General features: G+C 42.7%; 2 protein-coding genes and 1 long non-coding RNA gene across 19 annotated transcripts; 1 reads left to right on the forward strand and 2 right to left on the reverse strand.

Moving 5' to 3' along the window:
- Nucleotides 1-2,060: 2,060 nt before the first annotated feature.
- Nucleotides 2,061-26,674, reverse strand: LOC112228224 (UDP-glucuronosyltransferase 2A1). 7 transcript variants are annotated; one of them, XM_042309087.1, is made up of 6 exons: nt 10,219-10,645; nt 6,389-6,509; nt 5,983-6,125; nt 4,119-4,283; nt 3,196-3,909; nt 2,061-3,079 (listed from the first exon to the last, which is right to left on the reverse strand). In XM_042309087.1, the coding sequence occupies exons 1-6, from the start codon at nt 10,294-10,296 to the stop codon at nt 2,492-2,494; spliced, it is 1,809 nt and encodes a 602-aa protein (XP_042165021.1). In that variant the 5' UTR covers nt 10,297-10,645; the 3' UTR covers nt 2,061-2,491. The 7 variants fall into 7 exon arrangements, with proteins under 7 accessions (XP_042165021.1, XP_024249151.2, XP_024249150.2 ...); XM_024393383.2 differs by lacking the exons at nt 5,983-6,125; nt 6,389-6,509; nt 10,219-10,645 and adding exons at nt 25,731-25,873; nt 26,137-26,674; XM_024393382.2 differs by lacking the exon at nt 6,389-6,509 and having other exon boundaries at nt 10,219-10,350.
- Nucleotides 26,675-39,949: 13,275 nt separating this feature from the next.
- Nucleotides 39,950-43,200, forward strand: LOC121841416. 8 transcript variants are annotated; one of them, XR_006080441.1, is made up of 3 exons: nt 41,173-41,549; nt 41,633-41,845; nt 41,966-43,200. It is a non-coding gene; the product is annotated as an uncharacterized LOC121841416 (long non-coding RNA). The 8 variants fall into 8 exon arrangements; XR_006080445.1 differs by having other exon boundaries at nt 42,317-43,200; XR_006080443.1 differs by having other exon boundaries at nt 41,633-41,762; nt 41,794-43,200.
- Nucleotides 43,201-43,752: 552 nt separating this feature from the next.
- Nucleotides 43,753-98,933, reverse strand: LOC112228225 (periostin). 4 transcript variants are annotated; one of them, XM_042309682.1, is made up of 23 exons: nt 98,705-98,933; nt 95,225-95,326; nt 82,819-82,883; nt 82,074-82,231; nt 79,286-79,450; nt 77,802-77,948; nt 76,849-76,990; nt 70,674-70,886; nt 70,284-70,418; nt 69,434-69,582; nt 64,647-64,783; nt 63,975-64,105; nt 63,176-63,306; nt 55,338-55,440; nt 55,190-55,257; nt 55,033-55,078; nt 54,891-54,944; nt 52,605-52,678; nt 52,253-52,565; nt 51,928-51,993; nt 45,092-45,178; nt 44,460-44,498; nt 43,753-43,910 (listed from the first exon to the last, which is right to left on the reverse strand). In XM_042309682.1, the coding sequence occupies exons 1-23, from the start codon at nt 98,821-98,823 to the stop codon at nt 43,792-43,794; spliced, it is 2,763 nt and encodes a 920-aa protein (XP_042165616.1). In that variant the 5' UTR covers nt 98,824-98,933; the 3' UTR covers nt 43,753-43,791. The 4 variants fall into 4 exon arrangements, with proteins under 4 accessions (XP_042165616.1, XP_042165617.1, XP_042165618.1 ...); XM_042309683.1 differs by having other exon boundaries at nt 52,253-52,310; nt 52,350-52,678; XM_042309684.1 differs by having other exon boundaries at nt 52,370-52,678.
- Between the last annotated feature and the right edge of the window lie 45,246 nt (nt 98,934-144,179).

Genomic DNA, 144,179 nt, shown 5'->3' on the forward strand with positions numbered 1-144,179 from the left:
CAGTTTAGGTCACCTAGTAGCACAAGCTCAGAAGATAGATGGGGGGGGGCAATCAATTCACATATGGTATTGAGGGCACAGCTGGGGACAGAGGGAGGTCTATAGCAAGCGGCAACAGTGAGAGACTTGTTTCTGGAAAGGTGCATTTTTAGAAGTAGAAGCTTGAATTGTTTGGGTACAGACTTGGATAGTAATACAGAATTCTGCAGGCTATCTTCGCAGTAGATTGCAACACAGCCCCCTTTGACAGTTCTATCTTGACGGAAAATGTTATAATTAGCGATGGAGATTAAGGTTTTTGGTGGTTTTCCTAAGCCAGGATTCAGACACGGCTAAGACATCTGGGTTGGCAGAGTGTGCTAAAGCAGTGAGTAAAACAAACTTAGGGAGTAGGCTTCTAATGTTAACATGCATGAAACCAAGGCTTTTACGGTTACAGAAGTCAACAAATGAGAGCACCTGGGGAATGGGAGTGATGCTGTGGACTACAAGGCCTGGGTTACACTCTACATCACCAGAGGAACAGAGGAAGAGTAGGATAAGGGTATAGCTAAATACTATACGAACTGGCCATCTAGCACGTTCGGAACAGAGAGTAAAAGGAGCAGGTTTCTGGGCACGATAGCATAGATTCAAGGCATAGTGTACAGACAAAGGTAAGGTAGGATGTGAGTACATTGGAGGTAAACCTAGGCATTTAGTAATGAAGAGAGAGATATAGTCTCTAGAGACTTTAAACCAGGTGATGTCATCGCATATGTAGGTGGTGGAACAACATGGTTGGTTAAGGCATATTGAGCAGGGCTAGAGGCTCTACAGTGAAATAAGACATTAATCACTAACTAGGACAGTAATGGACAAGGCATATTGATATTAGAGAGAGGCATGCTTAGCCAAGTGAACATATGGGTCCAGTGAGTGGTTGGGCTGACTGGGAACATGGTGATTCAGACAGTTAGCAGGCAGATGCTAACTCGCTAACAGTTAGTAGGCCGGGGATAAACAAGCTAGCAGTTAGCAGACCGGGTTAGCAAGCAAGTAGTTAGCAGGGGCTAGCAGTTAGCAGACCGGGGCAGGTGAGCTAGCAGTTAGTAGACCCGGGGCTAGCAATTTAGTCTTTGGGGGACGTCGCGATGGGGGTAAGTTTGTTTTTGCCTCCTCGTGCGGTGACGTCGATAGACCAGTCGTGGAATTAGTAGGGTTCCAAGTAGCTCTAGGTAGCTAGCAGGCCTAGCAGGTTAGCAGAATGGGCCTTCAGCGGGCGTCGCGCCTGAGGGGCCTGTTGGAATCCTCGGGTAGATGTTGTCGGTATTCCAGTCGTAGAGGATCGGCGGGGTTCCGTGCCCCGAACCGGCAATAGAAGGGGTCCGGATATTGTAGCCCAGGAGTGAGCCGGGAGATGGTTCTAGCATGGGCTAGCCCCAGGCTAGTTGGTGCTAGCTCCGGGACAGAAACGTTAGCCGGGAGTAGTTCATCCGGGTTGTGGTTAGCTAGCTGTGATGATCCAGATGAAAAGGTTCAGAGTTTGTGGTAGGAATTCGGGGATATGGAGAGAAAAATAGGTCCGGTATGCTCTGGTTTGAAAGGCGTTGTACAAATTGGCGAGAGCTTTCCGAGCCAAAGGTTAGCTGACGACCGCTAGCAGTGGTTAGCTGACTGATAGCTAGTTAGCTAGCTAGCTTCAGTTGAGGTATTCCAGTTTGTAGGTAAACAGAAATACTTTAGGGAAAAAAAGAAAAGAAAATCCAAAATAAAAATAAACACCACATTGGGTGAGGCGGGTTGCAGGAGAGTATTTTGAAGTTGAGGTTTAGGACAAATATTAAAAAGAACGCAAAGAAAAGGGTATATACACATGGGACGAGACAAGACAAGGACAAAGACGTCTGACTGCTACGCCATTTGGATTCATCTCCATCCATCTCATACACCATCCAAAGTGTAATTAATAACTTCACCAAGCTCAAATTGATATTCAATGTCTTATTTATTTTTAACCATCTACCAATAGGTGCCCTTCTTTGCGAGGCATTGGAAAATCTCTGGAAAATCTCTCTGGTCTTTGTGGTTGAATCTGTGTTTGAAATTCACTGCTCGACTGAGGGACAAAACAGATAATTGTATGTGTGGGGTACAGAGATAAGGTAGTCATAAAAAAATCATGTGAGTGAGTCCATTCAACTTATGTGACTTGGTTAAGCACATTTTTACTCATTAACATATTTAGGCTTGCCATAACAAAGTGGTTGAAAACTTATTGACTAAAGACATGTCAGCTTAAACATTTTTTTAAATCAATTTTAAATTCAGGTTGTAACACATCAACATGTTGAACAAGTCAAGGGATGTGAATACTTTCTGAAGGCACTGTGGGTGTAAGGAGAACTACATTAGGGAATATGGTAGAACTGTCCCGTACGCAATATATCCTGCTATAAGCAGGTCTGCCCTGAGAAGTTTTGGTTTGCCTTATGCGATTCTACAACTGGTGTCAGTGTTGTTTGGTTTTGTTCCTGTTCTTCCGGCAGGTTCTCCAGAGGATCCTGATCAGGAGCCCAGTAAAGAGCAAGACTCCTCCCCCGGCAGCCAGCAGCAGTAGCAGCACGTCCACAGAGTGGTAAGAGTACCAGGGCATCCTGTTGGCCGACGTACGGAGGTGAGACGCCCCCTTGTGTCGCATCACAAACTCTAACCAGAAGAGGGCCTTGTCCATGGGCTTGATGGGCTGATCCATGTGCAGGCGGGACAGCCTCTGCATGTTCTCCCTGTAGGGGGCGTGGGTGAGCACCTGGTTCAGAGCCTGCTGGAAACTGGGTCCGTTGAACATGGCCAGCTCCAGGATCTTGGCAGCGCCTCTCTCCTGCAGACGCAGAAGATTGTCATACTGGTCAAAGAACAGGGGTATCCCCAGCACTGGGGTGCCGTGGTAGATGGCCTCCTGGACCCCGTTGGTTCCTCCGTGGGCCACAAAGGCTCTGGTCTGGGGGTGACCCAGGAGGTCTTTCTGGGGCATCCAGTCCACCAGAAGAGTGTTGTTGCCCAGAGTGGAGGGCCTCTTGCCCCGGTGCCTCCAGATCACCTTAGATAGAAGATGAAGAAGATATTCATTTCTCTTTAAATAACTTCTCGTTTACATCACTTACATTGCAGAGATTTTTACATATAAAAGCTAATAATGAAAAACAATCAGGATACCTTCTGAGGCAGCTTGGCGAACACGCTGGCGATCTGGTCTGTGATATCAACAGGAAGTGCATTGACAAGAGTCCCCAGAGACATGATGATCACCCCATGCTCCCCGGCACTCTGGACAAACTCCTCCAGGTCTGGAGGCAGGGGCTGGGCCGGCTTGCACTGGAACCCCCCCATGTAGACGACGTTGGGCATGGTGGGACGGGGGAAGTCAAACACAAAGTCAGACCTCATCAGCCAGATGTCAGCTTCCTGGATCAAGGAGATGATGTCACAGCCCCCTTCGAAGTACTTGGCGCAAATTGCGTCATAAATCGGCCCAACTACGAACCTCTGCTGATACACGATGATGCTGTAGTGCAGCATGTTTTGGACCCGTTGGACGAAGGTCATCTTGTCAGTGAATCCAGACCCTGTGATCGGGATGTAGGACAGGGGAGAGGGGGCGATGGCAAAATGGCCCTCCCCGCTGGTGATCCAACGGGCGTTGAGCACCACAGGCAGTTTGAGGTAGTGGGCCATCAGCAGCCCTCCAGCGAGGTTAGGGTCGGTGAGCATCATGTCATACTGAGCGTCCTGGAGACTCTTCATCAGCTTCTTGTCGTCGAACATGCGAGCCAGCATCTCGCAGCCCAGGATGTGGGCTTCTTCTATCATACTGAGGAACTCCTTGGTTAGTTGGAAGAACTTCAGCAACGATATCCCCTCTCTCTGAGCCTGAATTAAGACATTAAACAGAGATTGAATGCCTGTTTGACAAAATAAATGGATGTCTGGCTGGATGGTTGATTGGCCGGTTTGCTGGCTGGATAGATGGATCAACCAATCAACCAGTCATAAAGACACATCAAACCTTCATTTGCTTCTGAAGGCACGTTATGAAGACATACCTTCAGGTTCTTCTGTAGGCATGTTTAAAGACATACCTTCAGTTGATTCTGTAGGAAGGTTTCGATGTAGCTGTATAAGTTATCTTTCTCCTTGATGGTGATAGAGGTGTATAGAGGTGACTTCTCTGTGATGTACCAGCTGGTGGAGGGTCTGACCACTGTGATGGTGTGGCCTCTGGCATGGAGCTCCTCGATCAGTACCTACACATTGGTGACGTTAGTAAGCTCACAAAGGGGCATGTTGTGGAGAGCTGTCAACAATGTGCCGTTTTAAAAGGTATTAATCCTTTAATCTAAGAAACATCAAAATCTGTCAGTTTAAGCTGGAGATATCATGAGCTGATCTCAATCCACTGCATCTGCCTATAGGTCAGCCTTCCACATCTGCGGTGGAAGTTGGCCGAGCTACAGCAGTGTTTGTCAGACCATGAGAGAAAGTCGGTCTTCTCACGAAAACGTCTCAACCTAGAAATTAATATGAAAAATATGGAAATCTCTGTTTTGTTCCACAAGTGTCACGGGACTCGTCTGACACATACAAGCGAATGTCATTTCTATCAAAAATCAAAAAGAATGGATTAAATATGTGTCGAAAAAAAACTAAAATAAGATAAGACTTCAAAACCTCTTATTTTTTGCTGTCATTTTGCCAATGTTATTCAATGCTATAGGCTATAGTAGTAAAGTAGTAAGACCAAATTCAATATTTTATCAAATCTTTTTTCAATATATATTTTTTTATCCCTAAAAGGGTCCTATAATTCAACATCAATTAGCTAAATGATCCACAGTATGACCGTCTTAAAACAACTCCATATGTTAGCACAGTATACACAGTAGTCTCATTGAGATGCAGGGTTCTTCAAATCCAGTCCTGGAGGGCCATAACCCACTTCGGTGGTTGTGGTGAGGTGTGGCCTGATTAACTTGGTTGAAATCATTGATTTGAAATAGCAAAACTTGTGCAGAACACCATAACGGTAAATGCCCAATGGCAGAGGTATAGTACTGAAAATCCGTATTTAAGTAAAAGTACTGTTACTTAGGTTGTAATTTACTCAAGTAAAAGTAAAAAAGTATCCGGTCAGAAAACTACTTCAGTACTAGTTACACATTTAGTTTGGATTTTTTTTTACACCTTATGATATACTGTGTGCAAATAAAAACGGAATGATTTGACTCACAAAGTATTTTGACAGAAAACCATTAAACTATTCATAACTTGATATTTGTAGCAAGATGCAGGGTAACATAGTAACCAAAAAAGTGTTAAACAAATCCAAATATATTTCATATGCCAATAGTGTGCAAAGCTGTTATGAAGGCAAAGTGTGGCTACTTTGAAAAATCTAAAATCTATTTTGATTTATTTAACACTTTTTTGGTTACTACATGATTCCATGTGTTATTTCATAGTTTTGATGTCTTCACTATTATTCTACAATGTAGAAAATAGTAAAACAATAAAGAATGACCCTTGAATGAGTAGGTGTGTCCAATCTTTTGACTGTTACTGTATGTGTGTATGTATATATATAATTATTTTCATTTTTTCCAAGCAGGCCGTGGATGACTGACTGTCCAGAAAGTTTCCAATAATAACCTCCCCCGGCCAGCGGGCAGTCCTGTATGTCGAGCCCTGCGACATAATATATAATAATATAAACCTATGTAACTGGAGGGATTTGGTCAAATGTAACTAAGTTAACAGTAAGTTGCAGTTCTTGACACACTGAAACATGTGCGCCTGGCACCTACTACCATACACTGTTCAAGGGCACTTAAATATTTTGTATTACACTTTCACCCTCTGAATGGCACACAGACACAATCCATGTCTCAATTGTGTCAAGGCCTAAAACCCCATCTTTAACAGAACGCTAGACACAACATTGAGCACCTTCATGTTGATCCAGTGGCTTCCATCGACAGGAAAGACCAGGACTTTTCCTCCATGGCAGGACGGTGCAGGAAGGAGAAGGAGAAATGACACCAGACTTAGAAACGAGAGGTGTCCCCAAGGAGAGAGGGAATACATTGTGTCTACACAGAGGAAAAAGAGGACAAAAGTCACTTGTTTTTCCAACTCGTCACCTCTAGACGTAAAATGCTTTATTGACCTGAAAGCCTATCAAGTCTTGCACTCGTGCACCGTGTAGTTAAATAACAGTTCATTAAGCTTCACCATTATGGTATATACTTGTGTCAATAAGTTAGTATTGTCTGCACAGCTTTATTACACTATTACAAAACAACAAACTACTTGAGTGTAGGTGAATAAGAATATGCATTACGAGTTGGCTTACCGGTGTTATAGAGTCCATGCAGCACTAACGACGCTCTGCAGGGGACTGCAAACTGCAACATATAGGCTGGCAATACTTTGAACGTTTCAGGGTTCAAAGTCCACCTGATAGTATAGACGTCCTGCTATAGCCCAGGTAGATGATTTACAAACAGATAGTGGTGCCTCCCAAATTGCACTAGTTTTGCCCAGGGTCCTCAGGGCTCTGGTTGACATAGTAGACTATTGTAGGGAATAGGATGCCATTTGGGATTCAACCACTACATGGGCAATAACACTAGTGAGTTCTGGTAAAACACACCTGTCACATAACTGACCTCTTACCCAATTGAAATGCCTACTTATCATTGATACAATCCATATGTGATTGTGTCCATCTCTAGTCTGACTCCAGGTTGTAGTTATGAAAACTTGTTTGTAGGTTTTTGTCTTTGCCTATAAGTCTTTGCCTATCCAATATACATTGTAAATGGTGTCATATTGCACTTCCTAAGGCTTCCACTATAAAGGAAAAAGATGTATGATAAAAACATCATAAAGATTGATTCTATACATCGTTTGACATGTTTCTGCGATCTGTAATATAACTTTTTTGACTTTTCGTCTGGACTTTCGTCTGGACTTTCGTCTGGACTTGCTAGTTATGTGCCTTCAAGTATTCATTTGAATTATTAAAACGTTGTGTTACAGTCTGAATTTAACATGGATTAAATTGAGATGTTTGTGTCTCTGGTTTTAATACCCCATAATGTCAAAGTGGAATTCTGGTTTTTAGATGTTTTTTTGTTACAAATTCATTTTTTTTTTAAATGAAAAGCTGAGCTTGAGTCAAAAAGTATTCAACCCCTTTGTTATGGCAAGACTAAGTCAACTAAACAAGTTCAGGTCTACCAATGTGCTAAATATTGTTGTTTTTTTCGGGTCGGAAAAACACTCCAAGCTGTCGACCCGACCGCTCGGCGGTGTCTGCGTGGTCCTAAAGCACACGGTCTCCAAGATTTGTATTTACATTCCAATGATAAAACATGAGAAAACGCATACAATTATCTGTAAGGTCACTCAGTCGAGCAGTGAATTTCAAACACAGATTCAACCACAAAGACCAGGGAGATTTTCCAATGCCTCGCAGAGAAGGGCACCTATTGGTAGATGAGTGAAAATCAAAAAGCAGACATTGAATATCCCTTTGAGAGTGAAGTTATTCATTACAAATTGGATGGTGTACCAATACACCCAGTCACGACAAAGATACAAGGTCCTTCCTAACTCAGTTGCCAGAGAGGAAGGAAATCAATCAGGGATTTCACCATGAGGCCAATGATGACTCTAAAACAGTTGCAGAGTTCAATGGCTGTGATAGGAGAAAACTGAGGATGGATCAACAACATTGTAGTTACTACAATTACTAACCTAAATGACAGAGTGAGAAGTGAAACTGCAAAAGAAATGTAACAAAATAAATGAATGTCCTGAATATAAAGTGTGGACCAAATCCAACACAAGCATGGTGATGTCTACATTATATATTGCCCAGGACTAGGATAAAAAGAAAGGGATTGGAGCTAGGCACTTGCAAAATGGTTCAGTCTGCTTTCCACCAGACACTGAGATGAATACAAGACTTGAGGATGGATCTAGCAATGATCAACAACCAATTTGATAGAGCTTGAAGGATTTTAAAAAGAATAATGTGCAAAGCTCTTAGAGACATACTGAGAAAGGATCACAGCTGTAATCGCTGTGAGAGATGATTCTAACGTGTATTGACTCAGGGTGTTGAATACTGACTGTATCTAATCAAGATATATTGGTGTTTTACTTTTCATTACTTTTTTTTTACAAATGTTAGAATTTTTCTTCCACTTTGAAATTACAGAGCATTGTGTCGATCGTTGACAAAAATGACTAAACCAAACCCATTTTAATCTCACTTTGTAACACAACAAAATGTGGAAAAAATAAAGGCGTTTGAATACTTTCTGAATAACTTGTCTTCATAACGTGCCTACAGAAGGACCTGAAGGTATGTCTTCATAACGTGCCTACAGAAGAACCTGAAGGTTTGTCTTCATAATGTGCCAACAGAAGAACCTGAAGGTTTGTCTTCATAATGTGCCAACAGAAGAACCTGAAGGTTTGTCTTCATAATGTGCCAACAGAAGCAGATGAAGGTTTGTCTTCATAATGTGCCAACAGAAGCAGATGAAGGTTTGTCTTCATAATGTGCCAACAGAAGCAGATGAAGGTTTGCCTTCATAATGTGCCAACAGAAGCAGATGAAGGTTTGTCTTCATAATGTGCCAACAGAAGCAGATGAAGGTTTGTCTTCATAATGTGCCAACAGAAGGACATGCCCCAACCAGAATCTATGGATTACAGGCAACATTCGCACTGAATTAAAGGGTAGAGCTGCCACTTTCAAAGAGCTCTAACCCAGAAGCTTATAAGAAATCCTGCTATGTCCTCCGGCGAACCAACAAACATGCAAAGTGTCAATACAGGTCTAAGATCAAATCGTACTGCTCCAGCTCCGACGCCTTGAAAACCATTACAGACTACAAAGGGAAGCTGCGAGCTGCCCAGTGACACAAGCCTACCAGATGAGCTAAATCACTTCTATGCTCGCTTCGAGGCAAGCAACACTGAGGCATGCACGAGAGCATCAGCTGTTCCGGACATCTGTGTGATCACGCTCTCCGCAGCCGATGTGAGTAAGACCTTCAAACAGGTCAACATTCACAAGGCCAGATTAGCAGGAAGTGTACTCCGAGCATGTGCTGACCAACTGGTAAGTGTCTTCAATGACATTTTCAAACTCTCCCTGTCCAAGTCTGTAAAAACCAACATGTTTCAAGCAGACTACCATTGTGCCTGTGCCCAAAAACACTAAGGTAACCTGCCTTAATGCGTAACGACCCGTAGCACTCACGTCTGTAGCCATGAAGTGCTTTGAAAGGCTGGTCATGGCTCACATCAACACCATTATCCTAGAAACCCTAGACCCAGTCTAAATTGTCATACCGCCCTAACATATCTAACAAAAGGAACACCTATGAGCGGCCCAGTGCATCACCGGGGCCAAGCTTCCTGCCATCCAGGACCTCTATTCCAATTGAGATGTTGTGGTAGGACCTTAATTAAACAAGCCGTTCCTGCTCGAAAACCTACAAATGTTGCTGAGTTAAAAGGGATTTCACCCTGGCTCTGCAACAACATGTAGTCATTATCATATTAACAACAATACGTTTTGATCATAATCATCCAATCCACAAGCTAGAACGAGCACATTTTCATTTCCCTGGTAGAATCAGGAAGTTTCGACTTGCTGTGTTTTCATGTTCTCATAGTGAACCACGTCACTCATAGTGAATGCAGACACCGCCCCTTAGGGCGTGCCAACAAACTTAAATGGTGGTATAAGGTGTTGTTTAGTTGGGCTCAGAACTTCTCTCGGTGAGAAAGATTTTTTTTAAACGTAGTTTTTTTCCCACTAACGTTTGTCTTTATGCTTCTGTTGCGTTCTGTGCCTGGCTTTGTTAAAGGAAAGGCTCGACCATAATGAATGTTATATCATTTTTGTCCATCTCTTAAGTGATGTTCTATCGATTCCCTGGATCATTTCATGTTTTCATTTGTGTATCTGAGTTATTGGCGTTCAAGCAGGCACAAATCCGTCCAGTATGACGTAGCACTGTGAAAAAGTATCTCACTACACTGGAAGTTCATAGGAATATAACTTTTATATCATTAACCTATCGTACATGTCAGATTTCAACACTGGCTGATGTCATAACTCGGGAGAATGTCTTCTCTCAAATGAGCCATTCTTACCTTGAGAAATGTGTAATTTAACAGAGAGTCAAGCACATGTATCCTATTTGTCTGCTGTCTGTTTAGTCCAGGGTGCATTTCATGTTGTCGTTGGCAGAGATATTATAGAAAGGAGATCGGAATCCAACGTATGGCCAACTCCAGCAGACTGTCAACCAATCGTGTTCACGTTGTCATGCTGCGTCAAGCGGTTGCTTAACTAATTGTCATGGAATCCCTTGTCAAAGTCAAAGTCAGTGTATATATTTCGAGAGAGGTGCCTATTTTCCTCAAAAGTATCTAATCTCACGATTCCAAAGCTATACGATATTACATTACACATAGCAAGTTAATTATATCTCATCTCGGGAAAAGATATGTAATGTTGTACTTCTTGTCGACGAAATTCGTGCTAGCGTTGTGTTTTTGAGCTGGTACCCAATAGCCTCCCATTCACTCCTTGTCCCAGAATCACCCAGAATGCACCGTGCTGCATGTTGACATAACAATGGGCAACGTTTCCCATCTCCTCATAAAGTATCTCTGCCGTTGTGAATGTCAGAGTTCACTCTGTGATGCCTCACATCGATCTGCAGATTGAACAGGATGAGATTGTAGAATCCTAAATTGATCGTGCAGTTTATTTAGGCGATTTTACAGTTAAAATATATCTACGTTATATTCCGATTTTTGTCTTTGGTATTATTGTGTGTAGCTATGTTTGCTAGCTAGCTAGGCCAGCCTATAGAGAGAGAGCATTGTATTGTGGATTTTGTAGTTGACTTGAGCTTCAACAGAATACACAATAAGCATTTCATAAACATGAATTTGGGTTGTGTTTGTATGGGTTTGTTTTTGCTATCAAATCAATGATAACTTGGCTATATACAAATGGTACCAGTACCGAGTCCACGAGGCAGATATACATAAAACACTATATTTATTTATTTATTTTATATTTTACCTTTATTTAACCAGGTAGGCAAGTTGAGAACAAGTTCTCATTTACAATTGCGACCTGGCCAAGATAAAGCAAAGCAGTTCGACAGATACAACGACACAGAGTTACACATGGAGTAAAACAAACATACAGTCAATAATACAGTATAAACAAGTCTATATACAATGTGAGCAAATGAGGTGAGAAGGGAGGTAAAGGCAAAAAAGGCCATGGTGGCGAAGTAAATACAATATAGCAAGTAAAACACTGGAATGGTAGTTTTGCAATGGAAGAATGTGCAAAGTAGAAATAAAAATAATGGGGTGCAAAGGAGCAAAATAAATAAATAAAAATGAAATACAGTTGGGAAAGAGGTAGTTGTTTGGGCTAAATTATAGGTGGGCTATGTACAGGTGCAGTAATCTGTGAGCTGCTCTGACAGTTGGTGCTTAAAGCTAGTGAGGGAGATAAGTGTTTCCAGTTTCAGAGATTTTTGTAGTTCGTTCCAGTCATTCCAGTCATATATACAGCAGTATGAGGACACCCCTTCATCCACTATATATACAGCAGTATGAGGACACCCCTTCATCCACTATATATACAGCAGTATGACGACACCCCTTCATCCACTATATATACAGGACACCCCTTCATCCACTATATATACAGCAGTATGAGGACACCCCTTCATCCACTATATATACAGCAGTATGAGGACACCCCTTCATCCACGACATACAGTGCCTTGCGAAAGTATTCGGCCCCCTTGAACTTTGCGACCTTTTGCCACATTTCAGGCTTCAAACATAAAGATATAAAACTGTATTTTTTTGTGAAGAATCAACAACAAGTGGGACACAATAATGAAGTGGAACGACATTTATTGGATATTTCAAACTTTTTTAACAAATCAAAAACTGAACAATTGGGCGTGCAAAATTATTATTATATTCGCAAGGACACCCCTTCATCCACTATATATACAGCAGTATGAGGACACCCCTTCATCCACTATATATACAGGACACCCCTTCATCCACTATATATGCAGCAGTATGTGGACACCCCTTCATACACTATATATACAGGACACCCCTTCATACACTATATATACAGGACACCCCTTCATACACTATATATACAGCAGTATGAGGACACCCCTTCATACACTATATATACAGGACACCCCTTCATACACTATATATACAGGACACCCCTTCATACACTATATATACAGCAGTATGAGGACACCCCTTCATACACTATATATACAGCAGTATGTGGACACCTCTTCATCCACTATAATTACAGCAGATGGAGGACACCCCTTCATACACTATTGTAATGCGGTCTGTGTGTAGCTGGTGTAGAGTAGTCAGGCGCAGGACAACAGATATGAGTAAATAAACGTACTTTACTCAAAATATACAAATGCGATACAATAAAGAGAGCCCACATCAATGGACTGTACTACATACAAACAATTACTCACAAACAGACATGGGGGAACAGAGTAATTGGGGAATTGAGACCAGGTGTGTAAGACAAAGACAAAACAAATGGAAAATTAAAAGTAGATCGGCGATGGCTAGAAGGCCGGTGACGTCGACCGCCGAACGCTGCCCGAACAAGGAGAGGGACCAACTTCGGCTGAAGTCGTGACAGTACCCCTGCAAGATTAGTGGAATCTGTGTGGGTAGCTGGACAGGTAGGATGACTGACAGTGAAGGTGAACAGGTGGTCACGTGTCAGGTGACACAGGAATGGATGAGACTGAGGCAGGAATTCCTTTAACCATAAAGTGGTATATTTACTGAGTAGTCTGTGGTAGTCTGTGGTGGATTCATGAACGCACAGAACTTCTGGATCAGATTGAGTTAAGGAAGAGAAAGCAGCGAGATCAGGCGAAGGCAATTTCCTCCTTTTATGGAGTTGAGATCTGTCGGACATTTCCACCTGACCTAATTAAAGCGCCCCTGGCTCTGCTGAGTAAATGGCAATGAATTAAAGAATTATTCCACCAACTCCATGGGCCTTTTCTACAGCCATCCCGGAAATTTGTTAAATTCCACACTCCTCAAAAAAGGCTCATTGCTCCCCGTCCTCTGCCATCTCAGGGAGAGGAATTAGTCGGGCAACTGGCCGGATATATGTCTGGTTCTTCACCTGGATCTCCACTGATCTAACATGACCATCAGTCCCAGGCATGGTCTTAGTTATACGGTCCACCGGCCAGGAGGCTCGAGGCAGCTGAGTGTCCACCATCATTACTACTTGGCCAGTTTCCAGGCTGGCCATTTCTCTCCGCCATTTCCCTCTGTTAACCACATAGAAGGCATTTTCCACTGAATCCAATACTTCTGGGTCACTGTCTGGATGCTCCCGTGCGTGTCTCTGCAGAGCGTATATGGCACAGCAAGGACTGCAGGTGGTGCCAAATGGGAGTACCTGTCATTCATAAATTGTGGGCTCTGCATCTCGTTCCATATCTCGCCATATGAACCGGAGCAGTGTGGTGTCAGAAGGCAGTAAACTAATCTGATGAAACATGGCTTTGATGTCTCCACTGATGGCTGTAGAGTGCTGCCGGAACCGGAGAAGGACACTGAGCAAGGAAGGACCTAAGGTTGGTCCGGGGAGTAGACAGTCATTCAGGCTTTGACCAGCAGCTTGGAATGAACAGTTGAAGACAAGTCTATACTTCCCACCATGTTGCTGGATAACATGGTGAGGGAGATACCAAGATTCACGGAGTGCGTTTCCCTCTTCATGAGCTGTCACTTCTGTGACGTAGCCTGCCTTCACAAGGTTATGAATCTCTCGGTTATGAACTTCTGCAAGCTCAGGATTCTTCACCAGGCGTCGCTCCGTTCCACGCAGTAGTGGGAGTCCTGTATCTTCCGGTTGGAGAAGGTGTCCATCTTCCAGAGCATCTCAACATTCCGAAGAATGTGCACAGGGGAATGGATCTGGATTGCTTCTGGTGAAGAGGACTTGCTGTGACTGTACAGCTTGGGTGGAGAGAAGTAGATGTGATGGACCTTGCACAGCCCAACCCAAGGGTGTATGGACAGCAATGGGCCCTCCTTCTGGTCCAGCTCGTATAGGCTCAGTCGGGGTGACGAGATGTGGGTGGTCTGACTCAATCAGGATAAGTGGCGCTACTCTGGCCAGGTTAGGAAGAGGCAATCCTCATAGATGAGGATATTGTTTCTGTAGAACACTTACCGGGCAGGAGTGCTCTGCGAGATTCAAGCCATCTGCCGTGAAGACATTGGTGACGTTATAGGCCACGTCCCTGTTTCCTGAGGTGAAATGCTAAAGGTCACAGAAGAGCCTTTCATTTGGATAACATCTTGTTGCACCGTTCTGAGATTAAGGGTCTCGGGGGTCCCCTCCAGGTTAAGCTGACGGGTGGCCGCCGTGAGAATGATTGTTCTTTCTGACCCATCATCTAGAGTGGCGAATGTATCAATGCTTCTCCCTTCACTTTGCAGTGTGACCTTGACCACCTTCAACATGACCCTTGGAGACCGGTTCTGCTGGTCGAGGTACAGCTCCTTTGCAGCTCCTACCATGAGCATACTCTGCTCCTTCTGTGCTTGGGGAATTAGATCATGCAACACGGTGAGATGGATTTCTTTACAGTGGTTGCAGGGTTTCCTCAATGTGCAGGTCTCCGCCTTATGGCTACGGGCACACTTGTAGCATCGCTCGCCTGAAGTGATCCAGGCCTTCAATTGAGTTTGAGTGAGCTTTTTTACTCTGGGGCATAATCCAAGGAAGTGCCCCTTGCTATTGCAATATGGGCAGTAAGGCTGGAATTTGATGTTCTTGCTCTTGAGAGGGGTCTTCTTCCCGGGTTCCTTCCTTCTAAATAGCTTCACTATTTAAGTACATGGTAGTGGGATTTGGCCTTTTCTGTCCCTCCTGGCGTTCAAACTCCTTCCTTCCCCCAGTGGCTATGGCTGAGATTGTGGCCTGGTGAGCGATGCTCTTCGCCTTTGCCTTCACCTCCAACCATGCGGCCAGGTCTCTGAGAGCATAGGTGCTTCTCGAGCCCTCTTTCAGGATGCCCTTATTCAAACAATGTTCAATGAAACTGTCTCTGAGGTACACTGGAAGTTTGCTAAGAAGCCTGTCCACGTGGGAGCCACATTTCAACTCGTTCCCGTCTTCTCCTTCAACAGATTGGAGCATCGAGGTCAGGGATTGGACAGCCAGGGAGAATTCTTGGAAGACAGCCTTGTCTACCGTTTTAATTGGAGACGTGTTCAGGATGTTGTTTAGTTCATTCTGGACTAGCTGACGTGGCTCACCATATCTCGCCTTCAGGGCCTGGAGAGCAGCAGTGTATGGTGTTGCGGAGTGCATAAAGGATTGGGCCAGCCTGTATGCACTGGGAAACCGCAAATGATCCATTAGTACTTGGTATTTGTAGCATTCTGACATATGACTGTGAATACCCAGTAGGCTCTCCAATGCCATTTCCAAAAGGACAAATTCACTCTCCTTTCCGTTTTCAAAGTATGGCAGTTTGGGTCTGGGAATTCCATAGGCTGAGGCTACTAGAAGTTTCATAATGTTGGCTCCCTCTTCTTGCGTGAAGGATAAACCCGGGACTTCTGATGAGCCCACTGTGGCCTCATTGTGCCGGTCCCCTACTGTCCCAGACCCTCCATTTGTGGCAGCCGGAATTGGGGGAGAGCCCTCCGACCTGATGTTTGAGGACTGGCCTGGCCCTGGACGAAAGGAACGATTTGCCGTGGTTGGTAATTGGCGGAAAGGCGAAGGAGTGATGCTTTGTCCAGATGGAGGAATGCTAACTTGTGTCACTGGCATAGAGGGCGATGGCGGAGCGGCCTGTCTCCCGTGCTCCGTGTTGGCTGTTGACCCCGGAGCCTCTGTGGGACTGTGTGCCATGCTGTACCAGAGGGGTAGATTGGGAAAGAAAGGCAGACAGGTCAGGTCCATGTGGAGGGGTGGTCAGGTCAACTCCCTGTTCATTCCTCTCCAGGAACGATGAGACCATCCGTGCCTCCTCCAATTCCCCTCTGGCTTGACGGTGCCGTCGCTGCTGTGTCAGGTCCTTGGCAATGAATTCCTGTTCCTGTAGAGCTCTACGGGCCGGCACATCCAATTGGTGACATCGTTCGTCAGCCTGTCGGTCCTCCTCAATCTGACGCTCATTTTCCTCCAGTGCTAATAGTTTCATACTCTCTTGTAGGTCTGTGAATCACTGAGGGCTAGTGAATGGTGGCTGCCATGGCCACTTCTAAAGGGGTATCCACTGGTCGAACTCCCACTCCGTCTAGAGTACTTCGACGATTTCCCTTTAGATAACTCACTTAGACCAGGAAACTCCTTGACATCTCTGCCGAAGCAGTGACCGAACTGAAATTTGTGATGTTTTTAGTAAGCATTTTATTTCTGCTGGTTTTCTTTTTGAAATAAAAAAATGTCCAACATGATCCTGACCGGTCTATTGTTTCAGTCCCTCGGCCTGATGTGGAAAACAGTAAGCCTGTTTTTAATTTTCAAAACGTCACAGAAGATGAGGTCTTATCTGCACTAGATTCTAAGAAATCATTAGGCGCTGACAATCTGAATCCATATTTACTCAAGTGTGCGGCACCTATTATTGCTGGTGTAGTGATGCATATATTTAATCAAACATTTGTCATAGGAAAGATTCCTAAAGCTTGGGAAACATCTTTTGTTTTACCACTCCTCAAGGGAGGTGATGGTAGTGAATTGGATAATTATCGGCCCATCTCTAAGTTCTCCCGTTTGGCTAAACTTCTAGAGTCATTGGTGACTACAATCTTTTTTAACTGGTAACAATACTCTTTCTAGTAATCAATCTGGCTTCAGACCTAAACACAGTACTATTACGGCCACTGTACGTGTTGTAAATGATATTACTAATGCCCTAGATAATAGAAAGTACTGTGCCGCCTTGTTCATAGATTGATCTAAAGCTTTTGACACTGTAGACCATGCGATACTTTTGGGTAAACTGTCGCCAATAGGACTGGGACTGGATGCCTGTCGTTGGTTTCATGACTATCTAAAGGATAGAAGTCCGGCTGTTAGAGTAGACGGCATCCAGTCGAAGCCATTGGAGTTGGTTAAAGGGGTCCCACAAGGTTCTATACTCGGTCCATTACTGTTCACTCTCTACATAAACAATATCGGTGATGAGATAAGAAAGTGTAAAATTCATTTATATGCTGATGACACTGTCATGTACTCTATCGCTACAATGGCTGACCAAGCATTATCACAATTAGAGACAGATTTTTTAAAGATATTACAAGGGTCTTTTATACAGCTGAAACTTGTTTTAAATGCAAAGAAAACACATTTTATGATTTGCAATAGGTTCAAAAAGTTGGTTGAAAATACACTTGCACTTAGATGTTTCTCGATTTAATCAGGTCTCTGCATATAAATACACAGGGATATGGTTGGATGATAAACTGTCTTTTAAAATGCATATTGACAAACTTTTATAAAAGGCTAAAAATCAAGTGTGTGTGTGATGATCTTATTAATGAGTTATCGGTTCCAATGAACAGATCAATTAGGCAATTAAACACTCAGATGGAGAAGGAGACAGACACCATGGGAGACCCATGTTTTAGATAGACAGGTATAATCTCTAGGATCACCATCACCTACTGATAAGGGTCTCTGCATATAAATACATAGGGATGATAAACTGTCTATTAAAATGCATGTTGACGAACTTTATAAACGGCTAAACATCAAGCTAGAATTCCTCTTCAGAAACAGGACATGCTTGTCCTCTACAAATAGAAGGCAAATTGTGCAAGCTACTTTTATGTCTGTTACAGATTATGGGGATATTATTTACATGAAGGTTGCGGCATCCACACTTAAATCGCTGGATGCTACTTATCATTGCACACTTAGGTTTATTACGGGTGCTGGCTACAGAACTCACCACTGTGTTTTATAACAACATTTGGACCATGTTTTGGAATATTTGTATTCTGTCCAGGCTTCCTTCTTTTCACTCTGTCATTTAGGTTTGTATGGTGGAGTAACTATAATGCTATTGATCCATCCTCAGCTGTCTCCTATCACAGACATTAAACTCTGTGACTGTTTTAAAGTCACCATTGGCCTCTTGGTGAAATCCCTGTTAGGAGGTTTAGGAAGGACGCCTGTATCTTTGTAGTGACTGGGTGTATTGATCCACAATCCAAGCTGTAATTAATAACTTCACTATGCTCAAAGGGATATTCAATGTCTGCTTTTTTATTTGAACCCATCTACCAATAGGTGCCCTTCTTTGCGAGGCATTGGAAAACCTCCCTGGTCTTTGTGGTTGAATCTGTGTTTGAAATTCACTGCTCGTTACATATGTGTGGGGTTCAGAGATAAGGTAGTCATAAAAAATTATGTGAGTGAGTCCATTCAACTTATGTGACTTGGTGAAGCACATTCTTACTCATGAACATATTTAGGCTTGCCATAACAAAGTGGTTGAAAACTTATTGACTCAAGACATTTCAGCTTATTTATTTTTTTCATTTTTTTTAATCAATTTTAAATTCAGGTTGTAACACATCAACATGTTGAACAAGTCAAGGGATGTGAATACTTTCTGAAGGCACTGTGGGTGTAAGGAGAACTACATTAAGGAAAATGGTAGAACTGTCCCGTACGCAATATATCTAGCTATAACCAGGTCTGCCCTGCACGGTTGTTGTAGGTTTTAATAAGTTGTTTGATGTTGTTCCTGATACGAGTACAGATTTATAATTCATGTAGATTAAAGAACATCTAATGGGCTGTATCTAATTAGTGGATACTAACACTGCTCTCAGGGCAGTGTCTGCTCATTTTTACTAACAGAAGTGACTTTTAAGAGAACTTACCCAGTGGTTTAGGAGAACTACATTAAGTTTAGGAAAAAGGTTAGGGTTACCTAAAATGGTAGAATTAAAACTATTTAGCTATATCCAGGTCTGCCCTGAGAACAGTCTTGGTTTCCAGTAATGCGATTCTACAACTGGTGTCAGTGTTGTTTGGTTTTGTTCCTGTTCTTCCGGCAGGTTCTCCAGAGGATCCTGATCAGGAGCCCAGTAAAGAGCAAGACTCCTCCCCCGGCAGCCAGCAGCAGTAGCAGCACGTCCACAGAGTGGTAAGAGTACCAGGGCATCCTGTTGGCCGACGTATGGAGGTGAGACGCCCCCTTGTGTCGCATCACAAACTCCAACCAGAAGAGGGCCTTGTCCATGGGCTTGATGGGCTGGTCCCTGTGCAGGCGGGACAGCCTCTGCATGTTCTCCCTGTAGGGGGCGTGGGTGAGCACCTGGTTCAGAGCCTGCTGGAAACTGGGTCCGTTGAACATGGCCAGCTCCAGGATCTTGGCAGCGCCTCTCTCTTGCAGACGCAGAAGATTGTCATACTGGTCAAAGAACAGGGGTATCCCCAGCACTGGGGTGCCGTGGTAGATGGCCTCCTGGACCCCATTGGTTCCTCCGTGGGCCACAAAGGCTCTGGTCTGGGGGTGGCCCAGGAGGTCTTTCTGTGGCATCCAGTCCACCAGAAGAGTGTTGTTTCCCAGAGTGGAGGGCCTCTTGCCCCGGTGCCTCCAGATCACCTTAGATAGAAGATGAAGAAGATATTAATTTCTCTTTAAATAACTTCTTATTTACATCACTTGCATTGCAGAGAGCTTTACATATAAATGCTAATAATCCAAAACAATCAGGATACCTTCTGAGGCAGCTTGGCGAACACGCTGGCGATCTGGTCTGTGATATCAACAGGAAGTGCATTGACAAGAGTCCCCAGAGACATGACAATCACCCCATGCTCCCCGGCACTCTGGACAAACTCCTCCAGGTCTGGAGGCAGGGGCTGGGCCGGCTTGCACTGGAACCCCCCCATGTAGACGACGTTGGGCATGGTGGGACGGGGGAAGTCAAACACAAAGTCAGACCTCATCAGCCAGATGTCAGCTTCCTGGATCAAGGAGATGATGTCACAGCCCCCTTCGAAGTACTTGAGGCAAATTGCGTCATAACTCGGCCCAACCATGAACCTCTGCTGATACACGATGATGCTGTAGTGCAGCATGTTTTGGACCCGTTGGACGAAGGTCATCTTGTCAGTGAATCCAGACCCTGGGACCGGGATGTAGGACAGGGGAGAGGGGGCGATGGCAAAATGGCCCTCCCCGCTGGTGATCCAACGGGCGTTGAGCACCACAGGCAGTTTGAGGTAGTGGGCCATCAGCAGCCCTCCAGCCATAGCAGGGTCGGTGAGCATCATGTCATACTGAGCGTCCTGGAGACTCTTCATCAGCTTCTTGTCGTCGAACATGCGAGCCAGTGTGTCGCAAGCCAGGATGTGCGCTTCTTCTATCATACTGAGGAACTCCATGGTTAGTTGGAAGAACTTCAGTGTTGATACCACCTCTTGCTGAGCCTGAAGTAAGATATTAAACAGAGATTGAATGTTTCTTAGACAAAATAAATGGATATCTTGCTGGATGGTTGATTGGCTGGTTTGCTGGCTCGATCAATTGATCAACCAATCAACCAATCAAGAAGACACATCAAACCTTCATGTGCTTCTGAAGGCACGTTATGAAGACATACCTTCAGGTTCTTCTATAGGCACGTTATGAAGACATACCTTCAGGGTCTTCTGTAGGCACATTGCAAAGACATACCTTCAGGTTCTTCTGTACTGTAGCTACATTATGAAGACATATACCTTAAAGTGCTTCTGTAGGAAGGCCTCGAAGAAGCTGTATAAGGATTCTTTCTCCTTGATGGTGATGGAGGTGTATAGAGGTGACTCCTCAGTGATGTACCAGCTGGTGGAGGGTCTGACCACCGTGATGGTGTGGCCTCTGGCATGAAGCTCCTCGATCAGTACCTACACATTGGTGACGTTAGTAAGCTCACAAGGGAATGGTATTGTCAGAGGCATGTTGTGGAGAGCTGTCAAAAATGTGCCTTATAAAAGGTATTAATCCTCAATCTAAGAAACCTAAGAAGTAAATGTGCATCAAAATCTTTCAGTTTAAGCTGGAGATATCATGTCCTGATCTCAATCCACTGCATCTGCCTAGGTCAGCCTTCCACATCTGCTGTGGAAGTTGGCCGAGCTACAGCAGCGTTTGTCAGGCTTTGAGACATCCCGAAATCGGTCTTCTCACGAAAACGTCTGTAGGGTCCCAACGGTTTGACCTACAAAACTAATATGACCAGTCTATGAAAAATGACTCTCACAAACATGATGGTGTTCTCTGTTTTGTTCTACGACCCCCAGCAGTGTCACTGGACTCGTCCGCGGCAAACCCATGCAAGCAAATGGAGGTATGAAGGTCATTTTGTGCCATCAAAAATAAGGGATTAAATATTCAAAAAATGAGAATAATAATAATAATAATAATACAGACACTTCAAAACCATTTTCTTTTTTCATTCAATCGTTCTATAGGCAACTCCAATTAGCTAAATGATCCACAGTATGACCGTCTTAAAACAACTCCATATGTTAGCACAGTATCCACAGTATGACCGTCTTAAAACAACTCCATATGTTAGCACAGTATACATAGTATGACCGTCTTAAAACAACTCCATATGTTAGCACAGTATACACAGTATGACCGTCTTAAAACAACTCCATATGTTAGCACAGTATCCACAGTATGACCGTCTTAAAACAACTCCATATGTTAGCACAGTATACACAGTATGACCGTCTTAAAACAACTCCATATGTTAGCACAGTATACACAGTATGACCGTCTTAAAACAACTCCATATGTTAGCACAGTATACACAGTAGTCTCATTGAGATGCAGGGTTCTTCAATTCCAGTCCTGGACGGCCATAACCCACTTCGGTGGTTGTGGTGAGGTGTGGCCTGATTAACATGGTTGAAATCATTCATTTGAAATAGCAAAACTTGTGCAGAACACCATAACGGTAAATGCCCAATGGCAGAGGTATAGTACTGAAAATCCGTATTTAAGTAAAAGTACTGTTACTTAGGTTGTAATTTACTCAAGTAAAAGTAAAAAAGTATCCGGTCAGAAAACTACTTCAGTACTAGTTACACATTTGGCGTGGTCATTTTTAACACCTTACTGTAAACTGTGTGAAAACAAAAACAGATTTTTCTTCTTCTTGCGGACCTAACTATTTACAACGTTTAGCGTTGTGTTTGGCGGTCAAATGTCCAAAGTCTGCAAAGCTGTCATCAAGGCAAAGGGTGGCTACTTTGAAGAATCTAAAATCTAAAATATATTTTGATTTGTTTCACACTTTTTTGGTTACTACATTATTCCATATGTGTTATTTAATAGTGTTGATGTCTTCACTATTATTCTACAATGTAAAAAATAGTCACAAAAAAACCCTTAAATGAGTCCAAATCGACTTCAACTGTACTGTATATATATAATATTATTTATAATATTTATATAATAATATATAAACTCAGCAAAAAAAGAAACTTCCCTTTTCCAGTACCTTGTCTTTCTAAGATAATTCGTAAAAGTCCAAATATCTTGACAGATGTTCAAGGGTTTAAACATTGTTTCCTATGCTTGTTCAATGAACCATGAACAAATAATGAACATGCACCTGTGGAACGGTCATTAAGACATTAATAGCTTACAGACTGTAGGCAGACTGTAGGCAATTAAGGTCACAGTTATGAAAACTTAGGACACTAAAGAGGCCTTTCTACTGACTCTGAAAAACAACAAAAGAAATATGCCCATGGTCTGCATGAACGTGCCTTAAGCATGCTGCAAGAAGGCATTAGGACTGCAGATGTGGCCAGGGCAATACATTGCAATGTCCGTACTGTGAGAAGCCTAAGACAGCGCTACAGGGAGACAGGATGGACAGCTGATCAACCTCGCAGTGGCAGACCACGTGTAACAACACCTGCACAGGATTGGTACATCCAAACATCACACCTGCGGGACAGGTACAGGATGGTAAACAACAACTGCCTGAGTTATACCAAAATCGCACAAATCCCTCAGACTGTCCGTAATAGGCTGAGCGAGGCTGGACTGAGGCCTGTTGTAAGGCATGTCCTCAGCAGACATCACCGGCAACAACGTCACCAATGGGCAAAAACCCACTGTAGATGGACCAGACAGGTCTGGCAAAGAACATTATTCACTGACGAGGAGCTGTTTTGTCTCACCAGGGGTGATGGTCGGATTTGCATTTATCGTTGAAGGACTAAGCGTTACACCGAGGCCTGTACTCTGGAGCGGAAACGATTTGGAGGTGGAGGGTCCGTCAAGGTCTGGGGCGGTGTGTCACAGTATCATCAGACTGAGCTTGTTGTCATTGCAGGCAATCTCAACTCTGTGCTTTACAGGGAAGACTTCCTCCTCCCTCATGTGGTACTCTTCATGTAGGCTCATTCTGACATGATCCTCCAGCATGACAATGCCACCAGCCATACTGCTCGTCCTGTGCGTGATTTCCTGAAAGACAGGAATGTCAGTGTTCTGCCATGGCCAGCGAAGAGCCCGGATCTCAATCCCATTGAGCACGTCTGGGACCTGTTGGATCGGAGGGTGAGGGACATTCCCCCCAGAAATGTGCTGAGAACTTGCAGGTGCCTTGATGGAAGAGCGGGGTAACATCTCACAGCAAGAACCAGCAAATCTGGTGCAGTCCAGGAGGAGGAGATGCACTGCAGAACTTCTTCGGGCTAGGGGGCGGTATTTTCACCTCCGGATGAAAAGCGTGCCCAAAGTAAACTGACAGTTACTTAGGCCCAGAAGCTAGGATATGTATATACCTAGTAGATTTGGATAGAAAACACTCTGAAGTTTCTAAAACTGTTAGAATAATGTCTGTGTGTATAACAGAACTGATTTGGCAGGTGAAACCCCGAGCACAATCCATCCAGGGAATTTGTTTTATAGGTCATTGTGTTTTCCAATGGCTTTCTAAGGCTAACCTGACTAATATGGGCCCCGATTGCAGTTCCTATGGCTACCACTAGATGTCAACAGTCTTTAGACATGGTTTAATGTTTTTCTTTTGAGAAATGAAGAAGTAGTGCTGTTCTTTCTACGTGTCACTCTGAAGGGTTCTAGTCTTTTGTTGCGCGTGAACAGGAGAGCACTCCGTGTTGTTTTTCTTCGGTATTGGAAACAGATTATCCCATCTTAAATCTTGCATCGATTATTTACGTTTTAGGATACCTGAGGTTGGATTAGGAACGTTGTTTGAAATGTTTGGACCAAGGTTACAGGTAACTTATTAGATACTTTGTGGTCATGTTTGGGGAGTTGGAACCAGTGCATTTCTGAATCAAACGTGCCAAATAAACTGACATTTTGGGGATATAAAGAAGGAATTTATCGAACAAAATGACCATTCATTGTGTCACTGAGACATTTATTATATGGCTATTTCTGACTTCCGTGTCGCACCTGGTTGAAAGTGGTTTTCATGTTTTTGAATGCGGGTTGCTGTCCTCAGATAATCGTATGGTGTGCTTTCGCCGTAAAGCCTTTTTGAAATCTGACACATCTGGATTAACAAGAAGTTAAGCTTTATTTTGATGTATTACACTTATATTTTCGTGAATGTTAAATATTTATATTTCTGAAGTTTGAATTTGTCACTCTGCAATTTCACTGGATGTTGTCAAATCTATCCCGCTAACGGGATTGGAGAGTTAAGGGATCCCTAGGAGGTTTTAATGCAGCTGGTGGCCACACTAGATATAGACTGTTACTTTGAATTTGACCCTCTCCCTTTGTTCAGGGACACATTATTCCATTTCTGTTAGTTACATGTCTGTGGAACTTGTTCAGTTTATGTCTCAGTTGTTGAATCTTGTTATGTTCATACAAATATCTACACATGTTAAGTTTGAAATAAACACAGTGAGAGGATGTTTTATTTATTTTTTGCAGAGTTTATACATAAATATATGTATTTTTTCCAAGCAGGCCGTGGATGACTGACTGCCCAGAAAGTTTCCAATAATAACCTCCCCCGGCCAGCGGGCAGTCCTGTATGTCGAGCCCTGTGACGTAATATATAATAATATAAACCTATGTAACTGGAGGGATTTGGTCAAATGTAACTAAGTTAACAGTAAGTTGCAGTTCTTGACACACTGAAACATGTGCGCCTGGCACCTACTACCATACACTGTTCAAGGGCACTTAAATATTTTGTTTTACACTTTCACCCTCTGAATGACACACAGACACAATCCATGTCTCACTTGTGTCAAGGCTTATAAATCCTTCTTTAACTTGTCTCCTACCTTTCATCTACACTGATTGAAGTGGATTTAACAGGTGATGTCAATAAGGGATCATATATTTAATCTGGATTCACCTGGTCGGTCTATGTCATGGAAAGGGCAGGTGTTACTAATGTTTTCTACACCCAGTGTATAATATGTCAAGACACAACTATGGAACAAATTTCTATTTGCTTTTCAAAATTCCCTGATTTTTCAGAAATCCTTGTTGGATTCCCGACATCAGCATGAAATCTTTGTAAAGTAACAAAACGCTAGACACAACATTGAGCACCTTCATGTTGACCCAGTGGCTTCCATCGACAGGAAAGACCAGGACTTTTCCTCCATGGCAGGACGGTGCAGGAAGGAGAAGGAGAAATGACACCAGACTTAGAAACGAGAGGTGTCCCCAAGGAGAGAGGGAATACATTGTGTCTACACAGAGGAAAAAGAGGACAAAAGTCACTTGTTTTTCCAACTCGTCACCTCTAGACGTAAAATGCTTTATTGACCTGAAAGCCTATCAAGTCTTGCACTCGTGCACCGTGTAGTTAAATAACAGTTCATTAAGCTTCACCATTATGGTATATACTTGTGTCAATAAGTTAGTATTGTCTGCACAGCTTTATTACACTATTACAAAACAACAAACTACTTGAGTGTAGGTGAATAAGAATATGCATTACGAGTTGGCTTACCGGTGCTATAGAGTCCATGCAGCACTAACAAAGAAAATGGTTACATATCGGCTGGCAATACTTTGAACTTCTGAAGGTTCATACTCCTGATAGTACAGAAGTCCTGCCATAGCCCAGGTAGATGATTTACAAACAGATAGTGGTGCCTCCCAAATTGCACTAGTTTTGCCCAGGGTCCTCAGGGCTCTGGTTGACATAGTAGACTATTGTAGGGAATAGGATGCCATTTGGGATTCAACCACTACATGGGCAATAACACTAGTGAGTTCTGGTAAAACACACCTGTCACATAACTGACCTCTTACCCAATTGAAATGCCTACTTATCATTGATACAATCCATATGTGATTGTGTCCATCTCTAGTCTGACTCCAGGTTGTAGTTATGAAAACTTGTTTGTAGGTTTTTGTCTTTGCCTATAAGTCTTTGGCTATCCAATATACATTGTAAATGGTGTCATATTGCACTTCCTAAGGCTTCCACTATAAAGGAAAAAGATGTATGATAAAAACATCATAAAGATTGATTCTATACATCGTTTGACATGTTTCTGCGATCTGTAATATAACTTTTTTGACTTTTCGTCTGGACTTTCGTCTGGACTTGCTCGCGCCTTGTGAGTTTCGATGGGTGAACTAAACGCGCTAAAAAAAAGGAGGCATTTGGACATAAAGATGAACTTTATCGAACAAAACAAACATTTATTGTGGAACTTGGATTCCTGTGAGTGCATTCTGATGAAGATCATCAAAGGTAAGTGAATATTTCTAACGCTATTTCTGACTTTTACTGACTCCACAACATGGCTTGTTTTCGTGGCTTAGCGCTGTACTCAGATAATTGCATGGTGTGCTTTTTCCGTAAAGCTTTTTTGAAATCTGACACAGTGGTTGCATTAAGGAGAAGTATATCTTTAATTCTATGCATAACACTATCTTTTATCAGAGTTTATGATGAGTATTTCTGTAAATTGATGTGGCTCTCAGCAAATTCACCGGATGTTTTTGAGGCACAACATTACTAAACATAATGCACCGATGTGCATTTTTGGATATAAATATGAACTTTATCGAACAAAACATACATGTATTGTGTAACATGAAGTCCTATGAGTGCCATCTGATGAAGATCATCAAAGGTTAGTGATTAATTTTATCTCTATTTCTGCTTTTTGTGACTCCTCTCTTTGGATGGAAAAATGGCTGTGTTTTCCTGTGACTAGGCTCTGACCTAACATAATCATATGGTGTGCTTTTGCTGTAAAGCCTTTTTAAAATCGGACACGATGGGTAGATTAACAAGAAGTTAAGCTTTAATTTGGTGTATTGCACTTGTGAATGTATGAAAGTTTTAAAAAAGTTTTAAAAAATTGCGCTTTGCCATTTCTAGTGGAACCCCTAGCCTTAATTAAGCAAGTCACATAATGAGTTGCATGGATTTATTCTGTGTACAATAATAATGGTGAAAACATTATTTTTTATGGCTTCTGTACCCAGGGGCGCAACTTTGGTTTTAGAAGTGGGTGGGACATAATTATAATATTGTAAAAAAAAAAATTCAGGTCGGAAAAACAGTCCAAGCAGCCTACCCGACCACTTGGAGGTGTTCGCGTGGTCCTAAAGCAAACCATCGCCTTCATTTGTATTACTTTCCAATGATAAAACATGATAAAACACATATCTGTAAGGCCCCTCAGTAGAGCAGTTAACTTCAAGCACAGATTTAACCTCAAAGACCATGGAGGTTATCCAATAGCCTCGCAAAGACCAACTCAGTTGCTGGAGAGGAAGGACATTTTTTGTATTTATATACATTTTTTTAAATTTCACCTTTATTTAACTAAACTAATTTATTTAACTTTTAAGTTCTCATTTTCAACTGTGCCACGATAAAGCAAAGCAGTGTGACACAAACAACAACACAGAGTTACACATGGAATAAACAAGCATACAGTCAATAACACATTGGAGAGAAAAAAGAAAGTCTATGTACAGTGTGTGCAAGTGGAGTAAGGAGATAAGGCATAGAATAGGCCATAGTAGCGAAGTAATTACAATTTAGGAAATTAACACTGGAGTGATAGATGAGCAGATGATGATGTGCAAGTAGAATTACTGGTGTGCAAAAGGGCAGAAAAGTAAATAAAAACAATATGGGGATGAGGTAGGTAGATTGCTTCCCACAATTGCTATTTACAGGTGGGCAATGTACAGCTGCAGTGATCGGTAAGCTCGGTAAGCTGCTCAGATAGCTGATGCTCAGATAGCTGATGTTTAAAGTTAGTGAGGGAAGTATAAGTCTCCAGCTTCAGTGATTTTTGCAATTCGTTCCAGTCATTGGCTGCAGAGTACTGGATTGAAAGGCGGCCAAAGGAGGTGTTGGCTTTGGGGATGACCAGTAAATATACCCGCTGGAGCGCCTTGCTACGAGTGGGTGTTGCTATGGTGACCAGTGAGTTGAGATAAGGCAGAGCTTTACCTTGCATAGACTTATAGATGACCTGGAGCCAGTGGGTCTGGCGACGAATATCTAGTGAGGGCCAGCCAACTAGAGCATTCAGTTCGCAGTAGTGGGTGGTATACGGGGCTTTGGTGACAAAATGGATGGCACTGTGATAGGCTGCATTCAGTTTGCTTAGTAGAGTATTGGAAGCTATTTTGTAAATGACATCGCCGAAGTCAAGGATCGGTAGGATAGTCAGTTTTACAAGGGTATGTTTGGCGGCGTGAGTGAAGGAGGCTTTGTTGCGGAATAGGAAGCCGGTTCTAAACTTAATTTTGGATTGGAGATGTTTAATATGAGTCTGGAAGGAAGAGTTTACAGTCTAGCCAGACACCTAGGTATTTGTAGTTGTCCACATATCCTAAGTCAGAACCGTCCAGAGTAGTGATGCTGGACGGGCAGGCGGGTGCTGGCAGCGAACGGTTGAAAAGCATGCATTTTGTTTTACTAGCGTCTCAGAGCAGTTGGAGGCCACGGAAGGAGAGTTGTATGGCATTGACGCTCGTTTAGAGGTTAGTTAACACAGTGTCCAAAGAAGGGCCAGAAGTATACAGAATGGTGTTGTCTGCGTAGAGGTGGATCAGGGAATCACCAGCAGCAAGAGCAACATTATTGATGTATACAGAGAAAAGAGTCGGCCCGTGAATTGAACCCCATGGCACCCCCATAGAGACTGCCAGAGGTTCGGACAGCAGACCCTCCGATTTGACACACTGAACTCTGTCTGAGAAGAAGTTGGTGAACCAGACGAGGCAGTCATTTGAGAAACCAAGGCTGTTGGTAAGAATACGATGATTGACAGAGTCAAGTTTGATGAAGATGGCTGCACAGTACTGTCTTTTATCAATGGCTAGTACCATGTTTAGTACCATGAGCGTGACTGTGGTGCACCCATGACCAGCTCAGAAACCGGATTGAAAAGCACTCAGGGATTTCACCATGAGGCCAATGGTGACTTTAAAACAGTTACAGAGTTACAGAGTTTAATGGCTGTGATAGGAGAAAACTGAGGATGGATCAACAACGTCGTTACTCCACAATACTAACCTAAACGACAGAGGGAACAGGGAAACTGCAAAAATATGACAATAGAAATGAATGTCCTGAATCCAAAGTGTTATGTTTGGAGCAAATCCAACACAACACATCACTGAGTACCACTCTCCATATTTTCAAGTATGGTGGTGGTTACATTATATTATGGGTATGCTTGTCAACATCAAGGACTAGGGAGTTTTTCAGGATAAAAAAGAAAGCAATAATCAACAACCAATTTGAAAGAGTTTGAAGGATTTTCAAATAACGTGCCTACAGAAGAACCTGAAGGTATGTCTTCATAATGTGCCAACAGAAGGACCTGAAGGTATGTCTTCATAATGTGCCTACAGAAGGACCTGAAGGTTTGTCTTCATAATGTGCCAACAGAAGGACCTGAAGGTTTGTCTTCATAATGTGCCAACAGAAGCAGATGAAGGTTTGTCTTCATAATGTGCCAACAGAAGCAGATGAAGGTTTGTCTTCATAATGTGCCAACAGAAGAACCTGAAGGTTTGTCTTCATAACGTGCCTACAGAAGAACCTGAAGGTATGTCTTCATAATGTGCCAACAGAAGAACCTGAAGGTTTGTCTTCATAACGTGCCTACAGAAGAACCTGAAGGTATGTCTTCATAATGTGCCAACAGAAGAACCTGAAGGTATGTCTTCATAATGTGCCAACAGAAGAACCTGAAGGTATGTCTTCATAATGTGCCAACAGAAGGTTTGTCTTCATAATGTGCCAACAGAAGGTAGGTTTGTCTTTCATAATGAAGGTGTCCATAAACAGAAGCCAAACAGACCTGAAGGTTTGTCTTCATAATGTGCCAACAGAAGAACCTGAAGGTTTGTCTTCTTGCCAACATAATGAAGGTTTGTCTTCATAATGTGCCCAACAGAAGGTTTGTCTTCATAATGTGCCTGAAGGTTTGTCTTCATAATGTGCCAACAGAAGACCTGAAGGTTTGTCTTCATAATGTGCCAACCTGAAGGTTTGTCTTCATAACGTGCCAACAGAAGGACCTGAAGGTTTGTCTTCATAACGTGCCTACAGAAGAACCTGAAGGTTTGTCTTCATAATGTGCCAACAGAAACCTGAACCTGACAGGAACCTGAATGTCTTCATAATGTGCCAACAGCCAACAGAAGGAACCTGAAGGTTTGTCTTCATAATGTGCCAACAGAAGAACCTGAAGGTATGTCTTCATAATGTGCCAACAGAAGAACCTGAAGGTTTGTCTTCATAATGTGCCAACAGAAGCACCTGAAGGTTTGTCTTCATAATGTGCCAACAGAAGGACCTGAAGGTTTGTCTTCATAATGTGCCAACAGAAGGACCTGAAGGTTTGTCTTCATAATGTGCCAACAGAAGAACCTGAAGGTATGTCTTCATAATGTGCCTACAGAAGAACCTGAAGGTAAGTCTTCATAACCTGCCTACAGAAGGCTTCAGTGTCTTTAGATATTTCTGTCAGATGTTACTATGGAATACTGATGTATAATTACAAGCATTTCATAAGTGTCAACGGCTTTTATTGACAATTACATGAAGTTGATGCAAAGAGTCAATGTTTGCAGTGTTGACCCTTCTTTTTCAAGACCTCTGCAATCTGCCCTGGCATGCTGTCAATTAACTTCTGGGCCACATCCTGACTGATGGCAGCCCATTCTTGCATAATCAATGCTGGAGTTTGTCAGAATGTGTGGGTTTTTGTTTGTCCACCCGCCTCTTGAGGATTGACCACAAGTTCTCAATGGGATTAAGGTCTGGGGAGTTTCCTGGCCATGGACCCAAAATACCGATGTTTTGTTCCCCGAACCACTTAGTTATCATTTTTGCCTTATGGCAAGGTGCTCCAACATGCTGGAAAAGGCATTGTTCGTCACCAAACTGTTCCTAGATGGTTGGGAGAAGTTGCTCTCGGAGGATGTGTTGGTACCATTCTTTATTCATGGCTGTGTTCTTAGGCAAAATTGTGAGTGAGCCTACTCCCTTGGCTGAGAAACAACCCCACACATGAATGGTCTCAGGATGCTTTACTGTTGGCATGACACAGGACTGATGGTAGCGCTCACCTTGTCTTCTCCGGGCAAGCTTTTTTCCAGATGCCCCAAACAATCGGAAAGGAGATTCATCAGAGAAAATGACTTTACCCCAGTCCTCAGCAGTCCAATCCCTGTACCTTTTGCAGAATATCAGTCTGTCCCTGATGTTTTTCCTGGAGAGAAGTGGCTTCTTTGCTGCCCTTCTTGACACCAGGCCATGCTCCAAAAGTCTTTGCCTCACTGTGCATGCAGATGCACTCACACCTGCCTCCTGCCATTCCTGAGCAAGCTCTGTACTGGTGGTGCCCCGATCCCGCAGCTGAATCAACTTTAGGAGACGGTCCTGCCGCTTTCTGGACTTTCTTGGGCTCCTTGAAGCCTTCTTCACAACAGTTGAACCGCTCTCCTTGAAGTTCTTGATGATCTAATAAATGGTTTATTTAGGTACAATCTTACTGGCAGCTAAATCCTTGCCTGCGAAGCCCTTTTTGTGCAAAAGCAATGATGACGGCACGTGTTTCCTTGCAGGTAACCATGGTTGACAAAGGAAGAACAATGATTCCAAGCACCACTCTCCTTTTGAAGCTTCCAGTCTGTTATTCGAACTCAATCAGCATGACAGAGTGATCTCCAGCCTTGTCCTCGTCAACACTCACACCTGTGTTAACGAGAGAATCAATGACATGATGTCAGCTGGTCCTTTTGTGGCAGGGCTGAAATGCAGTGGAAATGTTTTTTGGGGGATTCAGTTCATTTCCATGGCAATGAGGGACTTTGCAATGAATTGCAATTCATCTGATCACTCTTCATAACATTCTGGAGTTTATGCAATTTGCCATCATACAAACTGAGGCAGCAGACTTTGAAAATAAAAAAATTGTGTCATTCTCAATACTTTTGGCCACGATGTATACAAAAGTATGTGGACACCCCTTCAAATGAGTGGATATGTCTATTTCAGCCACACCCGTTGCTGACAGGTGTATACAATCGAGCACGCAGCCATGCAAGCTCCTCAGACAAACAGACCTAAACCCAATTGACATATTGTGGCAGGACCTTAAACGAGCCGTTCCTACTTGAAAACCCACAAATGTTGCTGAGTTAAAAGGGATTTCACCCTGGCTCTGCCACAACATGTGGAAGTTTCGACTTGCTGTGTTTTCGTGTTCTCATAGTGAACCACGTCACTCATAGTGAATGTCGACACCACGCCTCAGGCTCTGCCAACAAACTTAGATGGCGTTATAAGGTGTTGTTTAGTTGGGCTCAGAACTTCGCTCGTTGAGAAAGAGATTTTTTATTAAGCGTTGTTTTTCCACTAACGTTTGTCTTCATGTGTGGTGTTTTGTGCCTGGCTTTGTTAAAGGAAAGGCTCACCCATAATGAATGTTACATTGTTTTGTCCATCTCTGAGTAATGTTCTTTCGATCCCCTGGATCATTTCATGTTTTCATGTGTATTTGAGTTATTGGCCTGGAGGTGTGTTGGGTCATTGACCCGTTGAGAAACAAATGATAGCCAAACCAGATGGGAAGTATATATATTTATTTAACTAGTCAGTTAAGAACACATTCTTATTTACGGTGACGGCCTACACCCGGACAATTGCAGCTGGATGCGATATTGGCCTGTAATCTAATCAGCCTGGATTCGAACCAGGTACTGCAGTAACACTTCTTGCACTGTGATGCAGTGTCTTAGACCACTGAGCCACTCAGAAGCCCTATGTATACAATGGAACAAAATGTGGAAAAAAGTCAAGGGGTCTGAATACTTTCCACTATAAAAATATACAGTATATATATATATATATATATATATATATATATATATATATATATATATATATATATATATATATATATATATATATATATATATATATATATATATATATATCCACGATATATATATCGAATCCAGGCTGGTTAAAAATAAAAGATTAAGATGGATATTATATAAATATATAGATGGATATATATATATATATATATATATATATATATATATATATATATATATAATATAATGTCCATATATATAATGTCCATCTAAATCTTTTATTTTTATTGGCCAGTCTGAGATATGGCTTTTTCTTTGCAACCCTGCCTAGTAGGGTGGTTGAATTAGTAGGGATAAATAGTGTCTAGTAGGGTGGTTGAATTAGTAGGGATGAATAGTGCTGGTGTCTCGTTGTGTGGTTGAATTAGTAGTGATGAATAGTGTCTAGTAGGGTGGTTGAATTAGTAGGGATGAATAGTGTCTAGTAGGGTGGTTGAATTAGTGGGGATGAATAGTGCTGGTGTCTCGTTGTGTGGTTGAATTAGGAGTGATGAATAGGGCTGGTGTCTAGTAGGGTGGTTGAATTAGTAGGGATGAATAGTGTCTCGTAGGGTGGTTGAATTAGTAGGGATAAATAGTGTCTAGTAGGGTGGTTGAATTAGTAGGGATGAATAGTGTCTCGTAGGGTGGTTGAATTAGTAGGGATGAATAGTGTCTCGTTGTGTGGTTGAATTAGTAGGGATGAATAGTGTCTCGTAGGGTGGTTGAATTAGTAGGGATGAATAGTGTCTCGTAGGGTAGTTGAATTAGTAGGGATGAATAGTGTCTAGTAGGGTGGTTGAATTAGTAGGGATGAATAGTGCTGTGTCACGTTGCCCTTTGGGCTGTATATTGTGCCCCCCCTCTCACTCTCTCTCTCTCCCACCACAAGTTTTATGCCTTTATGACAGTTCATAAAATCCTGGCAGAGACTCCCCCTCTCTCTCACTAGACTCTCTCCCCCTCTCTCACTAGACTCTCTCCCCCTCTCTCACTAGACTCTCTCCCCCTCTCTCACTAGACTCTCTCCCCCTCTCTCACTAGACTCTCTCCCCCTGGTCATGCAGAAAGAGAAGGGAAATAAACCTATGGAACAAAGTGCTTTGTTTTGTTCAATTCCTATTCCCCAAAATGAGAGGATTAAACAATATTTCTAATTTTGAGAATGTGGGAATGGTCCGCGGGTATTTAAAGAGCAGTCCTGTCGAAGGTGTTTTATTTTGTGACATCAGGAAGAACGGCGGCACAGAATAACGGTAGCTTTGGAAGTGTACATTTCTCAGTTATTAGTTTCTTCCTGAATGTTGTGTAAAATATATGATTGATTATGAAACTATTTGTGGGAAGATGTAATGTTATGTTGGCCTTCTAAACCAGATACTTGTTTAGTGTCACGAACCGACTCAAAGCCCGTAACAAAAGGGAGACAACGTGGAGATAAGGAGTAACAAAATATATATTTATTAAATAAGTAACTAAGTAGATTATACAATGGTGTGTGTAATCAGTAGTGTAAGTGAGTGTTTTGCATGCATGAATGTGATAATGCAGGGTGTTGAAAGGTGCCAAAGCAAACAACCTAAAGGCCACCAAGAAACACAACAAAATCTAGAAATGTGTCTGCATGGAGAGAGTCTCCTCCATGAATGGGGAAGTGGTGTATTTATCCTGGGAGACACCGGGCCCAGGTGTGTCTGCATGGAGAGAGTCTCCTCCATGAATGGGGAAGTGGTGTATTTATCCTGGGAGATACCGGGCCCAGGTGAGTCTGCATGGAGAGAGTCTCCTCCATGAATGGGGAAGTGGTGTATTTATCCTGGGAGACACCGGGCCCAGGTGTGTCTGCATGGAGAGAGTCTCCTCCATGAATGGGGAAGTGGTGTATTTATCCTGGGACACACCTGACCCAGGTGTTCCCCATGTAGCTGACGACCCTCCCAACTCCGCCCACCGGCATCCTAATAACCCTCCCAACTCCGCCCACCGGCATCCTAATAAGGAAAACAAGAGGAAAGAGAGAATACGGCAGACAGAGTGGGAGGGGCGTCACATTAGTTATATTAGTTATAATGTTTTAACTAGTTAGTGGCTGTCACGCCCTGACCTTAGAGAGCTTTTTGCGTCTCTATTTTGGTTTGGTCAGGTTGTGATTTGGGATGGGCATTCTATGTTATTTTTTCTATGTTTTTGTATTTCTTTGTTTTTGGCCGGGTAGGGTTCTCAATCAGGGACAGCTGTCTATCGTTGTCTCTGATTGGGAACCATACCTAGGTAGCTTTTTCCCACATGGTTTTTGTGGGTAGTTATTTTCTGTTTAGTGTTTTCTGCACCTGACAGGACCGTTTCGGTTATTCATTTAGTTATTTTTGTTTAGTGTTCAGTTTAAATAAAAAGTCATGAACACTTACAACGCTGCGCTTTGGTGTGATTCCTCTTCTTCAGACGACGACTAGTAGGGTGGTTGAATTAGTAGGGATGAATAGTGTCTCGTAGGGTGGTTGAATTAGTAGGGATGAATAGTGTCTAGTAGGGTGATTGAATTAGTAGTGATTAATAGTGTCTCGTAGGGTGGTTGAATTAGTAGGGATGAATAGTGTCTCGTAGGGTGGTTGAATTAGTAGGGATGAATAGTGTCTCGTAGGGTGGGTGAATTAGTAGGGATGAATAGTGTCTAGTAGGGTGGTTGAATTAGTAGGGATGAATAGTGTCTCGTAGGGTGGTTGAATTAGTAGTGATGAATAGGGCTGGTGTCTCTTAGGGTGGTTGAATTAGTAGGGATGAATAGTGTCTAGTAGGGTGGTTGAATTAGTAGGGATGAATAGTGTCTCGTAGGGTGGTTGAATTAGTAGGGATGAATAGTGTCTCGTAGGGTGGTTGAATTAGTAGGGATGAATAGTGTCTCGTAGGGTGGTTGAATTAGTAGGGATGAATAGTGTCTCGTAGGGTGGTTGAATTAGTAGGGATGAATAGTGTCTAGTAGGGTGGTTGAATTAGTAGGGATGAATAGGGCTGGTGTCTCGTAGGGTGTTTGAATTAGGAGTGATGAATAGGGCTGGTGTCTCATAGGAAAGAAAATACAGGTTTTCTCCAACGGCCCTTAAATTGACTGGTATTTAATACCATCCTTTGTAATGATAACTGTTGCTGTTCAACGACTATTGATGAAACAGATGAATACATGTTTACTATCCTTTGAAGACTCGTAAGTGTCTCCATGTGTATATTGTCATACACATCTGGTACGCCCACTCAATCAGGAAAAAACTAGACGGTTCTCTCTCCTACCGCACGGCAAGCGGTACCGGAACGCCAAGTCCAGGTCCAAAAGGCTCCTCAACAGCTTCTACCCCCCAAGCCAGAAGACTGCTGAACAATTAATCAAATGGCCACTGGGAATATTTACATTGACCCCCTCTCTTTGTTTTAACACTGCTGCTACTCACTGTTTATTACCTATGCATAGCCACTTTACCCCGACCTACATGTACAAAATACCTCAACTATCCTGTACCCCTGCACATTGACTCAGTACGGTATATTGCCTCATTATTGTTATTTTATTGTATAACTTTTAAATTATTTTTTACCTTAGTTTATTTAGTAAATATTTTCTTAACTCTACTTTCTTTTAAAACTGCATTTTTAGTTAAGGGCTTGTAAGACAGTATTTAACGATAAGGTTGTTTTTGGCGCATGTGATAAATAACATGTCATTTCATTTGAAAAGATAAAGGTATTCTGTCCCGAAGTTTGTTACTGTGAACGAAAAATTACATTCGGACTTCTCCACTTAGGAACTGTGTGTGACTGAACCTTCCCAAATAGTGCTCCTGCTGTACGGTTTCCACTAGATAACACAGCAACAAAGTTGTATATTATATTGTATTGTAACAATCTATGAAAACAAGTTAGCGTTAGGCAACAGGTTAGCGGTGTGATTAAGGTTAGGTTTGAGGTTAGGGTTAAGGTTAGGTTTATAATGAGATTTTATTATTATTTAGAGACGTTTTAGCCATTATTATGACTTTGTGGCTGTGTTAACTAGTGACCACACTGCTATACAGCATGGGACGATGTGTGACAGTTGGGACACAACAGACAGACAGACAGACAGACAGACAGACAGACAGACAGACAGACAGACAGACAGACAGACAGGCGGAGAGACAGACAGACAGGCGGAGAGACAGACAGACAGGCGGAGAGACAGACAGACAGACGGACAGACAGACAGACAGACAGACAGACAGACAGACAGACAGACAGACAGACAGGCAGACAGACAGACAGACAGACAGACAGACAGACAGACAGACAGACAGACAGACACACACAGACAGACAGACAGACAGGCGGAGAGACAGGCAGACAGACAGGCAGACAGACAGACAGACACACACAGACAGACAGACAGGCGGAGAGACAGACAGGCAGACAGGCAGGCAGACAGACAGGCAGACAGACAGACAGACACACACACACAGACAGACAGACAGACAGACAGACAGGCGGAGAGACAGACAGACAGGCAGACAGACCCAACCGTGTGTGAGGGGTAGCTAGCTACATCAGTCCTCTCTCCTTTCATCAGCCTTCTTAGTCTGTACAGGCTCCAGCGAGGGTGACGTCATCCTCTCCACTGACACACAAATCACAGTATTAATCACTTTTTCACGTCCATAGATATGTGGATCCACCGACTGGCCAAGATCTAACTGACATCTGAGACAACACTTTCTGCTGTAAATACCTGGAGCTGTGGAATCTCAGCACGTGTCTCTGTTACAATGAAGCGTTGGACACACAGGACTCAACAAGCACAACTTCAGAATTGGCAAATCTGGTGAAGTGGAAGTATTAAAATCAGGGGTGGTTGAATTAGTAGGGATGAATAGTGTCTCGTAGGGTGGTTGAATTAGTAGGGATGAATAGTGTCTCGTAGGGTGGTTGAATTAGTAGGGATGAATAGGGCTGGTGTCTCTTAGGGTGGTTGAATTAGTAGGGATGAATAGTGTCTCGTATAAATGACAAATACATTTGGTTTTGTTCTCCAACGGCCCTTAAATTGACTGGTATTTAATACCATCCTTTGTAATGATAACTGTTGCTGTTCAACGACTATTGATGAAACAGATGAATACATGTTTTCTATCCTTTGAAGACTCGTAAGTGTCTCCATGTGTATATTGTCATACACATCTGGTACGCCCACTCAATCAGGAAACAAATATAACAATCCAATACAAACACATGGTCGAGGATGCAACATACAGGTTTGAATCAGACCTGTGGTTATAGGGTCAACAAATGAAATGCTGAGCAAACGGACCTGAACGTTTTTCGCACAAATGTTCAAACTCTGATTGATTGACACGGAAGTCAGAGTTAATGTCCTGAATGTCTGCCGATCTCAAATTCGGGATTTGATGATTTTATGAATTGTCAAAATGGTCAATCTGGAATTGGTACATGCATTTTGAAACCTTTTAAAATTGTGATTTAATGATCTGTTAACAATGTGATTCTGTTTGTAATTTTAAGGTTTTTAAATTTAACTAGGTAAGTCAGTTAAGAGCAAATTCTTATTTACAATGACGGCCTACACCGGCCAAACCCGGACGACGCTGGGCCAATTGTGCACCGCCCTACGGGACTCCCAGTCACAGCCGGTTGTAATACAGCCTGTAATCTAACCAGGGTCTGTAGTGACGCCTCTAGCGCTGAGATGCAGTACCTTAGACCGCTGTGATACAGCCTGTAATCTAACCAGGGTCTGTAGTGACGCCTCTAGCGCTGAGGTGCAGTGCCCTAGACCGCTGCGCCACTCGGGAGCCCAAATCCTAGTGATGTCACTTGACAGATCATATATTCTGATCATGGAGTTCTGATCATCAAATCAAATCACTTTTTATTGGTCACATACACATGGTTAGCAGATGTTAATGGTCACATGGTTAGCAGATGTTATTGGTCACATACACATGGTTAGCAGATGTTATTGGTCACATACACATGGTTAGCAGATGTTATTGGTCACATACATGTCAGTCCTGGGGCATGGTTAGCAGATGTTATTGGTCACATACACATGGTTAGCAGATGTTATTGGTCACATACACATGGTTAGCAGATGTTATTGGTCACATACACATGGTTAGCAGATGTTATTGGTCACATACACATGGTTAGCAGATGTTATTGGTCACATACACATGGTTAGCAGATGTTATTGGTCACATACACATGGTTAGCAGATGTTATTGGTCACATACACATGGTTAGCAGATGTTACTGGTCACATACACATGGTTAGCAGATGTTATTGGTCACATACACATGGTTAGCAGATGTTATTGGTCACATACACATGGTTAGCAGATGTTATTGGTCACATACACATGGTTAGCAGATGTTATTGGTCACATACACATGGTTAGCAGATGTTATTGCAAGTGTAGCGAAACGCTTGTGCTTCTAGTTAATGCTCATGGAGTTCTGGTCATATAATCTAATCATGTATTCTGATCATGTATTCTGATTTGTATTCTGATCATGTATTCTAATCATGTATTCTGATTATGTATTCTGATCATGTATTCTGATTATGTATTCTGATCCTGTATACTATATGTGTAATTCACTTTGTGTAATGGTCTTTGTGTAATGGTCTTTGTGTAATGGTCTTTGTGTAATGGTCTTTGTGTAATTGTGTAATGGTCTTTGTGTAATGGTCTTTGTCTAATTGTGTAATGGTCTTTGTGTAATGGTCTTTGTGTAATGGTCTTTGTGTAATGGTCTTTGTGTAATGGTCTTTGTCTAATTGTGTAATGGTCTTTGTGTAATGGTCTTTGTGTAATGGTCTTTGTGTAATGGTCTTTGTGTAATGGTCTTTGTGTAATGGTCTTTGTGTAATGGTCTTTGTCTAATGGTCTTTGTCTAATGGTCTTTGTCTAATGGTCTTTGTGTAATGGTCTTTGTCTAATGGTCTTTGTGTAATGGTCTTTGTGTAATGGTCTTTGTGTAATGGTCTTTGTCTAATGGTCTTTGTCTAATGGTCTTTGTCTAATGGTCTTTGTGTAATGGTCTTTGTGTAATGGTCTTTGTGTAATGGTCTTTGTGTAATGGTCTTTGTCTAATGGTCTTTGTGTAATGGTCTTTGTCTAATGGTCTTTGTCTAATGGGCTTTGTGTAATGGTCTTTGTCTAATAGTCTTTGTGTAATGGTCTTTGTCTAATGGTCTTTGTGTAATGGTCTTTGTCTAATGGTCTTTGTGTAATGGTCTTTGTGTAATTGTGTAATGGTCTTTGTGTAATTGTGTAATGGTCTTTGTCTAATGGTCTTTGTGTAATGGTCTTTGTGTAATGGTCTTTGTGTAATTGTGTAATGGTCTTTGTGTAATTGTGTAATGGTCTTTGTCTAATGGTCTTTGTCTAATGGTCTTTGTGTAATGGCTGCTGGGCTTGTAGTGCAGGGTTCCTCTGTAAAAGACACCTCAGTAACAATAGGAATCACTGCTAAAATAAAGATTGAATACAATACAAATATGACCAGACATGATAAAAAAAACATTTATTGAACATTTATTTGCAATACATGTTGGTTAGGTCTTATGTTGGGTAGGTCTTATGTTGGGTAGGTAGGTCTTATGTTGGGTAGGTAGGTCTTATGTTGGGTAGGTAGGTCTTATGTTGGGTAGGTCTTATGTTGGGTAGGTCTTATGTTGGGTAGGTCTTATGTTGGGTAGGTAGGTCTTATGTTGGGTAGGTAGGTCTTATGTTGGGTAGGTAGGTCTTATGTTGGGTAGGTCTTATGTTGGGTAGGTCTTATGTTGGGTAGGTCTTATGTTGGGTAGGTCTTATGTTGGGTAGGTAGGTCTTATGTTGGGTAGGTAGGTCTTATGTTGGGTAGGTAGGTCTTATGTTGGGTAGGTCTTATGTTGGGTAGGTAGGTCTTATGTTGGGTAGGTAGGTCTTATGTTGGGTAGGTAGGTCTTATGTTGGGTAGGTAGATTGAATACAATACAAATATGACCAGACATGATAAAAAAAAAACATTTATTGAACATTTATTTCCAATATGTTGGGTAGGTCTTATGTTGGGTAGGTCTTATGTTGGGTAGGTCTTATGTTGGGTAGGTCTTATGTTGGGTAGGTCTATGTTGGGTAGGTCTTATGTTGGGTAGGTAGGTCTTATGTTGGGTAGGTCTATGTTGGGTAGGTCTTATGTTGGGTAGGTCTATGTTGGGTAGGTCTTATGTTGGGTAGGTAGGTCTTATGTTGGGTAGGTCTTATGTTGGGTAGGTATTTTGTTGGGTAGGTAGGTCTTATGTTGGGTAGGTCTTATGTTGGGTAGGTATTTTGTTGGGTAGGTCTTTTGTTGGGTAGGTCTTTTGTTGGGTAGGTAGGTATTATGTTGTGTAGGTCTTATGTTGGGTAGGTCTTATGTTGGGTGGGTCTTTTGTTGGGTGGGTCTTTTGTTGGGTGGGTCTTTTGTTGGGTGGGTCTTTTGTTGGGTGGGTCTTTTGTTGGGTGGGTCTTTTGTTGGGTGGGTCTTTTGTTGGGTGGGTCTTTTGTTGGGTGGGTCTTTTGTTGGGTGGGTCTTTTGTTGGGTGGGTCTTTTGTTGGGTGGGTCTTTTGTTGGGTGGGTCTTATGTTGGGTGGGTCTTATGTTGGGTGGGTCTTATGTTGGGTGGGTCTTATGTTGGGTAGGTCTTATGTTGTGTAGGTCTTATGTTGTGTAGGTCTATGTTGGGTAGGTCTTATGTTGGGTAGGTAGGTCTTATGTTGGGTAGGTCTTATGTTGGGTAGGTAGGTCTTATGTTGGGTAGGTCTTATGTTGGGTAGGTCTTATGTTGGGTAGGTCTTATGTTGGGTAGGTCTTATGTTGTGTAGGTCTTATGTTGTGTAGGTCTATGTTGGGTAGGTCTTATGTTGGGTAGGTCTTATGTTGGGTAGGTAGGTCTTATGTTGGGTAGGTCTTATGTTGGGTAGGTCTATGTTGGGTAGGTAGGTCTTATGTTGGGTAGGTCTTATGTTGGGTAGGTCTTATGTTGGGTAGGTCTTATGTTGGGTAGGTCTTATTGTACAACTGAACATCAACAGTCTCAATAACAAACCCCAACAAATGAATCAGAAAACAGTCATCGAAACAGGAAAAACTAAAAACTAAGTAAAACTAAAGAAACCTGGTTGGTTGTCAAGTTTCGATAACTACAGCATCTTTAAAGGATAAAAAGTATTGCTTAATTTCTATTGGCCGAGATGCACAATACAGAATGCCAGCACCATAAAAAAACGTGCAAAATGTCTTCACCCTATTAAACCATGTGATTAACAAAAAACAAACGTTTATTCTTTTCCACCATACAATTATTATTTCCAATGTTCTACCTCATCCACACCAAAGCAAAAGTTGATAAAAGTTGATAAAAGTTCCTTTCTTGGCAGACAGTACAGACATTACGTGTAGGATAACTCTTAGGATCTCTTTGCATTGTTAAAACATCATGTCCGACACCATTGGCCCAGTTGATTCACTCTAGGTTGATTTCATTGTTCACCGCTGCCCAGTGAGCAAAATTGGTTGAAACTATGTATTTTCAACTTCTTTTCAACCCCAAAAAGATGTACAGCATTTCCAACGTCTTTTCAACCCCCAAAAAATGTGTATTTCCAACACCTTTTCAACCTCTTTTGCTCCCCAGGGCGATTACTTGATTGTTATAAATGTTCCTTCCTTTTGTTTCCCATCAAGGGAACTTAGAAAGTGTTTTTGTGTTGCTCTATACCTTGGCGAGCTCCTTGCAGTGTCTCTATGGTGATCTGGAAAGATATCCCTGCAGGGCTAGTCTGCTCTAGACTGCTCATTACCGGTTTTTACTGTCTGGACTGGTCTTTACTGGTCTGGACTGGTCTTTACTGGTCTGGACTGGTCTGGTCTTTACTGGTCTGGACCCCACATAGCCTGGTTCCTCTCCAGGTTTCTTCCAAGGTTCCCAGCCTTTCTAGGGAGTTTTTCCTAGCCACCGTGCTTCTACACCTGCATTGCTTGCTGTTTGGGGTTTTAGGCTGGGTTTCTGTACAGCACTTTGAGATATCAGCTGATGTACGAAGGGCTCTATAAATACATTTGATTTGATTTGGACTGGTCTTTACTGGTCTGGACTGGTCTTTACTCGTTTGGTTTTACTGGTTTGGACTGGTCTTTACTGGTCTGGGCGGGTCAGGACTGGACTGATATGGACTGGTCATGGCTGGACTGATATGGACTGGGCAGGCCTGGACTGGTATGGACTGGTCTTGGCTGGATGTGACTTTTGGTTGTTGTGGCGTCTAACCAGCCTTACCTTCCTCCTCCTTACACCAACTGTAGAGAAAGAGATGGACAGAAGAAAAGTCACGGAACAGGAAGAAGAGATGGAAAGGAAAAATAAGAGTATAACAGAAAAAGAAATGGAAAGAGAGAGACAGAGACAGAGATAGAGAGGTAGAGAGGTAGAGACCACCAGTATGAATCACAGGTTAGGGTTTTCCAACGATAACAGATATTTGATCAGTAGACTTAGTGACTGTCTGCATATTGTTGAGTTGGTGACTTAGTGACTGTCTGCATATTGTTGACTTGGTGACTGTCTGCATATTGTTGACTTGGTGACTGTCTGCATATTGTTGACTTGGTGACTGTCTGCATATTGTTGACTTGGTGACTGTCTGCATATTGTTGACTTGGTGACTGTCTGCATATTGTTGACTTGGTGACTGTCTGCATAGTGTCTTACAGTGCTGACAACAATCATTTGTTGTTTTGATCATCAGTGTTAACTAGGGCTGTTGACGAACCTGTTGCTGAATGAGTTGTAATTTCACTGATGTGTGGTGTGTGTATGTGTGTGTCTTGTCATGTCTCTGTAGTTACCAGGAGCTCTTTTGGCAGGGGCCCCTATACCACCTCCACCTGTAGAGAGAGAGAGATAACAAACCATCACTCAAATGGAACTTTTATAAAATATTGTTTTAATTTTTTAAAATCTTTATTTAGCTAGGCAAGTCAGTTAAGAACAAATTCTTATTTTCAATGACGGAACAGTGGGTTAACTGCCTGTTCAGGGGCAGAACGACAGATTTGTACCTTGTCAGCTCGGGGATTTCAACTTGCAACCTTCCGGTTACCAGTCCAATGCTCTAACCACTAGGCTACCTGCCTCTAACCACTAGGCTACCCTGCCGCCCCATGCAGCCTAACACACAATCTATACCTTATGCAAGTACCCAATGCAAGAACGCAAGACCTTTCTATGTTACAAAATATGCATATTTCTGAAGCAAAAGCCATTAGTAACGCTATGCAGGGAGGATATCCTTCCTCACTGTTATTGCGTGCATGCTTGTGTGTTGTTTAAATTAGGGGAAGGTGCTTAACAGAGACAACTTGCCCTGAGGTCTGAAAACTGTTGTTTAAATTAGGCGAAGATACTTAATTGAGACAACTTGTCTTCAGGTCAGAATATCTTGATTAGGACTTCAACTTGAAAGATTGTAAGTTCTAACCTTGGATTAGTTTGGTGATCCTCTCTGACTCTTGGTCGATCATTTCCGGGTTGCCGTGGATGGTGGTGATCTTAGAGAATTCCGGGCCTGTGGGAGGAAACTGGAGCTGTTAGACACAAAATGGCGGATGCATGGATCCACAGATATGGTTTCACACTGTAGAACACAACTCCCTAGTTCTGGTCCTATATCCTCGACCCTGGTCCTGTACCATCGACCCTGGTCCTGTACCATCGACCCTGGTCCTGTACCATCGACCCTGGTCCTGTACCCTCGACCCTGTACCTGCGACCCTCGACCCTGTACCCTCGACCCTGGTCCTGTACCCGCGACCCTGGTCCTGTACCCGCGACCCTGGTCCTGTACCCGCGACCCTGGTCCTGTACCCGCGACCCTGGTCCTGTACCCTCGACCCTGTACCATCGACCCTGGTCCTGTACCCGCGACCCTGGTCCTGTACCCGCGACCCTGGTCCTGTACCCTCGAGCCTGTACCATCGACCCTGGTCCTGTACCCGCGACCCTGGTCCTGTACCCTCGACCCTGTACCCGCGACCCTCGACCCTGTACCCGCGACCCTCGACCCTGTACCCGCGAACCTCGACCCTGGTCCTGTACCCTCGACCCTGGTGACTACTACAGAATATGGACTACAACAGAACATGGGACCAAAACAGAATATGGACTACAACAGAATATGGACTACAACAGAATATGGACTACAACAGAATATGGACTACAACAGAACATGGGACCAAAACAGAATATGGACTACAACAGAATATGGACTACAACAGAATATGGACTACAACAGAATATGGACTACAACAGAATATGGACTACAACAGAATATGGACTACAACAGAATATGGACTACAACAGAATATGGACTACAACAGAATATGGACTACAACAGAATATGGACTACTACAGAATATGGACTACTACAGAATATGGACTACTACAGAATATGGACTACTACAGAATATGGACTACTACAGAATATGGACTACAACAGAACATGGGACCAAAACAGAATATGGACTACAACAGAATATGGACTACAACAGAATATGGACTACAACAGAATATGGACTACAACAGAATATGGACTACAACAGAATATGGACTACTACAGAATATGGACTACAACAGAATATGGACTACTACAGAATATGGACTACAACAGAACATGGGACCAAAACAGAATATGGACTACAACAGAATATGGACTACAACAGAATATGGACTACAACAGAATATGGACTACAACAGAATATGGACTACTACAGAATATGGACTACAACAGAATATGGACTACTACAGAATATGGACTACAACAGAATATGGACTACAACAGAATATGGACTACAACAGAATATGGACTACAACAGAATATGGACTACAACAGAATATGGACTACAACAGAATATGGACTACAACAGAATATGGACTACTACAGAATATGGACTACAACAGAATATGGGACTACTACAGACTATATGGGACTACAACAGAATATGGACTACAACAGAATATGGACTACTACAGAATATGGACTACTACAGAATATGGACTACTACAGAACATGGGACCAAAACAGAATATGGACTACAACAGAATATGGACTACAACAGAATATGGACTACAACAGAATATGGACTACAACAGAATATGGACTACAACAGAATATGGACTACAACAGAATATGGACACTACAGAATATGGACTACAACAGAACATGGGACCAAAACAGAATATGGACTACAACAGAATATGGACTACAACAGAATATGGACTACAACAGAATATGGACTACAACAGAATATGGACTACAACAGAATATGGGACTACTACAGAATATGGACTACAACAGAATATGGGACCAAAACAGAACATGGGACCAAAACAGAATATGGACTACAACAGAATATGGACTACAACAGAATATGGACTACAACAGAACATGGGACCAAAACAGAACATGGGACCAAAACAGAATATGGACTACAACAGAATATGGACTACAACAGAATATGGACTACAACAGAATATGGACTACAACAGAATATGGACTACTACAGAATATGGACTACTACAGAATATGGACTACAACAGAATATGGACTACTACAGAATATGGACTACAACAGAACATGGGACCAAAACAGAATATGGACTACAACAGAATATGGACTACAACAGAATATGGACTACAACAGAATATGGACTACTACAGAATATGGACTACAACAGAATATGGACTACTACAGAATATGGGACTACAACAGAATATGGACTACAACAGAATATGGACTACTACAGAATATGGACTACAACAGAATATGGACTACAACAGAATATGGACTACAACAGAATATGGACTACTACAGAATATGGACTACAACAGAATATGGGACTACTACAGAATATGGGACTACAACAGAATATGGGACTACAACAGAATATGGACTACTACAGAATATGGACTACTACAGAATATGGACTACTACAGAACATGGGACCAAAACAGAATATGGACTACAACAGAATATGGACTACAACAGAATATGGACTACAACAGAATATGGACTACAACAGAATATGGACTACAACAGAATATGGACTACTACAGAATATGGACTACAACAGAACATGGGACCAAAACAGAATATGGACTACAACAGAATATGGACTACAACAGAATATGGACTACAACAGAATATGGACTACAACAGAATATGGACTACAACAGAATATGGACTACAACAGAATATGGGACTACTACAGAATATGGACTACAACAGAATATGGGACCAAAACAGAACATGGGACCAAAACAGAATATGGACTACAACAGAATATGGACTACAACAGAATATGGACTACAACAGAATATGGACTACAACAGAATATGGACTACAACAGAATATGGGACTACTACAGAATATGGACTACAACAGAATATGGACTACTACAGAACATGGACTACAACAGAATATGGGACCAAAACAGAACATGGGACTACAACAGAATATGTTGGAAAAAAGAGCTTTGATAAATTGTTTGTTTCGTGTCTTTTGGGCCAATAGCATGTCTGTGTAGACATGGATGGAATCCCATTTAGCATAGGACTTTGGTCAAAAAGGGGTAGACCGTGTTTGAGATATAAGTAAGCAAAAATCTCACTTTTAAAAGCTGATATTCAGGCTAGGTGTCCCGCTAGCGGGACACAGAGTGCAGTATAAATAAATAATCGTAATATTAAACATTCATGAACATACAAGTGCCTTATATCATTTAAAAGCTTAGCTTCTTGTTAATCTAACAGCGTTGTCAGATTTCAAAAAGGCTTCACGGCGAAACCATTCAATTGTCTGAGGACCTCGCCACACAACAGATTGTCTGAGGACCTCGCCACACAACAGATTGTCTGAGGACCTCGCCACACAACAGATTGTCTGAGGACCTCGCCACACAACAGATTGTCTGAGGACCTCGCCACACAACAGATTGTCTGAGGACCTCGCCACACAACAGATTGTCTGAGGACCTCGCCACACAACAGATTGTCTGAGGACCTCGCCACACAACAGATTGTCTGAGGACCTCGCCACACAACAGATTGTCTGAGGACCTCGCCACACAACAGATTGTCTGAGGACCTCGCCACACAACAGATTGTCTGAGGACCTCGCCACACAACAGATTGTCTGAGGACCTCGCCACACAACAGATTGTCTGAGGACCTCGCCACACAACAGATTTTTCAACCAGCACAGGCTTCACGAAATCACAAATCATTCCTTTCCCTCCAAAAACCCTCTGCGAGGTTCTTGATCTCCTCCTCCTGGAGAACATGAACCTCACTCTCCAGAAACTTCTCAATCTTGGACATGTCTAAACATGGCAAAGTCTTCACAGATCCTGTAGTTGCAACTAGAGACCAGAGGTTATAAAACCTCCAGACGTTCCATGTATTTCAAATATTCCAGAACTAATACACCTGATTCAACTTGTCAACTAATTATCAAGCTCTTGATCAAAGATGGTGGATATATAGAAAACTGTCCATTTCGGTCTGCTTATAAAACCCACTAGTTGATGTCTGCTCCCCTGCGGAGGTCTGTTTAAGAGATATCAGTTTGCACGGACTGTATCTCAATACACTGCACCTGCCAATTCTTAAAGTAGTTACAAGAAAACAAGAAACACATTGTTGATGGATTGAAAGTAGTCCAACATTGGTATTTGGGAACAGAAGAAGCTTCACCAACAGATCTCAGGTTTTCAACGTAACGTTGCACATACTCGTCGTGATGGATCACACCAACGTGTCACATACAACATGACTAGGCTACGTGCATGTATGTAAAGCTCCATCAATACGTTACAAAGCTAATATTAGGAGTAGATGCCTTTTTTCCATTGGCAAACATGCAAAGGCTTTGCATTAAATATTATTCAACTATATATATATATATATATATATATATATATATATATATATATATATATATATCCCTGAGGAAATGAGGGACATGATGAGAATGTATCATTATATTGTTAACATAAATTGACGTTTGGGGAATGTTAACATAACGTTGACGTCTATAGAATGTCAACATACATTGACGTCTGTAGTGTAAGGGTTTTCCTCCTCTTCGTCTGAAGAGGTGTAGCAAGGATCGGACCAAGATGCGGCGTGATAAGTGTCCATGGTTGTTTATTTAAAAACATAAACTGAACACTCAATGAATACAAAACAATAACCGTGAACAAAACCGAACCAGTACCGTGTGGCGAACAAACACAGACACGGAAACAATCACCCACCAAACAACAGTGAAACCCAGGCTACCTAAGTGTGATTCTCAATCCGAGACAACTAACGACACCTGCATCTGATTGAGAACCATACTAGGCCGAACACAGAAAACCAACCTAGAAACACAAAACATAGAATGCCCACCCAACTCACGTCCTGACCAACTAAAACAAACAAATAACACAAGAACTAGGGTCAGAACATGACATGTAGAATGTTAACATTCTATAGATGTCAATGTGCGTTAACATAAGGTTGACGTCTATAGAATGTTAACATAAGGTTGACGTCTATAGAATGTTAACATAAGGTTGACGTCTATAGAATGTTAACATAAGGTTGACGTCTATAGAATGTTAACATAAGGTTGATGCCTATAGAATGTTAACATAAGGTTGATGCCTATAGAATGTTAACATAAGGTTGACGTCTATAGAATGTTAACATAAGGTTGACGTCTGTAGAATGTTAACATAAGGTTGACGTCTGTAGAATGTTAACATAAGGTTGACGTCTATAGAATGTTAACATAAGGTTGACGTCTATAGAATGTTAACATAAGGTTGACGTCTATAGAATGTTAACATAAGGTTGACGTCTATAGAATGTTAACATAAGGTTGACGTCTATAGAATGTTAACATAAGGTTGACGTCTATAGAATGTTAACATAAGGTTGACGTCTATAGAATGTTAACATAAGGTTGACGTCTATAGAATGTTAACATAAGGTTGACGTCTATAGAATGTTAACATAAGGTTGACGTCTGTAGAATGTTAACATAAGGTTGACGTCTATAGAATGTTAACATAAGGTTGACGTCTATAGAATGTTAACATAAGGTTGACGTCTATAGAATGTTAACATAAGGTTGACGTCTATAGAATGTTAACATAAGGTTGACGTCTATAGAATGTTAACATAAGGTTGACGTCTATAGAATGTTAACATAAGGTTGATGCCTATAGAATGTTAACATAAGGTTGATGCCTATAGAATGTTAACATAAGGTTGACGTCTATAGAATGTTAACATAAGGTTGACGTCTGTAGAATGTTAACATAAGGTTGACGTCTGTAGAATGTTAACGTCTGTAGAATGTTAACATAAGGTTGACGTCTATAGAATGTTAACATAAGGTTGACGTCTGTAGAATGTTAACATAAGGTTGACGTCTGTAGAATGTTAACGTCTGTAGAATGTTAACATAAGGTTGACGTCTATAGAATGTTAACATAAGGTTGACGTCTATAGAATGTTAACATAAGGTTGACGTCTGTAGAATGTTAACATAAGGTTGACGTCTATAGAATGTTAACATAAGGTTGACGTCTATAGAATGTTAACATAAGGTTGACGTCTATAGAATGTTAACATAAGGTTGACGTCTATAGAATGTTAACATAAGGTTGACGTCTATAGAATGTTAACATAAGGTTGACGTCTATAGAATGTTAACATAAGGTTGACGTCTATAGAATGTTAACATAAGGTTGACGTCTATAGAATGTTAACGCACTTCTACATTCTATAGATGTCAATGAATTTAACGTCTAATGAATGTTAAATTCATTAACGTCTATAGAATGTTAAATTCATTGACCTGTACAGAATGTTAACGTATATTGACGTCTATAGATTGTTAATGTACATTGACGTCTATACCTTATATTGTTTAAAGATGTCCATACATTGATACAGATGCCGTATCTTAATTTGAGCCAGTTTGCTACAGCAGGAAAATAAAGGTGCAGGAACAGGAAATGTAAATCGTTATGTGGATAATAATTCACAGACATTTTTTTTAACGGTAAATCAAGTCTGAAATATTAAAGTGGAAATTACAAACGTTAGAAGTGTTTTTAAACCGCCAATACACCACCTTCGCACCGCAGGATGATCAAATTAAGAAACCGCATCTGTATACATTTGATATAAATAAATATAACACTATGGATTATTTCTTGAAGTACTACATCTGAAGGATTAAAGTAGCAAATCTTTACTGACCTTCCTCAAGCATCTCGTTGATGTCTCCTTCAGTCTTCAGCCTTCCATCGGAGGAACCACGGGGAGCTGTGTGAGAGGATAGAGAGGAGTTATTTATGTCTCCCACTGTAATCTAACTCAACCCGGCAGCAGGTCAATGTAATATTTACATTAAACTATCCTCAATGTGACGTCAGAGAGCTGTGAGTCCCAAACTTTCGTTTGCTTCTCAAGCAAATCTTTCAAATACTATCCTAACCCACAAATTGACCAACCCAAGCCTCAGCCACGGCCTTGCTGTGAGCCAATATTCCAGATCCAACATTTTGGAAACGTGGGAACTTACTCTCAATAACTCTGGTGACCTTTGTGATGGAAGGCACTCCCTCTATGACCCTGGTAACCTTGGTAATGCTTGGTTGTCCCTCGATGACCCTGGTAACCTTGTTGAAGGCAGGCTCACCCTTGACAACTCTTGTAACCTTGGTGATAGCGGGTTTGCCCTCGACAACTCTTGTAACCTTGGTGATTGTGGGTTCGCCGTCGACAAATCTGGTAACCTTGGTGATAGCGGGTTCGCCCTCGATGACCCTGGTAACCTTGGTGATAGCGGGTTCGCCCTCGACAACTCTGGTAACCTTGGTGATAGCGGGTTTGCCCTCGATGACCCTGGTAACCTTGGTGACGGATGGTACTCCCTCGATGCGTCTCGTAACCTTGGTGAGGGTCGGCTCTCCTTCGATCACTCTGGTCACCTTGGTGATTTCAGGCACTGGAGAGGAAGAAAGATGGATTAAATCCTCAGCATCTGAAGGGTCTATAACCCCAGCAAAGATACATTGGAAATGTGAGAAATGTATTGATTAAAAACCAACCATTTATCAATACAAAAGGTTGATAAAGAACGGTATGAGTGAGAACCCACTGCTACCCATGTGAACCAATTAGAAGCCTTCTATCTTATCCCTTCCAAAACCCTGTGAACCCCTCATTGTTACTAAAACTAGCCTTCAATCAGCTATGGACTACCGCATTTCTGGAGTGAAGAGGCACTAATTTATATCCCTGACAATATTCAGTGCTGCAGCATAAGTCAGTTTCTATTAGAGCCTTGAACAGCTGAAGGCTGACAGATCTGAGATCAGATCAACCCACAGAGATAGCTGGAATTAGAACACAATAAAGAGAAGGACAACCCACAGAGATAGCTGGAATTAGAAGACAATAAAGGGAAGGACAACCCACAGAGATAGCTAGAATCAGAACACAATAAAGAGAAGGACAACCCACAGAGATAGCTAGAATCAGAACACAATAAAGAGAAGGACAACCCACAGAGATAGCTAGAATCAGAACACAATAAAGAGAAGGACAACCCACAGAGATAGCTGGAATTAGAACACAATAAAGAGAAGGACAACCCACAGAGATAGCTGGAATAAGAACACAATAAAGAGAAGGACAACCCACAGAGATAGCTGGAATTAGAACACAATAAAGAGAAGGACAACCCACAGAGATAGCTGGAATAAGAACACAATAAAGAGATGGACAACCCACAGAGATATCCGAACACAATAAAGAGATGGACAACCCACAGAGATATCCGAACACAATAAAGAGATGGACAACCCACAGTGATATCCGAACACAATAAAGAGATGGACAACCCACAGAGATATCCGAACACAATAAAGAGATGGACAACCCACAGAGATATCCAAACACAATAAAGAGATGGACAACCCACAGAGATATCCGAACACAATAAAGAGATGGACAACCCACAGTGATATCCGAACACAATAAAGAGATGGACAACCCACAGAGATATCCGAACACAATAAAGAGATGGACAACCCACAGAGATATCCGAACACAATAAAGAGATGGACAACCCACAGAGATATCCGAACACAATAAAGAGATGGACAACCCACAGAGATATCCGAACACAATAAAGAGATGGACAACCCACAGAGATATCCGAACACAATAAAGAGATGGACAACCCACAGAGATATCCGAACACAATAAAGAGATGGACAACCCACAGAGATATCCGAACACAATAAAGAGATGGACAACCCACAGAGATATCCGAACACAATAAAGAGATGGACAACCCACAGAGATAGCTGGAATCAGAACACACCTTTCAGATACATAGACCTCTACAAACCTCAGCTGTCTGAACAGCTCTCAACCAGATAGAAAACCACAGCTAGAGTTCTCTGAGTTACATTTGAAATAAGTACTTGGAACCATCTGGAGTTAATTAAGATTATACTGTGGGTTCTGATGGGATACGACAGTTGAACTAAGCTCATGAAGCATTTCTAAGTTAAATTCTTCAAGAATCAATGGGCATACTGTGTACCATTATTTGACTATTCCAAAAATGTTTGCAGCAATTGCAGATTGCCCCTTTAACGGGAGGCAGGTGATCCCTCTTACTTCCTAAATAGCCTACACCAAACTAGTTATCCACACATTGCTGTTTCCTAATACAGCGAGCCAGGCTCACGTTGGATTGGGCTCAGACCCAAAAGGACAGATACTGGCCCGGACTCTCCTTCTCTACTTACGATACAGTGACAGCTCAATTACCTCATCAACAAGAGACCAATTACCTCATCAACAAGAGACCACTTAGAGGCTACATTATCAACAGGAGGTCAACATTACACATGGAAGATAGAAAGGGACAGAGGTCAACATTCTACATGGGACGGACAGAGGTCAACATTCTACATGGGAGGGACAGAGGTCAACATTTCACATGGGACGGACAGAGGTCAACATTCCACATGGAAGATAAACTACTGGATCAGCCGCTGTCTATCAGAGCAACCACTTGTCCGACACTTGAGCCATTATGAGATCCGAACCCCTTGACAAAGTTGCCAGGTCGCTACAGTAACATACAAGGCTGCCGTAGGACTGACGAGATTCTATTATATGAAACATGAACATCTGTTTACCCGAATCCACGTGTGATTCCGCTTGGACGTGAGTTGTCGTGGTGATTGTCCTCTCTGCAAAACAAACGAACAAAAGTGGTATTACGTTGATGTTTAGAACAATCAACGACGGCGATGATGAAGACGGTAATGATGAACTTACTGATGAAGGTGAGGGGGATTTTGGTGTAGGAGAATCCAGAGACATACTAAAACACAACAACAACAAATGAGAGGTTGGGGGTAAGGTAAGACAGAAGTTAAATATATATGACTGAAGATATGGCCAGACAATAAAACACACACACACACACAGCTACCTTGATCTGGATGTACTTGATGAGTTTCTTCAGCAGCACCAGTAGGGACTCGCGACCCACAGGCAGGTCTGGAGATCACAGATACATGGTTACACACACACACACACACCACACACACACACACACACACACACACACACAAACTCACCCCCAGGGTAAAGGATGTTCTTTACCACGTGAATCACTCCGTTGGTGGCCATCAGATCAATGTCTGGCACGTCCAGCGAGTTCACCTGGATGGACTTGTTCACCTGTCATAAAAAACACAGTCATAACGGTGTTATAACTAACGCTATAACTATAGGATCACCAATAATAGACATGATGGAGTTGTTCACCTGTCATAACAAGGGTCCTAAGTGTTATAAACAGTTATAACCATTTTTATTAATAACATTATTAATGCACAACTCCAAATACTATTGGTTACCTGTCATAACAAGGATCCTAAGAGTTATAAACAGTTATAACCATTGTTATTAATGTAACCAATAGTAATAGGATGGGGTACAGTATACATGGATGGACTTGTGCACCTGGGAGTGCTAATAACATGATTACTTAATAATAATTATAATATTCAAATGAACTCCAAAACCCTAAAACATGATCTACGCACTAACAGCGTTTTCCAGCTAACACAGAACTGTAGCTCTGTTGGCTCTTTGTACTCCAACATTGTCATTGATCAATTAGTCGTTGATCAAGTAGTCATTGATCAAGTAGTCATTGATCAAGTAGTCATTGATCAAGTAGTCATTGATCAAGTTGTCATTGATCAAGTTTCACTTGGGAGATGAAACAGCAACAAGGATATGATGATAACAGCAGTGGACACAGTCAAAATTATTCCTTTACTAATGACATCAGGACATAATGATTCCCTTACTAATGACATCAGGACATAATGATTCCCTTACTAATGACATCAGGACATAATGATTCCTTTACGAATAACATCAGGACATAATGATTCCTTTACGAATAACATCAGGACATAATGATTCCTTTACGAATAACATCAGGACATAATGATTCCTTTACGAATAACATCAGGACATAATGATTCCTTTACGAATAACATCAGGACATAATGATTCCTTTACGAATAACATCAGGACATAATGATGTTTGTGTGTGTTTGTGTGTGCGTGTGTAAAGAAACATCTGAATTAACTGTCTCCTAAGAGTCGACATTAAAAAGGTGAAAAGTGAAGACATGAAACTCTCACAGATGGCAGTTCCAGATGGCGTTTCCAGATGGCATGTTCCTCCCATTGTTGGAGGTTTTGGAACTGTAACTTCCTGTGCCTCCAGGGAAACTAACTTCCTGTAATATAACTGTCAACGTGTCTCTAGGGACGGACATGTCCAGTCAGAGACAGAACAGTTTCTCTCCTATCCTGGGTCCCCCTCTCTCTAACCCTCGACTTTGAGTGTCTCTCTCTCTAACCCACGACTTTGAGTGTCTCCCTCTCTAACCCTCGACTTTGAGTGTCTCCCTCTCTAACCCACGACTTTGAGTGTCTCTCTCTCTAACCCTCGACTTTGAGTGTCTCTCTCTCTAACCCACGACTTTGAGTGTCTCTCTCTCTAACCCTCGACTTTGAGTGTCTCTCTCTCTAATCCTCGACTTTGAGTGTCTCTCTCTAATCCTCGACTTTGAGTGTCTCTCTCTCTAACCCCTAATTTGAGCCACTTTCTCTAACTCTGTGAGCACGCACTCCCCATGAAGACACACACGCAAGCACACACACACACACACACACACACACACACACACACACACACACACACACACACATTTTCACCTCAGTGTATGTAAGGTCACTTCTTACTCCCTGTCTGTCTTCACGTCCCCATTTAGACAATAGCCAATAATCTCCTCCCATTACAGCTATTTCCTTAAAAAAACATATGCTGTTCTGCCTCTGAACAAGGCAGTTAACCCACTGTTTCCCGGTAGGCCGTCATTGAAAATAAGGATTTGTTCTTAACTGACTTGCCTAGTTAAATAAACAAATATTTAAAAAAATCTGCTCCTTCAGAGGCTGTATCTGTGGAGTTCAGCCAAAACGAATCTGGCGCTCTCTCTCCCTCTCTCCCTCCCTCCCTCCCTCCCTGCATGCCTTGTTTCTGAACTTCCTTCAAGCATTAAGGAAGGCTTTTCTGAGACTGTCCAGACTTGATAGAGACAGGAAAAGGGCTATCTGCGTTGTGGATAAAAATGAAGGGAGGAGAGAGGGGGGTGGGGTGGAGTGAAAAACTGTGTAATGTAATCTATGATACTGAAAAACCTGCTAGCCTAAGTCATGTATTATATGTATGTCTACACACAATACTCCACAATGACAAAGAAAAACAGCTTTTTAGGATTCAAAAAACAAACAGAAATACCTTATTTACATAAGTATGTTTCTACAACTAGATCAGAGTTCACCTGTGGTAAATTCAATTGATTGGACATGATTTGGAAAGGCACACACCTGTCTATATAAGATCCCACAGTTGACAGGTGCATGTCAGAGCAAAAACCAAGCCATGACGTCGAAGGAATTGTCCGAAGAGGTCTCGAGACAGGATTGTGTCGAGTCACAGATCTGGGGAAGGGTACCAAAAAATGTCTGTAGCATTGAAGGTCTCCAAGAACACAGTGGCCTCCGTCATTCTTAAATGGAAGAAGTTTGGAACCACCAAGAACTGAGCAATCGGGGGAGAACGGCCAAGTTCAGGGAGATGACCAAGGGAGGTGACCAAGAACCTAATGGTCACTCTGACAAAGCTCCAGAATTCCTCTGTGGAGATGGGAAAACTTTCCAGATGGACAACCATCTCTGCAGCACTCCACATATCAGGCCTTTACGGTAGAGTGGCTAGACGGAAGCCACTCCTCAGTAAAAGGCACATGACACCGCTTAGAGTTTGCAAAAAGGCTCCTAAAGGACTCAGACCATGAGAAACAAGATTCTCTGGTCTGATGAAACCAAGATTTAACTCTTTGGTCTGAAAGCCAAGCGTCACATCTGGAGGAAACCTGGCACCATCCCTACAGTGAAACATGGTGGTGGCAGCATCGTGCTGTGGGGATGTTTTCCAGTGGCAGGGACTGGGAGACTAGTCAGGATCGAGGGAAAGATGAACGGAGCAAAGTACATTGATATCCTTGCTGAAATCCTGCTCCAGAGCACTCAGGACCTCAGACTGGGGTGAAGGTTCACCTTCCATCAGGACAACGACCCTAAGCACACAGCCAAGACAACGCAGGAGTGGCTTCGGGACAAGTCTCTGAATGTTCTTGAGTGGCCCAGCGACAGCCCGGACTTGAACCCGATCGAACATCTCTGGATAGACCTGAAACTAGCTGTGCAGCGATGCTCCCCATCCAACCTGACAGAGCTTGAGAGGATCTGCAGAGAAGAATGGGAGAAACTCTGCAAATACAGGTTTGCCAAGCTGGTTAGCGTCAAACCCAAGAAGACTGGAGGCTGTAACAGCTGCCAAAAGTGCTTCAACAAAGTAGAGTAAAGGATTTGATTATTTATGTAAATGTTATATTTAATTTCTTTGTTTTTTTAAAATACATTTTCAAACAATTCTATAAACCTGTTTTCACTTTGTCATTATGGGGTATTGTGATGTCATTATGGGGTATTGTGATGTCATTATGGGGTATTGTGTGTAGATGGATGAAGGAAACAAACAGTTGAAACCATTTTAGAATGAGGAGCATTTTTTTAGAATAAGGCTGTAATGTAACAAAATGCGTAAAAAGTCAAGGGGTTTGCATACTATCTGAATGTAAGAGCTCATGTAAGTCTTGTTACTGTAACCCTTGGCTTGTGGTAATGAAGGGTGTTTCCTAATGGATAACCATGTAATTGCAGACAGTAATGAGAGGAAATGCTGCCTACTAAATTTCCGTCTGCTCTGCCTCTGGGACTACCTCAGAGCAGTGTTGTTTTCGAGACCACCTAAATAAAGTCAGAGTCAAGACCAAGACCGGGGGGGGGGTGAGACTGAGTCAAGACAGAGACAAGGGGACCAAGACCGGGGGGTGTGAGACTGAGTCAAGACGGAGACAAGGGGACCAAGACCGGGGGTGTGAGACTGAGTCAAGACAGAGACAAGGGGACCAAGACCGGGGGGGTGTGAGACTGAGTCAAGACGGAGACAAGGTGACCAAGACCGGGGGTGTGAGACTGAGTCAAGACAGAGACAAGGGGACCAAGACCGGGGGTGTGAGACTGAGTCAAGACGGAGACAAAGGGTCCAAGACCGGGGGGTGAGTCGAGACAGAGACAAAGGGTCCAAGACCGGGGGTGAGACTGATTCAAGACGGAGACAAAGGGTCCAAGACGGAGACAAAGGGTCCAAGACCGGGGGGGTGAGACTGAGTCGAGATGGAGACAAGGGGTCCAAGACCGACACCAGAAGAATGCGAGTCCAATTCAAGACTATAATTGTAATTTTGTCAAATCATCACTATCATAAGAGTTCAAAAGGTGTTCCTGTGTTCATATTTCAGAACGACATACAGATTCTTTAAACATTCAGAATAGTAAAAAAATGCTGATGGAAAATAGAGCCACTCTACAAATGATTACTAACCCAAACACAGTGGGGACCAATGGGCCGTCTACACCTTCAGAGAGCCACTCTACACATGATTACTAACCCAAACACAGTGGGGACCAATGGGCCGTCTACACCTTCAGAGAGCCACTCTACACATGATTACTAACCCAAACACAGTGGGGACCAATGGGCCATCTACACCTTCAGAGAGCCACTCTACACATGATTACTAACCCAAACACAGTGGGGACCAATGGGCCGTCTACACCTTCAGAGAAGGGCTAAGGATTTATAAAATAATGATTATAATAATATAATTATAATGATCATTATATTATTATTTTCAATGATGTTCTGATTTAATCTCTTTAGTTTTTGTTGGAAAGGAAAGTGTTAACAATGAAGAGAAAAAATATCCAATCAGGATTTTTCTTCGCTGGTCTCTGGGGAGATAAATCTAGCTAAGTCAACCATTGGCTCGGCCATCAGATGCTAAATAAAGGCATCTACCATTCAACTAGATTAGGGAAACATTTTGGAGTGACAGTGGAATCAACGAATCACATTTTGACTTAATGGGTGGGACGGACATGTCACAGTGCAATAGCGAGCTGTAGTTTGCCATAGTCTAGTGTAATATTTGTGTTGTGGAGAAATGACCAGGCAGGAGACGGGAGTACAGTTAGTTTTCGTTTAGTCAAAACCCCTCGTGCTCCACAGTTCCCGGCACCCCAGTGCGCATGTGCATTTCCTATTAGGTGTAGTAACGTAACACTGCCGTAATGCATTACTGCTTAGTAACAGCACGGTAACTAATGTAAACAGATGTAGATCCCAGATACTACATCTAGCAAGCAGTGTTGCCAACTTAGCGACTTTGTTGCTATATTTAGCAAGTATTCAAGACCACCTCTAGCGACACATTTTCCAAAAAATGACTAGCGACAAATCTAGCGACTATTTCTGGTGTTATTGGAGACTTTTGGAGACTGACGTATCGTTCTTACTCTTCTCAACGAGCAGCGGGTGCTGCCGTGGGCCCCATCTTCGTCCCAAAGCACTCACAGGCGGCCCAGTCCCTCCCAGCTGCAGTCAGAGCAGGAGATGTTCAACCCTCTGTGTCCAGAATGCAAATGAATCGCGCATGCGGGAAGCCACCGCTGACTGACCCCGCCCTGACCTACATTCAGGGCAGGGTGAAAATGTAAAAAATATATATATATATTTTTTCTTCTTTTTTTTATGTAAGAGTGCCAGAGTGTCTCTTGCCGGTCCCGAGCCCAGATAAAGGAGGAGAATTGTGACATTAAAAACAAACAAGAATCGACAGAGGAAAGTTCATTTGTAGTTCTTAACATATTTAGGGTGTTTTTTTGTCTCTGCCACAACGTTATTCCTCTCTCCTACAGCGTCCATCACAATTACATGCACACGGACAATTATGCAAATTAGGCGATGGCGTCATTTAGCGACTTATAGCGAATTTTAGGACAGCCAATAGCTTCTTTCCTTACTGAGGAGTTGGCGACACTGCAATCAACGCAGTTGTTCAAGTTCTTGCTAGCGCTAACCAAATGACACCTCTAGCTGCGTGTTGCCACCAAAAAAAACGATATGAGTGGAAACAGTCAGTCACTCAACCACTCCTCCAATGGCATGACATCCTCCTAGCAGCTAGCTAGTTAACGTTAGGGTCCTCCTCCAATGGCATCACATCCTCCTAGCAGCTAGCTAGTTAAAGTTAGGGTCCTCCTCCAATGGCATGACATCCTCCTAGCAGTTAGCTAGTTAACATTAGGGTCCTCTACATGCTGTGTGTGGCCGCTGTCTCTCCATCAGCTCTATGTGGAGGTGTAGTGGTGATTTAACAACATGCTGTGTGTGGCCGCTGTCTCTCCATCGGCTCTATGCAGGGGTGTAGTGGTGGCTGTCTCTCCATCGGCTCTATGCAGGGGTGTAGTGGTGGCTGTCTCTCCATCAGCTCTATGTGGAGGTGTAGTGGTGATTTAACAACATGCTGTGTGTGGCCGCTGTCTCTCCATCGGCTCTATGCAGGGGTGTAGTGGTGGCTGTCTCTCCATCGGCTCTATGCAGGGGTGTAGTGGTGGCTGTCTCTCCATCGGCTCTATGTGGAGGTGTACTGGTGGCTGGAGAAGTGGGTCTACTCTAAATCTGACAAAAAGTTCCCAAACGGCGACGGAAAGACCCTGTGTGAAAAAAATCGATGTTTTCTTATGCTTATGAGATTTTCTATTTTTAATCTCAAACATTTTTAAATAGAATTTGAAATTTGATGGTCTAAGTCCACATCGAGGCTTAAACCTGATTGGGTGAGCCTGTCAGAATCACGAACCTGTCAAAAAATCACGAACCTGTCAAATCACGAACCTGTCAAAAATCACAAACCTGTCAGAATCACAAACCTGTCAGAATCACAAACCTGTCAGAATCACAAACCTGTCAGAATCACAAACCTGTCAAAAATCACAACCCTGTCAGAATCACAACCCTGTCAGAATCACAAGCCTGACAGAATCACAACCCTGACAGAATCACAACCCTGACAGAATCACAACCCTGTCAGAATCACAACCCTGACAGAATCACAACCCTGTCAGAATCACAACCCTGTCAGAATCACAACCCTGTCACCAGTGGTGTGTATTTATGGATGGCAAGGGAATCCAGGCTTTCCACCCCCAAAAATATTTAAAGAATATTATAATAATGTGTCTTCTCTCTGTTTCAGAATTGTCCTTCAATTCACACAGGCTGAATGTCTCCCACAGGAGAAAGCATCCGTGTGAGCAAAACAGCGCCTCCTCTGTCTCTCTACCTGTAGGCCATCTATCTGATGCTGTCTGGTCCAAACAAGTATGACCTCCCTTGACAACAAAAAAAATAGTATCACAATTTGCAGATCAACATTGAGCTCAACTGTGAATGGTCCTGCAGCACCAAAAAAAAGTTTCAAGGTGAAACCAGTTTGGATTTGACATCACTGATATCAAATCCCTTTGAGAGCAAATGTCATTGACAGAAACAACTTGAATTGTTGCATCTCGTTGTGTTGTCCTCCGGTGGCTAACTAGCTAGCTAAAATTGTCCCTTTCCTAAATTACCCATGGATGAAGATAGCGATTTGGACTTATGGTTGTACTTAAGTCTCTGTACTGGCCAATGATTATATAGTCAATTCTGATCCAACCGTTAATTCATACATTGTGCCCCTGACCTGAGAGGATGGAAGTTCAATATGTAGCTAGATGTAGGCTAATCTTAACTGGCTAATGTTGCTTTCTCCGTCCATGAATGGAAGTTAGGCTTAGCGAGCAAGCATTTTAAGCCATGTAGCCTAGAACAACAAACAATTAAAGCGTGCACTGTATGAGAATGGTTTAGTGTACATACAGACAGCACTTGCAGGTTGTGTCCCTGGATGGTCTTGAGCAGGTTGGTGACCCCTCCCTCCAGTCCCCCGTTGATGAAGACTCCGTTACTGAAGTGATACAGGAGGATGGTCCTCAGAGCGTTCACGTCGCCTAATGATGATGTCACACAGGAAAAACAGGAGTTACACAAATATGTATCTCAACAGTGGCTCCCTCTATCACTTCTCCTTTTATGAACTGAACTCAAAGAACTGGACAGGTAGAAAGCAGTAAACTCAAAGAACTGGACAGGTGGAAAAGCAGTAAACTCAAAGAACTGGACAGGTGGAAAAGCAGTCAACTCAAAGAACTGGACAGGTGGAAAAGCAGTAAACTCAAAGAACTGGACAGGTGGAAAAGCAGTAAACTCAAAGAACTGGACAGGTGGAAAAGCAGTCAACTCAAAGAACTGGACAGGTGGAAAAGCAGTAAACTCAAAGAACTGGACAGGTGGAAAAGCAGTAAACTCAAAGAACTGGACAGGTGGACAAGCAGTAAACTCAAAGAACTGGACAGGTTGAAAAGCAGTAAACTCAAAGAACTGGACAGGTAGAAAAGCAGTAAACTCAAAGAACTGGACAGGTGAAAAAAGCAGTAAACTCAAAGAACTGGACAGGTGGTAAAGCAGTAAACTCAAAGAACTGGACAGGTTGGAGCACTGAATTCTCCAACAGGCATCCTCTACATTGCTGGTTCCTGTCCTATGTTGTAAAGTGAATGAAGAATGAAAGAAGATTGCTAACAAGATTGAAGGATGGAAAGAGAGACAGACTACTAACTGGCCAGCAGGGTGATGTCCCGTTCTGTGAGCCCGTCGAAGGCTTCATCTGTGGGTGCGAAAACGGTGTAGGATCCCTCCTGTTTCAACAGCTCTGTCAGACCGGCACTCTTCATCAGAGACAGGAAGATACTACAGACAGATACATAGAGATAGAGAAACCAATCACTCAACCAATCACTCAATAAATCAATAATCCTATCAATCAATTAGTTAATGACTCAATCAAATCCTTGAGAGCACAGAGAGAAACAGTGAGTCTTTAGTTCAATAAGTCTTTGTCAATAAGTCTAAGTCTTTGAAAATCTGAACATGGAATGGAACATGCAGAGATAACCATGAAGGAATTTTTACTTATTTTTTTTGTATTTAAAAACCAACGGTTTAGCCTCAAATTTGAGGTATTATAGACAAACGTCTATTTTTGACCTATTTTCATTCCTAATTCATTCTACATTTAAAAAAAAAAGTTTTTACATTTGGTTTGCACAAAATAGGTATTTATTTGACATTTGAAGGACCTGAAACGTCTAATATTGACATGTAAATAATGTGATCTCCCCGGATATACACCTAACAACGTATCACACAAATCTTTCATTGATACCAATAGTCCTGAGTCTCAAGATGTGACCATACTGTCAAATTAAGACATTGGTTTGGATGTCCTTACTTGAAGCGTCCATCTGCCATGAGAACCTTGTAGATGGTGGTCTGAGCTGGTTTGATGAGAGACCTCATCAGGTGAATGGCACCATTGCTGCCCTCTTTACTGCCTCGCACCATGCAGGAATTCTCAATACACACAGCCTAGAGACGGAGATAGAGACACGTACATCAATCAATCCATTTTTTAATTAAATTTTATTTTACCTTTATTTTAACTAGGTAAGTCAGTTTAGAACAAATACTTATTTTCAATGACGGCCTAGGAACAGCGGCTTAACTGCCTTGTTCAGGGGCAGAACGACAGATTTTACCTTGTCAGCTCAGGGATTCGATCTTGCATCCTTTCGGTTACTAGTCCAATGCAATCAATTCTAAACATCCACCCGTCCATCCACCCACCCATCCACCCGTCCACCCATCCATCCGTCCACCCATCCATCTATCCGTCCACCCATCTGTCCATCCACCCATCCGTCCATCCAACCACCCACCCATCTATCCACCCATCCGTCCATCCACCCACCCATCCGTCCAACCACCTGTCGGTCCATCCACCCATCCATCCACCCATCCATCTGCCCACCTGTCCACCCATCCATCCGTCCACCCATCCACTCACCTATCCATCCATCCACCCATCCATCCGTCCACCCGTCCACCCATCCACCCACCCATCCACCCATCCATCCATCCACCCATCCATCCATCCACCCATCCATCCACCCATCCATCCATCCATCCATCCATCCACTCACCCATTCATCCATCCACCCATCCATCCATCCATCCATCCATCCACTCACCCATCCATCCATCCATCCACTCACCCATCCATCCACCCGCCCATCCATCCATTCATCCTCCCGTCCATCCATCCACCCATCCACCCATCTATCCATCCATCCATCCATCCACCCATCCATCCATCCATCCACCCATCCACCCACCCATCCATCCATCCATCCATCCATCCATCCATCCATCCACTCACCCATCCATCCATCCACCCATCCATCCATCCATCCACCCATCCATCCATCCATCCATCCATCCATCCATCCATCCATCCATCCACTCCACCCATCCATCCATCCATCCACCCATCCATCCACTCACCCATCCATCCACCCACCCATCCATCCACCCATCCATCCCATCCACCCACCCACCCACCCACCCACCCACCCACCCACCCACCCACCCACCCACCCACCCACCCACCCACCCATCCATCCACCCATCCATCCATCCACCCATTCATCCACTCACCCATCCATCCATCCACCCATCCAATGCATTCCAATCTAGAGAGTAAGAGAGAGAGAGAGATGTATTTTCCATTTCATACTTCAACTACTTGCACATTGTTACAACACATAGTCAATAATATAACATTTGAAATGTCTATATTCTTTTGTGAGTTTTCATGTGTTCCACTTCAAACTGTCATAAACAAATCAGATGAGTATCAGACACCTCAAACTGCTAGCTGCTGTCTAATCAATGCAACATTGACATTATCCCACACCTGGTTAGCCAATATTGGCTATAAAAGCAAAAACCTGACAATATCTGCCAATAAATTTCTGGCAATATTGCCCGTGTCTGTCATGTGTGAAAGAGCTGTTCATTTAGCTCCCTAAATTGCATTATTTTACTATTGCGATCCTCTAATACAGGACTAGTAAAGGTCTACCTGTCCTCTACTATAGGACTAGTAAAGGTCTAGTGATCCTCTACTACAGGACTAGAAAAGACCCAGTGGTCCACTAATACAGGACTAGTTAAGGTCTTGTGGTCCTCTACTACAGGACTAGTAAAGGTCTACCTGTCCTCTACTATAGGACTAGTAAAGGTCTAGTGGTCCTCTACTACAGGACTAGTAAAGACCCAGTGGTCCACTAATACAGGACTAGTTAAGGTCTAGTGGTCCTCTACTACAGGACTAGTAAAGGTCTACCTGTCCTCTACTATAGGACTAGTAAAGGTCTAGTGGTCCTCTACTACAGGACTAGTAAAGGTCTACCTGTCCTCTACTACAGGACTAGTAAAAGGCCTAGTGGTCCTCTAATACAGGACTAGTAAAGGTCTAGTGGTCCTCTACTACAGGACGAGTAAAAGGCCTACGGGTCCTCTAGTACAGGACTAGTAAAGGTCTAGTGGTCCTCTACTACAGGACTAGTAAAGGTCTAGTGGTCCTCTACTATAGGACTAGTAAAGGCCCAGTGGTCCTCTAATACAGGACTAGTAAAGGTCTAGTGGTCCTCTACAGCAGTGTAATGGCTTGGGGGTAGAAGCTGTTCAGCAGTGTAATGGCTTGGGGGTAGAAGCTGTTCAGCAGTCTTATGGCTTGGGGGTAGAAGCTGTTCAGCAGTCTTATGGCTTGGGGGTAGAAGCTGTTCAGCAGTCTGATGGCTTGGGGGTAGAAGCTGTTCAGCAGTGTAATGGCTTACAGGGGGGTAGAAGCTGTTCAGCAGTGTAATGGCTTGGGGGTAGAAGCTGTTCAGCAGTGTAATGGCGTTGGGGTAGAAGCTGTTCAGCAGTCTGATGGCTTGGGGGTAGAAGCTGTTCAGCAGTCTGATGGCTTGGGGGTAGAAGTCTGTTCAGCAGTCTGATGGCTTGGGGGTAGAAGCTGTTCAGCAGTGTAATGGCTTGGGGGTAGAAGCTGTTCAGCAGTGTAATGGCTTGGGGTAGAAGCTGTTCAGCAGTCTGATGGTTTGGGGGTAGAAGCTGTTCAGCAGTCTGATGGCTTGGGGGTAGAAGCTGTTCAGCAGTATAATGGCTTGGGGGTAGAAGCTGTCCAGCAGTCTGATGGTTTGGGGGTAGAGGCTGTTCAGCAGTCTGATGGTTTGGGGGTAGAAGCTGTCCAGGAGTCTTTTAGTCACAGACACTCCAATACCACTTGCCATGCAGTAGCAAAGAGAGTCTATGACTTGGGTGGCTGGATCTTTGACAATTGTTGGGGCTTTCTTCTGACACCACCTGCTATAGAGGTCCTGGATGGCAGGGAGTTCTGCCCCCAGTGATGTACTTGGTCGGACACACTACCCTCAGTAGCGCCTTGCGGTCAGAGGCCAAGCAGTTGCCATACCAGGCGGTGATGCAGCCAGTGCTCTCGATGGTGCAGCTGTATAACATTTTGAAGATCTGATGGCACATGCCAAATCTTTTCAGCCTCCTGAGGGGGAAGAGGCATTGTTGTGCCCTCTTCATGTCTGTGTTGGTGTGTTTGGACCATGATAGATACTTAGTGATGTGGACACCAAGGAACTTGAATCGTTCGACCCGCTCCACTACAGCTCTGTCGGTAGTCGTTTAGACAGGTTCCCTTGGCATTCTTAGGCACAGGGATATGGTGGTTTGCTTGAAACATGTAGGTATTACAGACTGGGACAGAGAGAGGTTGAAAATGTCAGTGAAGACACTTGCCAGCTGGTCAGTGCATTCTGGTATTCCGACTGGCCCCGCGTCCTTGTGAATGTTTTCATGCTCTATGTAACCTGTTTAAAGGTCTCACTCACATCAGCTATGCAGAGCATGATCATACAGTCGACCGGAACAGCTAGTGCATTTAGCTCGTCTGGTAGGCTCGCATCACTGGGCAGTTGCTGCTGGGTTTCCTTTTGTAATCCATAATAGTCTGCAAGCCCTACCACATCCGACTAGCATCAGAGTCGGTGTAGTACGATTAGATCTCAGTACTGTTTTAACGCTTTGCCTGTTTGATGGTTCGTCGGAGGTCGTAGATGGATTTCTTATGCTCCTCCGGATTAGTGTCCTGCTCCTTGAAAGCGGCAGCTCTAGCCTTTAGCTCAGTGCGGATGTTGCCTGTAATCCATGGCTTCTGGTTGGGATATGTACGTACCGGTCACTGTGGTGATGACGTCGTCGATGCACTTAGTAATGAAGCCGTTGACTGATGTGGTAAACTGCTCAATATTATCGGATGAATCCTGGAACATTTACCAGTCTGTGCGAAACAGTCCTGAAGTTTAGCATCCGTTTCGTTGGACCACTTCTGTGTTGAGTGAGTCAATGGTACTTCCTGTTTGAAATGTTGCTTGTAAGCAGGAATCAGGAGGGTAGAGTTATGGTCCGATTTGCCAAATGGAGAGCGAAGGAGAGCTTTGTATGCGTCTCTGTGAGTGGAGTAAAGGTGCTTGTAGAGGTTTTATCCCTCTAGTTGTAACATGCTGGTAGAAATGAGGTCAAACGGTTTTCCTGCATTAAAATCTCCGGCCGCCTCTGGATAAGCATTTGCTTGCGGCCTTTATACAGCTCATTGAGTGTTGTCTTAGTGCCAGTATCAGTTTGTGGTGGTAAATAGACAGCTATGAAAAATCTTGATGAAAACTCTCTTGGTAAATAGTGAGGTCAACAGCTTATCATGAGGTATTCTAACTCATTCGAGCAGAACCTCGAGACTTCCTTAATATTAGAGATTACGCACCAGCTGTTGATAATAAAGAGACACACACCTCCCACTGATCTTACCGGACTGTGCCACACACACACACACCTCCACCTGATCTTCCCAGACTGTGCTACACACATACACACAACCCTACCCCTTCCACACACACACACACACACACACACACACACACACACACACACACACACACACACACACACACACACACCTGATCTTACCGGACTGTGCCACACACATACACACAACCCTACCCCTTCCACACACACACACACACACACACACACACACACACACACACACACACACACACACACACCCACACACACACACACACACACACACTTTCTCCCACTCACAGTGCGGTAGATGAAGACGCGTATTCGTTTTCCAGCGACGGTCTCCAGCAGCTGTCCGTTGTAGAGTTCACTCAGTTTGTGTTTTTGCTTCAGAATGTGGTTCTCCAAGATCACCTTCAACAGGCTCTGGTCTAAAGACATCACCTCATCTGCAACACAATGGGGACATATACAGGAGAGTTAAACCAGATACTAACATACAGATGCCGTATCTTCATTTGATCCAGTTTCACACAGCAGTAAGTCATCCTACAGCAACAGGAAATGTGAATTGTTATAACTAATGGCATTTTTTTTGTAAGGGGTTGATACATTTTTCTTTAGGGCAAATCAAATCTGACATTTTAAAGAGGAAATTACAAACTTTAGAAGCCTTTTTTAAAACCTTAAATACACTACAGGTTTGCATTTACTGCTGTGCTGGGAAATTCCTGCAACAACAGGATGATCAAATTAAGATACAGCATGTGTAGGTGTAAACAATCACTAGCCCCCTTTCTACTGTGGGCTAAACCTGATGCTTGTTGGTTCCAGAGTTCCTAGAGTCCATTTCCATTGTGTTCTCCTAGGCCATAATAACAGGGTTTATCCAATATCTCTAGTCTAGGCCAAGTGCTTAAGTTCCATGCAGAAGTTCCTGGGCTGAGATTATTGGGCTTCAAGCACTAATCGAAAAGGTATTGTTATGTGCTAATGTAGGTTGAGGAGAGCCAATAGAGCGTACCCACCAGAGAAAGTTGGGTTGAGGGAGCCAATAGAAGCACTCGCCAGAGAAAGCTGGGTTGAGGGAGCCAATAGAAGCACTCACCAGAGAAACCTGGGTTGAGGGGAGCCAATAGTGTGTACTCACCAGAGAAAGCTGTGTTGAGGGGAGCCAATAGCGTGTACTCTGTCTCTGGCTTCATGGCAGCTGATAGGCCGAGCTCTGACACCATGTCTCTGAAGGTGCTCTGGGATTCACCAACCATCTCCATCACCTCCTTGGCTTTGAGCGAAAAAAAACACATGAACATCAGATAACAACGACAACACACATCACAATATCTACATACAAGGCACCACCACGAGCCCTACAGTGTGCCAAGCATTTTAGTCCAGACTGAAATGAACCATAAACCCCTTTTCCTAAATCAATCAAAGTCAATCAAATGTCTTTATAAAGCCCTTTTTACATCAACTTTTTACAAGTGCTAAACTTCTGCGTTTTGCGAAAGGTTATCGTCGTGGGAACAAGACTTACCTGAGTCAGGTATGAGGACCCGGTCGATGAGGTGGATGACTCCGTTGGTGGTGACAATGTCTTTTTTCAGGACCATCTTGATCCCGTTGACAGTCAGGCTGTCTCCGTCGCAGCCGATCTCAACGGTGCTTCCCTCTGCTGTCTCGTGCACAGAGCCTGCCATGATGGCCTCAGAGCACTGCACACTGTTTAACAGGTGGTAGTTCACCAGGGCTATGGGGGAGAGAGAGAGAGGTAAGGAAAGAGAGAGAGAGAGAGTTACCAAGAAGAGAGGGTGAGAGAGATGACGAAAAGTGGGAAAAGAGGGAGAGAGAGAGAGAGAGTGTGTGTGGCCAGTCTGGCTGAGTTCCCTGCTGAAATAACCAGCATAAACTGGTCCATACTGGTCTATGCTGGTCAGTGCTGGTTGAATAATGGTCAAGCTGGATTTTGAAATCCTGATGTGGCCCTTTACCGAAAATGATTGCCCACCCCTGGTCTAGCTGTACCAGCAAGAGGATCATCAAGGACACCAACCACCCGAGCCACTGCCTGTTCACCCCACTATCATCCAGTACAGGTGCATCAAAGCTGGGACAGAGAGACTGAAAAACAGCTTCTATCTCAAGGCTGTTAAACCTCTTGAATCTAGGGGGCACTATTTTTATTTTGGGGGAAATAACGTTCCCAAAGTAAACAGGCTATTTTGTCAGGACAAGATGCTAGAATATGCATATCATTGGCAGCTTAGGATAGAAAACACTCTAAAGTTTCCAAAACTGTAAAAATATTGTCTGGGGGTAGACCAGCATGGTCTAGCTGGTTATGGGGGTTGACCAGCATGGTCTAGCTGGTTATGGGGGTAGACCAGCATGGTCTAGCTGGTTATGAGGGTTGACCAGCATGGTCTAGCTGGTTATGGGGGTAGACCAGCATGGTCTATCTGGTTATGGGGGTTGACCAGCATGGTCTAGCTGGTTATGGGGGTTGACGATAACCAGATAGGATAACCCAGCGCTGGTTAAATAGTGGGCAGAACACACGCTGGGTTATGTTGACCCGGCCAGCTCGGTTGTTGGGATTACCAAAACATGGGTTAATTTAACCATCATTTGGGTATTTTTTACTCTCAGATTTGGTCGAACTAGCAGCTGGGTCTTTTTCAAATATAATCCTTAGATTATTTTCAGTAGGCAGGATTTACCCCTCTATCATCCAGAAGGTGAGGTCAGCACAGGTGCATCAAAGCAGGGACCGAGAGACTGAAAAACAGCTTCTAACTCAAGGCCATCAGACTATTAAACAGCCACCACTAACATTGAGTGGCTGCTGCCAACACACTGACTCAACTCCAGCCACTTTAATAATGGGAATATGTAATAAATATATCACTAGCCACTTTAAACTATACCACTTTATGTTTATATACCCTACATTACTCATCTCATATGTATATACTGTACTCTATACCATCTACTGCATCTTGCCTATGCCGTTCGTCCATCTCTCATCCATATATTTATATGTACATATTCTCATTCACCCCTTTAGATTTGTGTGTAGTAGGTAGTTGTTGTGAAATTGTTAGGTTAGATTACTTGTTGGCTGCATGGTCGGAACTAGAAACACAAGCATTTCGCTACGCTCGCATTGACATCTACTCACCATGTGTAATGTGACAAATACAATTTGATTTGATTTGATTTATTAGGGGCGTGTTTTACAGGTAGATCTTCTCGGCCACCCGTGAGAGTAAATGTTTAATCCTGTTCATCATGTTAAATTTACATACTGAAACTTTAATTTGCTTACATTTTTTAAATTGTTTGATCAGATTAACAGGAATATAATTGACTCTCACGGGTGGCTAAAAATAACTATCTGAAAACCACGACCCTACTAAACTACGCCCCCAGTCTTCTGATCTGACCCGCTGGTATATATCTCAATAACCCAACCCTGCTCTTTGTAAACACCAGAAAAGGCCTCGTTGGAGGTGTGGATGTGTGGAGGTCATGGTTGACAGTGGTTGTTCTTGGAAAAAGCTTTACTTTGAAATCGAGCTCATCTCTTCCATTTTGAGAGTTACTTGGCAATTGAAAGTGTTTTGGAAACCTCAGAATCTGATCTTTCTGATACTATATAGAAATCAAAATGTCTTGCCTTCTGATACTATATAGAAATGTCTTGCCTTCTGATACTATATAGAAATGCCTTGCCTTCTGATACTATATAGAAATCAAAATGTCTTGTCTTACCTGCTTTTGACTCTGTAGGATGATTTGATAAAGTCCTTGTTTGGGGGGGAAAGAATGATACACACACACACACATATATTGTTCAAATTATATAACTAATTATATAACAAATTCTGCTTTGTGATATTGATCATTTGAACAATATACATATATATAAATATACTATAATACTGCTACTACCACTACTACTAATTTGAACAATATACATATATATATATATAAATATACTATAATACTACTACTACTACCACTACTACTGCTAATTTGAACAATATACATATATATATATAAATATACTATAATACTGCTACTACTACTACTACTACTACTACTAATTTGAACAATATACATATATATAAATATACTATAATACTACTACTACCACTACTACTACTACTACCACTACTACTACTAATTTGAACAACATACATATATATAAATATACTACTGCTACTACTACTGCTACTACTACTACTACCACTACTACTACTAATTTGAACAATATACATATATATAAATATACTACTGCTACTACTACTGCTACTACTACTACTACCACTACTACTACTAATTTGAACAATATACATATATATAAATATACTATAATACTACTACTGCTACCACTACCACTACTACTAATTTGAACAATATACATATATATATAAACTATAATACTACTACTACTACTACTACTACTACTACTACCACTACCACTACCACTACTACTAATTTGAACAATATACATATATATATAAACTATAATACTACTACTACTACTACTACTACTACCACTACCACTACCACTACCACTACTACTAATTTGAACAATATACATGAGTGTTAAACAGACATATTTAGGTAAAAGTCAAGGACGGAGGGCGATATGACTAAAATGGCAGAGATATTTCAATTTGACTCAGTCTGTCTTTCTAGTGTTAAAGAAAACAACCCATCTAAGTGGTCCAATGCCTGAAACCCAGCAGTTGGGTAAACCAAACAACCCATCTAAGTGGTCCAATGCCTGAAACCCAGCAGTTGGGTAAACCAAACAACCCATCTAAGTGGTCCAATGCCTGAAACCCAGCAGTTGGGTAAACCAAACAACCCATCTAAGTGGTCCAATGCCTGAAACCCAGCAGTTGGGTAAACCAAACAACCCATCTAAGTGGCCCAATGCCTGAAACCCAGCAGTTTGGTAAACAAAACAACCCATCTAAGTGGTCCAATGCCTGAAACCCAGCAGTTGGGTAAACCAAACAACCCAGCATTTTTTTAGAGTGCACCTCTGATAATCAGATTAGCATGGGACCGTGGCCTAATGACTCATGCCCTATAAGGGCCCTGGAGTTGTTTGGTGTGTGTGTGTGTGTGTGTGTCCTTCCTTGTGGTGTTATCACACAAGCCCAAACCAGACAGCCTCAACCCTATGTTGGCCTGTCTACCTTGAGGGCTGATTCCATTCTAATCAAGCCTATGGTGTCCTGTCTACCTAGAGGGCTGATTCCATTCTAATCAACCCTATGGTGTCCTGTCTACCTAGAGGGCTGATTCCATTCTAATCAACCCTATCTTGTCCTGTCTACCTAGAGGGCTGATTCCATTCTGATCAACCCTATGGTGTCCTGTCTACCTCGAGGGCTGATTCCATTCTGATCAACCCTATGTTGTCCTGTCTACCTAGAGGGCTGATTCCATTCTGATCAACCCTATGGTGTCCTGTCTACCTCGAGGGCTGATTCCATTCTAATCAACCCTATGGTGTCCTGTCTACCTCGAGGGCTGATTCCATTCCGATCAACCCTATGGTGTCCTGTCTACCTCGAGGGCTGATTCCATTCTAATCAACCCTATGGTGTCCTGTCTACCTCGAGGGCTGATTCCATTCTAATCAACCCTATGGTGTCCTGTCTACCTCGAGGGCTGATTCCATTCTAATCAACCCTATGGTGTCCTGTCTACCTCGAGGGCTGATTCCATTCTAATCAACCCTATGGTGTCCTGTTTACCTCGAGGGCTGATTCCATTCTAATCAACCCTATGGTGTCCTGTCTACCTCGAGGGCTGATTCCATTCTAATCAACCCTATGGTGTCCTGTTTACCTCGAGGGCTGATTCCATTCTAATCAACCCTATGGTGTCCTGTCTACCTCGAGGGCTGATTCCATTCTAATCAACCCTATGGTGTCCTGTCTACCTCGAGGACTGATTCCATTCTAATCAACCCTATGGTGTCCTGTCTACCTCGAGGGCTGATTCCATTCTAATCAACCCTATGGTGTCCTGTCTACCTCGAGGGCTGATTCCATTCTAATCAACCCTATGGTGTCCTGTCTACCTCGAGGGCTGATTCCATTCTAATCAACCCTATGGTGTCCTGTCTACCTCGAGGGCTGATTCCATTCTAATCAACCCTATGGTGTCCTGTCTACCTCGAGGGCTGATTCCATTCTAATCAACCCTATGGTGTCCTGTCTACCTCGAGGGCTGATTCCATTCTAATGAACCCTATGGTGTCCTGTCTACCTCGAGGGCTGATTCCATTCTAATCAACCCTATGGTGTCCTGTCTACCTCGAGGGCTGATTCCATTCTAATCAACCCTATGTTGTCCTGTCTACCTAGAGGGCTGATTCCATTCTGATCAACCCTATGTTGTCCTGTCTACCTAGAGGGCTGATTCCATTCTAATCAACCCTATGTTGTCCTGTCTACCGAGGGCTGATTCCATTCTAATCAACCCTATGGTGTCCTGTCTACCTCGAGGGCTGATTCCATTCTAATCAACCCTATGGTGTCCTGTCTACCTCGAGGGCTGATTCCATTCTAATCAACCCTATGGTGTCCTGTCTACCTCGAGGGCTGATTCCAATCCAGAAAAGCAGTGACTACCCATATCCCTTCCCCCCCACTGATAATCACATTACTTGTACACCATGGCCCTTACAGGAAGAATACATGTGATTTCACATTAAATTTCACATGACATGATGTGAAAACGTGTTTTAAGGAACTCTTCACATGTGTATTTTCATGGTATCACATTAACTTCACATAAGAAAACTTGTGTTCACAAGGGAGGCCCTGGCGTCCGGTTGTTTGTTTGGCTGCTGCGATCTGGTGCGGATAAGGTCAGTCCCCTCACGGAAGCAAGGAAAGAACAGTGTGTGTGTGTGTGTGTGTGTGTGTGTGTGTGTGTGTGTTCGTGTGTGTGTGTGTTACGGTCCATCAATCTGCCTCAAAGCCGCTGCACCGTTACTGCTGGCTGGATACTCTGATTCATACGGATTGGAGACAAGCATTTCCTGCTTTACGTGTGTGTTATCGGGAGACCATGTGTGTTCCTGTGTATGTCTGTGGGTATGAGGTGTGTCTGTGGGGATGAGGTGTGTCTGTGGGGATGAGGTGTGTCTGTGGGGATGAGGTGTGTCTGTGGGGATGAGGTGTGTCTGTGGGGATGAGGTGTGTCTGTGGGGATGAGGTGTGTCTGTGGGGATGAGGTGTGTCTGTGGGGATGAGGTGTCTGTGGGGATGAGGTGTGTCTGTGGGGATGAGGTGTGTCTGTGGGGATGAGGTGTGTCTGTGGGGATGAGGTGTGCCTGTGGGGATGAGGTGTGTCTGTGGGGATGAGGTGTGTCTGTGGGGATGAGGTGTGTCTGTGGGGATGAGGTGTGTCTGCTTAAGAAAGGGGCTGATTGAACACTGACTACACCTCATGGATAAAAATGAAAACATCTGACGGTTTTCCATTTCTGCCCGTCTCTCTGAGGTCTGCCTGACCGGTGGTTTAGGACAGTGTTTCTCAAACAGTTTTAAAACACAAGACTGAAAACCAAGAGACAACACGGTTTTGAAGGATCCTGCGGGATAGATTATTAGCAATTTGTAACCATAACCATAGGCGATTGGCTATTGGTAATCTGGCCATAAGTGATTTCTTACCTGCGATAACAGCATTGTCTCCCATAATGCGTTCCAGGAAGCCGGCCTCAAGGTTCTTGAAGGCATCATCGGTGGGAGCGAACAGGGTGAAGTGACCTGGCTGGCCCAGTTTTTCCATCACACCTGAGGCCAAGGCTACAGCCTAAAGAGAGAATAGCAGGGTTAGTTCTGTAGATGAGTACATAGTACTACCTTATACTACTACTATAGTACTACTACTACTACTACTACAACTACTACTATAATACTACTACCACTACCACTACCACTACTACCGCTGCTACTACTACCTCTACTACTACTGCTACCAATACTACTACTACTACTACTGCTACTACTATTACCACTACTATAATACTACTACTATAATACTACTACTGCTACTACTACCACTAAGACTACTGCTACTACTACCACTACTACCGCTACTACTAATACTACTACTGATACTACTACTACTACTACTGCTACTACTACTACTGCTACTACTACTACTGCTACTACTGCTACCGCTACTACTAATACTGCTACTGATACTACTACTACTGCTACTACTGCTACTACTATTACTACTACTACTACTACTACTGCTACTGCTTCTACTGCTACTACTACTACTACTACTACTACTACCACTAATACTACTACTACTACTACTACTACTACTACTATAATAATACTACTGTACTTCTACTGCTACTACTAATACTACTACTACCACTACTACTACTACTACCACTACTACTACTACTGCTACTACTACTACTACTACTACTATACTACTACTACTGTACTACTACTGCTACTACTAATACTACTACTACCACTAATGCTACTACTGCCACTACTACTACTACTACTACTACTACTGCTACCACTAATACTACTACTACTATGTTTGTCAGATTTAATGTTACAGGGATATTCTGGTCAGTTTACACTCAGGTACGTACACTGAAGGAGGAGAGGTCGTCATCAACTCCCAGGGCGTCCTGTATGGTGTTGACCACGTTAGTGATGACACGGTCGATGACATGAACCACTCCATTGGTAGCCACCTGGTTACCATGGATAATCCTGGCGCAGTTTACCGTGACGATCTACAAAGGGAGAGTGATTGGTTAATTTATTGATTGGTTAAGTGAATAGAATCACTTTATTGTCCAATTAAAAATGCGCTCCGGGATCTTATGCGAAATTTGAAAGATTATGTTGCAAATTGGATTCATAAGATATCATACGAATTGTAAATATTTATATATACAGTGCTTTCAGAAGGTGTTCACACCCATTGACCTTTTCCACATTATGTTTTCTGACAGCCTGAATTTAAAATGGATTCCATTTATATTTTGTGTCCCTAGACTACACACAAAATGTCAAAATGGAATTATGTTTTTAGACATTTTTTACAAATTAATTTAAAATGAAAAGCTAAAATGTTTTGAGTCAAGTATTCAACTCTTTTGTTGTAGCCTAAATAAATCTCGTGTTTCACGGACTCACTCTGTTTACAATAACACTGTTTAACATGCATTCTTTAATGACGACCTCATCTCTGTACACCACACATACAACTATCTGTAAGGTCCCTCATTCAAACACAGATTCAACCTCAAAGACCAGGGAGGTTTTTCAATAACTAGCAAAGACGGGCTCCTATTGGTAGATGGGTGAATAATATTAAAGCAGACACTGAATATCCATTTGAGCTTGGTGAAGTTATTCATTACACTATGGACGGTGTATCAATACACCCAGTCACTACAAAGATACAGGCATCCTTCCTGACTACATTTCCGGAGATTAAGGAAACCGCTCAGGGATTTCACCATGACGTCAATGGTGACGGTAAACAGTTACAGAGTTTAATGACTTTGATAGCAGAAAATGGCTTGGAATATATATATATATATATATATATATATATATGGAGTTTCTACCATATTGATTACACTATTCAATCATGTCTGAACTGATATATTTATTTTACTAGGTAAGTTGACTTCTCATTTACTGATGGGTCTATGAGAGAAGTCTGGATAGGGGCTAGCTATGGCTTGGGGCTAGGGGACTAGTTGTTTAAGGGTAGGGTCTAGCGGTTGGATCTAGGAGTAGGTGCTAGCTAGGTTTTTTGGGGGGTCCAGGGGTAGGGTCTAAGGGTTAAGTCCAGGGTCTAGCGGTTGGATCTAGGAGTAGGTGCTAGCTAGGTTTTTTGGGGGTCCAGAGGTAGGGGCTAAAGGTTAAGTCCAGGGTCTAGCAGTTGGATCTAGGAGTAGGTGCTAGCTAGGTTTTTTGGGGGGTCCAGAGGTAGGGACTAAGGGTTAAGTCTAGGGGCTAGCGGTTGGATCTAGGAGTAGGTGCTAGCTAGGTTTTTTGGGGGGTCCAGAGGTAGGGGCTAAGGGTTAAGTCTTGGGGCTAGCGGTTGAATACATACCCCATTTGAGTAGTGATTGATGTAGAGTCCTTGGTTGTTGTACATGGAGGTGATAGACATGTCATTCTTCAGGTCTTTCGTTAGCATGCGATGGTTGACCATGTGATAGTGCAGGGCGTTGTACAGCTCGATGTTCACATTGCTCACCAAGGCACCAAGCACCTCCTGGGGATAGGAGGAACAACAGAGTGTGGGAGAGAGGAAGCAGAGATCTCCCTGTCTGAACAGAACTGGCTGACTGACTGACTGACTGGCTGGCTGACTGACTGATTGGCTGACTGACTGACTGACTGACTGGCTGACTGGCTGACTGACTGACTGGCTGACTGACTGATTGACTGACTGACTGGCTGACTGACTGATTGACTAAGGAAGGAAGCAGAGATCTCCCTGTCTGAACAGAACTGGCTGACTGACTGACTGACTGGCTGGCTGACTGACTGGTTGACTGACTGGCTGACTGACTGGCTGACTGGCTGACTGACTGATTGGCTGACTGACTGGCTGACTGACTGGCTGACTGGCTGACTGACTGATTGGCTGACTGACTGACTGGCTGACTGACTGGCTGACTGGCTGACTGACTGATTGACTAAGGAAGGAAGCAGAGATCTCCCTGTCTGAACAGAACTGGCTGACTGACTGGCTGACTGACTGGCTGACTGACTGGCTGACTGGCTGACTGACTGGCTGACTGGCTGACTGACTGGCTGACTGACTGTCTGAACAGACCTGGCTGACTGACTGGCTGACTGACTGATTGACTGACTGAATGATTGACTAACTTAAGCTTTTGAGTTTTTACAAGTATGAGTTTGTACTCACTACAGTAAAAACACAGTATTGTCATAGACTTAGTAACTTCGTTGTAGTCACCATCTGATTACCTAGAACTACATATTTATTAACTTATTTCCAGATATCTTTTAAAGTACACACAATGCACTATTTCTCAATTTCATATGGAGAATCTACTCTGCGTTAGCTAGTTTGAGCCGACTAACGTTAGCCGCTAGCCACGCAGACTGAATATTGGTGAGCTATAATCCAGCAATCAAGAGAAGGTGATCAGATTCACCCTGCGTTCAGCCCGCATGATCTCCGTGAAGAAGGCGACAGGAGTTTTTCAACCTTGGCTAAGTACTTAGTACTGGTGCGCTACAGTAACTGACTGTGCTGTTTTGTCATTTCCATCTGCCCTGTAGTCTTCCTCTGATCGCTGTCGTGTTGTTGACTCTTCCCCTCATCTCCTGTGCTCCAATGCTGCCACTTGATTATTGACCCTGGAATCTATGAATGTGGTTTGAAATATCCGATTCTACGCGTTTTCTGCCTGTTCAGACTGTTTCGAATCGGATATGGGATAAAAATAGGATTTGAGCACCTTCAACCTGCCATTGTGAACAAGGTTGACTGATCATTAACTGACTGACTGATGAACTAACTGACTAATTAACTGACTGACTGACTGACTGACTAACTGGCTGACTGGTTAACTAACTGACTGACTGACTGACTGACTTACTGGCTGACTGATTGACAGGCTGGCTGACTGACTGACTGACTGACTAATTGACTAACTGACTGACTGACTAACTGCCTGACTGATTAACTAACTAACTGACTGACTAACTGACTGACTAATTAACTGACTGACTGACTGACTGACTAACTGGCTGACTAATTAACTGACTGACTGACTGACTAACTGGCTGACTGATTGACAGGCTGGCTGACTGGTTGACTGACTGACTAACTGACTGACTGATAAACTAACTGATTGACTGACTAACTGACTGACTGACTGGCTGGCTGACTGATTAACTGACTGACTCATTGACTGACTAATTAACTGACTGATTAACTGACTGACTAATTAACTGACTGACTAACTAACTGATTAACTGACTGACTAACTAACTGACTAATTGACTGATTAATTAACTGACTAATTAACTGACTAACCGACTGACTAACTAATTGACTGACTGACTAACTAATTGACTGATTAATTAACTGATTAATTAATTGACTAATTAACTGACTAACTAACTGACTGACTGATTAACTAACTAACTGACTGACTAACTGACTGACTAATTAACTGACTGACTGACTAACTGACTGACTAACTGACTGACTGACTAACTGACTGACTCATTAACAGACTGACTGACTGACAAACTAACTCACTAACGGACTGACTAACTAATTGACAAACTGATTAACTGACTGACTAACTGACTGATTAACTGACGGACGGATTAATTAACTGACTAACTGACTGACTAATTAACTCATTGACTAACTGACTAACTGACTGACTAATTAACTGACTGAATAACTAACTGACTAACTGACTGACTGATTAACTGACTAACTAACTGACTTATTAACTAACTGACTAATTAACTGACTGATTGACTAACTGACTAACTGACTAATTAACTGACTAGCTGACTAATTAACTGACTCATTAACTGACTGACTAACTGACTGACTGGCTGGGTGACTGACTGACTAACTGACTGATTTGCTGACTGACTGACTGATTAATTAACTGATTAACTGACTGACTAACTGACTGACTGACTGACTGGCTGGGTGACTGACAAACTGACTGACTGACTGACTGGCTGGGTGACTGACTGACTGGGTGACTGACTGACTGACTGGCTGGGTGACTGACTGACTCACTGATTTACTGACTATTTAACTAAGTAACTGATTGACTAACTAATTAACTAAATGACTGACTCACTGATTGACTGACTATTTAACTACTTACAGGGTCCAGCAGGTCCCAGGCTTCGTCGCTAGGGGAAAACATAGTGAACGATCCCTTCCCTTCAATCTCTTCCCTCAGCTTAGAGAGGGCTGAGTACTTCTGGGTTGTCCTAGCCTTCACCAGGCCCAATGTGCCATACACATGGTCTATAGGAGCCACTGGAGGAGCGAGAGAGAGAGTTGAAAGTCACACACAATGTATAAACCAACTGGAGCAGGCCAACCCTGCTGGGTGTCCAAGCTTCTGTTCGAGCTCAGCACTATCACACCTGATTCAATGTATCAAACCAAATGAGATGATAATCAAGTTGTCTATTGCTGAGCTGGAAAAGAAGTCTGCTCACCCAAGGTGAGAGGGAGGAGATATAGGGTGAGAGGGAGGAGCTAAAGGGTGATAGGGTGGCGCTGTAGGGTGAGAGGGAGGATTTATATGCTGAGAGGGTGGTGCTATAGGTTGAGATGGAGGAGCTATATGGTGAGAGGGAGGAGCTATATGGTGAGAGGGAGGAGCTAAAGGGTGAGAAGGCGGCTCTCTAGGGTGAGGAGCTATAGGCTGAGAGGGAGGAGCTATAGGGTGAGAGGGAGGGGCTATAGGGTGAGAGAACAGGGTGAGATTACAGGGTGAGAAAGAGGAGCTATAGGCTTAGAGGAAGGAGCTATAGGGTGAGAGGGAGGAGCGGGTGTATGGTTTTTTTGGTATGGTTTTTCATAGACTGGTGATGTGAACTACACTAGTATGCACAAACCTGCAGGGCATCCTTTCATGCCTTCCAGCTTCATGTAGCCTGGACAGCACTCATAGACAACCATCCTGGAGAAAAGACGAGACACAACTATAAGAGATAGAACCACCCTAGTAGGACAAGACACAACTATAAGAGATTGAACCACCCTGGTAGGACAAGACAACTATAAGAGATAGAACCTCCCTGGAAGGACAAGACACCTATAAGAGATAGAACCACCCTGGTAGGACAAGACAACTATAAGAGATAGAACCACCCTGTTAGGACGAGACACAACTATAAGAGATAGAACCTCTATCCAGTGTGTGTTCTTTTGCCCAACTTAATATTTTCTTTTCTTTTTATTGGCCAGTCTAAGATATGGCTTTTTCTTTGCAACTCTGCCTAGAAGGCCAGCATCCCGGAGTCGCCTCTTCACTGTTGACGTTGAGACTGGTGTTTAGCGGATACTATTTAACAAAGCTTCCAGTTGAGGACTTACGAGTCCTCTGTTTCTCAAACTAGACACTCTAATGTACTTGTCCTCTTGCTCAGTTGTGCACCGGGGCCTCCCACTCCTCTTTCTATTCTGTTAGAGCCAGTTTGCGCTGTTCTGTGAAGGGAGTAGTACACAGCGTTGTACGAGATCTTCAGTGTCTTGGCAATTTCTTGCATGGAATAGCCTTCATTTCTCAGAACAAGAATAGACGGATGTGTTTCAGAGGAAAGTCCTTTGTTTCTGACCATTTTGAGCCTGTAATCAAACCCACAAACACTGATGCTCCAGATACTCAAATAGACTAAAAAAGCCCAGTTGTAGTATTGCTTATTTAATCAGAACAACCATTTTCAGCTATTCTAACATAATTGCAAAAGGGTTTTCTAATGATCAATTAGCCTTTTAAAATGATCAACTTGGATTAGCTAACACAACGTGCCATTGGAACACAGGAGTGATGGTTGCTGATAATGGGCCTCTGTACACCTATGTAGATATTCCATAAAGAAATCTGCCATTTCCAGCTACAATAGTCATTTGCTACTGTTATTTATCACTGTCTTTTTACTGTTGTTTTTATTTCTTTACTTAACTATTGTTCACCTAATACCTTTTTTGTGCTATTGGTTAGAACCTGTAAGTAAGCATTTCCCTGTAAGGTTGTATTCGGCACACGTGACAAATAAACTTTGATTTGATTTGATTTACAACATTAACAATGTCTTCACTGTATTGCTGATCAATTTGATAAAAATTGAGAAATGCTGTAGGAACACTCAACTGGTGTCGCTCATTCAACCGACAAACTTTCAACCGGTTTTCCCCAGAGTTCAGAGGCTGAGCCTTCTCTGGTCTCTCCTCCACCCGCCAAAGCTTCCCACCATTAGCGCTGACAAATTGAAAACCCTAGTCATTGCCAACTCCATTACCCGCGATATTAGTCTTAAACGAATCATCCAGCGATCATATACTGTTTACCGGGGGGCAGGGCTACCGACGTTAAGGCTAAGCTGAAGTTGGTGCTGGCTAAAGCTAAAACTGGTGAGTGTAGAGAGTATAGAGATATTGTTATCCACGTCAGCACCAACAATGTTAGGATGAAACAGTCAGAGGTTACCAAGCGCAACATAGCCCCAGCGTATAAATCAGCTAGAAAAATATGTAGGCATCGACTCAAGTAATTGTCTCTGGCCCTGTCCCAGTTAGAGGGAGCGAATGGCTCTACAGCAGAGTCTCACAACTCAATCTCTGGTTGAAAACTGTTTTCTGCCCCTCCCAAAAGATAGAATTTGTAGATAATTGGCCCTCTTTCTGGGACTCCCCGACAAACAGGACCAAGCCTGGCTTGCTGAGGAGTGACTGACTCCATCCTAGCTGGAGGGGTGCCAGCATGCCAGCTTAGTGGAGTCTGCCACTAGCCAAGTCAGTGTAGTCAGCTCAGCTATCACCATTGAGACCGTGTCTGTGCCTCGACCTGGGTTGGGCAAAACTAAACATGGCGGTGTTCATTTTAGCAATCTCACTAGGATAAAGACCTCCTCCATTCCTGTCATTATTGAAAGAGATCGTGATATCTCACATCTCAAAATAGGGCTACTTAATGTTAGATCCCTCACTTCCAAGGCAGTTATAGTCAATGAACTAATCACTGATCATAATCTTGGTGGGATTGGCCTGACTGAAACATGGTTTAAGCCTGATGAATTTCCTGTGTTAAATGAGGCCTCACCTTCTGGTTACACTAGTGACCACATCCCCCCCCCCCCCTCATCCCACAAAGGCAGAGGTGTTGCTAACCTTTACTACAGCAAATGTAAAAAATCTAATCATAAAATGGCTGCGCTTTTGTCTTTTGAGCTTCTAGTCATGAAATGTATGCAGTCTACTCAATCACGGTTTATTGCTGCTGTTTACAGGCCTCCTGGGCCGTATACAGTGTTCCTCACCGAGTTCCCTGAATTCTTATCGGAATTGGTAGACATGGCTTGTGGTGACATTAATATTCACATGGAAAAGTCCACAGACCCACTCCAAAAGGCTTTCAGAGCCACCATCGACTCAGTGTGTTTTGTCCAACATGTCTCCAGACCTACTCGTTGACACAGTCAATTCGTCGGATGTTTTCGAAGCACAACATTACTGAACATAATGAGCCAATGTAAACTGAGATTTTTGGATATAAATATGCACATTATAGAACAAAACATACATGTATTGAGTAACATGATGTCCTATGAGTGCCATCTGATGAAGATCATCAATGGTTAGTGATTAGTGATCTCTATTTCTGCTTTTTGTGACACTTCTCTTTGGCTGGAAAATGGCTGTATGTTTTTTTGTGACTAGGCTCTGACATAACATAATCGTATGGTGTGCTTTCACTGGAAAGCCTTTTTGAAATCTGACACAATGGCTAGATTAACAAGATTAACATTGTGAAGATTAACATTGTGAATGTATGGAAGCTAAATTAAAAATTAAAAAAGGAATTTCGCGCTCTGCCATTTCAGCGGAGGTTGCAGAGGATAACAGGTTTTAAGTCTTTATTAAAGACTCATCTCTTCAGTAGGTCCTATGATTGAGTGTAGTCGAACCGCCCGTCTCTGTCTAGCCAGCTCCCGTCTCTCCACTGGGATTCTCTGCCTCTGACCCTATTATGGGGGCTGAGTCACTGGCTTTCTTGTGCTCTTCCATGCCGTCCCTAGGAGGGGTTGAGTCACAGACGTGTTCTTCCTGTCCTGTTTTCCTGTCCTGTTTTGTGTCCCTTTGGGCTCGTGCGGTGGAGGACATTTTTGTGGTCTATACTCAGCCTTGTTTCAGGTTACAAAGTTGGTGGTCTGTTGATATCCTTCCAGTGGTGTGTTGTGCTTGGTAAAGTGGGTGGGGTTATATCCTGTCTGATTGGCCCTGTCCAGGGATATCTTCGGACGGGGCCACAGTGTCCCCTGTCCCACCACTGTCTCAGCCTCCAGTCTCTATGTGCCGCGGGGCTAGTGTCATTCTGTTGTAATTTTCCTGTCCTATCTGGTGTCCTGTGGGAATTTAAGTATGCTCCTTCTAATACCATCTCTCCCTCTCTCCCTCCTGGAGGAACTGAGCCCTAGGATCATGCCTCAGGACTACCTGACCTGGCCCTGCTGCTGCTCCATTTTCAACTGTTCTGCCTGCGGCTATGGAACTCTGACTTGTTCACAAGACGTGCTGCCGGTCCCAGACCTGCTGTTTTCAACTCTCTCTCTCTCTTTACCACACCTGCAGTCTCGACCTCTGAATGCTCGGCTCCGAAAGCCAACTGACATTTACTCATGAGGTACTGACTTGTTGCACCCTCTACAACCACTGTGATTATTATTTGACCCAGCTGCTCATCTATGAACTTTTGAACATCTTGGCCATGTTCTGTTATAATCTCCACCCGGCACAGCCTGAAGAGGACTGGCCACCCCTCATAGCCTGGTTCCTCTCTAGGTTTCTTCCTAGGTTCTGGCCTTTCTAGGGAGTTTTTCCTAGCCACCGTGATTCTACACCTGCATTGCTTGCTGTTTGGGGATTTAGGCTGGGTTTCTGTACAGCACTTTGAGATATCAGCTGATGTACGAAGGGCTTTATAAATACATTTGATTGATTGATTGTTTTATGGTGTAATCTTGCTAATAGATATAAAATGGCCCACCAATGAATAGAGAATCACTAACGATGACTTCAATGACTGCTCACTGTGTGAGTAATAGTAATAGCTGCTAAAATGGATTAATAATGACTCATATTGTTTTCCCAGATGGTTCAGACCATCTGCTGCACCAGGTTATTGGTAGCCATAGAATATCACACCAAACAACTACATAGTACTGTTGAATCACAGGTTACATGTATACTCGATCATGTGATAGGCTACGCACACTTGGAAAAATGCGTTACCTTGGTTACACTAAAGGGGTGGCAGGGTAGCCTAGTGGTTAGAGCGTTGGACTAGTAACCGGAAGGTTGCAAGTTCAAACTCCCGAGCTGACAAGGTACAAATCTGTCGTTCTGCCCCTGAACAGGCAGTTAACCCACTGTTCCTAGGCCGTCATTGAAAATAAGAATTTGTTCTTAACTGACTGGCCTAGTAAAATAAATAGTAAAAAATGACAATGCTACAGGGGACATTGACACAGCCTCCCGACATCGTAACGCACATTATTTAGTTTGCAAAGGCACCTCATCAACTACTATGTGTAGGTCTGTTAAATGCTGACAGACCCCATCAAATGTATCTAGCACTGGTGGCTTCAATGAAGTAACAGGGGATAGACCTGAGGCTTCAAGACATGAATAAACCCTTTATTGTGTTACAGATCATAACAACCTGGAGGCCAGGGAAGCTGTGGTTTGTCTAATATGGTGTAACTCTGTGCGGTAACTGAGTTGGTGTAACTCTGTGTTGGTGTAACTCTGTGTTGGTGTAACTCTGTGCGGTAACTGAGTTGGTGTAACTCTGAGTTGGTGTAACTTCCTATTACTTCAACATCTCTCTCTCTCTCTCTGTCTTTCTCTCTCTCTCTCTCTCGGTTCCGAAACAAGACTCAGTCATGCATTTCCAGTGAAATTAACAGGAAAGGAGACAGGATCGCACAGACATGAGAGAGGGTGGAGGGAGAGGAAAGGAGACAGGATAGCACAGACATGAGAGAGGGTGGAGGGAGAGGAAAGGAGACAGGATAGCACAGACATGAGAGAGGGTGGAGGGAGAGGAAAGGAGACAGGATAGCACAGACAGGGTGGAGGGAGAGGAAAGGAGACAGGATAGCACAGACATGGAGGGAGAGGAAAGGAGACAGGATAGCACAGACATGAGAGAGGGTGGAGGGAGAGGAAAGGAGACAGGATAGCACAGACATGAGAGAGGGTGGAGGGAGAGGAAAGGAGACAGGATAGCACAGACATGAGAGAGGGTGGAGGGAGAGGAAAGGAGACAGGATAGCACAGACATGAGAGAGGGAGAGGAAAGGAGACATGAGAGGGAAAAAGGGGTAGAAGGGAGAGAGAGATGGATGGATAGATAGAGATACAGACATAAACAGACATATATACATAATGAGAGAGAGAGAGAGAAAGCCACCTAAGAGCAGCTCCAGACCTCCAGGACCAGAGGGTCTGACTCAAACTTCCCCTGAACAGGCAGCTGATAGTTTTTTATTTATGTTTGTTTTATTTCACCTTTATTTAACCAGGTATTTATATATATATATAACCCTTTATTTAACCAGGTATTTATATGTATAACCCTTTATTTAACCAGGTATTTATATATATAACCCTTTATTTAACCAGGAATTTATATTTATAACCCTAACCCTTTATTTCACCTTTATTTAACCAGGTATTTATATATATAACCCTTTATTTAACCAGGTATTTATATATATAACTCTAACCCTTTATTTAACCAGGTATTTATATATATAACCCTTTATTTAACCAGGTATTTATATATATAACCCTTTATTTAACCAGGTATTTATATATATAACCCTTTATTTAACCAGGTATTTATATATATAACCCTAACCCTTTATTTAACCAGGTATTTATATATATATAACCCTAACCCTTTATTTAACCAGGTATTTATATATATAACCCTAACCCTTTATTTAACCAGGTATTTATATATATAACCCTTTATTTAACCAGGTATTTATATATATAACCCTAACCCTTTATTTAACCAGGTATTTATATATATAACCCTTTATTTAACCAGGTATTTATTTATGTAACCCTAACCCTTTATTTAACCAGGTATTTATATATATAACCCTTTATTTAACCAGGTATTTATATATATAACCCTTTATTTAACCAGGTATTTATATATATAACCCTTTATTTAACCAGGTATTTATATATATAACCCTAACCCTTTATTTAACCAGGTATTTATATATATATAACCCTAACCCTTTATTTAACCAGGTATTTATATATATAACCCTAACCCTTTATTTAACCAGGTATTTATATATATAACCCTTTATTTAACCAGGTATTTATATATATAAACCTAACCCTTTATTTAACCAGGTATTTATATATATAACCCTTTATTTAACCAGGTATTTATATATGTAACCCTAACCCTTTATTTAACCAGGTATTTATATATATATATAACCCTTTATTTAACCAGGTATTTATATGTATAACCCTTTATTTAACCAGGTATTTATATATATAACCCTTTATTTAACCAGGAATTTATATTTATAACCCTAACCCTTTATTTCACCTTTATTTAACCAGGTATTTATATATATAACCCTTTATTTAACCAGGTATTTATATATATAACCCTTTATTTAACCAGGTATTTATATATATAACCCTTTATTTAACCAGGTATTTATATATATAACCCTTTATTTAACCAGGTATTTATATATATAACCCTTTATTTAACCAGGTATTTATATATATAACCCTTTATTTAACCAGGTATTTATATATATAACCCTTTATTTAACCAGGTATTTATATATATAACCCTTTATTTAACCAGGTATTTATATATATAACCCTTTATTTAACCAGGTATTTATATATATAACCCTAACCCTTTATTTAACCAGGTATTTATATATATAACCCTAACCCTTTATTTAACCAGGTATTTATATATATAACCCTAACCCTTTATTTAACCAGGTATTTATATATATAACCCTAACCCTTTATTTAACCAGGTATTTATATATATAACCCTTTATTTAACCAGGTATTTATATATATAACCCTTTATTTAACCAGGTATTTATTTATGTAACCCTAACCCTTTATTTAACCAGGTATTTATATATATAACCCTTTATTTAACCAGGTATTTATATATATAACCCTTTATTTAACCAGGTATTTATATATATAACCCTAACCCTTTATTTAACCAGGTATTTATATATATAACCCTAACCCTTTATTTAACCAGGTATTTATATATATATAACCCTAACCCTGTATTTAACCAGGTATTTATATATATAACCCTTTATTTAACCAGGTATTTATATATATAACCCTAACCCTTTATTTAACCAGGTATTTATATATATATAACCCTAACCCTTTATTTAACCAGGTATTTATATATATAACCCTAACCCTTTATTTAACCAGGTATTTATATATATAACCCTTTATTTAACCAGGTATTTATATATATAAACCTAACCCTTTATTTAACCAGGTATTTATATATATAACCCTTTATTTAACCAGGTATTTATATATGTAACCCTAACCCTTTATTTAACCAGGTATTTATATATCTAACCCTTTATTTAACCAGGTATTTATATATATAACCCTTTATTTAACCAGGTATTTATATACATAACCCTTTATTTAACCAGGAATTTATATTTATAACCCTAACCCTTTATTTAACCAGGTATTTATATATATAACCCTAACCCTTTATTTAACCAGGTATTTATATATATAACCCTAACCCTTTATTTAACCAGGTATTTATATATATAACCCTTTATTTAACCAGGTATTTATATATATAACCCTAACCCTTTATTTAACCAGGTATTTATATATATAACCCTAACCCTTTATTTAACCAGGTATTTATATATATAACCCTAACCCTTTATTTAACCAGGTATTTATATATATAACCCTAACCCTTTATTTAACCAGGTATTTATATATATAACCCTAACCCTTTATTTAACCAGGTATTTATATATATATAACCCTAACCCTTTATTTAACCAGGTATTTATATATATAACCCTTTATTTAACCAGGTATTTATATATATAACCCTTTATTTAACCAGATATTTATATATATAACCCTTTATTTAACCAGGTATTCATATATAACCCTAACCCTTTATTTAACCAGGTATTTATATATATACCCCTTTATTTAACCAGGTATTTATATATATAACCCTTTATTTAACCAGGTATTTATATATATAACCCTTTATTTAACCAGGTATTTATATATATAACCCTAACCCTTTATTTAACCAGGTATTTATATATATAACCCTTTATTTAACCAGGTATTTATATATATAACCCTTTATTTAACCAGGTATTTATATATATAACCCTTTATTTAACCAGGTATTTATATATATAACCCTAACCCTTTATTTAACCAGGTATTTATATATATATAACCCTAACCCTTTATTTAACCAGGTATTTATATATATAACCCTAACCCTTTATTTAACCAGGTATTTATATATATAACCCTTTATTTAACCAGGTATTTATATATATAACCCTAACCCTTTATTTAACCAGGTATTTATATATATAACCCTTTATTTAACCAGGTATTTATTTATGTAACCCTAACCCTTTATTTAACCAGGTATTTATATATATAACCCTTTATTTAACCAGGTATTTATATATATAACCCTTTATTTAACCAGGTATTTATATACATAACCCTTTATTTAACCAGGAATTTATATTTATAACACTAACCCTTTATTTAACCAGGTATTTATATATATAACCCTAACCCTTTATTTAACCAGGTATTTATATATATAACCCTAACCCTTTATTTAACCAGTATTTATTTATATATATAACCCTAACCCTTTATTTAACCAGGTATTTATATATATAACCCTAACCCTTTATTTAACCAGGTATTTATATATATAACCCTTTATTTAACCAGGTATTTATATATATAACCCTAACCCTTTATTTAACCAGGTATTTATATATATAACCCTAACCCTTTATTTAACCAGGTATTTATATATATAACCCTAACCCTTTATTTAACCAGGTATTTATATATATATAACCCTAACCCTTTATTTAACCAGGTATTTATATATATAACCCTTTATTTAACCAGGTATTTATATATATAACCCTTTATTTAACCAGGTATTTATATATATAACCCTTTATTTAACCAGATATTTATATATATAACCCTTTATTTAACCAGGTATTTATATATATAACCCTAACCCTTTATTTAACCAGGTATTTATATATATAACCCTAACCCTTTATTTAACCAGGTATTTATATATATAACCCTTTATTTAACCAGGTATTTATATATAACCCTAACCCTTTATTTAACCAGGTATTTATATATATAACCCTAACCCTTTATTTAACCAGGTATTTATATATATAACCCTAACCCTTTATTTAACCAGGTATTTATATATATATAACCCTAACCCTTTATTTAACCAGGTATTTATATATATAACCCTTTATTTAACCAGGTATTTATATATATAACCCTTTATTTAACCAGGTATTTATATATATAACCCTTTATTTAACCAGGTATTTATATATATAACCCTTTATTTAACCAGATATTTATATATATAACCCTTTATTTAACCAGGTATTTATATATATAACCCTAACCCTTTATTTAACCAGGTATTTATATATATAACCCTTTATTTAACCAGGTATTTATATATATAACCCTTTATTTAACCAGGTATTTATATATATAACCCTTTATTTAACCAGGTATTTATATATATAACTCTAACCCTTTATTTAACCAGGTATTTATATATAACCCTTTATTTAACCAGGTATTTATATATATAACCCTTTATTTAACCAGGTATTTATATATATAACCCTTTATTTAACCAGGTATTTATATATATAACCCTAACCCTTTATTTAACCAGGTATTTATATATATATAACCCTAACCCTTTATTTAACCAGGTATTTATATATATAACCCTAACCCTTTATTTAACCAGGTATTTATATATATAACCCTTTATTTAACCAGGTATTTATATATATAACCCTAACCCTTTATTTAACCAGGTATTTATATATATAACCCTTTATTTAACCAGGTATTTATTTATGTAACCCTAACCCTTTATTTAACCAGGTATTTATATATATAACCCTTTATTTAACCAGGTATTTATATATATAACCCTTTATTTAACCAGGTATTTATATATATAACCCTTTATTTAACCAGGTATTTATATATATAATATAACCCTAACCCTTTATTTAACCAGGTATTTATATATATATAACACTAACCCTTTATTTAACCAGGTATTTATATATATAACCCTAACCCTTTATTTAACCAGGTATTTATATATATAACCCTTTATTTAACCAGGTATTTATATATATAAACCTAACCCTTTATTTAACCAGGTATTTATATATATAACCCTTTATTTAACCAGGTATTTATATATGTAACCCTAACCCTTTATTTAACCAGGTATTTATATATATAACCCTTTATTTAACCAGGTATTTATATATATAACCCTTTATTTAACCAGGTATTTATATATATAACCCTTTATTTAACCAGGTATTTATATTTATAACCCTAACCCTTTATTTAACCAGGTATTTATATATATAACCCTAACCCTTTATTTAACCAGGTATTTATATATATAACCCTAACCCTTTATTTAACCAGGTATTTATATATATAACCCTAACCCTTTATTTAACCAGGTATTTATATGTATATAACCCTAACCCTTTATTTAACCAGGTATTTATATATATAACCCTCTATTTAACCAGGTATTTATATATATAACCCTTTATTTAACCAGGTATTTATATATATAACCCTAACCCTTTATTTAACCAGGTATTTATATATATATATAACCCTAACCCTTTATTTAACCAGGTATTTATATATATAACCCTAACCCTCTATTTAACCAGGTAGGCCAGTTTAGAACAAGTTCTCATTTACACCTGTGACCTGGTCAAGATAAAGCAAAGCAGTGAGACACAGACAACACAGAGTTACACATAAACAAACATACAGTCAATAACACAATAGAAACATCTGTATACAGTGTGTGCAAATGTAGTAAGATTAGGGAGGTAAGGCAATAACTAGGTCGCAGTGGAGAAATAATTACAATTTAGCAATTAAACTAAATTTCCTTTAATTAGGAAGAGATTTGTTCCTTTTTATTTAACTAGGCATGTCAGTTAAGAACAAATTCTTATTTTCAATGACGGCCTTGGAACAGTGGGTTAACTGCCTGTTCAGGGGTAGAACGACAGATTTGTACCTTGTCAGCTCGGGGATTTGAACTTGCAACCTTGTAGGTTACTAGTCCAATGCTCTAAACACTAGGCTACCCTGCGCCCCTTTAATTAGGAAGAGATAGGTTCCTTTAATTAGGAAGAGATAGGTTCCTTTAATTAGGAAGAGATAGGTTCCTTTAATTAGGAAGAGATAGGTTCCTTTAATTAGGAAGAGATAGGTTCCTTTAATTAGGAAGAGATAGGTCCCTTTAATTAGGAAGAGATGGTTGCTTCACCTACAGTCCAATACCTCTTTCACACCACAGGCAGTTGAGATGTAGCAGGGTGTTGCGTTCGCTCTTCCTAGAGGCGTGTGTAACATGTACCCACAGCTGCTAGCCCTCCAAAGCTAGGAGGGTTGTTGGTTGGTTGGTTTGTCATAATAGGGTGGCAGGGTAGCCTAGTGGTTAGAGCGTTGGAATAGTAACCAGAAGGTTGCAAGTTCAAATACCCAAGGTACAAATCTGTTGTGCTGCCCCTGAACAAGGTAATTAACCCGCTGTCATTAAAAATGTGTTCTTCACTGATTTTCATAGTTAAATAAAGATAAAATCATCTATAAACTCTTTGCTAAAAGGTGCAATCAAGAACCTAAATGTGTTCTTCGGTTGTCCTCATAGAATAAACTATTGAAGAACCTTTTTTGGTTCCAAATCGAATCCTGTCCTCAGAGGGTTCTACATGGAACCCAAAAAGGAACTAGAAAGGATTCTGGGGTTCTCTCTCTCTCTCTCTGTGTGTGTGTGTGTGTGTTTGTGTGTGTGTGTGTGTGTGTGTGTGTGTGTGTATAACTTACGTCTTCTTCCCACAGATAGAGCCTTTATACCAGGTCCTACATGTGCTGAAGTACTTCCTCTTCTTGGTCCCCATCACCTGCTGCATGGCACACACATTGGGTCTGGGGTAGAGGGAGAGGTGGGAAGAGAGAGGGCAGGGGAGGGGGAGCGGAGAGGGAGGAGGGGGGGGTCCGGAAGGAGGCAAAGGAGAGAAATGGTGAAGGGAGTAGGGAGTAGGGGAAGAGGTTTGAGGAGGGAGGAGGGGAAGAGGTGGGTGGAGGGGAAGAGGTGGGGGGGAGGGAGGAGGGGAAGAGGTGGGAGCAGGGGAAGAGGTGGGAGGAGGGAGCAGAGGAAGAGGTGGGAGGAGGGGAAGAGGTGGGAAGAAGGGAAGAGGTGGGAGGAGGGAGTAGGTGAAGAGGTGGGAGGTGGGAGTAGGGGAAGAGGTGGGAGGAGGGGAAGAGGTGGGAGGAGGGTGTAGAAGAAGAGGTGGGAGGAGGGAGTAGGTGAAGATGTGGGATGAGGGAGGAGGGGAAGAGGTGGGATGAGGGAGCAGGGGAAGAGGTGGGAGGAGGGGAAGAGGTGGGAGGAGGAAGGAGGGGAAGACGTGGGAGGAGGGAGGAGGGGAAGAGGTGGGAGGAGGGAGGAGGGGAAGAGGTGGGAGGAGGGAGGAGGGGAAGAGGTGGGAGGGAGGGGAAGAGGTGGGAGGAGGGAGTAGGGGAAGAGGAGGGAGTAGGGGAAGAGGTGGGAGGAGGGAGTAGGGGAAGAGGTGGGAGGAGGGGAAGAGGTGGGAGGAGGGAGCAGGGGAAGAGGTGGGAGGAGGGGAAGAAGTGGGAGGAGGGAGTTGGGGAAGAGGTGGGAGGAGGGGAAGAGGTGGAAGGAGGGGAAGAGGTGGGAGGAGGGGCAGAGGTGTGAGGAGGGAGCAGGGGAAGAGGTGGGAGTAGGGGAGGAGGTGGGAGAAGGGAGTATGGGAAGAGGTGGGAGGAGGGAGCAGGGGAAGAGGTGTGAGGAGGGGAAGAGGTGGGAGGAGGAAAAGAGGTGGGAGGAGGTGGGAGGTGGGAGCAGGGAGCAGGGAGGAGGGGAAGAGGTGGGAGCAGGGGAAGAGGTTTGAGGAGGGAAGAGGGGAAGATGTGGGAGTAGGGAGTAGGGAGGAGGGGAAGAGGTGGGAGGAGGGGAAGAGGAGGGAGGAGGGAGGAGGAGAAGAGGTGTGAGTAGGGAGTAGGGGAAGAGGTGGGAGGAGGGAGTAGGGGAAGAGGTGGGAGGAGGGAGTAGGGTGAGTATATTAATTAGCATTCATTGCAAACATTTTCCTCCCCATATACACGTCATTCAACAACTATGAATGACAATGGGGAACCGTATTTAATTTCCCTGCCTAAATCAATGTTTCATTCGATGCCTCTGACCTCTTTTTTTGAAACAGTTTGGGGTTCATGGAATTATACTCTGTTTAATATGCACCACAATATAAAATAATGATTTCAAATTATGCACATAACTTTGTTAAATCATCTGTAGACACATATCCCTGCCAAGAGCTTCAACATGACTACTAACCATCTGTTTCTTAGTAGAATGTATGGAGTATAGAAACGTATATTCTTAGTATATATAAAGTATACTCTTAGTAGATATAAAGTATGCTCTTAGTATAAATAAAGTATACTCTTAGTATATATAAAGTATGCTCTTAGTATTTATAAAGTAAACTCTTAGTATAAATAAAGTATATTCTTAGTATATATAAAGTATACTCTTAGTATATATAAAGTATACTCTTAGTATTTATAAAGTATAGTCTTCGTATATATAAAGCGTATGCTTTGTATATATAAAGTGTACTCTTAGTATATATAAAGTATACTCTTAGTATATGTAAAGTATACTCTTAGTATATATAAAGTATACTCTTAGTATTTATAAAGTATACTCTTAGTATATATAAAGTATACTCTTAGTAAATATAAAGTATATTCTCAGTAAAAGGTATTGGAGTGAAACCTCTGCTTCAGATTGTTTTAAACAGTTCAAATCCTTTGAAGTTCAGCGTTTCAGAATGATTGACAGGCGATGTTCCCTCTTTAGTGGGCACTGTGTTCACGATAAACGCTGTGTAAATCGGCTCAATCGGAAATCACCTTTTTCGTTAAAGATTGCGCACTCTGTGACGCTTCAGCAATGAAGAGCGGGGTGGCAGGGTAGCCTAGTGGTTAGAGCATTGGACTAGTAACCAGAAGGTTGCGAGTTCAAACCCCCGAGCTGACAAGGTACAAATCTGTCAATCTGCTCCTGAACAGGCAGTTAACCCACTGTTCCTAGGCCGTCATTGAAAATAAGAATTTGTTCTTAACTGACTTGCCTAGTTAAAGAAAGGTTAAAAAAAGTATTTTAAAAAGTGCAGCCCTTCATCTCTAGATTGTTTTCTAGAATTACAGAGGCTGTATGAATTAATGTAGCTAGGTGCTACAGTATATAAATGATAAAACCTTTTCCGTTCTGTTAGGTTAAGTAACACAATATAATGTCACTGAACATCCCGTTCAGTTATGGGACAGACTATGACGTGTACCACAACAGGTCATCTGGTGTATTACTCTGTTATTCTAGATCACCTTAATCCTTTCTTTCTTTCTCTCTGTCTGTGTCCCTCTATGTCCTCAGAGCACTGTCTCACTCTTAATCTTTCCTTCTCTCTCCGTCTCTCCCTTTCCCCTCTCTCCATCTCTCCCTTTCCCCTCTCTCCATCTCTCCCTTTCCCCTCTCTCCGTCTCTCCCTTTCCCCTCTCTCCATCTCTCCCTTTCCCCTGTCTCTCCATCTCTCCCTTTCCCCTCTCTCCGTCTCTCCCTTTCCCCTCTCTCCATCTCTCCCTTTCCCCTCTCTCCATCTCTCCCTTTCCCCTCTCTCCGTCTCTCCCTTTCCCCTCTCTCCATCTCTCCCTTTCCCCTCTCTCCATCTCTCCCTTTCCCCTCTCTCTGTCTCTACCTTTCCCCTCTCTCCATCTCTCCCTTTCCCCTCTCTCCATCTCTCCCTTTCCCCTATCTCTCTCTCTCTCCATCTCTCAATGTCCCCTCTCTTTCTCTTCATCTCTCCCTGTCCCCTATTGCTCTCTTTCTCTCCATCTCTCCCTGTACCCTATCGCTCTCTCTCTCTCTCCATCTCTCCCTGTCCCCTATTGCTCTCTCTCTCTCTCTCTCTCTCCATCTCTCCCCGTCCCCTATCGCTCTCTCTCTCCATCTCTCCCTGTCCCCTATCGCTCTCTCTCTCCATCTCTCCATCTCTCCCTGTCCCCTATCGCTCTCTCTCTCTCCATCTCTCCATCTCTCCCTGTCCCCTATCGCTCTCTCTCTCTCTCCATCTCTCCCTGTCCCCTATTGCTCTTTCTCTCTGTCCCACTGCCCCCATCTCTTTCTATCCCCATACCCCCCTGTTCCGTTTAACCCCATGTCCTCCATCTCTTTCCATCTCTCTGTGTCTCCCACCCTGTCCCCATCATGGTCCTTACCCCTGGAGTCTGGCCCGGATACGACTGTGTGTCACAATTTTGTCGTAGGCTGAAGAATCCACTCTATCCACAGAGCTGAGCGTACAGAGCGCTAACACAGCCACAAACACTAGCTTCATCCTCGGGTCGTCTCTGTCTGTTTCTCTCCAGAGTAGGTCACACACACTGTAGTCACACACACTGTGGTCACACACTCACTCCTCTCCAAAATGCACAGGAGAAATGGGAGTGCTCACAGGAGTGGGAGGTTTTATACCAGTACTCTCTTTACACCACCCCCCTCCTTATTTAACTCTCTCAATCTCAACTCTCTCTCCCTCTCTTTCTCTCGCTCTCTCTGTCTCTTTCTCTCGCTCTCTCTCTCAATCTCAACTCTCTCTCCCTCTCTTTCTCTCGCTCTCTCTCCCTCTCTTTCTCTCGCTCTCTCTCGCTCTCTCTCTCTCTCTCTCTCTCTCTCTCTCTCTCTCTCTCTGTCTCTCTCAATCTCAACTCTCTCTCTCTGTCTCTCTCTGTTTCTCTGTCTCTCTCTCTCTCTCTGTCTCTCTCTCTCTCTCTCTCTCAATCTCAACTCTCTCTCTCTTTCTCTCGCTCTCTCTCTCTCAATCTCAACTCTCTCTCTCTTTCTCTCTCTCTCTCTCTCTCTCTGTCTCTCTCTGTCCCTCTCAATCTCAACTCTCTCTCTCTCTCTCTCTCTGTCTCTGTCTCTCTCTGTCTCTCTGTCTCTCTCTCTCTCTCTCTCTCTCTCTCTGTCTCTGTATCTGTCTCTCTCTCTGTTAAAATTCAAGGGCTTTATTGGCATGGGAAACATGTGTTAACATTGCCAAAGCAAGTGAGGTAGATAATATACAAAAGTGAAATAAACAATAAAAATTAACAGTAAACATTACACATACAGAAGTTTCAAAACAATAAAGACATTACAAATGTCATATTATATATATATTTATATATAGTGTTGTAACAATGTACAAATGGTTAAAGTACACAAGGGAAAATAAATAAGCATAAATATGGGTTGTATTTTCAATGGTGTTTGTTCTTCACTGGTTGCCATTTTCTTGTGGCACCAGGTCACAAATCTTGCTGCTGTGATGGCACACTGTGGAATTTCACCCAGTAGATATGGGAGTCTCTCTCTCTCTCTCTCTCTGTCTCTCTCTCTCTCTCTCTCTATTCAGTAGATATGGGAGTCTCTCTCTCTCCCTCTCTCTCCCTTTCTTTACCTCTCTCCCTCCCTCTACCTCTCCCTCTACTCACCCTTCCCACCCCCTACTTTTGACCAGAGCTCAATGAGTCCGGATGCCATTTGGGACTCCCGCCTACTGTACATATCTGAGAGACGTACGTAATGACTACGACGGTAAGACCGATTATTCTTTCTGTTCATAACTGTCTCAGCCTGTCATCCCAGTGTCTCCAAGCCTTTCACTAACAGTATAGTTACTGTAACAGAAGTGAAGCTGTCTGTTTCAGATGGATCCTTTATTTTTTTCATCGTTATTTTGGCAGTGAGTCCCATTGAGACCAAGATGTATTTTTTAAAGGAGTCTTGCATGACAAGACCAGCAGCAAAAATACAAAATAAAAGTTAGAGACAAAATACAATGTATTTTTCTTTCTGTATCTGACCATATAGACCAGAAGGGAAGCTGAAGTCGTCTTCAAGACAGTCTGACAGTCTCCTACCTACCATCTATACCTGCCTTTCCTTCGATCCATCTCCCCTCTTTTCTCTCCCTCTCTGCTCCTGAAGTCAGGGGTTTTCAAACCTCACCTCAGGGACCTCTAACCATTCCAACCTCTCCTTAGGGACCGCCAACCTCACCTCAGGGACCTCTAACCATTTCAAACCTCACCTCAGGGACCTCCAGCCATTCCAACATCTCCTCTGGGACATCCGGCCATTCCAAAACTCTCCTCAGGACCCCCAACATCTCCTCTGGGACATCCGGCCATTCCAAAACTCTCCTCAGGACCCCCAACATCTCCTCTGGGACATCCGGCCATTCCAAAACTCTCCTCAGGACCCCCAACATCTCCTCTGGGACATCCGGCCATTCCAAAACTCTCCTCAGGACCCCCAACATCTCCTCTGGGACATCCGGCCATTCCAAAACTCTCCTCAGGACCCCCAACATCTCCTCTGGGACATCCGGCCATTCCAAAACTCTCCTCAGGACCCCCAACATCTCCTCTGGGACATCCAGCCATTCCAAAACTCTCCTCAGGACCCCCAACATCTCCTCTGGGACATCCGGCCATTCCAAAACTCTCCTCAGGACCCCCAACATCTCCTCTGGGACATCCGGCCATTCCAAAACTCTCCTCAGGACCCCCAACATCTCCTCTGGGACATCCGGCCATTCCAAAACTCTCCTCAGGACCCCCAACATCTCCTCTGGGACATCCGACCATTCCAAAACTCTCCTCAGGACCCCCAACATCTCCTCTGGGACATCCGGCCATTCCAAAACTCTCCTCAGGACCCCCAACATCTCCTCTGGGACATCCGGCCATTCCAAAACTCTCCTCAGGACCCCCAACATCTCCTCTGGGACATCCGGCCATTCCAAAACTCTCCTCAGGACCCCCAACATCTCCTCTGGGACATCCGGCCATTCCAAAACTCTCCTCAGGACCCCCAACATCTCCTCTGGGACCTCCGGCCATTCCAAAACTCTCCTCTGGGACCTCCAGCCATTCCAAACCTCTCCTCTGGGTTCTCCAGCCATTCCAACCTCCCCTCAGGGACCCCCAATCTCTCCTCAGGGACCCCCAACATCTCCTCTGGGACCTCCAGCCATTCCAAACCTCTCCTCTGGGACCCCCAACCTCTCCTCAGGGACCTCCAGCCATTCCAACCTCTCCTTAGGGACCGCCAACCTCTCCTCAGGGACCCCCAACATCTCCTCAGGGACCTCCAGCCATTCCAACCTCTCCTCAGGGACCTCCAGCCATTCCAACCTCTCCTCAGGGACCTCCAGCCATTCCAACCTCTCCTCAGGGACCCCCAGCCATTCCAACATCTCCTCAGGGACCTCCAGCCATTCCAACCTCTCCTCAGGGACCTCCAGCCATTCCAACCTCTCCTCAGGGACCTCCAGCCATTCCAACATCTCCTCAGGGACCTCCAGCCATTCCAACCTCTCCTCAGGGACCTCCAGCCATTCCAACATCTCCTCAGGGACCTCCAGCCATTCCAACCTCTCCTCAGGGACCTCCAGCCATTCCAACATCTCCTCAGGGACCTCCAGCCATTCCAACCTCTCCTCAGGGACCCCCAACATCTCCTCAGGGACCTCCAGCCATTCCAACCTCTCCTCAGGGACCCCCAACATCTCCTCAGGGACCTCCAGCCATTCCAACCTCTCCTTAGGGACCGCCAACCTCTCCTCAGGGACCCCCAACATCTCCTCAGGGACCTCCAGCCATTCCAACCTCTCCTCAGGGACCTCCAGCCATTCCAACCTCTCCTCAGGGACCTCCAGCCATTCCAACCTCTCCTCAGGGACCCCCAGCCATTCCAACATCTCCTCAGGGACCTCCAGCCATTCCAACCTCTCCTCAGGGACCTCCAGCCATTCCAACCTCTCCTCAGGGACCTCCAGCCATTCCAACATCTCCTCAGGGACCTCCAGCCATTCCAACCTCTCCTCAGGGACCTCCAGCCATTCCAACATCTCCTCAGGGACCTCCAGCCATTCCAACCTCTCCTCAGGGACCTCCAGCCATTCCAACATCTCCTCAGGGACCTCCAGCCATTCCAACCTCTCCTCAGGGACCCCCAACATCTCCTCAGGGACCTCCAGCCATTCCAACCTCTCCTCAGGGACCCCCAACATCTCCTCAGGGACCTCCAGCCATTCCAACCTCTCCTCAGGGACCCCCAACATCACCTCAGGGACCTCCAGCCATTCCAACATCTCCTCAGGGACCTCCAGCCATTCCAACATCTCCTCAGGGACCTCCAGCCATTCCAACCTCTCCTCAGGGACCTCCAGCCATTCCAACCTCTCCTCAGGGACCGCCAACCATTCCATGTATTTGATCTATTCTAGAGCTAATACATCTGATTCATCTGGTGCTGCTAGTTCAGGACTACAACAACTACTACTACAGCTAGTTCAGGACTACAACAACTACTACTACAGCTAGTTCAGGACTACAACAACTACAACTACAGCTAGTTCAGGACTACAACAACTACAACTACAGCTAGTTCAGGACTACAACAACAACTAGTACTACAGCTAGTTCAGGACTACAACAACTACAACTACAGCTAGTTCAGGACTACAACAACTACAACTACAGCTAGTTCAGGACTACAACAACTACAACTACAGCTAGTTCAGGACTACAACAACAACTAGTACTACAGCTAGTTCAGGACTACAACAACAACAACAACAGCTAGTTCAGGACTACAACAACTACTACTACAGCTAGTTCAGGACTACTACAACAACTACTACTACAGCTAGTTCAGGACTACTACAACAACTACTACTACAGCTAGTTCAGGACTACTACAACAACTACTACTACAGCTAGTTCAGGACTACTACAACAACAACTACTACAGCTAGTTCAGCACTACAACAACTACTACTACAGCTAGTTCAGGACTACTACAACAACTACTACTACAGCTAGTTCAGGACAACAACAACAACTACTACTACAGCTAGTTCAGGAATACAACAACTACTACAGCTAGTTCAGGACTACAACAACTACTACAGCTAGTTCAGGACTACAACAACAACTACAGCTAGTTCAGGACTACAACAACAACTACTGCTACAGCTAGTTCAGGACTACAACAACTACTACTACAGCTAGTTCAGGACTACAACAACAACTACTACAGCTAGTTCAGGAATACAACAACTACTACAGCTAGTTCAGGACTACAATAACAACAACAGCTAGTTCAGGAATACAACAACAACTACTACAGCTAGTTCAGGAATACAACAACTACTACAGCTAGTTCAGGACTACAATAACAACAACAGCTAGTTCAGGAATACAACAACTACTACAGCTAGTTCAGGACTACAACAACTACTACAGCTAGTTCAGGACTACAACAACAACTACAGCTAGTTCAGGACTACAACAACAACTACTGCTACAGCTAGTTCAGGACTACAACAACTACTACTACAGATAGTTCAGGACTACAACAACAACTACTACAGCTAGTTCAGGACTACAACAACTACTACTACAGCTAGTTCAGCACTACAACAACAACTACTACTACAGCTAGTTCAGGACTACAACAACTACTACAGCTAGTTCAGGACTACAACAACAACTACTACAGCTAGTTCAGGACTACAACAACAACAACAACAGCTAGTTCAGGACTACAACAACAACTACTACTACAGCTAGTTCAGGACTACAACAACTACTACAGCTAGTTCAGGACTACAACAACTACTACTACAGCTAGTTCAGGACTACAACAACAACTACTACTACAGCTAGTTCAGGAATACAACAACAACCGGTACAGCTAGTTCAGGACTACAACAACTACTACTACAGCTAGTTCAGGACAACAACAACAACAACTACTACAGCTAGTTCAGGACTACAACAACTACTACTACAGCTAGTTCAGCACTACAACAACTACTACTACAGCTAGTTCAGCACTACAACAACTACTACTAATACAGCTAGTTCAGGACTACAACAACAACAACAACAGCTAGTTCAGGACTACAACAACAACAACAACAGCTAGTTCAGGACTACTACAACAACAACAACAACAGCTAGTTCAGGACTACAACAACTACTACTACAGCTAGTTCAGGACTACAACAACAACTACTACTACAGCTAGTTCAGGACTACAACTACTACTACAGCTAGTTCAGGACTACAACAACAACTACTACTACAGCTAGTTCAGGACAACAACAACAACTACTACAGCTAGTTCAGGACTACAACAACTACTACTACAGCTAGTTCAGCACTACAACAACTACTACTACAGCTAGTTCAGCACTACAACAACTACTACTACTACAGCTAGTTCAGGACTACAACAACAACAACAACAACAGCTAGTTCAGGACTACAACAACAACTACTACTACAGCTAGTTCAGGAATACAACAACAACCGGTACAGCTAGTTCAGGACTACAACAACTACTACTACAGCTAGTTCAGGACAACAACAACAACTACTACAGCTAGTTCAGGACTACAACTACTACTACTACAGCTAGTTCAGCACTACTACAACAACTACTACTACAGCTAGTTCAGCACTACTACAACAACTACTACTACAGCTAGTTCAGCACTACTACAACAACTACTACTACAGCTAGTTCAGGACTACAACAACTACTACAGCTAGTTCAGGACTACAACAACTACTACAGCTAGATCAGGACTACAACAACTACTACTACAGCTAGTTCAGGACTACAACAACAACTACAACAGCTAGTTCAGGACTACAACAACTACTAAAGCTAGTTCAGGACTACAACAACTACTACAGCTAGTTCAGGAATACAACAACAACTACTACAGCTAGTTCAGGAATACAACAACTACTACAGCTAGTTCAGGAATACAACAACTACTACAGCTAGTTCAGGACTACAACAACTACTACAGCTAGTTCAGGACTACAACAACAACAACAACAACAGCTAGTTCAGGACTACAACAACAAATGGTGAAATGTCTGGTGGTCCCTGAGGAGAGGTGTGAGAACCACCGCTATCCTTGACAGTCATGGAACAACACAGCCTGTTGTGGCAGGCCCCAGTAGCCTACAGGTAGATGAGTCAGTGGACCCCATACAGAAAGGCGTCTTTTTACAGTCAGGCTGCGTCCACACCTGGGTACCTGCTCTGAGGGTAGTCAAATAATTTGGCCGCAGCCAAACATGTGCAGACGCAGGCGTGCACACACACGGCCTGCTTAAACACGGCCTGCACACACACAGGCGTGCGCACACACGGCCTGCTTAAACACGGCCTGCACACACACAGGCGTGCGCACACGGCCTGCTTAAACACGGCCTGCACACACACGGCCTGCACACACACGGCCTGCGGCAACTCAAACGCTTTGTCTAACTTAACAGTCAGTTAGTCACACCCTCACAGTATTTTTATATTTCGCCCCAACTCCAACCTCCAACCCCTCAGACAAGCCTTCTAGCTTTCTTCTCCTGTATCCCCAATTCTCTCCCTCTCCCCCTCCCCTCCCCTCCTCTCCTCCACTCTCCCCCTTTCCTCCTCTCCTCTCCTCCCTCTCCCCCCTCCCCTCCCCTCCTCTCCCCTCCTCTCCTCTCCTCTCCTCTCCTCTCCTCTCCTCTCCTCTCCTCTCCTCTCCTCTCCTCTCCTCTCCTCTCCTCTCCTCTCCTCTCCTCTCCTCTCCTCTCCTATCCTCTCCCCTCCCCTCTACTCCTCTCCTCCACTCTCCCCCTTTCCTCCCCTCTTCCTCTTTCTCTCTCCTCCACTGCTCCTCCTCTCTTTCCTCCTCTTCCCCTCTGCTCCTCTCCTCCTCCTCTCTCTCCTCTCCCTCTCCTCTCCTCTCCTCTCCTCTCCTCTCCTCTCCTCTCCTCTCCTCTCCTCTCCTCTCCTCTCCTCTCCTCTCCTCTCCTCTCCTCTCCTCTCCTCTCCTCTCCTCTCCTCTCTACTCCTCTCCTCCACTCTCCCCCTTTCCTCCCCTCTTCCTCTTTCTCTCTCCTCCACTGCTCCTCCTCTCTCTCCTCTTCTTTCCTCTCTCTCTTCCTCTAATCTCTCTAAACTCTCTCTTCATGTTCTCCTGCATCTCTCCTTCTTCTCTCCTTGTCTTCCCTCTCTAAACTCTCACTTCCCTTTCTCCTGCATCTCTCCTTCTTCTCTCCTTGTCTTCCCTCTCTAAACTCTCACTTCATGTTCTCCTGCATCTCTCCTTCTTCTCTCCTTGTCTTCCCTCTCTAAACTCTCTCTTCCCTTTCTCCTCCATCTTTCTTCTGTATATTTCTTGTTCTCCTTCTCCTTCCTTTCTCCATCAGGCCACATCCAGATGGAAACACTCCAGCCAGAGGATCTGTCTCTCTCTCTTTCTCTCTTTCTCTCTGTCTGCCTCTGTCTTTGTTTCTCTCTTTCTCTCTGTCTGCCTCTGTCTTTGTTTCTCTCTTTCTCTCTGTCTGCCTCTGTCTTTGTTTCTCTCTTTCTCTCTGTCTGCCTCTGTCTTTCTTTCTCTCTTTCTCTCTGTCTGCCTCTGTCTTTCTTTCTCTCTTTCTCTCTGTCTGCCTCTGTCTTTCTTTCTCTCTTTCTCTCTGTCTGCCTCTTTCTTTCTTTCTCTCTTTCTCTCTGTCTGCCTCTTTCTCTCTTTCTCTCTGTCTGCCTCTGTCTTTGTTTCTCTCTTTCTCTCTGTCTGCCTCTTTCTTTCTTTCTCTCTTTCTCTCTGTCTGCCTCTTTCTCTCTTTCTCTCTTTCTCTCTGTCTGCCTCTTTCTCTCTTTCTCTCTTTCTCTCTGTCTGCCTCTTTCTTTCTTTCTCTCTTTCTCTCTGTCTGCCTCTTTCTCTCTTTCTCTCTTTCTCTCTGTCTGCCTCTTTCTTTCTTTCTCTCTTTCTCTCTATCTGCCCCTCTCTTTCTTTCTGTCTGCCTCTTTCTTTCTTTCTCTCTTTCTCTCTGTCTGCCCCTTTCTTTCTCTCTTTCTCTCTGTCTGCCTCTTTCTCTCTTTCTCTCTTTCTCTCTGTCTGCCTCTGTCTTTCTTTCTCTCTTTCTCTCTGTCTGCCCCTTTCTTTCTCTCTTTCTCTCTGTCTGCCCCTTTCTTTCTCTCTTTCTCTCTGTCTGCCTCTGTCTTTCTTTCTTTTTTCTCAAACAATTTCTATAGGGAAGGGGAGGAAGAAAGCAAAGGATAGAAAGTGAAAAGTAACCAGGATCTCCCTCTAGTGGTGAAGTCATGCCAGTACATGGAGTTAGGGTCTTCCATTATGCTGAATACAGTGAGGAGTTCTCCCTCTAGTGGTAGAGCCATGTCAGTACACAGAGTTAGGGTCTTCCATTATGCTGAATACAGCTGGGAGTTCTCCCTCTAGTGGTAAAGTCATGCCAGTACATGAAGCTAGGGTCTTCCATTATGCCGAATACTGTGAGGACTCCAGTAGTTGGTGGTCCTGCCTTTTAATATTAGGGGAGACCAGGGTTCTTTGTCTCAGGGGTTCTTTGTCTCAGGGGTTCTTTGTCTCAGGGGTTCTTGTCTCAGGGGTTCTTTGTCTCAGCGGTTGGTTGTCTCAGGGGTTGGTTGTCTCAGGGGTAATTATTCTCTAAATGGCATTGTGTAATATGTTTAAGGTTAAAATGTGTGATTTCTTTTTAAGAATTTATTGACCTGGTCAATTCATGTCAGCATGACAAAATGAGATGAGGGGGATGAGCGGGATTTTCTCCTGCATCATCTCTGACCTTTTTCTGTCAAGGTCAAAGGTCAAAGGTAATCGAGGAGAGGAGATGAGGAGCGTGAAAGTGGACGAAAATGCGCTTGTATGAAATTAACCAGTCCTTCTCCACTCGCGTCATCAGGCAAATTACGTTTTCAGGGGTGGATCCCAAAATAATTGTTAGTTGTGCAAGAAATGTTCTAGATAAAACGATAAATAGCATTTAGTTTTTAAACGTGTGCATTCTTTTCTCAAAAACAAAATCTGATTCTGGGTGTGGTAGATTTCAAAACTCTTTTGCGGTAGGATACACAAGATCCTTGATGAAAGTCAGCTACTGAGGAGGGGAGGACACTCTTTCACTCACAAACAAACTGCTGGACCACTTGACCAGTTACCAATTCCTGGGTCATGGGAGACGGAGGAGGATGGACAGAGGAGGGAGGAGGGAGGATGCAAGACGGAGGATGGAGGACAGAGGACGGAGGACGGAGGACAGACTTGACAAAAGCCCTATGTGTTTCTCATCTGAAAGAAAACACTAAACTAATATTTTCTTTGTAAACATTTGAATTATGAAAGTATCCATGAACAATTGTGTAAAACAGAGGAAAGGGAGGGCTATATTTCAAACCTATTTCAGAGTTCCTAGGTCAAGCTATGTGTTAACTAGCATCTTAATTAGTAGTGTTAGAGCCGATTTGGACATATTTGTATAAAAGACTGAACATATGGAGCTCCATGTATATTTGTGTAAATATATTAAATATGAATGTAAATTATGAAATATTAGGTACCTTTATGATTTATATTTACCTGATTGAGATATATTCATTTGTTGTTAGTGTAACTCAGTTTTTGCCCCCCCCTCTTGCCTGTTCATTGTATTGTGGTAAGTGAGTTAGGATAAAGGCAGGAAGTTGGGCCTTCGGGGGAGGGAGTCCTTGCTAGATGCGGGAGCGGTATAGTTTTTTGACCATACAGACATACAGACAGGTCATAATATGTATCTTCCATATCAAGTAATCTATGCTTTAAGTTGATTGGAGAATCATTTATTTGTTAGATATAAGAAAGAATAAACATTTTTGTTGCACCATATCCCTGGATGTCATTGAATGTTTTGGCCATTAGGAAACCTTGAGTGTGGACTGTATGCCTACCAATCAACCCCGCTTCAGGCTGGGGCAGTGGCTATGGTAAAGAGGAAAGGAAGCCACTACACACCCTCCCTCCATTAGGAAACCCTGAGTGTGGACTGTATGGTACCAATCAACCCCGCTTCAGGCTGGGGCAGTGGCTATGGTAAAGAGGAAAGGAAGCCACTACACACCCTCCCTCCATTAGGAAACCCTGAGTGTGGACTGTATGGTACCAATCAACCCCGCTTCAGGCTGGGGCAGTGGCTATGGTAAAGAGGAAAGGAAGCCACTACACACCCTCCCTCCATTTGGAAACCCTGAGTGTGGACTGTATGGTACCAATCAACCCCGCTTCAGGCTGGGGCAGTGGCTATGGTAAAGAGGAAAGGAAGCCACTACACACCCTCCCTCCATTAGGAAACCCTGAGTGTGGACTGTATGGTACCAATCAACCCCGCTTCAGGCTGGGGCAGTGGCTATGGTAAAGAGGAAAGGAAGCCACTACACACCCTCCCTCCATTTGGAAACCCTGAGTGTGGACTGTATGGTACCAATCAACCCCGCTTCAGGCTGGGGCAGTGGCTATGGTAAAGAGGAAAGGAAGCCACTACACACCCTCCCTCCGTTTGGAAACCCTGAGTGTGGACTGTATGGTACCAATCAACCCCGCTTCAGGCTGGGGCAGTGGCTATGGTAAAGAGGAAAGGAAGCCACTACACACCCTCCCTCCGTTTGGAAACCCTGAGTGTGGACTGTATGGTACCAATCAACCCCGCTTCAGGCTGTGTCAAGGATTTCCTCCTCTTCTTCCGAAGAGGAGAGGCAAAAAGGATCAGAAGACCAATATGCGGCGTAGTAAGTGTCCATGGTTCTTTTAATATGTAAATGTACACATGAACAACTGATTACAAAAAACAAGAAACGTGTGAAACCCTAAACAATCCTATCTGGTGCAAAGACAGAGACAGGAACAATCACCCACAAACACACAGTGAAACCCAGGCTACCTAAGTATGATTCTCAATCAGAGACAACTAATGACACCTGCCTCTGATTGAGAACCATACTAGGCCGAAACATAGAAATACCCAAATTATAGAAAAACAAACATAGACTGCCCACCCAACTCACGCCCTGACCATACTAAATAAATACAAAACAAAGGAAATAAAGGTCAGAACGTGACACAGTGGATGTGGTCAAGAGGAAAGGAAGCCACTACAAGTATAGGAGGGTGGATGGGGATGGTTGTCACATGGAATGTGGAATTGGTTGTCACTATCAACTCCATTAGAATAAAACCAGTGGAAGGTAAACTCAGGTAAACTCAGGTAAACTCAGGTAAACTCAGGTAAACTCAGGTAAACTCAGGTAAACTCAGGTAAATGCAGTTTACATTGAAAGTTCCTTTTTTCACTGTGACCAGCGATCAGAGACTACCCACCTATTGTTTATAGCAGACTACCCACCTATTGTTTATATCAGACTACCAACCTATTGTTTATATCAGACTACCCACCTATTGTTTATATCAGACTACCCACCTATTGTTTATATCAGACTACCCACCTATTGTTTATATCAGACTACCCACCTATTGTTTATATCAGACTACCCACCTATTGTTTATATCAGACTACCCACCTATTGTTTATATCAGACTACCCACCTATTGTTTATATCAGACTACCCACCTATTGTTTATAGCAGACTACCCACCTATTGTTTATATCAGACTACCCACCTATTGTTTATATCTGACTACCCACCTATTGTTTATAGCAGACTACCCACCTATTGTTTATATCTGACTACCCACCTATTGTTTATATCAGACTACCCACCTATTGTTTATATCAGACTACCCACCTATTGTTTATATCAGACTACCCACCTATTGTTTATATCAGACTACCCACCTACTGTTTATATCAGACTACCCACCTATTGTTTATATCAGACTACCAACCTATTGTTTATATCTGACTACCAACCTATTGTTTATAGCAGGCTACCCACCTATTGTTTATATCAGACTACCCACCTATTGTTTATAGCAGACTACCCACCTATTGTTTATATCTGACTACCAACCTATTGTTTATATCAGACTACCCACCTATTGTTTATAGCAGACTACCCACCTATTGTTTATAGCAGACTACCCACCTATTGTTTATATCAGACTACCCACCTATTGTTTATATCTGACTACCAACCTATTGTTTATATCAGACTACCCACCTATTGTTTATAGCAGACTACCAACCTATTGTTTATATCAGACTACCCACCTATTGTTTATATCAGACTACCCACCTATTGTTAGCAGACTACCCACCTATTGTTTATATCAGACTACCCACCTATTGTTTATAGCAGACTACCCACCTATTGTTAGCAGACTACCCACCTATTGTTTATATCAGACTACCCACCTATTGTTTATAGCAGACTACCCACCTATTGTTTATAGCAGACTACCCACCTATTGTTTATATCAGACTACCCACCTATTGTTTATATCAGACTCCCCACCTATTGTTTATATCAGACTACCCACCTATTGTTTATATCAGACTACCCACCTATTGTTTATAGCAGACTACCCACCTATTGTTTATAGCAGACTACCAACCTATTGTTTATCGGAGACTACCCACCTATTGTTTATAGCAGACTACCCACCTATGGTTTATATCAGACTACCAACCTATTGTTTATATCAGACTACCCACCTATTGTTTATAGCAGACTACCCACCTATTGTTTATAGCAGACTACCCACCTATTGTTTATAGCAGACTACCCACCTATTGTTTATATCAGACTACCCACCTATTGTTTATATCAGACTACCCACCTATTGTTTATATCAGACTACCCACCTATTGTTTATATCAGACTACCCACCTATTGTTTATATCTGACTACCCACCTATTGTTTATTTCAGACTACCCACCTATTGTTTTATATCAGACTACCCACCTATTGTTTATAGCAGACTACCCACCTATTGTTTATTTCAGACTACCCACCTATTGTTTATATCAGACTACCAACCTATTGTTTATATCAGACTACCCACCTATTGTTTATAGCAGACTACCCACCTATTGTTTATTTCAGACTACCCACCTATTGTTTATATCAGACTACCCACCTATTGTTTATAGCAGACTACCCACCTATTGTTTATATCTGACTACCCACCTATTGTTTATTTCAGACTACCCACCTATTGTTTATAGCAGACTACCCACCTATTGTTTATAGCAGACTACCCACCTATTGTTTATATCTGACTACCCACCTATTGTTTATTTCAGACTACCCACCTATTGTTTATATCAGACTACCCACCTATTGTTTATATCAGACTACCCACCTATTGTTTATAGCAGACTACCCACCTATTGTTTATATCTGACTACCCACCTATTGTTTATTTCAGACTACCCACCTATTGTTTATATCAGACTACCCACCTATTGTTTATATCTGACTACCCACCTATTGTTTATATCAGACTACCCACCTATTGTTTATAGCAGACTACCCACCTATTGTTTATATCTGAATACCCACCTATTGTTTATTTCAGACTACCCACCTATTGTTTATAGCAGACTACCCACCTATTGTTTATATCAGACTACCCACCTATTGTTTATTCAGACTACCCACCTATTGTTTATAGCTGACTACCCACCTATTGTTTATATCAGACTACCCACCTATTGTTTATAGCAGACTACCCACCTATTGTTTATAGCAGACTACCCACCTATTGTTTATATCAGACTACCAACCTATTGTTTATATCAGACTACCCACCTATTGTTTATAGCAGACTACCCACCTATTGTTTATATCAGACTACCCACCTATTGTTTATATCAGACTACCCACCTATTGTTTTAGCAGACTACCCACCTATTGTTTATATCAGACTACCCACCTATTGTTTATACTACCCACCAGACTACCCACCTACTGTTAGCAGACTACCCACCTATTGTTTATATCAGACTACCCACCTATTGTTTATAGCAGACTACCCACCTATTGTTTATATCTGACTACCCACCTATTGTTTATAGCAGACTACCCACCTATTGTTTATATCTGACTACCCACCTATTGTTTATATCAGACTACCCACCTATTGTTTATATCAGACTACCCACCTATTGTTTATATCAGACTACCCACCTATAGTTTATATCAGACTACCCACCTACTGTTTATATCAGACTACCCACCTATTGTTTATATCAGACTACCAACCTATTGTTTATATCTGACTACCAACCTATTGTTTATAGCAGGCTACCCACCTATTGTTTATATCAGACTACCCACCTATTGTTTATAGCAGACTACCCACCTATTGTTTATATCTGACTACCAACCTATTGTTTATATCAGACTACCAACCTATTGTTTATAGCAGACTACCCACCTATTGTTTATAGCAGACTACCCACCTATTGTTTATATCAGACTACCCACCTATTGTTAGCAGACTACCCACCTATTGTTTATATCAGACTACCCACCTATTGTTTATAGCAGACTACCCACCTACTGTTAGCAGACTACCCACCTATTGTTTATATCAGACTACCCACCTATTGTTTATAGCAGACTACCCACCTATTGTTTATAGCAGACTACCCACCTATTGTTTATATCAGACTACCCACCTATTGTTTATATCAGACTACCCACCTATTGTTTATAGCAGACTACCCACCTATTGTTAGCAGACTACCCACCTATTTTTTTTTATATCAGACTACCCACCTATTGTTTATATCAGACTACCCACCTATTGTTTATAGCAGACTACCCACCTATTGTTTATAGCAGACTACCCACCTATTGTTTATATCAGACTACCCACCTATTGTTTATATCAGACTACCCACCTATTGTTTATATCAGACTACCCACCTATTGTTTATATCAGACTACCCACCTATTGTTTATATCAGACTACCCACCTATTGTTTATAGCAGACTACCCACCTATTGTTTATAGCAGACTACCAACCTATTGTTTATAGCAGACTACCCACCTATTGTTTATAGCAGACTACCCACCTATTGTTTATATCAGACTACCAACCTATTGTTTATATGAGACTACCCACCTATTGTTTATAGCAGACTACCCACCTATTGTTTATAGCAGACTACCCACCTATTGTTTATAGCAGACTACCCACCTATTGTTTATATCAGACTACCCACCTATTGTTTATAGCAGACTACCCACCAATTGTTTATATCAGACTACCCACCTATTGTTTATATCTGACTACCAACCTATTGTTTATAGCAGACTACCCACCTATTGTTTATATCAGACTACCCACCTATTGTTTATAGCAGACTACCAACCTATTGTTTATAGCAGACTACCCACCTATTGTTTATATCAGACTACCCACCTATTGTTTATATCTGACTACCAACCTATTGTTTATATCAGACTACCCACCTATTGTTTATAGCAGACTACCAACCTATTGTTTATTGCAGGCTACCCACCTATTGTTTATATCAGACTACCCACCTATTGTTTATAGCAGACTACCCACCTATTGTTTATATCTGACTACCAACCTATTGTTTATATCAGACTACCCACCTATTGTTTATAGCAGACTACCCACGTATTGTTTATATCTGACTACCCACCTATTGTTTATTTCAGACTACCCACCTATTGTTTATATCAGACTACCCACCTATTGTTTATAGCAGACTACCCACCTATTGTTTATATCAGACTACCCACCTATTGTTTATAGCAGACTACCCACCTATTGTTTATATCTGACTACCCACCTATTGTTTATAGCAGACTACCCACCTATTGTTAGCAGACTACCCACCTATTTTTATATCAGACTACCCACCTATTGTTTATATCAGACTACCCACCTATTGTTTATAGCAGACTACCCACCTATTGTTTATAGCAGACTACCCACCTATTGTTTATATCAGACTACCCACCTATTGTTTATATCAGACTACCCACCTATTGTTTATATCAGACTCCCCACCTATTGTTTATATCAGACTACCCACCTATTGTTTATATCAGACTACCCACCTATTGTTTATAGCAGACTACCCACCTATTGTTTATAGCAGACTACCAACCTATTGTTTATAGCAGACTACCCACCTATTGTTTATAGCAGACTACCCACCTATTGTTTATATCAGACTACCCACCTATTGTTTATATCAGACTACCCACCTATTGTTTATAGCAGACTACCCACCTATTGTTTATATCAGACTACCCACCTATTGTTTATAGCAGACTACCCACCTATTGTTTATATCAGACTACCCACCTATTGTTTATAGCAGACTAACCACCTATTGTTTATATCAGACTACCCACCTATTGTTTATATCTGACTACCAACCTATTGTTTATATCAGACTACCCACCTATTGTTTATATCAGACTACCCACCTATTGTTTATAGCAGACTACCCACCTATTGTTTATAGCAGACTACCCACCTATTGTTTATAGCAGACTACCCACCTATTGTTTATATCAGACTACCAACCTATTGTTTATATCAGACTACCCGCCTATTGTTTATAGCAGACTACCCACCTATTGTTTATTTCAGACTACCCACCTATTGTTTATATCAGACTACCCACCTATTGTTTATAGCAGACTACCCACCTATTGTTTATATCTGACTACCCACCTATTGTTTATTTCATACTACCCACCTATTGTTTATATCAGACTACCCACCTATTGTTTATATCTGACTACCCACCTATTGTTTATTTCAGACTACCCACCTATTGTTTTATATCAGACTACCCACCTATTGTTTATAGCAGACTACCCACCTATTGTTTATATCAGACTACCCACCTATTGTTTATAGCAGACTACCCACCTATTGTTTATATCAGACTACCCACCTATTGTTTATATCTGACTACCCACCTATTGTTTATATCAGACTACCCACCTATTGTTTATAGCAGACTACCCACCTATTGTTTATATCTGAATACCCACCTATTGTTTATTTCAGACTACCCACCTATTGTTTATATCAGACTACCCACCTATTGTTTATATCAGACTACCCACCTATTGTTTATAGCAGACTACCCACCTATTGTTTATATCAGACTACCCACCTATTGTTTATAGCAGACTACCCACCTATTGTTTATAGCAGACTACCCACCTATTGTTTATAGCAGACTACCCACCTATTGTTTATTTCAGACTACCCACCTATTGTTTATATCAGACTACCCACCTATTGTTTATAGCAGACTACCCACCTATTGTTTATATCTGACTACCCACCTATTGTTTATTTCAGACTACCCACCTATTGTTTATAGCAGACTACCCACCTATTGTTTATATCAGACTACCCACCTATTGTTTATATCAGACTACCCACCTATTGTTTATATCAGACTACCCACCTATTGTTTATAGCAGACTACCCACCTATTGTTTATATCAGACTACCCACCTATTGTTTATAGCAGACTACCCACCTATTGTTTATTTCAGACTACCCACCTATTGTTTATATCAGACTACCCACCTATTGTTTATATCTGACTACCAACCTATTGTTTATAGCAGACTACCCACCTATTGTTTATATCTGAATACCCACCTATTGTTTATTTCAGACTACCAACCTATTGTTTATAGCAGACTACCCACCTATTGTTTATTTCAGACTACCCACCTATTGTTTATAGCAGACTACCCACCTATTGTTTATAGCAGACTACCCACCTATTGTTTATATCAGACTACCCACCTATTGTTTATATCAGACTACCCACCTATTGTTTATAGCAGACTACCCACCTATTGTTTATATCAGACTACCCACCTATTGTTTATATCAGACTACCCACCTATTGTTTATAGCAGACTACCCACCTATTGTTTATAGCAGACTACCAACCTATTGTTTATAGCAGACTACCCACCTATTGTTTATAGCAGACTACCCACCTATTGTTTATATCAGACTACCAACCTATTGTTTATATCAGACTACCCACCTATTGTTTATAGCAGACTACCCACCTATTGTTAGCAGACTACCCACCTATTGTTTATATCAGACTACCCACCTATTGTTTATAGCAGACTACCCACCTTGTTAGCAGACTACCCACCTATTGTTTATATCAGACTACCCACCTATTGTTTATAGCAGACTACCCACCTATTGTTTATAGCAGACTACCCACCTATTGTTTATATCAGACTACCCACCTATTGTTTATTCAGACTACCCACCTATTGTTTATAGCAGACTACCCACCTATTGTTAGCAGACTACCCACCTATTTTTTATATCAGACTACCCACCTATTGTTTATATCAGACTACCCACCTATTGTTTATAGCAGACTACCCACCTATTGTTTATAGCAGACTACCCACCTATTGTTTATATCAGACTACCCACCTATTGTTTATATCAGACTACCCACCTATTGTTTATATCAGACTACCCACCTATTGTTTATATCAGACTACCCACCTATTGTTTATATCAGACTACCCACCTATTGTTTATAGCAGACTACCCACCTATTGTTTATAGCAGACTACCAACCTATTGTTTATAGCAGACTACCCACCTATTGTTTATAGCAGACTACCCACCTATTGTTTATATCAGACTACCAACCTATTGTTTATATCAGACTACCCACCTATTGTTTATAGCAGACTACCCACCTATTGTTTATAGCAGACTACCCACCTATTGTTTATAGCAGACTACCCACCTATTGTTTATAGCAGACTACCCACCTATTGTTTATATCAGACTACCCACCTATTGTTTTATCTGACTCTGACTACCAACCTATTGTTTATAGCAGACTACCCACCTATTGTTTATATCAGACTACCCACCTATTGTTTATAGCAGACTACCAACCTATTGTTTATAGCAGACTACCCACCTATTGTTTATAGCAGACTACCCACCTATTGTTTATATCAGACTACCAACCTATTGTTTATATCAGACTACCCACCTATTGTTTATAGCAGACTACCCACCTATTGTTTATTTCAGACTACCCACCTATTGTTTATATCAGACTACCCACCTATTGTTTATAGCAGACTACCCACCTATTGTTTATATCTGACTACCCACCTATTGTTTATTTCAGACTACCCACCTATTGTTTATAGCAGACTACCCACCTATTGTTTATAGCAGACTTTATTGTTTATATCAGACTACCCACCTATTGTTTATATCAGACTACCCACCTATTGTTTATAGCAGACTACCCACCTATTGTTTATATCAGACTACCCACCTATTGTTTATAGCAGACTACCCACCTATTGTTTATATCAGACTACCCACCTATTGTTTATATCTGACTACCAACCTATTGTTTATATCAGACTACCCACCTATTGTTTATAGCAGACTACCAACCTATTGTTTATATCAGACTACCCACCTATTGTTTATATCAGACTACCCACCTATTGTTAGCAGACTACCCACCTATGGTTTATATCAGACTACCCACCTATTGTTTATAGCAGACTACCCACCTACTGTTAGCAGACTACCCACCTATTGTTTATATCAGACTACCCACCTATTGTTTATAGCAGACTACCCACCTATTGTTTATAGCAGACTACCCACCTATTGTTTATATCAGACTACCCACCTATTGTTTATATCAGACTACCCACCTATTGTTTATAGCAGACTACCCACCTATTGTTAGCAGACTACCCACCTATTGTTTATATCAGACTACCCACCTATTGTTTATATCAGACTACCCACCTATTGTTTATAGCAGACTACCCACCTATTGTTTATAGCAGACTACCCACCTATTGTTTATATCAGACTACCCACCTATTGTTTATATCAGACTACCCACCTATTGTTTATATCAGACTACCCACCTATTGTTTATATCAGACTACCCACCTATTGTTTATATCAGACTACCCACCTATTGTTTATAGCAGACTACCCACCTATTGTTTATAGCAGACTACCAACCTATTGTTTATAGCAGACTACCCACCTATTGTTTATAGCAGACTACCCACCTATTGTTTATATCAGACTACCAACCTATTGTTTATATCAGACTACCCACCTATTGTTTATAGCAGACTACCCACCTATTGTTTATAGCAGACTACCCACCTATTGTTTATAGCAGACTACCCACCTATTGTTTATATCAGACTACCCACCTATTGTTTATAGCAGACTACCCACCTATTGTTTATATCAGACTACCCACCTATTGTTTATATCTGACTACCAACCTATTGTTTATAGCAGACTACCCACCTATTGTTTATATCAGACTACCCACCTATTGTTTATTTCAGACTACCAACCTATTGTTTATAGCAGACTACCCACCTATTGTTTATAGCAGACTACCCACCTATTGTTTATATCAGACTATATCAGACTAACCTATTGTTTATATCAGACTACCCACCTATTGTTTATAGCAGACTACCCACCTATTGTTTATATCAGACTACCCACCTATTGTTTATATCAGACTACCCACCTATTGTTTATATCAGACTACCCACCTATTGTTTATATGTGACTACCCACCTATTGTTTATATCAGACTACCCACCTATTGTTTATAGCAGACTACCCACCTATTGTTTATATCAGACTACCCACCTATTGTTTATATCAGACTACCCACCTATTGTTTATACAGACTACCCACCTATTGTTTATAGCAGACTACCCACCTATTGTTTATACTACCCACCTATTGTTTATCAGACTACCCACCTATTGTTTAGCAGACTACCCACCTATTTTTATATCAGACTACCCACCTATTGTTTTATAGCAGACTACCCACCTATTGTTTATATCAGACTACCCACCTATTGTTTATATCAGACTACCCACCTATTGTTTATAGCAGACTACCCACCTAGCAGATTACCCACCTATTGTTTATATCAGACTACCAACCTATTGTTTATATGAGACTACCCACCTATTGTTTATAGCAGACTACCCACCTATTGTTTATAGCAGACTACCCACCTATTGTTTATAGCAGACTACCCACCTATTGTTTATATCAGACTACCCACCTATTGTTTATAGCAGACTACCCACCTATTGTTTATATCAGACTACCCACCTATTGTTTATATCTGACTACCAACCTATTGTTTATAGCAGACTACCCACCTATTGTTTATATCAGACTACCCACCTATTGTTTATAGCAGACTACCCACCTATTGTTTATAGCAGACTACCCACCTATTGTTTATAGCAGACTACCCACCTATTGTTTATATCAGACTACCCACCTATTGTTTATATCAGACTACCCACCTATTGTTTATAGCAGACTACCCACCTATTGTTTATTTCAGACTACCCACCTATTGTTTATATCAGACTACCCACCTATTGTTTATAGCAGACTACCCACCTATTGTTTATATCTGACTACCCACCTATTGTTTATTTCAGACTACCCACCTATTGTTTATAGCAGACTACCCACCTATTGTTTATAGCAGACTACCCACCAATTTTTTATATCAGACTACCCACCTATTGTTTATAGCAGACTACCCACCTATTGTTTATATCAGACTACCCACCTATTGTTTATAGCAGACTACCCACCTATTGTTTATATCAGACTACCCACCTATTGTTTATAGCAGACTACCCACCTATTGTTTATATCTGACTACCCACCTATTGTTTATTTCAGACTACCCACCTATTGTTTATATCAGACTACCCACCTATTGTTTATATCTGACTACCCACCTATTGTTTATATCAGACTACCCACCTATTGTTTATAGCAGACTACCCACCTATTGTTTATATCTGAATACCCACCTATTGTTTATTTCAGACTACCCACCTATTGTTTATAGCAGACTACCCACCTATTGTTTATATCAGACTACCCACCTATTGTTTATAGCAGACTACCCACCTATTGTTAGCAGACTACCCACCTATTGTTTATATCAGACTACCCACCTATTGTTTATATCTGACTACCCACCTATTGTTTATATCAGACTACCCACCTATTGTTTATAGCAGACTACCCACCTATTGTTTATATCAGACTACCCACCTATTGTTTATATCAGACTACCCACCTATTGTTTATATCAGACTACCCACCTATTGTTTATATCAGACTACCCACCTATTGTTTATAGCAGACTACCCACCTATTGTTTATAGCAGACTACCCACCTATTGTTTATAGCAGACTACCAACCTATTGTTTATAGCAGACTACCCACCTATTGTTTATATCAGACTACCCACCTATTGTTTATAGCAGACTACCCACCTATTGTTTATAGCAGACTACCCACCTATTGTTTATAGCAGACTACCCACCTATTGTTTATAGCAGACTACCCACCTATTGTTTATATCAGACTACCCACCTATTGTTTATAGCAGACTACCCACCTATTGTTTATATCAGACTACCCACCTATTGTTTATATCTGACTACCAACCTATTGTTTATAGCAGACTACCCACCTATTGTTTATATCAGACTACCCACCTATTGTTTATAGCAGACTACCAACCTATTGTTTATAGCAGACTACCCACCTATTGTTTATAGCAGACTACCCACCTATTGTTTATATCAGACTACCAACCTATTGTTTATATCAGACTACCCACCTATTGTTTATAGCAGACTACCCACCTATTGTTTATTTCAGACTACCCACCTATTGTTTATATCAGACTACCCACCTATTGTTTATATCTGACTACCCACCTATTGTTTATTTCAGACTACCCACCTATTGTTTATAGCAGACTACCCACCTATTGTTTATATCAGACTACCCACCTATTGTTTATAGCAGACTACCCACCTATTGTTTATATCAGACTACCAACCTATTGTTTATATGAGACTACCCACCTATTGTTTATAGCAGACTACCCACCTATTGTTTATAGCAGACTACCCACCTATTGTTTATAGCAGACTACCCACCTATTGTTTATATCAGACTACCCACCTATTGTTTATAGCAGACTACCCACCTATTGTTTATATCAGACTACCCACCTATTGTTTATATCTGACTACCAACCTATTGTTTATAGCAGACTACCCACCTATTGTTTATATCAGACTACCCACCTATTGTTTATAGCAGACTACCAACCTATTGTTTATAGCAGACTACCCACCTATTGTTTATAGCAGACTACCCACCTATTGTTTATATCAGACTACCAACCTATTGTTTATATCAGACTACCCACCTATTGTTTATAGCAGACTACCCACCTATTGTTTATATCAGACTACCCACCTATTGTTTATATCAGACTACCCACCTATTGTTTATAGCAGACTACCCACCTATTGTTTATATCAGACTACCCACCTATTGTTTATATCAGACTACCCACCTATTGTTTATAGCAGACTACCCACCTATTGTTTATAGCAGACTACCCACCTATTGTTTATATCAGACTACCCACCTATTGTTTATAGCAGACTACCCACCTATTGTTTATATCAGACTACCCACCTATTGTTTATAGCAGACTACCCACCTATTGTTTATATCAGACTACCCACCTATTGTTTATAGCAGACTACCCACCTATTGTTTATATCTGACTACCCACCTATTGTTTATTTCAGACTACCCACCTATTGTTTATATCAGACTACCCACCTATTGTTTATATCTGACTACCCACCTATTGTTTATATCAGACTACCCACCTATTGTTTATAGCAGACTACCCACCTATTGTTTATATCTGAATACCCACCTATTGTTTATTTCAGACTACCCACCTATTGTTTATAGCAGACTACCCACCTATTGTTTATATCAGACTACCCACCTATTGTTTATAGCAGACTACCCACCTATTGTTAGCAGACTACCCACCTATTGTTTATATCAGACTACCCACCTATTGTTTATAGCAGACTACCCACCTATTGTTTATATCAGACTACCCACCTATTGTTTATATCAGACTACCCACCTATTGTTTATATCAGACTACCCACCTATTGTTTATAGCAGACTACCCACCTATTGTTTATATCAGACTACCCACCTATTGTTTATATCAGACTACCCACCTATTGTTTATAGCAGACTACCCACCTATTGTTTATAGCAGACTACCCACCTATTGTTTATAGCAGACTACCAACCTATTGTTTATAGCAGACTACCCACCTATTGTTTATATCAGACTACCAACCTATTGTTTATATCAGACTACCCACCTATTGTTTATAGCAGACTACCCACCTATTGTTTATAGCAGACTACCCACCTATTGTTTATAGCAGACTACCCACCTATTGTTTATATCAGACTACCCACCTATTGTTTATAGCAGACTACCCACCTATTGTTTATATCAGACTACCCACCTATTGTTTATATCTGACTACCAACCTATTGTTTATATCAGACTACCCACCTATTGTTTATAGCAGACTACCCACCTATTGTTTATATCTGACTACCCACCTATTGTTTATAGCAGACTACCCACCTATTGTTTATATCAGACTACCCACCTATTGTTTATAGCAGACTACCCACCTATTGTTTATATCAGACTACCCACCTATTGTTTATTGCAGACTACCCACCTATTGTTTATATCTGACTACCCACCTATTGTTTATTTCAGACTACCCACCTATTGTTTATATCAGACTACCCACCTATTGTTTATATCTGACTACCCACCTATTGTTTATATCAGACTACCCACCTATTGTTTATAGCAGACTACCCACCTATTGTTTATATCTGACTACCCACCTATTGTTTATTTCAGACTACCCACCTATTGTTTATAGCAGACTACCCTCCTATTGTTTATATCAGACTACCCACCTATTGTTTATAGCAGACTACCCACCTATTGTTTATAGCAGACTACCCACCTATTGTTTATTTCAGACTACCCACCTATTGTTTATAGCAGACTACCCACCTATTGTTTATAGCAGACTACCCACCTATTGTTTATATCTGACTACCCACCTATTGTTTATTTCAGACTACCCACCTATTGTTTATATCAGACTACCCACCTATTGTTTATAGCAGACTACCCACCTATTGTTTATATCAGACTACCCACCTATTGTTTATAGCAGACTACCCACCTATTGTTTATATCTGACTACCCACCTATTGTTTATATCAGACTACCAACCTATTGTTTATATCTGACTACCAACCTATTGTTTATAGCAGGCTACCCACCTATTGTTTATATCAGACTACCCACCTATTGTTTATATCAGACTACCCACCTATTGTTTATATCTGACTACCCACCTATTGTTTATATCAGACTACCAACCTATTGTTTATATCAGACTACCCACCTATTGTTTATAGCAGACTACCAACCTATTGTTTATATCAGACTACCCACCTATTGTTTATATCAGACTACCCACCTATTGTTAGCAGACTACCCACCTATTGTTTATATCAGACTACCCACCTATTGTTTATAGCAGACTACCCACCTATTGTTAGCAGACTACCCACCTATTGTTTATATCAGACTACCCACCTATTGTTTATAGCAGACTACCCACCTATTGTTTATATCAGACTACCCACCTATTGTTTATATCATACTACCCACCTATTGTTTATAGCAGACTACCCACCTATTGTTAGCAGACTACCCACCTATTGTTTATATCAGACTACCCACCTATTGTTTATATCAGACTACCCACCTATTGTTTATATCAGACTACCAACCTATTGTTTATATCAGACTACCCACCTATTGTTTATATCAGACTACCCACCTTTTGTTAGCAGACTACCCACCTATTGTTTATATCAGACTACCCACCTATTGTTTATAGCAGACTACCCACCTATTGTTAGCAGACTACCCACCTATTGTTTATATCAGACTACCCACCTATTGTTTATAGCAGACTACCCACCTATTGTTTATAGCAGACTACCCACCTGACAACAAGGTAGATGAAAATCGAGCAAGGGTTGCCTTCCAGAGAGACATCAGAGACTGTAACATTCTATGTTTCACGGAAACATGGCTCTCTCTGGATATGTTGTCGGAGTCGGTTCATCACCGGGATTCTCAGTGCAACGCGCCGACAGAGATAAACACCTCTCTAGGAAGAGGAAGCGTGGGGGTGAATGCTTCATGATTAACAATTCATGGTGTAATAAGACAGTTAACTCACTGTTCCTAGGCCGTCATTGTAAATAAGAATGTGTGGCTGGGGGCCATATTGAAGAGCATGGATGAATAAGGTGCCCAAAGTAAACGGCCTGCTCCTCAGTCGCAGTTGCTAATATATGCATAGAAAACATTCTAAAGTTTCTTAAACTGTTTGAATGATGTCTGTGAGTATAACAGAACTCATATGGCAGGCGAAATCCTGACTTGAAATCAAAACAGGAAGTCAGAAATCTGAGCTTTGTATGTATTCACCAGAGTCCCCAATGAAATCCCATTGAGATATGAATGATGTTGCACTGCCTAGGGGTTCCACTAGATGTCAACCATCAATAGAAATTATAATGAGACTTCTATGATGTTGTGGGAGTGAATGATAGCAGAATCAGTCAGGTGTCTGGCAGTCAGCCATTTTCTGATCATTCTTATTCCTCATGGTACCCACTTGCGTTCCATTGCTCATGAAGACAAGAAGGAGTACTCCAGTTGGAACTTTATTGAAGCTATATGTTAAACACATCCTAATGATTGATTCTGTACTTAGTTTGAAATGTTTCTTCGACCGGTAATATCACTTTTTGAAGTTTTTGTCCGATATAACGCTGACCAAAATTAGCGTTTGGATATGTATACCCATACGCGTTAACAAAAGAAGGTATTTGGACATAAATAACAGACATTGTCGAACAAAACAAACATTTATTGTGGACCTGGGATTCCTGGAGTGCTTTCTGATGTAGATCATCAAAGGTAAGGGAATATTTATCATGTAATTTCTTGTTTATGTTGACGCCATCGTTGCGGCTGTGGTGATTTTTACTTCTGAGCGCCGTCTCAGATTATTGCATGGGTTTCTTTTTCCATAAAGTGTTTTTGAAATCTGACACAGCGGTTGCATTAAGGAGAGATCTATAATTCCATGTGTATAACTTGTATTATCATCTACATTTATGATGAGTATTTCTGTTGAATCGATGTGGCTATGCAAAATCACTGGATGTTTCTGGAACTAGTGAAAGTAACGCGCCAATGTAAACTCAGATTTTCTGATATAAATATGAACTTTATCAAACAAAACATACATGTATTGTGTAACATGAAGTCCTATGAGTGTCATCTGATGAAGATAATCAAAGGTTAGTGATTCATTTGATCTCTATTTGTGCTTTTTCTCTCTCTCTGGCTGGTAAAATTGGCTGTGTATTTTAGTGAGTTGTTGGTAACCTAACATAATCGTTTGTGGTGCTTTCCCTGTAAAGCCTATTTGAAATCGGACACTGTGGTGGGATTAACAACAAGACTCCCTTTAAAACAGTATAAGATACATGTATGTTTGAGGAATTTTAATTATGAGATTTCGGTTGGCGCCCTGCACTTTCACTGGTTGTTGCCATATCTCTCCCGGTAACAGGACAGCAACAGCGCCTCTTCAAGGCTGAAAAAATGTGGCTTGTCAGCCATAACCCTGACAAACTTTTACAGATGCACAATCGAGAGCATCCTGTCGGGCTGCATCACAGCCTGTTATGGCAACTGCTCCGCCCACAAAAGCAAGGCTTTCCAGAGGGTGGTTTCTAAGACTGTGTATGCTATATTGCTTCTATCCAACCCTCCAATGGGGCTGGATAGTAGAGAGAAGGAGTTTTGATGCCTCCATGTTTGAATAAGATATGAGAATGAACAGTCCTCTTTTCAACCCAACACCCTGATTTCAACCCAGCACCCTGATTTCAACCCAGCACCCTGATTTCAACCACACACCCTGATATCAACCCAACACCCTGATTTCAACCCAACACCCTGATTTCAACCCAACACCCTGATTTCAACACAGCACCCTGATTTCAACCACACACCCTGATTTCAACCCAACACCCTGATTTCAACCACGCACCCTGATTTCAACCACGCACCCTGATTTCAACACAGCACCCTGATTTCAACTCAACACCTTGATTTCATCTCATTTCAACTCAACACCTTGATTTCAACCCAACACCTTGATTTCATCTCATTTCAACCCAACACCTTGATTTCAACCCAGCACCCTGATTATTCTCCTGATGAGAGTCTTGTAAAATGTACTGGTGGTGAGAAATGCACACCAAAGTAACACAACTATCTTCACAGAGTCAAAACATTTCCCATCTGTCATCTCTTCATCTAACTGTTCTTGGTCTACTTCTCAAAGAGTAGAGCATCTTCATCTAACTGTTCTTGGTCTACTTCTCAAAGAGTAGAGCATCTTCATCTAACTGTTCTTGGTCTACTTCTCAAAGAGTAGAGCATCATTTGACTGATTCATGTTCACTTGTGTCAAACACACACAGTTGTAGAATGCTGTAGAAACAAATGGAAATGCATGCTATTGACTGCAGAAGATAACCCCTGGTAATCTAACACTGTCTAATGAATGTTTAAACGATACTTCAATCTAACACTGTCTAATGAATGTTTATATCACTTCAATCTAACACTGTCTAATGAATGTTTATATCACTTCAATCTAACACTGTCTAATGAATGTTTAAACGATACTTCAATCTAACACTGTCTAATGAATGTTTATATCACTTCAATCTAACACTGTCTAATGAATGTTTATATCACTTCAATCTAACACTGTCTAATGAATGTTTATATCACTTCAATCTAACACTGTCTAATGAATGTTTATATCACTTCAATCTAACACTGTCTAATGAATGTTTATATCACTTCAATCTAACACTGTCTAATGAATGTTTAAACTATTCCACACACACTCACCGGGAGAGGAGGGATGAAACACACACACACACACACACACACACACAGTGTCGGCTAAATTAACTAAATATAAATATAAAAATGCTGGGTATTATTCTCATGAGCTCCGTCCCTGAAACAACGTTGATAGTAATACCCATTGTGCTTTGCAATTATTCACTTTTACATTTTATAATTTCTTCATTTAAATTTAAACAGTCATTCTTGAGGCTCTGCCAAACTGGCACAAACCGCCACCAGGAGTCGCTAGAGCACGATGAGTCAGTAAAGCCCCCCTGGCACAAACCGCCACCAGGAGTCGCTAGAGCATGATGAGTCAGTAAAGCCCCCTGGCACAAACCGCCACCAGGGGTCGCTAGAGCACGATGAGTCAGTAAAGCCCCCTGGCACAAACCGCCACCAGGAGTCGCTAGAGCACGATGAGTCAGTAAAGCCCCCTGTCACAAACCGCCACCAGAAGTCGCTAGAGCACGACGAGTCAGTAAAGCCCCCTGGCACAAACCGCCACCAGGAGTCGCTAGAGCACGATGAGTCAGTAAAGCCCCCTGGCACAAACCGCCACCAGGAGTCGCTAGAGCACAATGAGTCAGTAAAGCCCCCATGGCACAAACTGCCACCAGGAGTCGCTAGAGCACGATGAGTCAGTAAAGCCCCCTGGCACAACCGCCACCAGGAGTCGCTAGAGCACGATGAGTCAGTAAAGCCCCCTGGCACAAACCGCCACCAGGAGTCGCTAGAGCACGATGAGTCCGTAAAGCCCCCTGGCACAAACCGCCACCAGGAGTCGCTAGAGCACGATGAGTCAGTAAAGCTCCCCTGGCACAAACCGCCACCAGGAGTCGCTAGAGCACGATGAGTCAGTAAAGCCCCCCTGGCACAAACCGCCACCAGGAGTCGCTAGAGCATGATGAGTCAGTAAAGCCCCCCCGGCCAAACCCTCCCCTGACACGGATGACGCTGGGCCAAATGTGCACCGCCCTATGGGACTCCTGATCACGGCCGGTTGTGATACAACCCGGGTCTGTAGTGACACCTGTAGCCATGTGATGCAGTTCCTTAGAATAACACTGTAACGTAACAAAAGTCAAGGAGTCTGAATACTGTCCGGATGCACTGCGTCTTTGGCTCAGGATGCTCCTATGAGCATAACATGTTAAAAAGCCTGGTTTTTGGTAAAAATGTATATTTATACTTTGATTTGTTTATTTTCAAGTAAACACAGAACTGAAATATCAATCAAGTTTAAAATAATCAATCTCTCAAATGGTTAAATTAAGTAATTAAATAAGTCATTAAATCAACAAGTCATCAAATCAATAAGTCAAAGAAATCAATAAGTCATCTTGCCTGGTTGAGATTGGAGTTTTTGCTTGAGTGGTTGGTCTGGTGGAGTGGTTGGTCTGGTGGAGTGGTTGGTCTGGTGGAGTGGTTGGCCTGATGGAGTGGTTGGCCTGGTGGAGTGGTTGGCCTGGTGGAGTGGTTGGTCTGGTGGAGTGGTTGGCCTGATGGAGTGGTTGGCCTGGTGGAGTGGTTGGTCTGGTGGAGTGGTTGGTCTGGTGGAGTGGTTGGCCTGGTGGAGTGGTTGGCCTGGTGGAGTGGTTGGCCTGGTGGAGTGGTTGGGGGACTGGGTTTGTAGATGGGAGGAAGGATTTAAAATTTGAATGGTTGCCCTGTCAACGAGAGAAGTTCTAGTGACTATGCAAATGAGGATGATACTGTCAATTCAGGATGTTACTATCATGGAATATTTGGTGGATGCGGTTCAGAGACAGACTGGGATCAGATATCGGCCCTGACATTCTAACACACTAGCCCATTCTTTTTTCTCGATGCCACCATTGTTAGCCAGATAATTATAAATTTGTTGCGAAACCCCCTAAATGAGACAGGCCTAATATGGGCAAAACATTTACCAGCCCATCTGGCATTTGCCCCGAAAGGAGATACGGCCGGTGGGTCTCCGGTGTATTTTGTTAAACTATGAACTGAGATCTAAAGGGCGGGAACAGAACGGCCTTCGAGAAAGTATTCTTACCCCTCGACTTATTCTACAGTTTATTGTGTTACAGCCTGAATCAGAAATGTATTAAACAGATCTGTGTATAACCCTATGGCAGGGGTCTACTGGTATCTGTGTATAACCCTAAAGCAGGGTTCTCCTGGTATCTGTGTATAAACCCTATGGCAGGGGTCTCCTGGTATCTGTGTATAAACCTAACGCAGGGTTCTCCTGGTATCTGTGTATAAACCCTATGGCAGGGGTCTCCTGGTATCTGTGTATAACCCTAACGCAGGGTTCTCCTGGTATCTGTGTATAAACCCTATGGCAGGGGTCTCCTGGTATCTGTGTATAACCCTAACGCAGGGTTCTCCTGGTATCTGTGTATAAACCCTATGGCAGGGGTCTCCTGGTATCTGTGTATAACCCTAACGCAGGGTTCTCCTGGTATCTGTGTATAAACCCTATGGCAGGGGTCTCCTGGTATCTGTGTATAAACCCTATGGCAGGGGTCTCCTGGTATCTGTGTATAACCCCTAACGCAGGGGTCTCCTGGTATCTGTGTATAACCCCTATGGCAGGGGTCTCCTGGTATCTGTGTATAAACCCTATGGCAGGGGTCTCCTGGTATCTGTGTATAAACCCTAACGCAGTGGTCTCCTGGTATCTGTGTATAAACCCTAACACAGGGGTCTCCTGGTATCTGTCTATAAACCCTATGGCAGGGGTCTCCTGGTATCTGTGTATAAACCCTATGGCAGGGGTCTCCTGGTATCTGTGTATAAACCCTATGGCAGGGGTCTCCTGGTATCTGTGTATAACCCTAACGCAGGGGTCTCCTGGTATCTGTGTATAACCCCTATGGCAGGGGTCTCCTGGTATCTGTGTATAAACCCTATGGCAGGGGTCTCCTGGTATCTGTGTATAAACCCTAACGCAGTGGTCTCCTGGTATCTGTGTATAAACCCTAACACAGGGGTCTCCTGGTATCTGTGTATAAACCCTAACACAGGGGTATCCTGGTATCTGTGTATAAACCCTATGACAGGGGTCTCCTGGTATCTGTGTATAAACCCTAACACAGGGGTATCCTGGTATCTGTGTATAAACCCTATGGCAGGGGTCTCCTGGTATCTGTGTATAACCCTAATGCAGTGGTCTCCTGGTATCTGTGTATAAACCCTATGGCAGTGGTATCCTGGTATCTGTGTATAAACCCTAACGCAGGGGTCTCCTGGTATCTGTGTATAAACCCTATGGCAGGGGTCTCCTGGTATCTGTGTATAACCCTAATGCAGTGGTCTCCTGTTATCTGTGTATAAACCCTATGGCAGGGGTCTCCTGGTATCTGTGTATAAACCCTATGGCAGGGGTCTCCTGGTATCTGTGTATAAACCCTATGGCAGGGGTCTCCTGGTATCTGTGTATAAACCCTAACACAGGGGTCTCCTGGTATCTGTGTATAAACCCTATGGCAGGGGTCTCCTGGTATCTGTGTATAAACCCTAACACAGGGGTCTCCTGGTATCTGTGTATAAACCCTATGGCAGGGGTCTCCTGGTATCTGTGTATAAACCCTATGGCAGGGGTCTCCTGGTATCTGTGTATAAACCCTATGGCAGGGGTCTCCTGGTATCTGTGTATAAACCCTATGGCATGGGTCTCCTGGTATCTGTGTATAAACCCTATGGCAGGGGTCTCCTGGTATCTGTGTATAACCCCTAACGCAGGGGTCTCCTGGTATCTGTGTATAACCCCTATGGCAGGGGTCTCCTGGTATCTGTGTATAAACCCTAACGCAGTGGTCTCCTGGTATCTGTGTATAAACCCTAACACAGGGGTCTCCTGGTATCTGTGTATAAACCCTATGGCATGGGTCTCCTGGTATCTGTGTATAAACCCTATGGCAGGGGTCTCCTGGTATCTGTGTATAAACCCTAACGCAGTGGTCTCCTGGTATCTGTGTATAAACCCTAACACAGGGGTCTCCTGGTATCTGTGTATAAACCCTAACGCAGTGGTCTCCTGGTATCTGTGTATAAACCCTAACACAGGGGTCTCCTGGTATCTGTGTATAAATCCTAACACAGGGGTCTCCTGGTATCTGTGTATAACCCTAATGCAGTGGTCTCCTGGTATCTGTGTATAAACCCTATGGCAGTGGTATCCTGGTATCTGTGTATAAACCCTAACGCAGGGGTCTCCTGGCATCTGTGTATAAACCCTATGGCAGGGGTCTCCTGGTATCTGTGTATAACCCTAACGCAGTGGTCTCCTGGTATCTGTGTATAAACCCTATGGCATTGGTCTCCTGGTATCTGTGTATAACCCTAATGCAGTGGTCTCCTGTTATCTGTGTATAAACCTTATGGCAGGGGTCTCCTGGTATCTGTGTATAAACCCTATGGCAGGGGTCTCCTGGTATCTGTGTATAAACCCTATGGCAGGGGTCTCCTGGTATCTGTGTATAAACCCTAACACAGGGGTCTCCTGGTATCTGTGTATAAACCCTATGGCAGGGGTCTCCTGGTATCTGTGTATAAACCCTATGGCAGGGGTCTCCTGGTATCTGTGTATAAACCCTATGGCAGGGGTCTCCTGGTATCTGTGTATAAACCCTATGGCAGGGGTCTCCTGGTATCTGTGTATAAACCCTATGGCAGGGGTCTCCTGGTATCTGTGTATAACCCTAACGCAGGGGTCTCCTGGTATCTGTGTATAACCCCTATGGCAGGGGTCTCCTGGTATCTGTGTATAAACCCTATGGCATTGGTCTCCTGGTATCTGTGTATAAACCCTAACGCAGTGGTCTCCTGGTATCTGTGTATAAACCCTAACACAGGGGTCTCCTGGTATCTGTGTATAAACCCTAACGCAGTGGTCTCCTGGTATCTGTGTATAAACCCTAACACAGGGGTCTCCTGGTATCTGTGTATAAACCCTAACACAGGGGTATCCTGGTATCTGTGTATAAACCCTATGGCAGGGGTCTCCTGGTATCTGTGTATAACCCTAATGCAGTGGTCTCCTGGTATCTGTGTATAAACCCTATGGCAGTGGTATCCTGGTATCTGTGTATAAACCCTAACGCAGGGGTCTCCTGGTATCTGTGTATAAACCCTATGGCAGGGGTCTCCTGGTATCTGTGTATAACCTTAATGCAGTGGTCTCCTGTTATCTGTGTATAAACCCTATGGCAGGGGTCTCCTGGTATCTGTGTATAAACCCTATGGCAGGGGTCTCCTGGTATCTGTGTATAAATCCTATGGCAGGGGTCTCCTGGTATCTGTGTATAAACCCTAACACAGGGGTCTCCTGGTATCTGTGTATAAATCCTAACACAGGGGTCTCCTGGTATCTGTGTATAACCCTAATGCAGTGGTCTCCTGGTATCTGTGTATAAACCCTATGGCAGTGGTATCCTGGTATCTGTGTATAAACCCTAACGCAGGGGTCTCCTGGTATCTGTGTATAACCCTAACGCAGGGGTCTCCTGGTATCTGTGTATAAACCCTATGGCAGGGGTCTCCTGGTATCTGTGTATAACCCTAACGCAGTGGTCTCCTGGTATCTGTGTATAAACCCTATGGCAGTGGTCTCCTGGTATCTGTGTATAACCCTAATTCAGTGGTCTCCTGGTATCTGTGTATAAACCCTATGGCAGGGGTCTCCTGGTATCTGTGTATAAACCCTAACACAGGGGTCTCCTGGTATCTGTGTATAAACCCTATGGCAGGGGTCTCCTGGTATCTGTGTATAAACCCTATGGCAGGGGTCTCCTGGTATCTGTGTATAAATCCTATGGCAGGGGTCTCCTGGTATCTGTGTATAAACCCTATGGCAGGGGTCTCCTGGTATCTGTGTATAACCCTAACGCAGTGGTCTCCTGGTATCTGTGTATAAACCCTATGGCAGTGGTCTCCTGGTATCTGTGTATAACCCTAATGCAGTGGTCTCCTGTTATCTGTGTATAAACCCTATGGCAGGGGTCTCCTGGTATCTGTGTATAACCCTAACGCAGTGGTCTCCTGGTATCTGTGTATAAACCCTATGGCAGTGGTATCCTGGTATCTGTGTATAAACCCTAACGCAGGGGTCTCCTGGTATCTGTGTATAAACCCTATGGCAGGGGTCTCCTGGTATCTGTGTATAACCCTAACGCAGTGTTCTCTTGGTATCTGTGTATAAACCCTATGGCAGTGGTCTCCTGGTATCTGTGTATAACCCTAATGCAGTGGTCTCCTGTTATCTGTGTATAAACCCTATGGCAGGGGTCTCCTGGTATCTGTGTATAAACCCTATGGCAGGGGTCTCCTGGTATCTGTGTATAAACCCTATGGCAGGGGTCTCCTGGTATCTGTGTATAAACCCTAACACAGGGGTCTCCTGGTATCTGTGTATAAACCCTAACACAGGGGTCTCCTGGTATCTGTGTATAAACCCTATGGCAGGGGTCTCCTGGTATCTGTGTATAAACCCTATGGCAGTGGTCTCCTGGTATCTGTGTATAACCCTAACGCAGTGGTCTCCTGTTATCTGTGTATAAACCCTATGGCAGGGGTCTCCTGGTATCTGTGTATAAACCCTATGGCAGGGGTCTCCTGGTATTTGTGTTTAAACCCTAACGCAGTGGTCTCCTGGTATCTGTGTTTAAACCCTAACGCAGTGGTCTCCTGGTATCTGTGTATAAACCCTAACACAGGGGTCTCCTGGTATCTGTGTATAAACCCTATGGTAGGGGTCTCCTGGTATCTGTGTATAAACCCTATGGCAGGGGTCTCCTGGTATCTGTGTATAAACCCTATGGCAGGGGTCTCCTGGTATCTGTCTATAAACCCTATGGCAGGGGTCTCCTGGTATCTGTGTATAAACCCTATGGCAGGGGTCTCCTGGTATCTGTGTATAACCCTAACGCAGTGGTCTCCTGGTATCTCTGTATAAACCCTATGGCAGGGGTCTCCTGGTATCTGTGTATAAACCCTAACGCAGTGGTCTCCTGGTATCTGTGTATAAACCCTATGGCAGGGGTCTCCTGGTATCTGTGTATAAACCCTATAGCAGTGGTCTCCTGGTATCTGCCTATAAACTCAATAGCAGTGGTCTCCTGGTATCTGCCTATAAACCCTATAGCAGTGGTCTCCTGGTATCTGTCTATAAACCCTAACGCAGTGGTCTCCTGGTATCTGTCTCTAACCCCTATGGCAGTGGTCTCCTGGTATCTGTGTATAAACCCTATGGCAGTGGTCTCCTGGTATCTGTGTATAACCCTAACGCAGTGGTCTCCTGGTATCTGTGTATAAACCCTGTGGCAGGGGTTTCCTGGTATCTGTTTATAACCCTATGGCAGTGGTCTCCTGGTATCTGTGTATAAACCCTATGGCAGTGGTCTCCTGGTATCTGTGTATAACCCTAATGCAGTGGTCTCCTGTTATCTGTGTATAAACCCTATGGCAGGGGTCTCCTGGTATCTGTGTATAAACCCTATGGCAGGGGTCTCCTGGTATCTGTGTATAAACCCTATGGCAGGGGTCTCCTGGTATCTGTGTATAAACCCTATGGCAGGGGTCTCCTGGTATCTGTGTATAACCCTAACGCAGGGGCTCCTGGTATCTGTGTATAACCCTATGGCAGGGGTCTCCTGGTATCTGTGTATAAACCCTATGGCAGGGGTCTCCTGGTATCTGTGTATAAACCCTAACGCAGTGGTCTCCTGGTATCTGTGTATAAACCCTAACACAGGGGTCTCCTGGTATCTGTGTATAAACCCTATGGCAGGGGTCTCCTGGTATCTGTGTATAAACCCTATGGAAGGGGTCTCCTGGTATCTGTGTATAAACCCTATGGCAGGGGTCTCCTGGTATCTGTGTATAAACCCTATGGCAGGGGTCTCCTGGTATCTGTGTATAACCCTAACGCAGTGGTCTCCTGGTATCTGTGTATAACCCTAACGCAGTTGTCTCCTGGTTTCTGTGTATAAACCCTATGGCAGGGGTCTCCTGGTATCTGTGTATAACCCTAACGCAGTGGTCTCCTGGTATCTGTGTATAAACCCTATGGCAGTGGTCTTCTGGTATCTGTGTATAACCCTAATGCAGTGGTCTCCTGTTATCTGTGTATAAACCCTATGGCAGGGGTCTCCTGGTATCTGTGTATAAACCCTATGGCAGGGGTCTCCTGGTATCTGTGTATAAACCCTATGGCAGGGGTCTCCTGGTATCTGTGTATAAACCCTAACACAGGGTCTCCTGGTATCTGTGTATAAACCCTATGGCAGGGGTCTCCTGGTATCTGTGTATAAACCCTATGGCAGGGGTCTCCTGGTATCTGTGTATAACCCTAACGCAGTGGTCTCCTGGTATCTGTGTATAAACCCTATGGCAGTGGTATCCTGGTATCTGTGTATAAACCCTAACGCAGGGGTCTCCTGGTATCTGTGTATAAACCCTATGGCAGGGGTCTCCTGGTATCTGTGTATAACCCTAACGCAGTGTTCTCTGGTATCTGTGTATAAACCCTATGGCAGTGGTCTCCTGGTATCTGTGAATAAACCCTATGGCAGGGGTCTCCTGGTATCTGTGTATAAACCCTATGGCAGGGGTCTCCTGGTATCTGTGTATAAACCCTAACGCAGTGGTCTCCTGGTATCTGTGTATAAACCCTATGGCAGGGGTCTCCTGGTATCTGTGTATAAACCCTATAGCAGTGGTCTCCTGGTATCTGCCTATAAACCCAATAGCAGTGGTCTCCTGGTATCTGCCTATAAACCCTATAGCAGTGGTCTCCTGGTATCTGTCTTTAAACCCTAACGCAGTGGTCTCCTGGTATCTGTCTCTAAACCCTATGGCAGTGGTCTCCTGGTATCTGTGTATAAACCCTATGGCAGTGGTCTCCTGGTATCTGTGTATAACCCTAACGCAGTTGTCTCCTGGTATCTGTGTATAAACCCTGTGGCAGGGGTCTCCTGGTATCTGTTTATAACCCTAACGCAGTGGTCTCCTGGTATCTGTGTATAAAACCTATGGCAGTGGTCTCCTGGTATCTGTGTATAACCCTAATGCAGTGGTCTCCTGTTATCTGTGTATAAACCCTATGGCAGGGGTCTCCTGGTATCTGTGTATAAACCCTATGGCAGGGGTCTCCTGGTATCTGTGTATAAACCCTATGGCAGGGGTCTCCTGGTATCTGTGTATAAACCCTATGGCAGGGGTCTCCTGGTATCTGTGTATAAACCCTATCTGGCAGGGGTCTCCTGGTATCTGTGTATAACCCTAACGCAGGGGTCTCCTGGTATCTGTGTATAACCCCTATGGCAGGGGTCTCCTGGTATCTGTGTATAAACCCTATGGCAGGGGTCTCCTGGTATCTGTGTATAAACCCTATGGCAGGGGTCTCCTGGTATCTGTGTATAAACCCTAACACAGGGGTCTCCTGGTATCTGTGTATAAACCCTATGGCAGGGGTCTCCTGGTATCTGTGTATAAACCCTAACACAGGGGTCTCCTGGTATCTGTGTATAAACCCTATGGCAGGGGTCTCCTGGTATCTGTGTATAAACCCTATGGCAGGGGTCTCCTGGTATCTGTGTATAAACCCTATGGCAGGGGTCTCCTGGTATCTGTGTATAAACCCTATGGCAGGGGTCTCCTGGTATCTGTGTATAACCCTAACGCAGTGGTCTCCTGGTATCTGTGTATAAACCCTATGGCAGGGGTCTCCTGGTATCTGTGTATAACCCTAACGCAGTGTTCTCCTGGTATCTGTGTATAAACCCTATGGCAGTGGTCTCCTGGTATCTGTGAATAAACCCTATGGCAGGGGTCTCCTGGTATCTGTGTATAAACCCTATGGCAGGGGTCTCCTGGTATCTGTGTATAAACCCTAACGCAGTGGTCTCCTGGTATCTGCCTATAAACCCTATAGCAGTGGTCTCCTGGTATCTGTCTTTAAACCCTAACGCAGTGGTCTCCTGGTATCTGCCTATAAACCCAATAGCAGTGGTCTCCTGGTATCTGCCTATAAACCCTATAGCAGTGGTCTCCTGGTATCTGTCTTTAAACCCTAACGCAGGGGTCTCCTGGTATCTGTGTATAAACCCTATGGCAGGGGTCTCCTGGTATCTGTGTATAAACCCTATAGCAGTGGTCTCCTGGTATCTGCCTATAAACCCAAAGCAGTGGTCTCCTGGTATCTGCCTATAAACCCTATAGCAGTGGTCTCCTGGTATCTGTCTATAAACCCTATGGCAGTGGTCTCCTGGTATCTGTGTATAAACCCTATGGCAGTGGTCTCCTGGTATCTGTGTATAACCCTAACGCAGTTGTCTCCTGGTATCTGTGTATAAACCCTGTGGCAGGGGTCTCCTGGTATCTGTTTATAACCCTAACGCAGTGGTCTCCTGGTATCTGTTAAAACCTATGGCAGTGGTCTCCTGGTATCTGTGTATAACCCTAATGCAGTGGTCTCCTGGTATCTGTGTATAACCCTAATGCAGTGGTCTCCTGTTATCTGTGTATAAACCCTATGGCAGGGGTCTCCTGGTATCTGTGTATAAACCCTATGGCAGGGGTCTCCTGGTATCTGTGTATAAACCCTATGGCAGGGGTCTCCTGGTATCTGTGTATAAACCCTATGGCAGGGGTCTCCTGGTATCTGTGTATAAACCCTATGGCAGGGGTCTCCTGGTATCTGTGTATAACCCTAACGCAGGGGTCTCCTGGTATCTGTGTATAAACCCTATGGCAGGGGTCTCCTGGTATCTGTGTATAAACCCTATGGCAGGGGTCTCCTGGTATCTGTGTATAAACCCTATGGCAGGGGTCTCCTGGTATCTGTGTATAAACCCTAACACAGGGGTCTCCTGGTATCTGTGTATAAACCCTATGGCAGGGGTCTCCTGGTATCTGTGTATAAACCCTAACACAGGGGTCTCCTGGTATCTGTGTATAAACCCTATGGCAGGGGTCTCCTGGTATCTGTGTATAAACCCTATGGCAGGGGTCTCCTGGTATCTGTGTATAAACCCTATGGCAGGGGTCTCCTGGTATCTGTGTATAAACCCTATGGCAGGGGTCTCCTGGTATCTGTGTATAACCCTAACGCAGTGGTCTCCTGGTATCTGTGTATAAACCCTATGGCAGTGGTATCCTGGTATCTGTGTATAAACCCTAACGCAGGGGTCTCCTGGTATCTGTGTATAAACCCTATGGCAGGGGTCTCCTGGTATCTGTGTATAACCCTAACGCAGTGTTCTCTTGGTATCTGTGTATAAACCCTATGGCAGTGGTCTCCTGGTATCTGTGAATAAACCCTATGGCAGGGGTCTCCTGGTATCTGTGTATAAACCCTATGGCAGGGGTCTCCTGGTATCTGTGTATAAACCCTAACGCAGTGGTCTCCTGGTATCTGTGTATAAACCCTATGGCAGGGGTCTCCTGGTATCTGTGTATAAACCCTATAGCAGTGGTCTCCTGGTATCTGCCTATAAACCCAATAGCAGTGGTCTCCTGGTATCTGCCTATAAACCCTATAGCAGTGGTCTCCTGGTATCTGTCTTTAAACCCTAACGCAGTGGTCTCCTGGTATCTGTCTATAAACCCTATGGCAGGGTCTCTGGTATCTGTGTATAAACCCTATAGCAGTGGTCTCCTGGTATCTGCCTATAAACCCAATAGCAGTGGTCTCCTGGTATCTGCCTATAAACCCTATAGCAGTGGTCTCCTGGTATCTGTCTTTAAACCCTAACGCAGTGGTCTCCTGGTATCTGTCTCTAAACCCTATGGCAGTGGTCTCCTGGTATCTGTGTATAAACCCTATGGCAGTGGTCTCCTGGTATCTGTGTATAACCCTAACGCAGTTGTCTCCTGGTATCTGTGTATAAACCCTGTGGCAGGGGTCTCCTGGTATCTGTTTATAACCCTAACGCAGTGGTCTCCTGGTATCTGTGTATAAAACCTATGGCAGTGGTCTCCTGGTATCTGTGTATAACCCTAATGCAGTGGTCTCCTGTTATCTGTGTATAAACCCTATGGCAGGGGTCTCCTGGTATCTGTGTATAAACCCTATGGCAGGGGTCTCCTGGTATCTGTGTATAAACCCTATGGCAGGGGTCTCCTGGTATCTGTGTATAAACCCTATGGCAGGGGTCTCCTGGTATCTGTGTATAACCCTATGGCAGGGGTCTCCTGGTATCTGTGTATAACCCTATGGCAGGGGTCTCCTGGTATCTGTGTATAAACCCTATGGCAGGGGTCTCCTGGTATCTGTGTATAAACCCTATGGCAGGGGTCTCCTGGTATCTGTGTATAAACCCTAACACAGGGTCTCCTGGTATCTGTGTATAAACCCTATGGCAGGGGTCTCCTGGTATCTGTGTATAAACCCTAACACAGGGGTCTCCTGGTATCTGTGTATAAACCCTATGGCAGGGGTCTCCTGGTATCTGTGTATAAACCCTATGGCAGGGGTCTCCTGGTATCTGTGTATAAACCCTATGGCAGGGGTCTCCTGGTATCTGTGTATAAACCCTATGGCAGGGGTCTCCTGGTATCTGTGTATAACCCTAACGCAGTGGTCTCCTGGTATCTGTGTATAAACCCTATGGCAGTGGTATCCTGGTATCTGTGTATAAACCCTAACGCAGGGGTCTCCTGGTATCTGTGTATAAACCCTATGGCAGGGGTCTCCTGGTATCTGTGTATAACCCTAACGCAGTGTTCTCTTGGTATCTGTGTATAAACCCTATGGCAGTGGTCTCCTGGTATCTGTGAATAAACCCTATGGCAGGGTCTCCTGGTATCTGTGTATAAACCCTATGGCAGGGGTCTCCTGGTATCTGTGTATAAACCCTATGGCAGTGGTCTCCTGGTATCTGTGTATAAACCCCATGGCAGGGGTCTCCTGGTATCTGTGTATAAACCCTATAGCAGTGGTCTCCTGGTATCTGCCTATAAACCCAATAGCAGTGGTCTCCTGGTATCTGCCTATAAACCCTATAGCAGTGGTCTCCTGGTATCTGTCTATAAACCCTAACGCAGTGGTCTCCTGGTATCTGGTCTAAACCCTATGGCAGTGGTCTCCTGGTATCTGTGTATAAACCCTATGGCAGTGGTCTCCTGGTATCTGTGTATAACCCTAACGCAGTTGTCTCCTGGTATCTGTGTATAAACCCTGTGGCAGGGGTCTCCTGGTATCTGTTTATAACCCTAACGCAGTGGTCTCCTGGTATCTGTGTATAAACCTATGGCAGTGGTCTCCTGGTATCTGTGTATAACCCTAATGCAGTGGTCTCCTGGTATCTGTGTATAAACCCTATGGCAGGGGTCTCCTGGTATCTGTGTATAAACCCTATGGCAGGGGTCTCCTGGTATCTGTGTATAAACCCTATGGCAGGGGTCTCCTGGTATCTGTGTATAAACCCTATGGCAGGGGTCTCCTGGTATCTGTGTATAAACCCTATGGCAGGGGTCTCCTGGTATCTGTGTATAAACCCTATGGCAGGGGTCTCCTGGTATCTGTGTATAAACCCTATGGCAGGGGTCTCCTGGTATCTGTGTATAAACCCTAATGGCAGTGGTCTCCTGGTATCTGTGTATAAACCCTATGGCAGGGGTCTCCTGGTATCTGTGTATAAACCCTATGGCAGGGGTCTCCTGGTATCTGTGTATAACCCTAATGGCAGGGGTCTCCTGGTATCTGTGTATAAACCCTATGGCAGGGGTCTCCTGGTATCTGTGTATAAACCCTATGGCAGGGGTCTCCTGGTATCTGTGTATAAACCCTATGGCAGGGGTCTCCTGGTATCTGTGTATAAACCCTATGGCAGGGGTCTCCTGGTATCTGTGTATAAACCCTATGGCAGGGGTCTCCTGGTATCTGTGTATAAACCCTATGGCAGGGGTCTCCTGGTATCTGTGTATAAACCCTATGGCAGGGTCTCCTGGTATCTGTGTATAAACCCTATGGCAGGGGTCTCCTGGTATCTGTGTATAAACCCTATGGCAGGGGTCTCCTGGTATCTGTGTATAAACCCTATGGCAGGGGTCTCCTGGTATCTGTGTATGGCAGTGGTCTCCTGGTATCTGTGTATAAACCCTATGGCAGGGTCTCCTGGTATCTGTGTATAACCCTAATGGCAGTGGTCTCCTGGTATCTGTGTATAAACCCTATGGCAGTGGTCTCCTGGTATCTGTGTATAACCCTAACGCTGTCTCCTGGTATCTGTGTATAAACCCTATGGCAGGGGTCTCCTGGTATCTGTGTATAACCCTAACGCAGTGGTCTCCTGGTATCTGTGTATAAACCCTATGGCAGTGGTCTCCTGGTATCTGTGTATAACCCTAATGCAGTGGTCTCCTGTTATCTGTGTATAAACCCTATGGCAGGGGTCTCCTGGTATCTGTGTATAAACCCTATGGCAGGGGTCTCCTGGTATCTGTGTATAAACCCTATGGCAGGGGTCTCCTGGTATCTGTGTATAAACCCTATGGCAGGGGTCTCCTGGTATCTGTGTATAAACCCTATGGCAGGGGTCTCCTGGTATCTGTGTATAAACCCTAACACAGGGGTCTCCTGGTATCTGTGTATAAACCCTATGGCAGGGGTCTCCTGGTATCTGTGTATAAACCCTATGGCAGGGGTCTCCTGGTATCTGTGTATAAACCCTATGGCAGGGGTCTCCTGGTATCTGTGTATAAACCCTATGGCAGGGGTCTCCTGGTATCTGTGTATAACCCTAACGCAGTGGTCTCCTGGTATCTGTGTATAAACCCTATGGCAGTGGTATCCTGGTATCTGTGTATAAACCCTAACGCAGGGGTCTCCTGGTATCTGTGTATAAACCCTATGGCAGGGGTCTCCTGGTATCTGTGTATAACCCTAACGCAGTGTTCTCTTGGTATCTGTGTATAAACCCTATGGCAGTGGTCTCCTGGTATCTGTGTATAACCCTAATGCAGTGGTCTCCTGGTATCTGTGTATAAACCCTATGGCAGTGGTCTCCTGGTATCTGTGTATAAACCCTATGGCAGGGGTCTCCTGGTATCTGTGTATAAACCCTATGGCAGGGGTGGTATCTGTGTATAAACCCTATGGCAGGGTCTCCTGTATCTGTGTATAAACCCTATGGCAGGGGTCTCCTGGTATCTGTGTATAAACCCTATGGCAGGGGTCTCCTGGTATCTGTGTATAAACCCTATGGCAGTGGTCTCCTGGTATCTGTGTATAAACCCTATGGCAGGGGTCTCCTGGTATCTGTGTATAAAATGGCAGGGGTCTCCTGGTATCTGTTTATAAACCCTATAGCAGTGGTCTCCTGGTATCTGCCTATAAACCCAATAGCAGTGGTCTCCTGGTATCTGCCTATAAACCCTATAGCAGTGGTCTCCTGGTATCTGTCTATAAACCCTAACGCAGTGGTCTCCTGGTATCTGTCTCTAAACCCTATGGCAGTGGTCTCCTGGTATCTGTGTATAAACCCTATGGCAGTGGTCTCCTGGTATCTGTGTATAACCCTAACGCAGTTGTCTCCTGGTATCTGTGTATAAACCCTGTGGCAGGGGTCTCCTGGTATCTGTTTATAACCCTAACGCAGTGGTCTCCTGGTATCTGTGTATAAAACCTATGGCAGTGGTCTCCTGGTATCTGTGTATAACCCTAATGCAGTGGTCTCCTGTTATCTGTGTATAAACCCTATGGCAGGGGTCTCCTGGTATCTGTGTATAAACCCTATGGCAGGGGTCTCCTGGTATCTGTGTATAAACCCTATGGCAGGGGTCTCCTGG

The sequence above is a fragment of the Oncorhynchus tshawytscha genome, linkage group LG30, assembly GCF_018296145.1.
Source record: "Oncorhynchus tshawytscha isolate Ot180627B linkage group LG30, Otsh_v2.0, whole genome shotgun sequence".
In the NCBI taxonomy this organism is placed as follows: Eukaryota; Metazoa; Chordata; class Actinopteri; order Salmoniformes; family Salmonidae; genus Oncorhynchus; species Oncorhynchus tshawytscha.

What these genes read in the sequence shown, in the direction of transcription:
- LOC112228225 (XM_042309681.1), bottom strand. Translation starts at nt 98,823, where the DNA reads ATGAAGCTAGTGTTTGTGGCTGTGTTAGCGCTCTGTACGCTCAGCTCT. An exon ending in GCGTCTTCATCTACCGCACT is followed by an intron (nt 64,784 to 69,433) that starts GTGAGTGGGAGA and finishes CTCCGTCTCTAG; the next exon opens with GCTGTGTGTATTGAGAATTC. An exon ending in CCCTGCCAAAAGAGCTCCTG is followed by an intron (nt 43,911 to 44,459) that starts GTAACTACAGAG and finishes CTTTCTCTACAG; the next exon opens with TTGGTGTAAGGAGGAGGAAG.
- LOC112228224 (XM_042309087.1), bottom strand. Translation starts at nt 10,296, where the DNA reads ATGCACCCTGGACTAAACAGACAGCAGACAAATAGGATACATGTGCTT. An exon ending in TAAATTACACATTTCTCAAG is followed by an intron (nt 6,510 to 10,218) that starts GTAAGAATGGCT and finishes GGGCTATAGCAG; the next exon opens with GACGTCTATACTATCAGGTG. An exon ending in TCCTACAGAATCAACTGAAG is followed by an intron (nt 3,910 to 4,118) that starts GTATGTCTTTAA and finishes GTCTTAATTCAG; the next exon opens with GCTCAGAGAGAGGGGATATC.